This window comes from Quercus suber, unplaced genomic scaffold (genome assembly GCF_002906115.3).
Source record: "Quercus suber isolate HL8 unplaced genomic scaffold, Cork oak 2.0 scaffold_755, whole genome shotgun sequence".
Taxonomy (NCBI): Eukaryota; Viridiplantae; Streptophyta; class Magnoliopsida; order Fagales; family Fagaceae; genus Quercus; species Quercus suber.
Window position 1 is genome coordinate 1 of NW_027070191.1, and position 136,005 is coordinate 136,005.

The window sequence follows — 136,005 nt, forward strand, 5'->3', positions numbered from 1 at the left end:
AAGGATGCTTTCAAAATTAGCTTCTAAATATTCTAAAACTTGGACTGCAATAGACTTGGCTAGAGAAGGGGGATCAAGTGAGTTTCTCTCTCAAAAAAAAAAAAAAGTGAGTTTCTCTCTTTCTCTCCCTCTATTAAAGTTGTTTGTAGAAGCAGAAGTCTTTAATTAATGGAACCTCTACAATCATGTTCTTAGAACTCATAAAAAATTTTGTTATTGAGAAATTGAGGTTGAAAAAGATTACTTTTATTTTTATTTAAATTCGTAGGATAGTGCATTTGTGAACGATGACTTCAATGGATATGATGGCCTAACTACTTAGATTTGTTTGTGGTTGTCGTGGCTAGTTTAGGCATCATATGACCGTATTTTTAAACATTTGAATGTGTAACGATAATCCCCAAAGTATGTAGAATATCAAAATCAATTGCAAGAATAGTCTCTTGTCACCACCGACAATTATTCAATGAGGATGAGATTCAACCGTAATGTACTTCCCCAAAATTGATGAAAAACCAAATGTGAGTTCTCTGATTTCTCTCATATTATTGTAACACAAAGAAAATCTTTCACTGAAGTATTAGGTTTTAGGCTCGTTGGTCTATAATGTAATATATATGCAAAGATTCTATGTTTAATCTACAATATTATTGATCAGTAAAGCTTATGAGATATCTCATGCTAGTGAGTGGAATAATCTAGCCAAAAATTGAAATACCACTAGTTTAAAAAATAAAAATTATTTTAGTTATACTCGTATATGTACACTCATTAGACAGGTCTAACTAGTTATTTTGTTTTAGTTGGATTCCAAACTGTACATGTGGATAAGAACTTAGTATTGAAGGATTTGAATGACTCGTTGTGAAGGAATTGGATGCCGATGAGCTTAAAAGCTCTTAGGCTCTTGTGTGGATTTCGTTAACTTCAACTAAAGAAAAGTTTCTTCCCAAAAAAAAAAAAAAAAAAAAAAAAAAGTAAAGGAAAGTTTGGTGAGTGGGTGTGGTACTTTCTATACTTTTTTTAAAGTCAGCCATGCTCTGCACCTAATTAAACCAAATAAACATCACTATTGGTATACACATAGAAGGCTATATTTAATTCTTAGTCCTATGTGGCCCATATCTCTTATCCCATCTATCTTTTTCTAATCTTAATGTCTTGTACCATCTTAAAAAAAATAATAAAAAATTAAAAAATCTTAACTCTAAAATAATTATTTCTAAGTTGGTATTGGGCCATGCTTGGGCCTAAAGGAGTGGCCATGTAAGCAATCCATCCTAAAAACTTTAATTCTAAAATTTATTATTAAAAGTATTCATTTCAATTTTCAAGGATTAAAATCGTGTTTTGAAAAAATGATTTTAAGAAAAATTAATTTTTAAAAGAATTTAAAAAGTTGCCATCTTAAATAATATTTATGAAGTTTAGGAAAGGAAAACAAAGTCCATATAATTTTAAGGATTGAAACTATATATTTTACTGAATTGTTATAAGTGCTCTAAGACAAATTTATCAGGTCACTATAACCGACATAGAACTAAATAGTAAATACCAACCTTTAGCCCCTTGTCTTGTTTCCAATGAAAGTTCATGTTAGTTGTATAGTATTATACCTATTCATTTGATCATTATGGTATGACTTAGTACGATATTCATCATTATTCTTGACAAGTTGCATTAAAAATCAGAGGTATTTTAGGCTACCCAAAATTCGTACACCATGATATTCGTACTCCAACAAAACGAGAACTCATAAAAAATAAAATGTGGTACAATGATTGCTAAACATAGAAGCCTCTCACAACCATCACATTTCATTTATACTATCCATCATTTCTATTCTTTCTCGTGTAGTGTACCAACTCTATTTTGGAAATGTGTGTTCTAATTAGTTCAAATGTTCAATTGTAAAGTCTTTAGTGGTTAAATAAAAAATATAAGGTTTAATATTCATTTACACCAAAAATTGATTAGTGTCTTGGTCTAATGATAAAGAGTATGAGAAACAGACATCATATGTTGAAATTCTCTAAAAAACAAAAACTCTATTTTGGAAAGAATTCTTTCATAAAAGAAAGAACAAAATGTAATGTTTTCGGTTTACATATCTGATTAGGTAATTTTCATTCCTCTTATTTAAAAAAAAAAAAAAAAAAGTCTTGAATATTAGGTTCAATGGTTTTTCCTTTTCTTTTTGTGTAGGTGATATTTGAACTCAATTCTATTATTTAAAGACGGATTTTATTACTTTAGCTAATAACTAGAATCCACCATAATTTGTTTATATTGAAACATACAAATAGTTATGAGAAAGGAAATATTACTCTTAAGAGTATCTCCTTTTTTTTTTTTTTTTCTTTTTTTTTTTACCATAAAAACTCCCACAAATATTTAACTTTAAGTAGCCCATTTTAAAACAACCATACCAAATGGACCCATATGGTGGTTGATGAATGACTCAATAAAACACAATTAAGTTAAATAAATATTATAGATTCTAGTTAGCTCAACTGGTAAAGTTTCTAATAGTTCCTGCCTACACAAAAAAACTGATTGATTTTTTTGATTTCATGATAAAAAGTTATCATCAAGAGTGAGTGTCATTGTTCGAAATTCTCTTAAAAAAAAAAAAAAAAACATGGCTGCTCTTTTTCAAAAAAAAAAAAGTTAAATAAATATTTCTTACTTTAATTTGATTTAACTAATGAGAAAGATAAGAAAGTCATACGAAGTTAAATTCTAAGAGAAGACACAATAATACACAAACTCATTCGATCAAATTTGGATTTGAAAGGTACCCTTCTTTTTTGGCCAACCATTGTGAGTGCTCGAATTCTTGTACTCAAGTCAAGGGTCTGTCAAAAGTCTCATCATCCCCTGACTTTTGTTGTTCTCATGAATATCCCGTTGTCTCTAAACCCATGTTGCGTTTTTAAACTTCTTTCAATTTTCCCTGAGAAGGCATTTCTTTCAATTTGCCCTTAAATTTTTAGTTCTGAGTATTCAATCTTCTTAAAGAGTCTTTAAGGAATTGTTAATTTTCTTAAGGCAAAAGTGTGCCAAAAGCATTTCCTCGAAAAAAAAAAAAAAAGTTTGTAGAAATACGTATTCCCGTAAACAAAAATGCAAAAGGGCCTAAAATGTAATCAGCTCTTCCCCAATTATTGAACTTTAGGGATAAGACGTGATGTTGTGCAACAAAAAATAAGGAGGGGGTGAAATAAAGAATATGCTGGAGACAAAGACATGCTTTAATAAAAATAAATAATAATAATAATAATAACAATATAAAACAAATATTCAAGATATATATGCTTTGATGTGAATGGATTTTTGTTGTGACCTTACTCGTGCTTGATGGGATTAATGCTTGTTATAATGGAGAGGAACAAATGTTGATGTGCCCTCTTGTTGAGAAGCAAATTTCTTGTGTGTTTTGCCTTGGTGTGTTTTGACGAGCTTTAGACGCAACCTAAGTTGACGAATGGCCCAACCTAAGTTGACGAATGGTTTGATAGGATATATCATTTATTGTCGTGCTTAAAAAAAAAAAAAAAACGAACTAACTAACTAAACCAAACATATATTCAAGATATATATATATATATTATGTTAGTAGATATTTGTTGTGAACTTTTGATGGTGTGTGTTTTGATGAGTTTTGGACGTAACCTAAGGTGTAGAATGGTTTGATAGAATATGTCATTTATTGACTAGACTCAAAACCGTTACGATTATAATACGTTTTTATTAGTTTAGGACGTAACCATGATGACAGGTGAATAATTGATGAGAATTAGTGCAATAAAGTGAATAAACTATAAATTTTCTGATTTTTATATATTTATTGGTGTAATGCCTATAACAATTAACATCAATTAAAAAAATACAACTTTTAATTTTAATTTTTTATAATTTAATAATTAGAAGAAAAAAGATTTAAATCATAGATGTCTCTATTAAAAATATTTAAAAAGTTTTGGCCAAAAATATATTATACCTTTTGATGTGGCTTTGGAATCATACTATTCTTATCCACAATTTCCTTCAATCTATTCAGCCAAGGATTTTAACCAACCACAACAATAGCGACTGCTAAACCAACAACGATAGAAATTAATTGAATACATGTCAGAGACTCATAGGAGGCTATGTAAGTATTACCCTCATCAACTTTCAGCCAAAAATAAAGAAAAAAGTATTGCTTTCAAGTTCAAAGAAAAGTTGAAATGAATTGGGTGCTCAAATTCTTAATCATAATTAACTTTCCCTATTGGGATTATTCCAGGACTGAATAATGTCAACAGAAAAGAGTGAATAAGGTGTAAAAGTAGGTAGCCCAATATAACAATTGAGAGCATATAATGAAAAAGAGCACCTTAATTTTGGTCAAAACATAGAGTTAGCAAACAATCCTAGCCAATGGTATTGCTTTGAATTATAATGAAACACATGATCAGCCTGAAGAACATCAAGTGGAACCCCCACCAAAGAAGTGCAAGCTTATTCAAGACACAAAATGCCATGATTCTTTCTGTGATCACAAATATAGAATATCTTGCCCACACATATTACATTTATGAAGTAATAAGCATCTTTCTTTATCACACAACCATGCTTTAGTTCAAATCTAATGAGACAAGATAAGATCTATAGTGCTGTTTCTTATTTTATCATTTACAAGCAACTAATCTTTTTTATATATTCTCTTCCACAGTGCTCTTTGCACTGTGCAAGTGACTGAAAAAGTTCACTCATATTAGAACTTTTGAAAGATACATAACGGGTTTAGATGCCATAGTTTGAGTTGGTGAGAGTAGAAAAACAATCCCATGATCAAGTTTAAGCATTGGATTCCACAAAATGTAGACAATCTGGTTTGTCTTTACCACTAAAGATGTTCAAAAGATGAAAAGAATATCACGTAAAGTTGTAAACCCCACCATTCCTCTCTAGAAAAAACTCCCCACGTTAGACATCTAAATGGATGATTAAGAGGGTTACGTCACTCTTGACAACGCAAACAACATGAAATAAATTTGGGTTTTTATTTATTTATTTATATTATTTTTTTAAGAACAGGAAACTGTGCATTTTTTCTTTTACCATCTTGGGAAACTCACTAATTTCAATAGGCATCATGGTATTCATGACTCCCATTTTAAGTGCTTCTATCAATGACCCTATTTGTTCAAGTATCTATCACTTGCAAAAGAGTTAAAAAGGAATGTCTTGTTGGGATGATTTTGGAGAGGATGGAAAAAAAAGAATGGAAAGTAGGAGAGAAAATAGGTGGGAGGGGTGTATGGTTAGAAGGAGAGAAGGGAGAAAAAAGTGGTGGGACTTGGTTATTCTCTCTCTAAGCCCACCAAAACTTAATTTCCCCAAATTTGAGAGAAAATGAAAGAGAAAAGAGGAAAATATGTTTTTGACAAAATTATCCTTCTTAATTTAGAAATAAACTTTTGTCTTATTCGCTTTCTTTTATAAAAAGAACCAAAATTTAAAAAAAAAAGAAAAAAAAAAGAGCCAAAGTTTGAATTTCTCTCCTCCATTATTATAACTTTTAAATTAATTTATACAACTCATTTTAGCTTCATCACGTATTCTAGAAAGTTAACTTAGTGAAGCAAACTACAACAAGATATCAAAAAATAAAATAAAATATAGAAAAGAAGAAGAATATGAAAGATTGAAAAGAATTAAAAACCAACCAAATGGTAACTAAATTCCAAGAGCATACATTACGTAGCCAAATAATGTACATCCAACCAAGTACGAAATAAATAAAAAAGGAACTTTGAATAGAAAAACGTCAATGTGAAAGTGTGAATGCTGGCAGTGATTTATTAGGCTCCATAAACTAACATTGTAGTTTGAATATCAACATCCTATAATTAATGTATTTGTCTGTTCTCTTCCCATTAGGAATTTTGGGGTATTGATTCTCAAAATTGACCTTTGAAGCACACTTGTTATTGTCTTCAACCAATGCATAGTGTGAGGGTAGGGGTTAGAGTCAAACCAAGGTGTCCCTCCCTAGGCCATATTGATATTGTTGCCCCAATTATTGTGAAGAAGATGCAATCGTGCAACTGTCCTCTTTCACCCAGACCTTTCATTTATTTCCTCATTTATGTTACTTCCTAGAAGATTAAAATACTAAAAAAAATGGGAATTCTAAGGGGAGCCACCAGTGTTATGTGGAAGCAGTGGTCATGGTGCAACATCATGGCTGGGCTGGATAATGGGAATGATGGACTGACACCAATAATACTTCTTGTGATTGTACTAAAAACAGATAATTCCAGTGAGATGGTCCCTGTAACATAGTCAAAGTGAGGATCATAAGAGGCTTCAGATGTCATTATCAATTGTTAATTAGCCACTGCAAACTCCAACTATCTAACCTACATTTGGGCCTCAAAACTTTGACTGTTTCAAAATCGTGCTTATACTTTAAAATGTTTAAAAGCTCCCAACCATCGTGTTATAGATGAAAAATGTAAACATAGTAGATGAAATTTATGAAACCGAAGTCACTTTAATGACATGGAGCTTGTGACATGTCATGTATTCCCTTTAAAATATTTAAGAGCTACTATCACACACACTTGATGCGATGATTACTCCACAAGTATAAATATTTGTAGAGTGTGGTTGGCAATGGACAAGGTTTAAGTCTCTAAGAGGGAGTTTCACACACATATACATATAGATTAAACTAGAATAGAATTTCTATTTTGTATAAAAAAAATAAAAAATAAAAAGTTTAAGAGCTCCCAACCATCATGTTATAAATGAAAAATACAAATATGGTAAATGGAATTCATGAAACTAAAGTCACTTCAATGACGTGGAACTTAAGACACGACATAAATTCCATTTGTTATTAGATGATGGTAAGAAGTAAAAACATTTTTGAAAGTATAAGGACGTATAAGGACTAAACTGTTACATTTTAAAGTATAAGAATGATTTTGAAACAAAGATTAAATGTTGAGAACCCAATTCGGAATTTAACCCAAATTTTTAAAAACAAAAAATGAAAATTTTACCTTAAATTTATTTTGGTTTCTCTGAACCACTATAAAATAGTACAGAAGCTTTATCAAAGATTAATTCTTGGCTAGTTTTAAAGGATATCACAGCACTGCGTTCAACCCAAGACCATTACACAGTATACACTTCCAAGGGTCCTTTACAAATTCCTTTTAGAAGGCCAATTTCATCCTTGGCTTCTGAAACTACACAGAGTTCAGCCTGATGCAGAATACCGAAGAAACACTACTGTGACTTCCAACACCATTTTTTATGACACCAATACTTTTAGGATGATATTGCCAGTTTATTTAGGAATGCAATGAGTAGTTCAAATCTGCCAATATGGTTCAGAAAAGCTATAACTAGGTGTTGCGTCATAATTGAATGTAACATGGCCTGCACTGTATAGTGGTAAAATTCAACATTCAATTTGATTACTAATGGGGCCGAAGATGTGGTCTTGCATTTATACAAACCAATAAATCTGTACTAATGGTCGATAATAGAGATGACAACATAATGAATTTTATTAACAGTTCCATTTATGCAAACACAGAAAGCCAATAATATTGGATCCACCTAGTAGTAGTACAACAGAAGACATTCAACAAAGTCTACTTTCTAGTCATCCATGTTCTTCATGTATTCCTTTGAGAGTCTTGTCTCCATTATCAGCTGCTGTTCTTTGAGAAGAGAATACCCTGATTCGAGTAAGGCCTCCACCGTTTGCTGTACAACCACATGCAAAAGCAACTCAATGTAATCCAACTTATCACAAATTTTAGATAAAATCAATTGACATTTGAAGCAAAAAGTAACAATTACGAATTATAACAATGCTAATAATAATAATTATTATTATTACATAAATAGCAGTACAAAGTGGGGAGAGAGAGAAGAAAAAAAAAAAAAAAAAAAAAAATACTTTAAAGGGAAGAAATCAGTAAAACCTTTTCTGACATCATCCTAGTATCAACCAAAACAACTATACCAAGAGGCATTAAGGTAGCCCCTTTTCCTTTCCTACATGCAACTGTTAATATTATGTTTCCAATCTGTGTAACTGCATCGTAGCAGCTTCACATGCATATGGCATGTCTCTCTGGTTTAGAAATCCTCCAGAACCCTCCAAGCATAAGGCTTCACTCCTCTATATAAATTTTTTTTTTCTCAGATCCATTATAGGCTCTAGCATATGTATGCTGTCTTTTAATCTTCAGTTTGACAGAACAGAATGAACTCATAGCTCAATAATCCAAACCAATAATAAACTGATCAACTACAACTTTTCAATAATAAAAGGATTGCAAAATTTTTATTAAAAAAAAAGGCTGATTTCAAAAGCCAGTAATACAGTTGTGATTGATTGCTTACCTTTGGTGGAGTGAATACAGGAAGTTTTTCATTCTTTTTTCTTCTGAGAAGTTTGTCCCCGATTTTTGAACGCCTCCAATTTCATCAATCCACTAAAATGTAAAGAAAATAATAAAAAATGGGCATAACTTGTTAACACCAACTTTCACAAAATAAACAAATAAATAAAAGAAAGCATTTCTGGGAAATTCATATTTAAACCATTAAAAATGGACTACATTATATGATGGCAAAAGTTCTCACATGATAGCAGGAAACATCAAAATTCTTACCTGGTTGAAGTATCAACAGGGATACACAACACCCCACTTATATAGGGTGGACCCCAAAAGTGAGGATGCACCCTATGTGAATGGGGTGTTGTATATCCCGGTGATACAGAATAACACCTCCCTTAAATCCCTCACCACCCCCCCCCCCCAACTGACTTTCCCNAACAGTCATGTGGCTCTGGTTACCAGAACTTTTTGAAGAAGTTTTATATAACTTTATGATATCATCATTTACCACTGATAATATCCTGAAGATGAAAGCTCAGTGGCATTTCAACAAAAAAAAATCATTAAACCAATTGAAACAATCATTCCCAGTATTTTTAATTCATTCACGAGACATCCGTAAGTCTTATTTCTTACACAGTACAATTTCACTTGTAACACAGGTAGGGCAAGAGGTAGCATTTGCAATATCTAAACATATTGGGACCTACAGTAACATGATTGTGACAACTACTATTATGGTTGCATGTACCTAAGAAGACAAGAGATATAAGTTCCATTCTATCATCAAAACCCTTTTCTGACATCATCCTAGTATCAACCAAAACAACTATACCAAGAGGCATTAAGGTAGCCCCCCCCCCCCCCCCCCCCCCCCCAACTGACTTTCCCCCTCCCTTTCCTTTATTTCTAAAGGCGTTCTAGTCAATGGTGAATAGTGAAAAGTAATAGTTGATCATTAAAACCATAAATCATGACCCATAATTATCCAACATGAGTTTCATTTCATTCGGGAGGGCAAGTCAAACTTTAAGATCCAACAGAGCATGTAGAGTAGGTAATCCCAAAAAGAAGTTTATTTAAAAGATAAGACCTAAAATGAGTGTCTTTCTACATGTATCTGTATTGTATATTCTTCTGTGAGCACATCGTCACTGATGAACAAATTAATGCGTCATGGCATGTCACTTCCAGATTTAGCTAACAACTAGCTCAAATTTCCAATCACATCTGTTTAAGTCATAATTAAGCATATCAACCCGATAGACCTAGATTATCATGCTAGCTTCAGAAGCATTAATATACCTACATGAAAATTGAAAAGCACTAATTCTGAACTGACTTTACCAACTTAATATCTACAATATATTTTGATAAATCAAGACCCTTCAATTGAAAATCCCAACCAATATGACTTTATATAAAAGTATTTCCTCCTGATCAGTCTGTCAGAACAATGTCATTCACATGTAGCAGAAAAATGGACAAAATAGTGAAAAATATTTCCAAATAGGCTCATTATATAGTTGAAGAGGTTTGAGTTTGATAAAAGATGTTAATATGACAGAATATGATCCTTATCCAGCCCATTTTCTGGGATCCTATAAAAATTATAATTATAAAAAAAATTAATGTTTTAGAAGCAGTAACAACTTAAAGGTGGTGGCCTAAATATAAGCAAATTAAACTGATCCTGTTGAAAATATACCAAACACTACAGGACTTTCTTCAAGTGAGAGATTGGTGACATCAAGCAAAAGACAAACATTACTACTAGTGACTGAAAGCTATATATTGATAACTGTAGGGCAATCATACGTACTTGCCAGGTGTCTGACCAAAATGAAATTAACATGGAGCGCACCTCTCAAACTCCTTTCTCTTCATAAAGTCTCTCATTTTATTTTATTTTTTTTCACCACATTTTAATTCTCATAAATTATATGTCAACAATAAGACATTTGTATATACAGAGTAAAGTAGTGTCTAACTACATTCCAAATAGAGAATAGTTCCATTTTCACAGAAATTCAACTGAATTCAATAGGTCTAAAGGCTATTGAATTTTAAAATCTTGTGCAAGAAGTCATATAAAACAACAAGCACACACACACACACACACACACACACACAAAAAGAGAGAGAGAAAAAAAAATCAAAATGGGTCAAGAAAGTCCCTCACAATTTCAATCAGGATGTAACATACCTTAGAGATTGACCTATCATATGTTCGAGACCTAAGAGCTCCATAAAAGTCCAAAGCTGCCCAATCACCAAAGCAAATACATAAATTAATATAACTACAATAAAAATAATGAAATCATACATTTTTACTCCTGTTCAGCAAGCAAGGAACCCACAAGACATATGTACAAATTTAAATTTTAACTTTTTATCAATGAGAGAACAATAAAAGGGCCTCAAATATGCGTGCAAACACTAAAGTTCAAGAAGTGTAAAATAGCCTAAACACAACAGCAGCAGCATATAAATATATATAAAGGAGTGATCCAAATACTTGAGTGAAGAAATTGCTTAGGCCCTATGTTCATTTGATTAAGTGCACATTTAATTACATAAGGAAACATAACACCGTTAGATATCCTTAGCTAACTTTATCTCTTCATATAAATATCATAACAAAACAATGTGATAGAACATACACTCATGCGACAAAAACCATCAAAACTACCACAAAGAAACCTTAAAAGTAGATAAAATGGTAAAATGAAAAAGAATAAAATATTCAAATTTGACAAGAACCCACAACTTAATGTTTCATGTGAAGAATCACAGTAATGGTGAAATGATAATATGATATTCACCATAATGTAAAGAAACTATGCAAGCCGATTGCCTATATTGGTAAGATACCATAATAGCATTCAAGCTAATTGTTACAGGATTACCTTCAAAATTCCCATGACTTCTAGCACTATAAAACATCCACAGAAGTAAACTATCCAGAAAGGACATGAAAAACAGACTAATTACCTTGATTAGGAAATTCGTCCACAATTCTTACAACATCATCCTTAGGAATTCCATCTTTCTCGTACATCCGGTGAACAATGTTCACAATATCTTCGCGGTTAGGCTGCCTGTTTCACAAAAAATATGTCAGAGAAGGGTTAGGTAACATAGTTCCATACTTCCATGATAAACAGAGTTCTAAATTTACAACTACATTGACAGTAGTCAATAAAACTTGATTAAAAATAAACTGAACATAGTAATTTATAACATCACTTAAGTATAACAACAGCAAAGAGGGCATTTTGGTCACTTTCTTGGCAATTTGCAGTCACCAAAAGTAGGTAAATGAAGGGATTAAAAATAGAGGCTGGAAAAGATTGAATGTCAAATTGGATTACAGTTACATGATATTCTGAGGCAGCAAGGTTTTCTTACTATTTTTTGAAAAAAAAAGGGGGGGGGGGTTGGAAATGCAAAAACGCCCCCCTAATTTTAAGTCAAAATCAAATTGACCCTCTGATGTTCTAATTTGAAATTTAAAATCCTTAGAATTAAGGAAATTTTTAAATTAGTCCTCGTCTCACTTCCATAAGCACAATAGACAAAAAATGTTATGACACGTGGGCTTTAGTTGGCTCAACTAATAAGTCTCATGTCTTTGCATAAGGAACCTGAGTTTGAAGCCTGCTTACTCCAAAAACTAATTGGCGTCTTGGCCTAATGATAAAAAGCAATCATCATGGAGTGGACGCCATGAGTTCAAATTCTATAGTAATTATAAATAAATAAATAAAAACAAAAAAGAAAATGTTCACATTTCACCCTCAGCCCCATTCCAAGATTCATATCCACCATTATCTTATCACCAAATATCACTGCTCTAATTCACCACAATTCTGAAAGCCACACCAACACAGTTCACCTTCAACTCTTCAAGCACACTTCAATACCTCAAATTTGAATACAAGATACATCATACCAAAGCTCAAAACCATCTAAGCCTCACAACACAACACTACCAGCATATCAACAATGACAGCAAACTTAAACTGAATCAAACACCCACCCACACACACACACAGACGCACATTGATCCATGCATAGCACCATAAAAAGCTGTAAAAATCCAAAACAGCCGCCAATCCACCTCACAACACCACCATCAAAGTTCCCAAGCTTCCACCCAATCAAACCCATCGCTGCCATGAACAAGACCCATGAACCAGCTAAAACTGGCAGAAGTTGCCATCTCCCCTTTAAACCAAAACCCATTTGCCCGAAGCATGCAATACCACTACAAGAACTAACATAGGAGAAATTGAGGAATTTGTTGATACGTTCGGTTTTTACCGGATAAAAAGCTCGTTCATGTTTATTTGTTTATAAACAAGCCATGCTCAAGCCTTAGTTTTAAGCTTGTTTAATAAATGATCCTACCCCCCCCCCCCCCCCCCCCCAAAAAAAAAAATTAATTGACAAAATCTGGACATTTCCCAAATTGATTTGCTTCATGTTTTAACATGCTAGTCATCAATAAATGTCCTTCCAATCGTAGGTAGCTAATATAATTTATTTTAAAACAAACTAGTAAATTAAAAAACATAGTACCACTTCAAAAAATAATCACAATACCAGTAGAACTTTTCCATCCTTCCATCACGAATCAAGGGTGCATATATAGTTGAAAAATCATTCCCTGTGAAAATGATGGGAATTCTATTTGTGAAATCTGATTCCCGCCAATCTTGCCCAACACTCACTCTTGTAGGATTATCTGCTAGATTCATTAGAGTTCCAACAACAATTTGATTGTTGACTGTCATTTGAGTGTTTCCTAGATAAGAACAGAAACAGACTTTCACTATAGTGATATAAGTTTTCAAAGCTCCAAGACAAGAACTGATAAAAAATGTAAAGGAAAATTGGAGTTGGAATATTCAAAGACTATTATATGATTTCCCTTTTTTCCCAAATATTTCAATTATGATTTTCTAGTCCAATCAAACAGTAGCCCACCAAATCTACCGAGGCCAGCATCAATATCGTTGATCATCAAGCAGCTCATCTTGCCCTGCAGAGTCAGGAAAATGAAACTAAACTACAACGATAACTTTGAGAAGACCAGAACAAAGCATGAAAAACATCCATCAGTGTATCGACATGAATAAAGAAGTGGATCACGACTGCATCTAGGCATTGAATGCATTAGATTGTATAAGCAAATTAATGGAACACAACAAAAGAGGAAAACTATATATACTGGAACATATTTTTGACAAGGATAGCAAAAACCCAACTTTACATTTCATACCTCAGGCAGAGGACAACTAGACTTAAAGTACATGATGTCAATGATCAAATGATTAAAGAGCACTAATAACGGAACAACGTAAAAGTAAATGATCCACAGTCTCTTCATCCCTTTGGACAAGTAGGACCATCCACTAAAAAACATTTTACACTTCACCAATTCTCAATAGTCAGAATACAACTCAAAGCTGCAGTATACACAAAGAAAGAAACTTTACTAGGGTTTCTCATACATCTCTAATGATTTTTCCTTAATAATATGTTTTGAGCTTAAACATAAGAGTCCTACTTAGTTCCTACGTGTTACACTGTCTCAACAACATACCCTTGTACAGCATGTAAAAGAAAAAAGAGTGTTAATTGATTCAACCCTCTAGCACACCAGCCAAGCAAGTCTAAAGTTGCAGCAAACCATCCCATACAAAAGCCACAGTTGCTCTCTTACAAGAAGAAATAGGATTTAAATCAAGGGAACTATTGCATCTCACCTCACCACACCACACATCCACACCTCCCTCCCCCCCAGCCCCTCCCCTTCCCCCTCCCCCCAACACCCCCCCCCCCCCCCCCCCCCCCCCCAAAAAAAACAAAAAAGGCAGCAGTTTAGCCCCATCTCCAGCCTTAAAAAGTCATTGGAAACTCCCACTTGTTCCTATTCCTTTAGCCCATCATCTAGGAGTCCACCTCCCTTACTTTTTTCTATACTTCAGACTTACCACCCTTCTCCCTAAACTACCCCTGTCCATGGCAATCCACTGATGCCATTTACCTAACAAAGCACGAAAGAAACCATGTAAACTCCTAGCAGCCAAACATCCCTGTAAGTTATGAATTTATTCAATCTATATTAATCCAAACTTATTTTCATTCAATTTAACTATAAGAAATTGTCATTATGATGAATCATAGTCTAGTCTTTTTTCTTTTCTTTTTTGAGAAATCATAGTATAATAATTATAGCTACAAAATGTATTATTTTTTAATGATGTTATTAATGGATAATGATAAGTGTGAATTACCAGATTTTTCTAGTCCTATTTTTTAATATTTCAAACAAATGCATCATTAAGATTGGAATTCAACAAGAACCAGAGAAGGAATGGAAGGCATGCTAGCTTTTTTCAGTCTTGAGATGAGTTTCCCCTAGTTACACCTAACACTCTCATTTCTCCCTTGATACTTTTCTCCATTTTTTCCCACTATTTTTCTTAATATTCTGAATTAACTCTCAGTAGCAAGGCCCAAAAGGGAAAGGATCGCCGCCAATAGAATCCTCCAATCCCCTCCTATTTTTAGCCTGATGTGTGAAACATGGTATTATTTAATTTTTGAATGCCACGTGTCTTAGATTTAAATAAAAATTGGAGGAATTGGAAGGGATCTTATCCCGGCCCATTATGCTCTAAACGAATAAAGGAGGTGAATGCATTTGGACATCACAAAATCACAATAAGAAAACAAGAAATGCAAGTATTGAACAATAGATCACATCAAACAACACTATTCAGCTTCATGGCCCTAGACATACATATATCAACAGTGAAAGTGGCAAAGCTTCTAACTTGGTTCTGGACCACTTGAGAAGCCGTTCTATAGCGTTCACGAATCAGTCTTCCTGGTTCTCCTGTTAATTGAAAATAAATTTCAAACAGAGTTAATTTATGATTAACATTAAATTTTTTTATAACAAAAAAAAAGTTAAAATATTCTCTCTCACAGAATACAACAGCTCAATATTTGTTACCTAGAGGACAAATCGTAGGAATTTGCAAGAGAAATGTATAAACACCACTTATTGTTCAAAACTATCAAAATATAGAACCATTCATTTAAGTAAAAGGAAATACATATGAAATCATTTTCAAACCTTAAAACTAACCCACAGCTAAAAATTGCCTAGTTAATTTTTGAAGGAAACACCAATAATAAAAGCATGATGACTTTACATGTGACAAACACATTTCATTTTTTCTTTTTGTTTTCTTTTTTCCCTCTTCTTTTAGCTTCAAAAGAAGGCCAGCAACAAATAATACATATACATATATGTATCTATATTCATATGAGATAAAGAATGACAATGCATCACCTTATCATGATTGATATGATACCATCCATTGTTATATATGGGAAGACTATTTATGGATCCAATCAAATCAAATAGATCAACAGATTACAAATCCAAGAATTAAAAGTACAGTTTACACATATTATCAAAAAAGTACTTATATATGGATGGGTGGACCAAATGAATGATATCTTAGAATGATAAATAATATAAAATTTATGAGTCAATGGAATTTTTTTATATATTATGGAAGACTATATTTATCCCATCCAAATTAAATAGATCTACAGATAATAAAGCCAAGAACTACAAAATTCAATTTTTATGAATTGGTGGACAAAATGAGTGATATCTTTGAACAATAAATAATATCTAAAGTATAGCTCAATGACATTCTTCCAACATTGAAGGAGGGTGGTGGATGTAGATATTATGGCACTGTTCAAATAATTCCCTAAAACATGTATATTCAAAAAATCTCTGAACGCTTCCTTTATTGCATTAATCACTAAAAGGTTCATCTCAGAAGCTGCCTTTATTGCATTCTTCCACCTAGCAAAGTTTATCCCATTTATCTACACATATATTCTTATAAGCGTTTGTTATAAATCAAACTCAGAAACTACCCTACCCAACCCAACCTTAGCGTAACCCTTGGCCACTTGAGCTGCATCTAAGGTAGTGACATGAAAAAACAAGTGTAAGAAACCCATCATACCAGCTCTTTCAGATTCCAGCTCTCCAGCAGACATAATTATGGGTTCAATTCCCATGGCTTGGAATACAAGTTCAGTCTGAAATGATTTCCCTTGCCCTTTTCCACCCCAAATACCTGTACCATATTTCCAAAAAAAAAAAAAAAAGGATGTACCATAAAACAATGCAAGTGTAAGAGCATAATTTTTCCCCCTCTTTTAACATGCTAAGCAATCTCAAATTAATATCACAAACGTATGGTGTAAAATAGAACTCCTCTTATCATACTAAAACTCCAAACATTAAAAAGTTTCTTGACTATAATGGTATAAAAGGCATGCAAAAATTGTCTTAAAAAAAGGCATGCAAAAGTTAGACAGCATAACAAATGGCCTAAAAGTAATTAATAGAAGTATGAATGAGCTTGCCGGCAAAACATTATTGGTCTTTACATTTTAAGAAGAGAGAAAAATGATAACAAAGAGCACTTGCAATAGGAAGCACCCATAAATGAATTTTATAAAATAATTATTTACCAAACTTTTTTTTCTCCTTGATGGAAACTATCACAAACTAGTGAAAAAATCGATGTACTTACCAAGGATCAAAGGAATCTTGATATTGAGAAGATGAGCAATGTAGTTCTTGACAATGTGTGTTACTGCATCAACAGCAAAACATATACAAAAGAACATAAGTCTCAATGTATCTAAATAAAATGATTTGATAAGCTGCATAAGCAGAAGAGACTATAAAAATAAAACAAGTTTGTAATCCTACCATGAAAACACAATAATTAGACACATACACTTGACAGGTTAGCACCAAATGAAAATGAAAAGGCCCAAAAGTTAACATCTTGGACTTGAGAACTTAATGCTAGAGTTGATAATTTGGGATAAACACAAGGTATCAAAACTACTACCAAAAATCTAGGCATAAGGGCACATCTAGATATTAATATCTTTGTGAGCTCATAATATATAACATCCATGCTTGTCTCTATTGGTTTCATTATTTTAAAAAACTATTAACTAAGAATTTAAACCAAAAAACACCATGTGAAACAGCAGGTCTCTTGACCAAATACAGTCATTGCTCTCCCTCCAAGTAGTCCACATAATACAGAAAGGAGTAGGCCCAAATCTCACCACGGTCATGATAATGGGATTTCCCTTTCCCACTTGCAAACACTTCAATCAGAGTCCAACCATCACCCAATGCATCCCAAATAAAGACAAAGTTAATAATTAAAACTCTCTGGCCATGACACAATGCAGACTCTTCCCTCTTTAATTTTCAAAATATCAATAGTCAGAATCTTGCCCAAAGCAGCTCCCCATCCAAAAAGGCTACTTTACGCTGCATACCAAATATTCCTTTATGGAATTCAACCACTGAAGAGCTTCAAGAGTCTCATAAAATGAAGAAAGCTCAAAACCACATTTCTTACATAGCCTCCAACACATTCTATCTTCATAATTCACTTGCTAGAAGATTAAAGTGCAGTGAATCCAAAAAAAGGTGTCAATTGCATCTAACTCCCAATCTTGTGAAGGTCTCGCAAATCTAATATTACAACGTAGAGCTCCTTCACAAATCTTACAATGGAATTTTAATTAGGACATTAAACATGTTTAAAGTATATTTTTTTTGCTGAATAACATGTTTAAAGTATATGAAAATGAAAGTTATAAGTCCCAAAATGAGTGTCATACATGGGTCAACATTGAGTGTCATACATGGGTCAACATTGAGTGTCATGTCCTCAAGAGTTTAAAATACAAGTTATAGAAAATGACAAAGATTAAGTACAATTGTACCAATTATGTACATTCACCAAACTGTCGGCCATTCCATCATAAAAGTAATTCCAGACTGTATCCATTAACACTACCTCTTAAAATCAAGAACACCAAAACATACATATTTCAACTTTGTAGACATCTGTGAATGAGGAATACAAGAGACTACATCAATTTTGCATAGTACCAAAGCTCTAGTTAGCCCATTTGATCAAAAATATTTCTTTACCTATAGAAGATTTTGTTAACAAAAAACTTAGTTAGCATGGTCTGTCTAGGACATTGCAGATTGCTAATCATGAATGGAGTTGATCCATGCCATTCCATTTTATTATGCTTGAAATGCTAAAGCAGGTTAAGGAACTAAAATCAACTTGGTTGATATACTAATTGTTAATGTGAAGGACAAATAACTTTTGGCAATGTAGGAAATACCATTAGTCAATAACTTTTTACCATAAACAGAGCCCCAAGAAACAGAGTTTGTTAGTAGATACCTTAAACTTAAGGCAATTCATGGTCTTTATAGAGTAGGTTGTAAAAGATATGGCATTTAAATGGAAACGTCCATTTAACCATTTAGATTTATAAAGGAAAAGAAAGACAATCACACCATTGAACTAGGATTAGAAGTGCTGCATCAAAAAAAAATAAAAACATCAAATAAATAGTAAGGAAATTTTAACTAGGATGGGAGCAAACACAAACATTGATTATATCTGAATGAATGGTTAACATGAAATATTTTCCATACATTAATTACCAATGCAGTGGATGGAGTATTTCACAAAGCACTTATAGATAAAATTCATGTATAGTCATAATGTTTCACATAAACCATAAAGTATATATCTTGCCTACAAAAAGAAGAACAATGCCAAACATCAAATAGGAAATTTCACTCTAAACACCCTTCCCAATTTATTATACAGAAAATTTATATATATATATATATATAGAGAGAGAGAGAGAGAGAGTAGATAGACAGTGACATGACTGTTAACAATCATAGAAAATGCATCTAGCGTGGGAACTGACTAGAGTTTAGTTGTTTTTACCAAATTTCCTTACAGCTTTAACATGATTCATCACAGTTTTTTTTAGCTTTGCCCAGTTTCATAGAACTTACCAACTTTATCCTGTCAAAAGAAAAGCAAATGAAAAAACTTAAAAACATAACGTATGTCATAATTGGTAAGATACAGGGAATCAAATCAAAATATATTGAGAAAAGGAAAAGAAACGTAAAAGGAAAATGCAGTAGCCTCAACAAAATAGGTAACAAAATTAACACATCCAATCTCCAAAGCAACAATTGACAATAAATTCAGAAATTTAAAGATGTACAACATAGACTAACAAGAAAAAATGTTTGGTAGATAACTTACTGAGGGGTACTCAACATACATAAGCAGATATACATTTTGTTTTTTTTTACAAATTATGTAGAGTATTTGATGAAATTGACTAACTTATGATAGCATATTATGTAGACTCAACAAATAGAAAAGAAAACTGAACAAAGAGAATCAAAAAGCCCTCATTCCATCTAAAATTATGAGAGAGATGCCAATGAGCTCTAGCTTAAATGGCACTTCCTCCCCCCACAAGAGTAGGTGGAAGGTGAGTAACATGACATGTTGAATCAAACAACACCATGAAGGCATTGCACTAAATTTTGAAAATGAAAAAAAGTTTCTATAGGGATCTCAACCCCTCAAAACTACACTATTGTCTTCCCAATTACTTTCCCAAAATCGTAAAGTAAACAGTGAGATTCTTCAGAGAAATCACCAGCATATGTTAGAAAGCTAACATGCACCAAGAGAATACCATGTGCCCCTACCTTACATGATCTCTAAATTTTTTCTTAAAAGCTAAAATATTGCTTATATCCCTGATGTTTGCATGAATTATCTTTTCCATCCCTAAACTGTAAAAAGATTCGTTTTTTACCAAAACTTTTTAAAGAGCTTTTTTTTTCATTAATAGCTTCAAAAAAAAAAAAAAAAACAGGGGATGAAAAAATCAAATAGGAAATTTTCCAGTAGTTTAGGGATTAAAAAAGATCGTTTTTAAAGTTGAAGGGTAAAAAAGTATAACATTTTCAATTGCTTAAAATACAAAAAATGAATTTCTTAAAGTTTAGAAATGAAAAAGGATATTTTAGCCTCTTTTTTTAAAAAAATTTATTATTACATTGCTATACCCGCGACACCTTTACAACAAATCCTAAATGATAAGTTGATACTGATTCTAATTTGAACTAACACTAAAATTACTTTTTTTACCTTTGTCGTGTACATAGCATTTCTCAAATAATAATCAGAGAGAGCGAGAATAACTCATGCCAGTTGATAAGTAGAACTACACCAATTCAAATTGACTATGAAAAAGGAAATGAAATATAATTTACCAAGAAAATAGGAGCAATGTAGTAATCGCCTTGAAGGTACTCAAACGACCTCGTCACTTTCTGACGATAATCAAACACAATATCCGCTGCCAAAGAAAAAAAGAATCGAAAACAATTAGTGAGTAACCAAACAAGGCGTTAATTAAGAACAAAGGAGGTGGAAATTTGAATACACATACAGTCACGGCCGAGAAATTTTCCGGCGAAGAGGTCGTCGATGACGCCAGCCCTAGCGCCGACGGCGATGTTCATGTTATCAGCCTCTTTGCCGAGTCTGTAGAGATAGTCATTCCCTTCGGAGTCTTTGGCTTCCCACGACGACTGGTCGGAGAGTACTTTCTTTGGAGGAGGAGGAGGATCGGTACGACTGTCGTTTCCGGGAGAAGAGGAGCTTGAGCAGCGGAGGAGAGAGAGTTTTCTGGCGGTGGTGAGAGGAAGAGGAGGAGGGAAAAGCGGAGAGAAATGGAGGGGAATTTGAAAGGAAGAGGAAAGAGCCATTGTTGGGAAAGAATGGATTGTGGTTATCGGTTAGGAATGAATGAGAGGAAAGTAGTTGGAATTGGCGCCACGTATGTAATTATGTATGATCGGGTCTTTTAACCCGACCGACCCGGCCTTTTTGGTTGAAGAATGAAGAGGAACGGGCAAAAACAAATAAACAAAAATAGTTTTTACCTGAATTTAAAATGTAGAAACACATTTAAAGTCTTAAGTTAACGCAATTATGTGGTGTATATGTGTTAAAATGGATACCTGTTATCGATGGTTAGCTTACCATTTTGAGCACTTGATAATTAATGTATAATAAGGCTACAGTTCCTTTTGAAATAAATAAAATAGGGGCTCTCCAATTTTTACAAGGAAAAAATTTAACCTCATTCTCTCTTCTGCATGCGTGTGTGTGTGTGTTTTTTTTATACATCTTTTAAGTATCCTAATAGACCAGTCATGGCTCTCGTGTCTACCCCCACACCACGCCACACCCCTCAAATTATGTTTATATATTGCGGGCTAACGAGCCTAGCAGACGGTTTAGCCTTGCAAGTGTTGAGGGGCAAAAACATAAAAAATAAAAATATTAAAATATTAAATATTGTAGTAGAAAGGAATTGAAAATAAAATAAAAATACAACCTAAAAATATTTAAATACTATAGCTAAACATATGATCTATTTTTAGATAACGGATCTACAAATCTTAGTGTACGTAGAATTGTAGCCACAAATAGTGCGGGTTACATGCTAGCTTGTTTTATTGAAGAGATGTCCAAAATTACCATGTTGATTTTGCCAAATGGTATGTAATCTAACTTAATATTATAAATTTCATTCTTAATTTTTTTTTTTTCACAAGTGTGCATGCTAGGTGTTTGATGAATTGTCTTTTAGGCATTTTCTCACTCATTTGAACTCTGATGAGTACTAAATTTTGGGGGTTTTCGTGTTTCTTCATTAGAAACATGTTTGGTTTATTGGTTGTGTATTTTACACACCTTGTATCATATGTGCATTTCTCATGCATTGTTCATGCATTGCACATAGTCACCTCATGCACACATCTTTGCTACCCTTGCCAAGCCTTGGTCTATAACTTGTTTCCTCATCTCCTTAGCATGTCATGTTTACTTTATGCTTTGTAGTATTGTGTTTTTAAGTTGTTTTGTTTTTTGTTTGAGCTTCATTTTCTCATTTATCTTGTACCCTCATGCATTATTATCCTTGTTCATATCTTCATTTTTTTTTTCCTCATTCTTCTTGACCCTTTTATTTATTTATGTCAAAAAGGATGAGAGTATACTAGAGAGTATACTAAAGAGTCTATTGGACTCATGCACATTCGTAGGGGGAGAAATTTCATAGGGGAGATGCATATTCCAAGGGAGAGAAAACATATTTTACAAGCAAACCTTGTTTTGTTTGTTTTACATTATGTTTGTTTTCTTGTTATCTTTATAGTGCTTTGAGCTTCTATCAGTACCTATGCTTTGTTGTTCTCATCACATCGTGTTTATGTGTTGGACATGCATATATTCTTCATGCCTTGTGCTTTATTGATTGCTTATTCGGATGAACATTTGCATTGCTATATGATCATTGTAGTTATTTCCATATGACTGTCATGTATTTGATCAAGTTGCTCATATGTTTCACATGATATTTACTTTATCGCATTTTATTAGTTACTTTATATTTGCCCTTTATTACTTGCTTTACCTTGAGGGTCTAATGTGTTTTGTACAAGTGCCAATTTACAGGTATATATATATTCCAAGTTCTAGTAAACAATTCATAATTTTGTTATCGGATTTTTAGTTCTTTAACATACATATAGAATGAAATTTTGTAGCACTCTTGTGTCATAAGTACTTGTAATTGGAAAATGGCGTTGGATGCTTATGATAGGATCAATGCTAGTGTTTCTCCAATCATTTATATATTTAAAGAAAAAATTGAGAGAAAATTTATTTAATTTCTAAATTGGATTTAAAGTAAGGTCCAATTTTGCAGTATATGTCAAATTTTTAATTTTTAATTTTTGTGACAAGTTAATTCATTGAAAAAAAAAATTGAAGAGTCCAATATTAAATGGACCATATAAAAAAAAAAAAAAAAAACAATCATACACCTATTGTACCCTTTTTTTTTTGGGTATAAATACCTATGATCTAAACCACCTTAAGGTTGATCTTGGGATAATATGTTACATTTATGCACTATGTAATATGCTAGAAGCACTATGTGGGCAATTGATAAGTTTCGTTTTATTACCCAAAAAAATTATAAATATTTGCAATTGACCAAATTCTAAGTACATATAGGTTATTTAGGATCAAAACATCTCCTTGAAATTGTATGATAAAATATTTTTTAAGAGTGCTCACACAAAGTTGCATTAAATTATCATGGTTTAAGTTAAATTTTGTACTAGAAAGAGATTTAAAATAAAAAATACAGCCAAAAAATATTAAAATACTATAGCTAAACATATGATCTACAATTTATTTTAGATAACGGATCTACAAATCTTAGTCTATGTAGAATTGTAGCCGCACATAGTGCCAATTATATGCTAGTATGTTTTATGAAGAGATATCCAAAATTACCGTGTTGATTTTGCAAAATGGTATGTAATCTAACTTAATATCATCCATTTCATTCTTAGTTTTTTATTTATTTATTTTTTAGCAAATGAAACTTCTTTTCTAAACCAACACAAGTGAAACTTCTAATACAAAATACTACATGTCGTCAATTAAAATTAGATAGTTTTTTTTTTTTTTTTTTTTGATATAAAATAGAATTTATTAAAATTCAATAGTTTTTTTTTTTTTTTTGATATAAAATAGAATTTCTATTTTAGCATAATTTAAGTGTATACGTGTGTGTGAAGCTCCTTCCTAGAGACTTGAACCCCAGCCCTTACCCCCCACACCCCACAAGTACTTTAACTTATAGAGTGACTATCACACCAAGAGTGTGCGGTGGTTAAAATTCGATAGTTACTAATTGTTAAGTTATGATTTTTCATATAACATTTATGCTGACTTTATTTCATGAAAAAAAAAAAGTGTTTTAATTGCATTAATTTAGCTCCTTGTATTTTGTGGGATTTTATTATAATGGGTTTAGTATTTAGAGAAATGCTATGTTTACAACAATTTTACAACAATTTTACAACATTTTTACAACAAATCACAGGTGGTTAATTGTTATTGGTTCAAATTTGAAATTAACACTAAGATTACTTTTTTGCCCCAACAATAACAACTAGTAACAACCTGCTACTTAAGATTTGTTGTAAAAATGTTGTAGACATATCATTTCTTTTAGTATTAAGTTGGTGAAAATCTGATCAAGACAGTTGAATATCACATAAGGAGCACATGTCGGAAGCTAAAGAGTCAATGAGTTTCGCGACTCATCTCACGACTTAGCCAACTCGCGAGATGACCCGTGAAATGCACTGACAGCTAAGATTTTAAGTGTGACTCTTATATCCTTCACACATATTATATATACCCCCATTACCTACAAATTACAATGGGGCTATTTAGAAGAAAACCTTAGAAAGGTTTCTACAATACACCCACCTTGTTAGAGAGAGTTTCTCATCCTCAATAGAGAAATCCTCATAGTCTCTTCTCTTTTCCCGCTCTCATTGTTATACCTTGAGAGGAGATTTGTACCTAAACACAACACACACCTATTCAAAGCGAAGAGAGAGATTTGGAGTTTGGGAAGCATTGGGAATTTGCCAAAATAAGCCGGTGAAACTTGGTAGATGCAATAGGGTGATATTGCGGGATTCGGGAAACTAGTAAAGACAAGACTTTGAAAGTCTGTTGGTAGCTAGAGCTTAGAAGGCTCAAGTACTTTGGGTATATTAGGCTTGGAGAGTCTTTTGGCTTCCTTGTACTCCAACTTATTCACTAGTGGATCATTTCGACTTAGAGGGTCACAAAAAGGTTTTTCGTCAAGTTCTTTGGTAAAGAGAATAAGAAAAAAAAAATGGACTAATAAAAGATAAAGTGCAAATTGAAAATGCTGATATGAGAATAATAAAGTAAACACAACAATTTCATAACAAATTTTATGCAACAAGTTGTTAGTCTGTTATTGGTAGGTAAAATATGTCAATATTGAACTCGAATTAGAATTAGTAATAGTTTATCACATAAAATTTATTGTGAAAATGTTGTAGATGTAGCATTACTCTTATATTTATTAAACTCAAATTCTTATGAGTCTTAAGTAAAAGTGTTCAACATTTTTATTAGGGTGGTCAAAATAAGTTAATTTAGTAAATAATATATATTTTTGAAGTATATATATATATATATATATCAATATTTTTAAGTTAGGTGGTCCTAGAACATATTAATTTAAAATAATTTTTTATATAATTTTTTTTTTCCAAGTGAGGGTGGTCCTAGGACCACCCTCACATACAAGTAGAGCCGCCCGTGCATAATAATAATAGAGATTATGTACAAAGTCAGCTACATTTATGAAGATGTGTGAGCTGTTTTGTGGGTGTCCTAAGTCCTAGGTTAAGAAATTCATAAAAAATAAATAAATAAATAAAAGAAGAAAAAAAAAAGTCCTAGGTTAAGAAAGAAAAAGCTCAAGAAATAAAAGAAGGTCAAGGGTTGGGTGTGTGCTATTTTGTGAGATGTGGGCACCTAACAATTATAACATACTATGTAAAGTCCTAGAGAGTGAGAAAAAGGATAGTGCAGTTTTTTCGAAAAAAACAAAGAGAGGCATATTCGGCAATAGTGCATAAAATATCTGAGATTACTTTAAATTAAATTGTTCTTTGTTGGTACAAAAACCAAAATTTGAGATTAGATTTGTTATTAAGAATATTAATATTCTTAAATTTGTTCATATTTGTTACTTTTGCTGTTACGTACATTTGCCTTTGACTAGGTCCCAACATTTGCCTCCTGAAAACATATATATTGTTTAACTTATAGTAGGTGTATCTTTTGTATTAGACCGTTAAGCCTATTGAAAATCACAAAACTACCCAGACCTCTCATTTATGTTCACTTCGTAGCCATATTCTAAATTTGGTGGAAAGTTCTTAAGAGCACCTCCAACAGCTATTGTAAAGCTAAATTTGGACCACCAAATGTTACTGTACACACTCCAGCAGCTTCTCCAAACGCACAGCTACTCTAAATTTATTTTTCAAGTTGCTACAGTAATTCTCTTAATTTAGAGAACACTATAGCAACTCTACTCCCTTATTTTATCTTAAAAAAATACCCGGCTGAATAAAAAAAAAAAATCTTTCTCTTTTCTCCTGTGTTCTTTGTTCATTTGTGTCTCTCTCTCCAACGGTAAAACACAATCAAAACACACACAATCTAAAATCAAAATAGAAACAACAGATCAAGAACAGGAAAAAATACAAATTTAATTAGAACAACAAATCTAAAATCAAAACAAAAACAACAAATCATGAGCATGAAAGCCTATCTAAGCTCCATTGTAAGAACAAAGTGCATCAGAACAAGAAAAGAAGGAAGAAGAAAAAAAAAAGAAAAAAAAAAAGATCGACGAAGGTATGGTCGGTTGTGTGTGTGTGTGTGAAGTGAGCTCATTTTTTTTTTTTTTTGATTCGAAAGCTTTGAAACTTCTATTCAAACTTGAGAAAAAGAAGCTACATCGTGAGCGCACGCGTGCTCAATAGGACTGGGAGTTTCCTCCAGCCATACAACTGAGTTCCCAATTTTTTTTGCATATTGGGCTAAGATATGGGCGGGTTTATTACCCTGCCTTTTTACATGAGAGACATCAAAAAACCTATAGTTCTGGGCTTGACGTAGGATACTGTCCGTGATAGTTTCCACCAACGAAGCTGATGTTGCCACCCCTTTCAGGGCGTTATGAAGACTTAGGGAGTCTGTTTCAAAAGTGACCTCACGAAAGCCCATCTCTAGCGTCCATTCCACTGCCAATTCCATTGCTTTTGCCTCCACACTAAGTGCTGACAGTGGAGCAGTAATCTTCCTACTCATGGCCGCCATTACCAGACCCTGGTTGTTGCGAATTACCAGGCCCATGCCCGACGCTCGTGGATTGGTAAAGGTGGCACCATCAACATTTGCTTTGTATCTTCCTTCCCTCGGTGCAGACCAGCAGATTTCATCTTTGTCACTTTGTGGCAAAACCTCTTCATGGGCAGCCCGATATTCCTCCACATTCCTCAGAGCTTTTCTTAGTATTTGATGCCCCTGTTTGACCGCCCCTCCATGCCTCATATCGTTCCTATTTTTCCAGATTTCCCAACAAATCATTGCAGTTTTTTCCATCATTCCCGAGTCTGTTGGGGAGTGTTTCATTACATTCCAAATAATATCAATGAAATCCCAGTTTCCCGCTATCGTGAAAGGGAAAAACATTTTGCTGCTACTCCAAACCTCCTTAGCCTTTTCGCAAAACCAAAACATGTGCCCACTAGTCTCGGCTGCCTTGTTGCAACTCGTGCATAGGTCGTCGTTTGTGATGTGGCGCTTCTTTAAGTTTGCCTTTGAGGCCAAAATGTCTTTGCAGGCCCTCCAGGTGAAGGCCCGAACTTTGTTTGGTGTTTTCATGCCCCAAATCGTTTTCCACAAAAGTTTCATCGTTGCTCGATTAGAAGATTCCCCTAGACCACCATTTTCACTGCCCCACGAGATTAGCTTATATGCACTGCTGACTGTAAACTTGCCATTGGTTGTGCCGCTCCAGGTTCTCTTGTCTGGGGGCAGGCTTAGGCTTAATGGGATGCTCAAGATGATTTCAGCATCATGGGGGGAAAAGACCTGCTTAATCAGGTTTGAGTCCCATTCACCAGCCCCCCTGATGAGGTCTTTTACCTTTGCATCACTGCTCAGCAGGCAGGGTGGGGTAGAAATCCTGAAGGTGGATGGGTTTGGGATCCACCTATCCCTCCATATTTTTATATTCTCACCATTACCGACCCTCCATACCATCCCTTTCTCCACAATCTTCTGACTTGCCATAATACTGCGCCAAGCATAAGAAGGGTGTTTACCCATTTCAGCATTTACAAACTCCCCGGTGGGGAAATATTTTGCTTTAAATACTCTTGTAAAAAGCGATGAAGGGCAGTTTTGAAGCCTCCACCCTTGTTTCGCCAAAAGGGCTAAGTTAAAGCTTTTTAGGTCCTTGAACCCCATACCTCCTGTATCCTTAGGTTTGCATAGCTTTTCCCAACTCAGCCAGACCATCTTTCTTTCCTCTTTCTTCTGCCCCCACCAAAATTGGCTGACCAGGCCCATTAAGTCATCACAAATGGCATTGGGGAGCTTAAAACAGCTCATGGTGTATGTTGGGACCGCTTGGGCGACTGCCTTTATGAGAACTTCCTTACCTGCGGCTGAGAGCAACTTCTCCTTCCACCCCGACACCTTTTTAGCCACCTTTTCTTTCAATTGAGCAAAAGAGTTGGTCTTTGATCTCCCGATGAGTGAAGGGAGGCCCAAGTAAGTCTCGTGTTGTCTAATTACCTGAGCACCCAACATAGTTCTGATTGACTCCTGCGTTCTCGCATCAGTGTTCTGGCTGAAGAAAATAGAATTTTTTTGCTTGTTCAATTGCTGACCAGACGATTCCTCATACACCTTAAGGATACGCGTGATTTCAGAGCATTCCGCCACCGTTGCCCTTCCAAAAATTAGGCTGTCGTCCGCAAAGAATAGGTGTGAAATTCTCGGCCCATTTCTGCAAACAGAGATGCCTTTCAACTTCCTATTTTGGACAGCTTGATGAAGAAGGGCAGAGAGGCCCTCCGCACAGATCAAGAATAAATAAGGCGAGATAGGGTCGCCTTGACGGAGGCCCCGAGAAGGGATGATATGGCCTTGGGGCTGCCCGTTTATCCGGATTGAATAGGAGACTGTGGTGATGCACTGCATCATCAAAGTCACCCATCTTTCGCAGAATCCTAACTTGACCATGATCTGTTCCAGGCATTTCCATTCCACCCGGTCGTAAGCCTTGCTCATGTCCAATTTTAGTGCCATCTCCCCAACCTTGCCCTTCCTTTTTTGACTGATGTGGAACATAGTCTCTGATGCCACTAAGATATTATCTGTAATCAGCCTTTCCGCCACGAATGCACTCTGATTCTCGCACACCAGGGTTGGGAGAAAAGGCTTCAACCTGTTTTCAAGGATTTTTGATGCAAGTTTGTATGCTACATTGCATAAACTAATCGGACGAAAGTCCTGCACATGTTTTGGGTCTTTTACTTTTGGAATTAGCACTATATGTGTCTCATTGAAATTCTGAGGAGTGATACCAAAATTTAGAAAATCTAATACAGTTTCAGTTATGACCTTACCAACTGTAGGCCAAAATTGCTGGTAGAATAGGGGGGGCATCCCGTCTGGCCCCGGTGCTGTGGTGGGGAACATCTGTTTCAGAGCTCTGGCCACCTCCTCTGCACGGAAGTCCCTCGTTAGAAAGGAGTTCATGTGGGCTGACACCTTCGGGTGAATGGCATCAATCAATTCCTCACTGACAGTTGGATTGGAAGATGTAAATAAAGATTTATAATAATTAATAAACACGTTCCCAATCTCCTCCACATCTTCTCTCCAAACTCCCTCCATATCCTTAATCCCCAGGAGAGTGTTGTGTTTGTACCTGCTTGATGCCTTAGTGTGGAAAAAGGAGGTGTTCCTGTCGCCTTGTTTGAGCCAAGAGATGTGAGTCCTTTGATGCCACATTGCTTCTTCCATATCCAGCAACTTGTTCAATTCTCTCCTTGTGTCCTCAATTTCTGCCAGTAAGTGATTATTATCTTTCTGGCTTTCAAGGTCTTGAAGTGATCGTTGGAGGTTAGCAATTTTTTTTCCCACATGCCCAAATGTGGAGGAGTTCCAAGAGGCCAAGGCAGAGCGGCACTCCTCGAGACAGCAAGAATAGGGGGAGATTGGTGCTCGTGCCATACCTTTAGCCCACGCTTCTTCCACCACAGGTGAGCATGACTCATCATTGATCCACATCGATTCGAATCTAAAAAGCTTCTTCCTTTGTCTTGGCTTACAACGCGGTGGAGTGTCTTTGAGAACCAGAATGCAGTGATCCGATGCCGAGTTTGCAATATGAAACAACTGGTGGGTGGGGAAGTGTTGTGCCCACCCCGTTGATACTAAAGCCCTGTCAAGCCTCTCCCTGACCCATCCCCTGTCTCCCATCCTGCAACACCAAGTAAACTTTTGGCCAATGTAGCCTAAATCCCTCAGCTGACTCTCGTTCACAGCAATGCAAAAACTGGCCATTTGTCTTGCTGGCCTGGTGCTGCCACCTTCTTTTTCATCTCCCTGCATCAGCTCATTAAAATCCCCAATGCAAACCCAAGGGAGAGAATTACCATTAGCCAACCTGGTGAGGAGGGACCACGACTCTTCCCTTTTACTCGTTTCCGGATTTCCATAGAAACCGGTGAGCCTCCATCTTGGGGAGTCACTCCCCGGCACGATGATGGCATCGATGTGGTTTTCGGAAAAAGTTTGGACCTCCACCCTGATGTCCCTCTTCCAAAGGAGGGCCAACCCACCACTCCTTCCTTTGCTAGGCACCACCAAGCCTCCTGTCCTGTCAATCGTTTCCTTGATACCATCCATCTCAGAGACACACATCTTAGTTTCCATAAGAAAAATTAAAATGGGATCTTGTGAAGTCACTACCTTCTCTAGCGCTCGGACTGTACGGCGGTTCCCAAGCCCCCGACAGTTCCAGCTGAGCGTTATCATTGGTCCCGGCGGGGCTGCCTTGTAGCCTCCACCGATAGTACTTGCTTGATCTGATTTTGGCAGAGCTCCATTGCGCTCACTCCAAGCTTGGATCGTTTTTCCACTGGTACGTTGGCTGGGATTTCTTTTAAAGGCGTCATCCCCTTCCTCTTCACACCAATCCCATCCCCTTCACTGATCGGCGAGGCCAAGCTGGTGGGTTCCCTCTGCACCCTCTTCCACGTTGCCTGGTTTTTCGGCTCATTGTGACCATTTGTGTTTATCACCGTCTCTCCTTTCTTCAAAGTGTTTTCTTTTCCTACCCCACTGTGTTTGGTTTGAAATGGCTGAGAGTTAGTCCCTTTTAATCCCTCTGACCTCGTAGTGGGCCCTTCTCTATCCTCCTTTGACCCAGTCTTGTAGGTTCCTGGACAGTTGGCTTTGGTTTGCATCTCTTCATATTGGGCTTCAGTGCACCCCCTGTTTTCTTTTTGTCGCATGGGCCCCTCCATTTCACCGAGGCCTTTTTTCGAAATTGGGATGGGCCGTAAGTCTTGGGGTGGCCCATTTCTTTCCTGTGTTACTGATCCCTCCGTGATCCCCGTGATTTGGGGACTGGTTGGCAGCTCTTCCTTTCTCGAATTTACCAACATGTCTTCTCCATTTATTGCTCGGTCTAATTCCTGCAGCTGGGCCTCAAAATCCGCTGCCATCCTATTTGGCAGTGCTAGTCCATCAACTGCCATCTCTGATGCGTCACGCATTTCCTGGGGCCGCTCGTCCCAGCAACCTGCTCCCCTGTCCTCCATCGGATGGATTGTGGAGGCTTGCTTTGGCTGGGTTTTGGCCTGCCTGTACTGTTTACTCCACGCACCACCCACCTCTGCTTCCTTTGCTTTCTTAGTCTCCTTCCGTTTCACCTCTGCCACTAAGGGCCTTTGTAGTCGCTCCATGTCTGCTCTAAGCCACGGGCCATATTGCCTGTCCTCTAAACTCAGCGATTCCTTGCTTTGAATCCATAGGGAGCAGTCTCTATCATCATGGTCGAGTTTCCCGCACCAGTAGCAAAATATCGGTAGTCGCTCGTACTTGAAGTCCACCCAAATTGAGGACGTGTTTCCTATACGTATCATTCTACCCCTGCAAATCGGTTCCGAGATATCAATGCACACCCTTACTCGTAGGTATTTACCCATGCTGAAACCTCTCTCCACCCCATCAACCCTTATCACCTCCCCCATGGTGCCACCAATGCGTTCCCCTGTTTCTCTGGTCTGTTTTCTCATCGGCAGACCATGGATTTGCACCCAAAAAGATGCCTGTACAAGAGAGAGGGTGGAGATCGATTCCGACTCACCAAGCCTATGAAGGACAAGTAAATACTTATCATAGGACCACGGGCTAGACCACAGGATCTTGTTCATGTCCTCTTCATTCCTAAATACAAAGAGCACCATATTATCCCCCACATCCCGTACTTCAAAGCTCTCTGTTGTTTTCCAGATGGGCTTCAAAGTGCGCACTATTGCTTCTAGGCTTATTCTTCTTTTTGTGAGGAACTTCCCAACGACCACCATTCCGGGGGCTTCCACCTCTGATTCGATGTTCACCTCTCCACCTTCTTTTCCAGAGAGCTTAAGGTTCTTACAGCTCTGGGTTAGTTCCTCCATTATAAGAGAGAAAGGGTGTGTGGGCACACCGAAATAAAACTTCCTAAGGAGCTACTCAGAGAACGAAACTGCGGATTCTACCTAAAGGAGAAAAATCAGAGCCACTAAGGCTAAATCTTTCACTCTATCAGGAACCCCGGGGGGTCGAGAGGGAGGAGAACAAAATTTTCACCTCGCTGGCATCCTCCAGAGAGAGAGGCCACAGAGAGAAAACGTGGCTAGATTTACTTATGTATATCTGAAAAAATAGTAGGTGTATCTTTTGTATTAGACCGTTAAGCCTATTGAAAATCACAAAACTACCCATACCTCTCATTTATGTTCACTTCGTAGCCATATTCTAAATTTGGTGGAAAGTTCTTAACAAAAGTTATTGTAATTTCTTTGTAGAAGTTTGCATCCCACAATCACGTAGCTAGGTATCCCATCTCTCTCTCTCTCTCTCACTCATTGCCTAAGGGGTACGTTATGTTTCAGTCATGGACCACAGTACTTGCTGAGGAATCAATGCTAGAGGACGAGTGCCTAAGGGGTACTTTTTTTTTTTTTTTTTTTTGTTGAGAATACCTAAGGGGTACTTTAGTTCCTTTAATGTTGTCCCAATAGCCTTAACTAGTTGTCACTAGCGCACTCTCTAATACCCAGTGTAGATCAAGGCCGGCTAAATAACTTTAGATGCTTTAGGCGAAAATTTTAAATGAGATTTTTTTTATATTTAAATATTTATTAAAACTTTTTTAATTAAAATATATAATATATATATTTGATGGATAATTTTATACTTTTATTAGTGGTATTTAATGGAATGAGAATGTTGATTAAATAATTATTTAATTTAACAAATTAATTATAGACTAATGTTGCAAGTCCATTTTCAAATAGGGGTAAATTTGTCTATTTAAATCATTTTCTCTCCTCTCCATCCTAATTTTTAAAACATCCAAACAAGGGGAAGAGCTAATTACTCCCTTCCCTCTTACTAATTTTAAAAACATCCAAACAAAGTGGAGGAGAACCATTCTCTTCTACTCTCCTCCCCACTACTCTCCTCCCCTCTACTCCACTCTACTCTCCTCCCTCTCTAAACTTCCAAACAAGCCATTAATGTTGTCCCAATAGCCTTAACTAGTTGTCACTAGCGCACTCTCTAATACCCAGTGTAAATCAAGGCCGGCGAAATAACTTTGGATGATTTAGGCGAAACTTTTAAGTGGGGTTTTTTCTATATTTAAATATTTATTAAATAATATTTATTAAAATTTTTTTATTTAAAATATATTTTCCTTGATTTTTGAGATGTAAAATTACTAATTGATTATTACAAATTTTTTAAAACTGTGACCACTTTATACTTTAAAGTTTAAACTTGAACAAATAAAAATTAATTTATTACATAGTTCAATAAATTAATATCATTGTAATACAATGGGGACCTCTAAGTTTTCTAGAAACAACCCACTGGGTACGCACATATAAAATTTCTTTAATCATCTTCTTAAAAAAAAATTAATCACACTTGATGCAAATATCTCGAAATGTACAAGCTGGAACACGGCACTATCATGGCTTTACGTCCAATGCGGAAATTGCTGACCAATATGTAATGAAGTCAATACCTCGCACATGCACGTATTATCAAACCAACTTGCAGAAGCTTTATAAATACGTAGATAGATGCTACCATTTGCATAAGAACCCTTCATAGAAGCACTGGTGAACTTACTTTGGCAAGAGAAAATGAAGGTTGAAATGGAAGTATTCTCCAACGTGAATATCAAACCGTCTTCACCAACTCCCACCCATCTTCGCTATTATCAGCTTTCCTTTCTTGACCAAATAATCCCTCCTGTATATACTTCATCTCTCTTCTTCTACACAAAGAATGATGCCTACTCCAAAATCAGCACTGATACTACCAAATCATTCTCTAGTGTCCTCAAGCAATCATTGTCTGACGTCTTAAAGCGTTACTATCCATTAGCTGGCCACATTAAAGACAATCTTAACGTGGACTGCAACGATGAAGGGGTGTTGTTTCGCGAAGCCCAAGTCAAGTGCATGCTTTCAGATATTGTTACAAATCCGAATCCTGCAGAGTTCAAGAGATTTCTTCCATGCGATATTGATGGCACGCACAATTTAACCTTTGCTGTTCAAGTCAACTACTTCACTTGTGGCGGTATTGCCATTGGTGCATGCATTTCCCACAAGATTGCTGATGGCACATCCTTTATCATGTTTATGAAAAATTGGGCAGCCACAGCTCGAGGCCAGACTGATATTTATCCACAATTTCAAGCTTCAACTCTCTTTCCGCCTACAAGTACTTTATCTGGGTTTAAACCAGAAACTGGTATGATAAAAGAGAAGCTCGTATTAAAGAGGTTTGTGTTTAGTTCTGCTACAATAGAGACTCTTAAGGAAAAATACGCAGAAAGCTCAGACTTAGAATGCCCATTACACCCAAGCCGTGTTGAGGCCTTGTCAGCCTTTATATGGAGCCGATATGTAGCTGCTACACAAGAAAACTGTGGGCATAAGAAGCTCAACTTAGTTCTTTTTGCAGTGAACTTACGGACGAGGATGGATCCCCCGTTGTCTGGAAATTTTTTTGGAAATATCTTCCGGGTTGCAACAGTCATTCTGTCAAGTGAAGAGAGGATTGGCCTTGTGGGCAATCTGAGAGCTGCGATAAGAAAGATTGACAATGAGTATGTGAAAAAATTACAAGACCACACTCAACACTTGGGACTTTCTCAAAGAAACAAGTGAAAAAGTCCTGAAACAAGATATAATTTCATTCAATTTCAGTAGTTGGTGCAGGTTCCCTATATATGAAATGGACTTTGGCTGGGGAAATCCCATGTGGATTGGTCAAGTTAGCTTGCCTTTCAAGAACGTTACTATATTTATTGACACCAAAAGTGGGGATGGAATAGAGGCATGGGTTAACTTGAAAGAGGAAGACATGGCTAAATTTGAAAGTGACCCAGAGCTCCTTGCATATGCTTCCGCAAACTCCTTGAACGTTTGATATGTTAAAGTACGTATAAGCTTGCGTATTACTGAATGACTGGTGCTGCAATATTGTTTCAAAGTTTCTCTCTTAGCTTCCATCGTGAAGCAAAATAAAGGAAGTCACAAGCTTCCATATTTTTACACTGAACTCGTGATTTAAAATTACAAGTTTTATGTGTAAAATAGCGTGCTTACATTAATTATTCCCTTTTCTTAAATATATTTCAATTATTCATCGTGTTATGTTGTTTTGTACGTAATATAATTTGGTAAAACTCCAACGGTTTTTTGTTTTATCTTTGGTTTGGTTTGATAATAAGTTTGTCATATGATTTTGGAACTCTATATGTGTATATATATATATATATATAGAAAAGAGAAGAAGAGAGACAGATTCAAGTTATACCTAGGGTCCGTTTGGATACAACTTATTGTTGCTGAAACTGAAAACTGAAAACACTGTAGCAAAATAATTTTTAAATATGTAAATAGTGCCGTGAGATCCATTTTCAATAAAAAAGTTGCTAAAAAGTGTAATTTGTGGGACGCGTTTATTGCGTGCAACTGTAGCGTGGGTCCCATGCCCAAAACGCAAACACTGAAACGCAGTAAACACCAAAACCAAACCAACACCTAGAATAACATTAACTAATTTCACACCATTTAATGTTTATTTATATGACTTAGATTGAATCTTGAATAATGATATATGACCTCTAATTGTGAGTATCAAGGAAAGAGATGAAGTAAATTGGCCGATCTGGACCTTAAACTAAATCTGAAGGCTACAAGAGAAAGATCCCAATAAATGAAGAGAGAGCAATAGGCTGAAGAGAAAACCTCAAATGGAAAGGAGAAGAAGATTAACAAAGTTGTTCAATAGTGATTTCGCCAGGGCATTGTGGGCAGCGGCGGCTAGATTTTGACGAGTGATGATGATTTGGAATTGATTGGTTACATAAGTAACGTGAGATGAGATCTATCTAGATAAGTGGTGAGATTTTGTTTTGATTAGTAGTTTTGTGTCTTGACGATTCATATCGATGACTGAATGATGATGTGTTTATTTAAATTTGTTTGCAATTTATTATTGGTCCACTTGGTCATATTGTATATGTTCTTGTAATATTTTAATTAAAAAATTGCCACATCAATTAAAAAGATTTTATGTCATTGTTTTATTAATCATATAAGAAATAACACTAATGACAATTAATAAAAGGATTAACAACGTTTATTTTTAGAACTTGAAAGACTAATAGCACTCAATTGAAAGTTAAGGAATTAATTGTGTTTACATGGTAAGTTTCAAGAATCAATAGTTTCATTTTGCCTTATAAAAATTCAAAGTATATATAGATTATTTTAAAAGTTTCATGTATATGATCATATTGTTAATACTTCTAAGTTATTTTATTTTTCCATTTTACTTATTAAGTATTCACATTATTTGTTTGAATATCTTATATTTAGAGTCTTAGACTAGCTAGTTTTTAACTTCATATATTAATGACTATTTATTGATTTTTTTAATTGTTTAAAATATACATTTATAGTAAGTTTAAATTATGAAATAGCTTAAGAATAACAATTATTAGACTAACATCTCAGCATGAAAGCTAATACGATCTACCTCACTTATCTTGAAATATTTTTCTTTTGAACATAAGGACTATATGTGCAAGTTAATTGAAGCTATTTGGATCTAGTATTTCATCAAAGAGTTACAAACCCACATAAACCTCTGCACCACCCAAATCCTATGTTGCTAATAATATTCACTCAATCCCACAATCATAGGTTATCTATCCATTATGCTTGCTACATGCGTAAACTCCCTACGAGGCTACGACCCACAAAGACCAAAAATAAAAAAATAAAAATTCCAAACAACTAAAAATGACAATGAAATGATTCTCAAAAAAAAAAAAAAATGACAATGAAATGATACCATAGTATCCCAACAACAATTAAAAGAAGTTCTTCGTCCCGGTAAATTAGGGTCAGATTTCGGAATGCCCATGGAGAATTTCTTCTCTCAAGTCTCAACCACGGTTGGAACACAGCTCTATCATAGCTTTTTTTGTCCATATCGCGCTGACATTCGCAAGTTTATTTTACAAGATAAGTTCATTGCATTTGAAATGAAGGGTCAATAACTTGCACAAGCACAGCTTAATAATTATCAAGCCAACTTATTTTTCATTACAAAATGGTGTGATAATGATTTTCATTAAGTAAACATTGCATATAACTTTTTTTTAGATTCTCCCAAAAAAAAAAAAAAGGTTTTATATTTGTATATGTTTGTTGGCAAATACTTGAACATAAACTTGTCTAAAAATAGATCATAGAATCTATGTGTATGATTAGACAACACTCAAGGTGTTGCTAGTGAAAAATACATGCAAGATGTAGTTCCATTCATTTTATCTAGTTTGTGCAGGTTCCCTATGTAAGAAAATTTGGCTGGGGAAATCACATGTGGATTGGTTGGGTTAGCTTGCCTTTCAAGAATGTAGTTATATTTATAGACACCAATAGTGGGAATGGAATAGAGGCTTGGGTTCACTTGAAAGAGGAAGACATGGCTAAATTTGAAAGTGACAAAGAGCTCCTTGCATATCCTTCCACCACAACCCTAAATTCCTACTATTCAGGCTTACTCCCCGAGAGGTATAATTCCTAAAGGATGGGGCAGGGCTCGATTATTTCGATTTCCTGATCCCTAGCCAATACTTGGTCCTTCTTGGCCAACCAAAAAATAAATTCTCCAAGTGATCCTTCAGCACGTGGCATTGCTCAATGGTATGACCTTTTTCCTGGTGATAGGTACAATATAATCTTTGATTCCTTCTCGCCGAATCTCCACCCATCTTTTTCGACCATAAAAAATAAGGCTCATTCTTAATTCATTTAAGGATTTAATAGACAGGCTCCTTGCGTCGCATTAACCCCTTCAGCACATTGCGCTGAACCCTCCCCAGGGGCTCTCGGCTCCCTCTTAGTCCTCTACTGAAACTTCTCAGGACGGTACTCTTTATGATGCTGTAGAGGTGCCGGGGCTTTGCCTTTGCCTTGCAATTGATCATCTTCTTGTCTTTTATATTCTTCAATCCTTCTCATTAGTTGATGCATGCCTTCAGGAGGTCGCATGGTCAATGAATCCCTTAACTCTGACTTCTCGGGGAGACCTAACCGGAAGGTGCTAGCAGCTACCTACTCATTCCCTTCACCTATCTCATTGTATAGTTCCCAGTACCTATTTGCATAAAATCGAAGGGTTTCTCCACTTCTCATCCTCATGGACAACATGGCATCTATCGGCTGAGGTACTTTACTACATGTTATGAATTGGGCACCGAACACTTGCATCAATTCCCCAAAATTTCGAATAGACCCTTTCCTTAAACTATTGAACCGTCTCATAGTTGTCAGTTCGAGACTAGATAAGAACACCTTACACATCAACCCATCATTATGAGAATAAAGCGACATCATTTGTATATAATGACTTACATGCTTCATCAGGTCGATTTTTCCATCATAAATGGTGAACGGAGGCCATGTAAACCATCTCAGCATTTCCATGCACTCGATCACATCCGAGAATGGTGATTGGGCAACTCTCCTCAGCGCCCCGCTCATTGCATCCATAGCAACATTATGGCGTTCAAACCTTTCACGATGGGGAGATTCGCGATAATGCCCCATAGTTTCATGGGATCTGTCCCTTGACCGATGTGAACCACTACCTCGAGATGACTCTCCTACAATGTAGTTGGGATCGTTGGATGAATCCTCCTATTCTCCTCTACGTTGTTGGCCTCTTAGCTTAATTTCCAAGTCATTAATCAAGAGTGGACTTGATCTGTGCCATTCCACTCTATTATGCTTGAAGTGCTAAACTAGGTAAAGGAACTAAAACCAAATTGGTTTATATACTTTTGGCAATGTAGGAAATACTGTTAATAACTTTTAGCCATAAACAGAGCCCCCAAAAACAGAATTTGTTAGCAGATACCCTAAACTAAAGGCAATTCGTGGCCTTTATAGAGTAGGTTGAAAAAGATATGGCATTTAAATGGAAACATATATTTAACCATTTAGATTTATAAAGGAAAAGAAAGACAATCACACCATTGAACTAGGATTAGAAGTGCTGCATAAAATAAATAAATAAATAAATAAATAAATAAATAAATAAATAAAATAAAATAAAAAACTTCAAATAAAAAGTAAGGAAATTTTGATTAGGATGAGAGCAAACACTAACATTGATTATATCTGAATGAATAGTTAACATAAAATATTTTCCATGTATTAATTACCATGCAGTGGAGGAGAATTTCACAAAGGAGTTATAGATGAAATTCATGTGTAGGCATAACATTTCATATAAACCATAAAGTATATATCTTGACTACAAAAGGAAGAACAATGCAGAACATCAAATAGGAAATTTCACTTTCAACACCCTTCCCCTTTTATTTATTTATTTATTTTTTTAGAAACAAACACACACGCAAGGAAAAGAGAAAGGAGTTTTAACATATCTGATCTCCAAAGCAACAATTGACAATAAATTCAGAAATTAAAAGATGTACAACATAGACTAACAAAAAAAATAAGTTTGGTAGATAACTAACTGACATGAATAAGAAGATACACCTTTTTTTTTATACAAATTATGTTAGTATTTGATGAAATTGACTAACATTTGATAGCATATTATGTAGACTCAACAAATAAAAAAGAAAACTGAACAAAGAGAATAAAAAAACCCTCATTCCATTGAATGTAATGAGGAGGACGCCAATGAGCTCTACCTTAAATAACACTTCCTCTTCCTAGAAGAGTGTGGAAGGTGAGGTTGTGGGTGGTACTGTGTGTAACTTACCAATGGAAAAAATTATAGGAGACATCATGAACACCTGGCTGATTAGTAAATTAGATTTCTACACCATAACATGTTGAAATCTAACAACACCATGAAGGCATTGCACTAAATTTTGAAAATAATAAAAGGTTTCTACTGAGCTCTCAACCCCTCAAAACTACACTATTGTTTTCCCAATTACCTTCCCAAAATTGCAAAGTAAACAGTGGGATTCTTTAGAGAAATCACCAGCGAATGTTAGAAAGCTGACGTGCCCCTTCTGTATAACAGATCAAGACTTCTTACAGCGTCCATTTCATCCTGGAAAAATGAGATAAAAATCTGAATTAACTCTAGAGAGAAGAAACTGCATTACATCAAATTCTGTTGAACTCAAACTATAGTAGGACAAGGGAAAGCCATATTCTGAAGAACTTACAAACAAAATTACAAATTAAGAGGTCTGAAGGAAATTTTGTTAGACATATCAGATTGACATTGAAGGTTCAATAGTCTTTTGAACATTACAGTAATCAGTGATTGCAAGCATTTACATTGGCAAACTTAAAAAAAGTTGGAAAAACATTACTCTACAACAACATTGCATTAGAAGAAAAGATGCCACAGAAAATTTAGAGACAACAAAAGACCAATTTACATCACGTCTAGCAAGATCAAGGAGATTACACATGACCAATAGAACAACTTCATTGAGTTCTCATTTCTCAGCACCTTAATCAACAGTTACAATTATCCTACATGAACAGTTTAGCTCAGTTTACCACTTCTGAAACATTGCTACATGCTACAAAAAATGTATGAGAATGGACAGGAATGAAATGGGATGTCCTTAGTTATGACAGAAATATTCCCTTAGTAATGAAAAGAACAGCAATGAAAAAGGAAAAAGAAAAAGGCATTTACACCAGTCTAAGCCTTTGCCTTCTCTAATGAAAGCTCTACAGAGAGAGCTAAAAATGTACTGACACCCTTTTTCTTCTTCTTCTTCTTCTCTCTCTCTCTCTCTCTCTCATAGTCTGTCGAGTCTTGTTTACTTGTGCGAGTTAAGTGTCTGTGACACTGTGTATGTCAAAGTCAAAAAAAGGCACTTTTAAAAAGACCAAATAGCCCCCACATGTATTGAAAGGCCAAACTCACTTAGAGAACTAAACGGGTAGTTCAGTTCTCAAGAAAAATACAAAACGGTGAGTTTTTTCTTAAAAAAAAAGAAGAAAAAGTCTTCTTCTTTTCTTTTTTTTTTTAGCTTATGAAAAAATAAAGAAGAAAGCCGAACTTTTTTTTGTTCTTCCACAGTGGTTTTTCACTTTCCGGTAATTACCTTCTAGTTTCTTTCTTCCCGAAAACCTAAAACCCAGTTACAGACCCGAGAGAGAGAGAGAGAATTTTCTTCCAAGGTGTTTTTTATTTTTTTAATCATAAATCTGTTTCTTCTCCCAAACCCCAGCCACAGACCAGACTTTGTGTTGACTTGCGAATTTGGGTCTTGATATTGGGTAAGCTTCTGTTTTTTTTTTTTTTTTGGACTGATTAATTGTTTTTTTACGGATTTGGGTCCTGATTTTTGGTTTAGCTTGTGTTTTGACTGATATAATTGTTTGTGGATTTGGGTCTTTGATCAGTTGTAATTTCAAACTTGTTGATGAAAAACTAGACTCAACTTTTTGTGTTCTCATGCCAATTTCCTGTTATCTTCCTTCATCATAAAAGTGATATTGCCGTGTGATTGCTACTGCGTGCACAAAGTTAAATTCACACTACACTGCTAAGGCTGTATTATGTAAACTGGGCATGGCTGCTATTGTTTTTACCATGTTTAGCTTTAAATAAATGCTTGGGTATATAGAGAGCATGTTAAATCTGAAGATGCTATTGTCACCTCCATCAAGTGGGATGTTATAACTCAAGTCGAGTTTTGCAACAAGGTGAAGTTTTCACTGCTAAACAAAGAGCACTCAAAGGGTCCTTTTCTTTTATTCACTTCATTTTAAAAAAAAAAATACAAATGCACTGTTTTAGGTCTCTTTATAATATAGGACAATAAGGATGAAAAAAATGAAAAGGAAATAGATTTTATAGATTTAATACAAATTAGATTTAATGGAAGAGATGTTAGATATTTGATATATTGGTTGATGAGATCTAGATACTCTTTGGATCTTTCAATACTTCCCCCCGAAATTAGAGCGTTAATGTCATGAATCCCAACTTGCCACTAAGATGTGAAATTGATATTTACCAAGAGGCTTAGTGACGATGTTAGAAACATGATCAATAGAAGCAACATGACAAGTTTGGATTAGTCCGTCATAAATCTTTTTACGAATGTTGTAGCAACCTAACTTGATATGTTTTTTGCACTCTTAGAAGATGCAATTACTAGTAATGTGGAGTGCTGCTTTGTTGTCACAATAAAGTCACATAAGGACATTTTGGATGATGCCAAGGTCCCTGAGAAGCCATTGAAGCAAAATGAGTTCGCATGTGGTAGAGGCCAATGGCATAATATTTAGCTTAAGTAGAGGAGCAAGAGATACTAGTTTGCTTCTTGGTCTTCCAATAGAAATTTAATTTTTGGGGATAGATGGAGTAGTTCGGCGTGTACACCAATCAAAACCAGAATAGGGCATAAGATGGTTGAATGACACAAAAGACAAGAGAATACCTTTGTTGGAAGCAGACTTCATTTATGCTAAGACTCAATGAGTAGCATTAAGAGAGAGAGAGAGAGAGAGAGAGAGAGAGAGAGAGAGAGATACAGAGAGAATTTTTTCCAGAGTGTTTTTTACTTTTTTTTTTTAATCATAAATCACTTTCTTCTCACCAAACCAAACACCAGCCACAGACCCAAGGTAGATTGGCCTTGTGTTGAATTGGATCTTGACTTGCAGATTTTGGGTCTTAATTTTAGGTAAGCTACTAAGCTTCTGTTGTTTTGACTGATTAATTGTTTACAGATTTGGGTCTTAATTTTGGTTAAGCTTGTGTTGTTTTGACCAATTAATTGTTTGTCAGCGGATATGGGTCTTGATTTTGGGTAAGCTTGTCCTGTTCTGACTGGTTTTTGTTTACGTATTTGGGCCTTGATCAATTGTAATTTTTTGATTAAAAAATAGAGTCAACCCTTTCTGTTCTTATGCCAATTTCCCGTTATCTTCCATTATCATAAAAGTGATATTGCCATATAATTGCTGCCTAATGCACAAAATTAAATTCACACAACTTTGCTGAAGCTGTATTATGTAAACTGGGCATGGCGACTACTGTTTACCATATTTGGCCTCAAAGAAATGCTCAGGTATACAGGGCATGTTAAATCTGAAGATGTCATTGTCATCTCCATCAAGTGGGATGTTAAAACTCGAATTGAGTTTTGCAAAAAGGTGAAGTTTTCACTGCAAAACAAAGACTTATGTCCAAATTGGAGCACCTCTTCTAAAGTTTTCAAGAACTGAAGATGATTTGCTGTTGGGTTTTGTTTGAAATTTCTTTGTAGTTCTTCTCTGATATTTTATATTGCTGCTATTTGTACTGGTTGTGCAGTGTACGAGAGGATCTGCTATTCTGCTGTCCTGTATTGCCTTGCGGTTTGCTATTGTTCGTGTGGTGCACAGTTGCACTGACTTGTAGAACATGTATTCATTTTTCTTTAGTAATGAATTATCTCTAATTCATCTAAAAAAAAATCACACTACATTCTTGCAGAAACAGAAAAAAGAGGAAGAGAGAGAAATCCTAAAGAAACAACCAGTTCTTGCTCCTTTGCTCCTCTTTGTCTTGCAACCATGGCTTGTTCCTCTGCTCCATCCTTATCGGTCCAAGCTGCTTTGCTCTTGAGTTTAGGCATTGCACTGGTCTTACCTCAATTAGTTGTGTGTGTTGCGACCATGACTCATTCCAAGGGCCCACAAAACTTTGATTCATCTTTATCAACCCCAACATTGTCATATGAATATGAGGTCTTTGTTAGTTTTCATGGAGCCGATACCCGCACAAGCTTTACTGCCTATCTCTTTGCTGCTTTAGACCGTAAAAGGATTGTTGCATATAGAGATGACAGAAACCTCCCAAGAGGGGAAGAGATTAGACCCGAGTTGTTGAAGGCAATTGAGACTTCAAGGATTGCAGTTGTTGTGTTCTCGAAAAACTATGCTACTTCGGATTGGTGCTTGGATGAGCTGGTGAAGATAATGGAATGCAAAAGGGTGTTCAATCAAAGCGTGCTGCCTATTTTCTATAATGTGTCTCAATCTGTGGTGCTAGAACAGAAGGGAGTTTTTGCAGAGGCACTCCTGAATGGCCCCGTAGACAAGGTGAACAATTGGAGAACTGCAATGACCGAGGCCGCAAATTTGGCGGGCTTTCATTTGGAACATCGGTAATATTGTATTACATATGCTTTCTTTTAATAAAATGATAAAATAAAATAAAAAGCTCACAGTTTATATAAAAAAAAAAAAAAAAAAGTATTTTGAAAAATATATATATATGTATAATCTATAATAATTTATATAAAACCGAAGCAAATTAACTTTTAATTAACCTTATGAAAGTTTGCTACATTAGCTCCAACCTTTGATTAACGTTATGAAATTTTTACTCAAAATTTTTTTGGGTTAGCTTTAATGGCCTCACAATTTTCACTTTAAAAAAGGGGGAAAAAATAGAATAGAATATATAGTACAATATGCAAATACAATTATAATAATTGCCTGATTAATGCTAAAATATATAGTTTTATATTATTATATACAAATGCAATCATAATAAATTTCTATTAATAATATAAATTTCATGTGACCAACTAGTTTTGGTATGAAGAGGGGAAAACACAATATGCTTTTAGTGTGCTAGACATCTTTATCGGCAGCATGACCCTAATATGAAAAGCTTGTTATAACTTTTAGCAGTTTAAGTTGACATGTGCAGATTTTTGAATGAATTTGTTAGAATAATGGTCTGGTGTAAAATTTTACAGAGTCTTAACTGTTAATGTGCTATTCTCTTAGAATAATGGTCTGATTGAATTGTGATTGACCTTATGCTTATGCTATATATAAATACTGTGAACTTGAAACTTTTATCATATATTTAGTCAAATATTTTTATTTGATTAAACTTTAAAACTCTTATCTATACTATAGCTGTTTATTTTATTAAGTTGTGTTGTTATATACCACAATGAAATTATCAAAACCATTTTTATTTTTAATCTTATGTTTTACTATTTATAGTAAACACCCTTGTTTTATGAATATGAAAAACTTTGAAATACTTTTAGCAGTTTAAGTTGACGTGCAGATTTTTGAATGAATTTGTTAGGATAATGGTCTGGTGTAAAATTTTACAGAATCTTAACTGTTAATGTGCTATTCTCTTAGAATAATGGTCTGATTGAATTTTGATTGACCTTATGCTTATGCTATATATATATACTGTGAACTTGAAACTTTTATCATATGTTTAGTCAAATATTTTCATTTGATTAAACTTTAAAACTCTTATCTATACTACTAGCTGTTTATTTTATTAAGTTGTGTTATTATATTCCACAATGAAATGATCAAAACCAATTTTTTATTTTTTATTTATTTTTATCTTATGTTTTACTATTTATAGTAAACACCCTTGTCTTGCTAATATGAAAAACTTTGAAATAATTTTAGCAATTTAAGTTGACATGTGCAGATTTTTGAATGAATTTGTTAGAATAATGGTCTGGTGATTTATTTATTTTTATCTTATGTTTTACTATTTATAGTAAACACCCTTGTCTTGCTAATATGAAAAACTTTGAAATAATTTTAGCAATTTAAGTTGACATGTGCAGATTTTTGAATGAATTTGTTAGAATAATGGTCTGGTGTAAAATTTTACAGAGTCTTAACTGTTAATGTGCTATCATTCTCTTGGAATAATGGTCTGATTGAATTTTGATTGACCTTATGCTTATGCTATATATATATATATATATATACTGTGAACTTGAAACTTTTATCATATGTTTAGTCAAATATTTTCATTTGATTAAACTTTAAAACTCTTATCTATACTACTAGCTGTTTATTTTATTAAGTTGTGTTATTATATTCCACAATGAAATGATCAAAACCAATTTTTTATTTTTTATTTATTTTTATCTTATGTTTTACTATTTATAGTAAACACCCTTGTCTTGCTAATATGAAAAACTTTGAAATAATTTTAGCAATTTAAGTTGACATGTGCAGATTTTTGAATGAATTTGTTAGAATAATGGTCTGGTGTAAAATTTTACAGAGTCTTAACTGTTAATGTGCTATCATTCTCTTGGAATAATGGTCTGATTGAATTTTGATTGACCTTATGCTTATGCTATATATATATATATATATATACTGTGAACTTGAAACTTTTATCATATGTTTAGTCAAATATTTTCATTTGATTAAACTTTAAAACTCTTATCTATACTACTAGCTGTTTATTTTATTAAGTTGTGTTATTATATTCCACAATGAAATGCTATATATAGTAAACACCCTTGTCTTACTAATATGAAAAACTTTGAAATAATTTTAGCAATTTAAGTTGACATGTGCAGATTTTAGAATGAATTTGTTAGAATAATGGTCTGGTGTCAAATTTTACAGAATCTTAACTGTTAATGTGCTATTATTCTCTTAGATTCAACCATGGGAGATCAGGTAGGACAAGCAGGGCTTTTTATTAGGAGGATCTTTATGTGTATGGATTAATCTCTAGTAAAATGTGTTTAAAATTATAAATGGCATATATTTAAGTTCTTCGAAAAATAATTGGAATGCTATTATTGTCAACTGAGATTTCTCATACATTCATGTGTTTGTTTGTCAATTATAAAAGCTGATTCTATATTGTAATTAATACAGAAATTAATTTTAACATATTTCATATTCTAGAATAGATAGCCAATAGAAGTATTCAATCACATGATTTTATTTTATTTTTATAACGCAAATCCCCCGAGGTGACTTTGTTGTTGTCATAGGTGTAATTTTTAAAATACTGAGTCTGGTGGTGCCTTTTATTCAGAGATTGAAAGTATTTCGATTGGTGGTGCAGTTACTATTGATTATGAAATGTGTTACCTTGTATTCTGTTACGTGTTGAGCAATGTTAAGTACCTACTTGGCCCTTATTGATCCATTTTCCTTATTTAGTTAATATGTTACTACAATTCAATAATACATAGTTTTGGTCTTTCAATGACTAGATTTTTATTGTTGGACGATGCTTCTGATCATTTTATAGCTGAATCCTCTCTCTTGTTTGTTTGTTTGTTTGTGGAGAACTCGAAAGGGCTTCCAAATCCACGATATAGGGGAGCATAAACTGTTGTGTGAGTTTGAGGAACTGACAGATGTTGATAGAGTGATTTTATTTATAAACTTTGGTTATTAATCATGATGATTTTTTCCTTTGATTTATTAAGATATTTCTATAATTTGATGATCAAATTTTAAAATCATATATAATTTGTGTGCGTATATTCAATAAAAAGGGGAAAAAATATTAAAGTATAATAAATAATTTACTAATTTGATACTTTATGTAAAAAAGAAAATGTATTTTGGCATTTCATTCCATTTTTCGTAGCCCATTTATTTTTATTTTATGATCACTAACTTCTATTCTTTTATATATAAAAAATGATTGTGGGTGCAGTCCGGAGCCAGAATTTATAGAAGAAATTGTCGAAATCATTAGGAAAATTCTATATGAGGAATCACCTACCAGTACCATTCCACCCTGTCGTCAGAACGATGTTCCTGGTCAATGCTCTTCATTAATTATCCCGCCAAAAGGTACTTTGTCGCGTCAAACTGCTATTGCCTTTGCCGAGCGGACCCACCTTTTTTTTTTTTTTTTTAATCCCCGGGCTGCGAACTTTTTGGCTAAGTACACATCAGGTCTCTACGACTTTCAACTCAAAATAATAAAATAAAATACCTTTGAAGTCCATTTTACTATTTCTTCATGCTGTTACCTAAAAAGTCTTCGTAATCCCGTCAAGAGGCAGTGGTCCCGTTTTACGCGAGTTCTTCGTCTCCAATTGGTACAAACAAAGCTGAATCGTCCCTTAGACGCCATTGCAAGTGAATCCCATTCCTCGTCCGGTCGATTCATCCCTCTCCCTCCTTTATTCATCGCCATTGCTCGTTGTCATCCTCTTTTTCCGAATCTTGATTTCTGTTCTATTTACCGAATTTCTTCTCCTTCGCACAATTCAATTCTGTCTTACTCTGTTTTTTCGTCTGTCCTTAATTTGTCTCACTTTCAGTTAACTTTTATTTTTGTTTTTTTGTTTTTTTTTGTTTTTCAGTTAACTTTTTGTTTTGTTTTGTTTTGTTTTTTGTTTTTTGTTTTTTTAAGAAGACCATTGTTATTTTTTTTTTTTTGATAATCAGAAGACCATTGTTATTGTTTCTAAGTCAGGGGGTCCTATTTTCCAAAAAAAAAAAGAAAAAAAAAAAAAAAAAAAAAAAAAAAAGAAAGAAAAGGTCAGGGGGTCCAATGCAATAGCAAGTATCTGTAATCTCTTTTATTAGCTCATGAAGGACAGTTTCTTGTATCGTGTTTTTTTTTAGTCTGACATTTGTTAAAATTAAGAACGTGCACTTTTTTTTTAGTATGATGATTGCATAATTGCATAATTTGTGTTGGTTAGAGAAATTGTCATCTTATTTTGTTACTGCTGTTCAGAAGTAGTTCTTTGGGATCCACCCCTCCCTTTGTGAAAATATGCAACACTTCTTCCCCTTCCACCTATATGCTAGGACAACCAATTTTATAGTTATCAATTATTATCGTATGTATCACGTGACTCATTGCATGATCCATATATATATATGGAAGGAGATATGGAAGCTATTTAGAGTTCTGTTTCTTTCATCGTTTTGTACATGAATTAATTGCTACATTATTATAATCTTTAGTAGAAGTTGAAACAATAGCTCATGCATTTGGTGGAGTGAGTACTCTAATCAATCATTCAAACAAAGCTTTAAAACAAGTTTAGGACTCCTTACAAAATTAGCAAATTGGGGCATCTATCGCAACAAGAAGAAGATCTAGATTTAAAAGTAGCTAGGTCATATACAATACTAAGCCACCTATATTCAAACTATATATATTTTATTTTCTCATTTCAATTTGTGAAATCTTGGATTCAACTTCTTGTGGATGAGATTTGTTTTCATATGTGAGGCGGTAAATTAGCAAGCCTGGAAATAAAATCTCATTCTTAAGAAATTCGGCTGAGCCTATCTAAATAAAATTGGTTCAAACTTTGGTAATTCCTATTGGTTGTTGCTGGCAATTCATCCTATATTTGCAATTGGTATTGTACAAGGGACATGGAATCAAGTCATTTCTGGCACGTCAACTCGTGGAGTACCTTGAAAGTTTATTTGACACAAATATTTGGTTGTTCCAATTCAAATAAGATGATCTCGATGATAACAATGTGGTTTCTCAGTACGAAAGAAAATTCTGGACAAAATTACAATATCTTTCAATTGTTCTCTGTAAAATAAAATTATATCTTGAGAATATTGATAGCATGACATGTGCTTTTTGTCATACGTACACGTGTGCTTTCGAAGATTTTCATTTCATCCTTTACCACTTCCTTCACCTCAAATTATATCTTGAGGGTATTGATAGCCCGACATGAATTTTGAATTTTCATTTTCTTTTGTTTAATTTGAACCTTAGAAACGAATTCTTTTGTTCAATACCGGCAAAATGTAACCATTTCGAGATGAATTATAAATGTATATAGGGTCTGTTTGGATAAAACTTATTTACTGAAACTGAAAATTGAAACCACTGTAGCAAAATAATTTTTAAATGTGTGAATAGTGCTATAAAATTTATTTTTAATGAAAATGTTGATGAAAAATGAAGTTTGTGGGTCCATGAACAGTGCAAAAATGCACTATTCACGGAAGACTTGGTTAAAAGTTGTGGCTATTGTTCATGAACAGTGCATGAATAATAGCCGTAACTACTTAAGTCCCACAGAAACATGGCTTGAAAAAAAAAAAAAAAAAAACACGTAGACGCAAAACTCAAAACATGAATCCAAACCCACACATAGTATAACTTGACTTGCTTTTTGTTGGCAAGATGTTTAGCCCATTCAATACTCAATTTTTCTCAAACCCTACAATTATGATCAATTTGCAAAAACTATTTATTCCATCAAATTTGAAATTGAGCTTTTTATGAGAAAATTATTATGCAACCATAAAATTTCTGCTCAAAATTATGTTATTGTCTTTTACTTGTTTTTTCCTTTTGTTTGGGCAAAATCCCTCTTTAAGAGAGAGAGAGAGAGAGAGAGAGGCTTAAGTTATACCTAGTATAACTTTTGTGAATACAAGGAAGTTGACCCAACGCTTTACTTTCTAGGCCCATTACGAGGCGATAATGGCCATGCATGGCAGGGCAACTAGAAGCTAAGGAGTTCAAGGCTAACCCGATTGGGGTTTTATTATGGGGTTAGGCTTTTGGTAATTTTCTACTAAATGGAAATTTCAGGTTTTGGATTCATGGGTTGAAAGTTTGGATTTATATGAGTAGTGGGTTTTGGGTTTTAGATGGTGGAGGTTGTGGGCTTAGGCTTATTTGGTAGAATTTGGGCAACGGACTTTGGGTTTGAAGTTGGTTGGTAATTATAGGTATAAGATTAGGTTGAAGCCCTACCCTAATAAGAGGAGGGTTTTGTGGGCTTTGTTTTAGCAGCATAACCCAAGACAATGGCCTTTGGATTTGAGGTCTTACTTTTTAGGTTGTTTGCCTGGCTAATGTTTGGTTGCTTGTGGGGCATGCAGGGTTTCCAAATGAGTTTCTTTTTAGGTTGGGCTTGAGCTTGGGATCCAAGCATGGTTGTTAGAAATTAGGATTGGTGAGAAGGTCCCACAAGTTAGATCAATGGAATTTCCAAATCCTCTATTAAGTTTGGAACTAGCAATTTCTTAAAATAAAAATATCATTATTTGTTAGAGTTCCTACAAAGAAGCAAAAGAATGAAAATAAATTTTCTTGTACATCTAATTTCTCAAAAAAGAGAGCCTTTGGCTCAATTTTCACAAAAAAATATGGAACAAAGTTTATTCCAAATTAGTTTAATGAGAAATTCTTTAAATTTCTCATATATCTCTTGTTTTGTGTTGTGTGAATTTTTGGAAATCTAACTGTTGAATTTCATGTTTATTGTGTTTTTTAACATGCATATCAAATTTTGTTCAAATCGGATGTTATTTACTATTTGATCAATAAACTATTTTTTTTTTTTTAAACAAATTTAGATCACAAAAACTTGAAATTTTAATATTTGTTTGATGACATAGTAATTGATCTTTGATCTTCTTGGAATTTTGCAAGCATGAATGATATAATAAGAACATGCAATCCAAAAGCTAGATTTACAAAATTCACGAGCATTATAAAAGATATATGGGGAGTTTGAAGGATTTCTCTTCAAACTAGTTTGGAGAGGACTTTTGTTAAAAGTATGGGTCTTTGACTCATCCTCGAGATTAAATAAAGGGTCTTGTTAAAAATATTGGTCTTTGACTTATCCTTAAGGCATTTTGTAATTTAGGAAAGCTTTAATACTAATATCATAGAAATATAAAAAGTTGTAAAGAAACTAAAAAAGTAAATTTTTTTTTTCATAAAAGGTTTCTAAAAATTTTTTCCTAAACTAATATCCTTCGGGTATCCATTAATTTTTCTTTTAAATAAATTATTTCAGTCAAAATAAAATTAAGTCAAAACTTAGTCAAACGCCAAGTATTTGACATAGATGTCAATTTAATTAAGAGAAAGTCCTTAAAGTGGACAAATTTTTTTTTTGAGTACTTTAATTAAATGTAAATTAATAAAACCTTAACTTAAGAACTAAGAATTGGCTTGACCCCACCTAGGCTATATGGCCAAAAAAAAAAAGTAATATTTAGGTGTAGCCACAAATAAATTAAAACTCGGTGATGGAGGTGGATTTTCAGATTAGTGGTGGTGGTGGTGGATTTTCAAATCAGTTGTGGTGGTGGGATTTTAGATCAAATTGGTGGTGAAGGTGGATTTCAGAGCGGTGGTTGTAGTGGATTTTTGTTTCAATTGAAAGCTCCCTTCTTTTTTTTTTTTTTTTTTTTTTTTTTTTTTTTTTTTGTGCTTTTAGATTTGCTTGCTCGATGCTTGTGGGTTTTGTGTGGATTTTTCTTTGTCGTGGTTGCGGGGTGTTGCTGTGCTGGTGAGATGGTTTGTTGCTGTGGTGGTGGGGTGGGTTGTTGCCGTGGGTCTATAGGTTCATGGTGGTGGGGGTTTACCATGGTGGTTGGGGTGGGTTTTACTGTGGTGGGTATATGGTGGCATTAGTTTGTGGTGGCAGAGGAGGCTGTGGTGTCTGTGGTGGTTTTTTTGTTTTGGGTTTTTGGTGGTGATTTGTGGTTGTTGTGTTTGGTGGTGTGGGTGATTGTGGTGGTTGTTTGGTGATGGTGGTGGTGGCTGAGTTTCAGTGGTTGGCTTGATCTGGATTGTTTTGTTTTGGGTTTGGGTTTAGGGATGATGAAAAAGAGACATAGAGAGAGAGAAAAGAGACATAGGAGAGGAGAGAGAGGGGGTAGTTTTATATTTATTTTATTAGGAATTTTATATTATTTTATTTCAATGTATGTAAAAATAGAAATTGGGATGTTGAAAGAATTGTAAAATGAGATGACAAAATAGATAAAGTAAGTTTTTATGGTCTAAAATAAAACTTTTTTGGCATTCCAGATTAATGTTTTTAGAGAATTCGCATCCAGAATGCTAAATGCCATATCTTGCTTTTATTTAGCATTTGTCCCTCAAAAAACCTCCCACATCCGGAATTGCAAAATCCAACAATTGTAAATTTTTTTACAGTCTTGCTACAGTGCCATTCTACATGTAGAATGGCACTGTAGCAAGATTGTATAACTTTAAAAATATGGGTCTTTAACTTATCCTTGAGATTAAATAAAGGGTCTTGTTAAAAATATGAGTCTTTGACTTATCCTTAACGCATTTTGTAATTTAGGAAAGCTTTAATACTAATATGATAGAAATATAAAAAGTTGTAAAGAAACTAAAAAAGTAAATTGCTTTTTTCCATAAAAAAATTTCTAAATTTTTTTTTTAAAACTAATTGTGGGGCCAGGAAATCGTACAGCCACGGCCCACTCTAAGCCAGGCCCAAATGGCCCAGTCCGAGGAGGGATGACTACCCAAGGCCAATTTGGGGAGCAAACCCTTCTTTGGATCCACGCCGAGAATCCCCTCGTCCTCGGCATACTAAGGATAACTGTAGGGGAGGGGGGGACAGACTCAGAGCCAGTTGTCACCTCAGCACTTAATACGTTCACCTAACCCTTCTGGCCGCATTAATGGGGATGCAACCCCCAGGCAGGGCTACATCGATCAGGGTGAACCACTTGAGCACGGATACGACTTCTGATGGGACAGGCGGCCAGAGGAGAGGCCAATGAATGATCAACAGGAAGAGGAAAAGAGTAATATATAAGAGAGACAAGCAAAATGTATAAGGGGGATGTTTTTTGGATGGAAAGGAGGAAAAAAGCCTCCTCGGCCATGGGCCGAGGAGCATCTCCTAGTTGTAAATTATTCTAAGTGTTTCTTCAATAAAAGGAAAAGATGTTCATGCTTCTAAGACGCCGGTCAGCGCCTAAACCTTCAACCTACTCTCTACAAATTTATTATTCTGGGTTTGTTGGGCCTATAACCAATCTCTTTTGGGCTTAGGCTACAAAAATCGACCCTACAATTGGCGCCGTCTGTGGGAAGGATTAGTGCACCGGTCGGCGCAACAGGCAACGTTTCTAAGTAATCGTTCTATGAAAGGTCGGTGGTGATGCAAAAAAAAAAAAAAATCACAGAAAGATAATAGTTTAAGACAAAAGATTCAACATCAAAGAAGGGGAGCTTGGTATTATTTCATAAAAAGAAAAGTTACAGATTACAATCAGAGGCTCAGGCAGGCGTGCTTCACAACTATTCCTACCAGCTAGTTCTACAATCAGAGGCCCAGGTGGACCCACCCTAAAACTAGCTGGAGGGAAGTATCAACCCGTGCTTTTATTGGCATCAAGAGAATGGGAGAACTTGACACTAAAAGCAGGGAAGGGGGAGGGCCAGCTTCTTTCAAGGCCACCAACAACTCCTTTCTAGGAACGGCGGAGCTTGAACAAAGTGAGGAGCAGATGTAGGCGCACCGGGACACCCTCCCTCATGATGTTCCCTCCATTCTCTCCAGCCCTCACGAGCGTTGGCCATTGGAGACGGCAACACTCGGGCACCGGCCATGACATGAATTCACACATCTCCTCCGTCGGGGGTGCGCTCTGAGGAGAGACATTAGGTACTCTAACGACATTCCGCCGAGCCACCATGCGTGGCACCATCGGGGTTACGCCTAAACTCTGCCGCACCGGAAGCCCAGTGGGGGCTGCGGCCACAATGGCTCTTGGCACGGATGTCCTCACACCCGCCCAAAGCCGCCCCATATCTACTGACTCCAGTCACAAATTTCGGCGAGGTTATTAAAGGGGCTGGGGGAGCTGAAGAGGTGTGTTCTTTCTGTTTGTGTTGGAAGGTTCATGGTGTGTGAAGAAACCTTCCCCCCGAAGAGTCTTATATAGGGGATAAATGTTGGTGAGAATTAATTCACGCAGAATTCGAAAAGAGAGTTGTCAACAGTGCTAGTTATGAGGCCACCAATTTCCAAGGGGACCGTAGATCGTTGGATTCGTGTTAATTCACGAGGACATTAATGAGGGCGCGTCTCGCGCACCGAAACGTCAAGCGCGGAACACGAACGGCCAAGGGACGCTTTGTAAGTGAGGGAAATGGGGGCTCGAGCTGGAGGCGAGACCAGCGCCACGTGTAAGATCAAAATCTGACTCAGGGAAGAATCATCTCCAGTAGAGCGATCCGAAGACAAACCCCTGCTTACAGAGAAATGAAAGCGTTAGACAGAACCAAGGCACTGCATGGTCCTCGGACTCAGGCCTATGGGGAAACTACTCGCTCCTCTATACCTGGGTACTAGACAGAACCAAGGTATTGCATGGTCCTCGGACTCAAACCTATGGGGAAACTAGATACTTACAGAGAAATGAAAGCGTTAGACAGAACCAAGGCACTGCATGGTCCTCGGACTCAGGCCTATGGGGAAACTACTCGCTCCTTTATACCTGGGTATGTGGTGGCAGAGGAGGCTGTGGTGTCTGTGGTGGTTTTTTTGTTTTGGGTTTTTGGTGGTGATTTGTGGTTGTTGTGTTTGGTGGTGTGGGTGATTGTGGTGGTTGTTTGGTGATGGTGGTGGTGGCTGAGTTTCAGTGGTTGGCTTGATCTGGATTGTTCTGTTTTGGGTTTGGGATTAGGGATGATGAAAAAGAGACATAGAGAGAGAGAAAAGAGACATAGGAGAGGAGAGAGAGGGGGTAGTTTTATATTTATTTTATTAGGAATTTTATATTATTTTATTTCAATGTATGTAAAAATAGAAATTGGGATGTTGAAAGAATTGTAAAATGAGATGACAAAATAGATAAAGTAAGTTTTTATGGTCTAAAATAAAACTTTTTTGGCATTCCAGATTAATGCTTTTAGAGAATTCGCATCCAGAATGCTAAATGCCATATCTTGCTTTTATTTAGCATTTGTCCCTCAAAAAACCTCCCACATCCGGAATTGCAAAATCCAACAATTGTAAATTTTTTTACAATCTTGCTACAATGCCATTCTACATGTAGAATGGCACTGTAGCAAGATTGTATAACTTTAAATAATATTTTATTCTCTCATATGTATTACTTTTCTCTCTCTCTTTCATTTTTCCTTATCTGCGTGGGTCTTCACGTGGGTCAACAAAATCCAGTTCCTTCAAGATTCTCAGCGATGAATCCGCTTCCTTCGAGCTTCAACAAGATTGAGCTACCTAGCGGCGAATTGAGCAATCTAGTGTTCATAAATTTTTGTTATGTTTGTGGGTGAAGATTGTGTGGCTTCGCAGTGGTTAGCGATGAAGATTGCGGTGGGTTAGTGTTGGGTTACATAGGTTGTGTGGGTCAGGTGGGTTGTGATTTTTACGGGAGTGGGTTTTGGGTCGGTAGGTGGCGGTGGTGCTGTGTGGTGGTTGTTATAGTGGGGTTTGGGTTTGTTGTGATTTGCTAGGTTGATTTGGGTGGCGTAGCAGTGGTGGGGTGGTGGTTGTGTTGTTGATAATGGTGGTGCAACGGCTTGGGAAGTGGTGTTGTTGATGATGGTGGTGGGAGGTTTTGTTGATGATGGTAGTGGCAAGTCATGGGTCAGGTGGTGGGTTTGGATGGTGTAGGTCAGTTGGTGGCTACGTGGTGGGTCATGTGGAGGTTATGGGTTGTGTTGTGGTGTGGGTTGATTTCAATAGGTGTGATTTTGGTGGGCAATTACGTGGTCAATGGATGCAGCGGCGTGGGTCTGGTAATGCAACAATTTGGGCGATAGGTGCAATAGCGTGGGTCTGGTGGTGTAGCAACATGGGCAGGTGGTTGCGCAGCTTAGGTCTCATGGCTGGTGATTGGAAAGTTTTGGGTGGATCAGTTGGTAGTTGTGTTATTGATGGTTGGGTTGATTTAGGTTTGGGAGGTGGTAGTGTTGTTGATGGTTGGGTTGAGTTTTTGTGTTGATGGTTTATTTGGAGTTTGTTTGAGTTTCTGTGCTGAGGGTTTTGGGTCTTCACGATGGTGATGGAGGTGATGAGAGAGAGAGAGAGAGAAAGAGAGAGGGGAAGAGAGACAAAAATTAGAGAGAGACATAAATAATATTTTATTGTGTAAATATATTATTTTAATATATTGTATAAGAAAATAAAAGTTGAGATGCTGAGTGTATTGTAAAATGATATTGTATAATTGATAAAGTAAATTTTTTAAATGGTAAAATAGAATAGATTAAAAATATGAGATGTGAATGCTCTTTTATATTTGGTGAAACTACACTATTGGTCTCTGAAATTTACTTTGTGTGCGCAATTGGTCCCTCAAGTTTGAAGCGAGCACAATTAGTCCCTTAAGTTTTAAAACTGAGTTGTGTTGGTCCTTTTACTAACTACTGTTAACGGTGTTACTTACGTGGCTAACGGAACAATGACTTGACACTTTTTTTTTTTTATTTTTTTTTTTTTTTGTTTTTTTGATAAACTGTGTTGGGGTTTTGGGTCTTCACAGTGGTGATGAGAGAGAGAGAGAGAGAGAGAGAGGGGAAGTGAGACAAAAATTAGAGAAAGACAAATAATATTTTATTGTGTAAATATATTATTTTAATGTATTGTATACGAAAATAAAAGTTGGGATGCTGAATATATTGTAAAATAGTATTGCATAATTGATAAAGCAACCTTTTGGAATGGTAAAATAGAATAGACACATTCATAATAGACATAATCATTTAAAGAACAAGTTTATCTAATTCAAGGGTTTCAACCTTACCCAAAAACTCTCTAATGCGTCTGTGAAGCAACATCATTTACCAAGCAGAAGTAGAATTATTGCCTATGGTTAGAGTGCCTCATATTATAGTGTGATCGTCCATTGCAAACAAAAATTTCTACATAATTTGTAAAATTATGCAAAATTCCTTTGTATTAAGCCCATGTCCTTGCTTAGTATCATAATTTCATAATTGTCTCAAGATATGACTAGTAAAATGCCCATGACGAGCAAACATTAGGGTACATTAGGGTTATGAGTAAAGCCAGACAATATTTTTCATAATTAGTGAGTTGGTAAGTTGTTAATGATTTTTATATGAATCATTTACTAACTTGACTATTGTATACTGTTAATAACTTATTAACTTGGTATTTGTGAAATATATTTTGAAAAATATTGTGACTTGAAACTTATTGTAAGGTCACACTACAAACATTAAGGGAGATCAAAAATCTACTTTCATACATATATTGTAGCACATAGCCACATACATACAATAGTAACCAAAATTGAATGGTTACTAACTGACGAGCGGTTAGCAAGTGCATATATATTTCTTCTAGAATTATTGATATATCACACACTTGCATTGGATTGCTAAAGAATGACCCCATAAACATGAGAGTATCTCATGAAATAGTCTCATGGGACATTTTTCTCACAATATGTGAAACCCACACATGTGAGAAATGTCTTATAAAACTGTCTCATAAGATAATTTTTCTACAATTGAGTGATGATTTATATTGAAAGTAGAAAGCAAGAAGACATTTCAAGAGTTACTAGCCTAAGCACAATTTTAAATTCAAAGTAAAAAAAGGAAAGCTTAAAGCAATTGCATCGGTGCTTCTAAAATTTTCTGTTTATTTTACAAAAAGAATCTATTTTTTCTATTTTACACCACCACTTTTATAAATCACTCACATCAGTTTATCTATTCTTCACCCTCTTTTATTTAAATAATTATTTTATATTCTTTTTTTTTATTATTTCTAACAACCCACATCAAAACACACTTTACTCTCTCTCTCTCTCTCTTTCATGGTCACTTTTCTTTCTTTTTCTTCTTTCTTCCCTCTTTCTTTACCGGTCAATTTTTTCTTCTTCCTCCCCTCTTTCTTTACCCGAAAACCCCATAAACAAACCTCGAAACTCCATAAACAAACCTCAAAACTTCACTTCGCACAAGCCCATGTCAATCCTAGTCAATTTTCAGCATTTTTAGACAAACTAGGGATGTACTATGGGATATACAATCAAGATCTCATATTACAATGGTCTAATCAAATCAGGAAGAGAAGACATGAAAAAGTCTATAAGGCAAAACTCCATTCTAGCAAAATATGAAAAAAAGAAAAAAGAAAAAAGACTTAATCTGACCGTTCACGACCCTCAAAATATGATCAGTTCACGACTTCAGTTGTTTTTTGAGCTGTGTACGATTATGTAAAAGAGTTGTATGTAAATTTTCTCTCTTTTCCTACAAGGCTACCACTAACTCAGATCTCTATATTCTCCCACTTTCCCTCTTTTCATTTTTTTCCCCAGATTAATGACCCCAATTTACACTATATATATAGTAATTGATTTTTCGAAACTTTTTATGAGAAAATAAAAAAATAATTGACTTTTTTTTTTTTTTTTTTTACAGATTTTTATATTGTCCATAAAAGTTGTATAATTTTTTTGTCTAAAATGGTTTATTAACAAATACCCTAAAAGCAAGCAATATAAGTAATAAAATAAGAGAACAATATGGAAATAAAGTGATAAACTAATGAATAACACTTTCAAATGGAAAAACCACTATGAGATAATGTAAATGGAGTCAATATTATGTTGAAGGCTGTTTCGGTTTGATCAGTAAGATGCAATATTTTGATACCAGTTGATATCGAGGTGTACTATTTCACGTTTACCGCTAATTTTATATATATATATATATAGATAAGTTTATTTATTTGTATATTCATTAGTAAAAATTTATATCATTTATTAAAAACGTTTAAAATTATATATATATATATATTTTTTTTTTTTTTTGGAGAAGAAGTTTATATATATATATATATATATATTTTTTTTGGAGAAGAAGTTTATATCTCATTTAATATGCTAATTTCTAACTAAAATGTCAATTTACTGATAATAGTAGACAATTTATGTTCATGTACTTAAATGATACTCTAATAATAATAAATTAAAAAAGAAGAAGAAGAAGCAAACCTGAGGCTTGTTCTGTGTATTTATAATGCCATAGTGGTATTCTAAATAATAACAATAACAATAACAATAAAGAAGAAGAAGAAGAATAGTTTTGTTAAGCGGTGCTTTTGTTTTCTCGTTTTTAGCCTCCATCTCTACTGCCACACTCACCATCATCAATATGATGCTTCTGCCATAGTGGTATTCAATAACATGGCAGTGGCAATAGCTAGAAACTATAATTACTATTTGTACTTATAGTGAAGGGAACAAAAATGAAAAAGTTGTATTCATAAATATCAGCTTGACAACATTAACTTCGGCTTGAGAGATTAGTTGAGTACATAAATTATTTGTAGGTAAAATGAGAGCAATTGTGTTACAACCTAGGAATTATAACAAAGAAGACTTTGCAAGTTGTGCAGACTGGGAAGAGGAGAGCTGAGACTGAAAAGAAAGTAATTCAGAATTCGAGGTGCTTTGCAAAAACGTGAAAGGGACAAAGTAGATGCAGTAGGTTTCAATGAAATAATACCCGAAATATATAGACAGTCTTTGTACAAAACAAAGCTATCACACTAACAATACTGCGAAGAAGAAACCTAAATGAGCGGCAGATTTCAATTGTGAATAGCTTATTCGAAATTTTGTTGAAAGTGGATTAAAGTATATTGTCATACTAATAGTGTACTAAAATATTGGTGAGTAAAAAAGTAACGCAAGTTTAGTTAGGTTTAACACCATAAACATGTGGAGGAAGACCTTCTATCCACACCATTAAATCATTAATATGTCTCGCATGTTTAGTTAGATTATAAGTTACAGAATTTTCCAATCGATGATATGTGAGAAAATAACATCTTTAAGGGTATCTGTAAAGGAGTTTGCAAAAATGAACAAATGTGTAGAAGGCTAAAGATTCATCCTCACTTCTAAGGCTTTGATGAATTCGATAGATTTGTTGAGGCAATTGGCATCAATGTTTAATCGAAAATGCTAGAGTTACAAAAAATTTTAAATTTTTTTTTTTTCATACAAATAGTTGATATTGTGAGTGATTATTAGTAAGTAAAAAAAAAAATGATATAAGTAATGAGCTCAAATGAGAATCAATAAAAATTTGTCGCATCAACTTTGTGTAAAAATATTGTTAAAATTTTTGTGTTTATAGTTGTGGGGTCCCGAGGACCGAAGATGGGAAGTGTAGTTGTAGCTTTCAGTTGTTCATCTTGAAGAAGTGCCCATGGCCCGAGGAGTGACATGGTTCGAAGATGGAATGGGAAGTAACAGAGCATCCTTAGGAGATGTAAAGGATGGAGAAGGGTGTCTCATGGGTTGAATGGGGTTTTTGTAGGAAGCTTTTTCTAAGGGTCTCACATGATCCTCCGCATTAAATGGTGGGCAATAGGTTTATCAGCTGCATTAATGAGGAAGAGACTTGAACAGTGGATCCACAACTTAGCGGCTCCTTCCACCACCTTCACAAGGAGTCTAAAGGGACAAATGTCTTGAGGAGATTTGGGAAATGGACAGATGGAGGGTTGGGATTCAAGAGGCTATGGAGTATATAAAGGAAAAAGGTTCTCAAATTTGTGGGGAGGGGGGGGGGGGAAGCAAAACTTAATAATAAGAGGAGAAAGAGTGAACAGTATATGTAACCATCAAGAACAATTGTCCTCAGGCAATGTTGTAAAGAACACTTCATTTATTCAATCTTCAAGCCTTTAGTCTTTATCTCCCTATTTGTGTCCTTGGACGAAGCCCACACTTGTTCTTCCCACTCTCTACACAAATCTCTATTGTTTTGGGCTGGATTTAGGACCTACAATATCACTGTTATAGGTGGGCTTGGGCTGCCTAATTTCTTGTTCTTATAATTGGCATCGTCTATGGGAAAAAGTTTTTGTTGAGGCTTTGCTTCGTTGAGTTATGGTCAACCTGGATCACACCAAGGAAGAGTTTGTGGCTTCACAGAAGGGAAACCCAGTTGTTAATTTGGAGCAAAGAAGGGATAGACATCATAGTCCTAGTGTGGTGGTAGAGTCATACCATACAGAACGTACTAGGCGGAGTCATTCAAGGTCAGGGAGTCAGCTGTTCCATGATCGTTAGATGCGAAAGTTGCAACGTGAGATAGACCACCTGCGTGAGAAGCTGAGGCATAGGGAACATGACAGAAGGAGCCCATCACCCCCATCAAGTGATGAATCAAGCTCATATCGCCAAAGGTCCAAAACTTTGTCCAGGGAATCTTTCTCGGTCTCCTCCCATCAGGATAGGAGGGACAAGAGCAGATCTAGGCGCCAGTGGGGGCCATTACATCAGGGCATAGGGAGCAATGCGATGAGTAAGGCACTTCAGCAGATTTCTAAGTCACCCTTTGGTTAGAGAATTAACAAAGCCAAGCTTCCCATTGGTTTTCACAGCCAACTTTAACTGTTTACAATGGGAGGACTGACCCCGTAGAGCATGTGAGCCACTTCACTCAGAAGATGGCAATTCATTCTAGCAATGAAGCCCTTATGTGTAAGGTTTTTCCTTTCAACCTTAGGCCAATAGCTATGTGGTGGTTTGATGCTTTGGAAGAAGGGGTCAATAAGGTCATTTGAAAAGTTGACAAGGGTGTTCGAGGCTAGATTCATAACATGCAGTAGAGTCCTTAAGCCAGTAGATTCCCTTCTGTCCATGACAATGAGGGAGGGAGAAACTCTGAAGACTTATTCGTATAGGTACTGGGAAATGTACAATGAGATAGATGGGGACTTTGAGGATGTGGCAATAAGAACCTTCAAGGTAGGGCTCCCTACGGAGCATGAGTTGAGGAAGTCATTAACAATGAAGTCTGCTTTGAATATGTGCCAGTTGATGGGTCGCACAGATAAGTATAAACGAGTGGAAGAGGATCAAATACAGGGAAAGGGTAAAGCCAAGATATTCCCAGAAAAAAAAAAAAAAAAAGGATCCTCGAGGAGAAGGATATAATAATAATCGTCCCAGGAGGGACTTCCCCAATCAGATGCCAGCTACGAGGGCTCAAGTGGTTATCTCGCTGTTCAAGGAACCAGTTTATCAGATACTGGATAAGATAAAAAAGAGCCTTACTTCAAGTGGCCCAATAAGATGGGTGGAGATTCATCTAGGAGGAACTAGAGCCTTTATTGCAACTATCATCAAGACAAAGGGCACACAACAGAGGACTGTAGAACTTTGCGAGATCACTTGAATCAATTAGTGAAGACAGGGAAACTTGGTCAGTTCTTGTATCAGCCTACGGGTTAGTATGGGCATTCGGGAGCTAGGTTTCAGAAGGATGGAGCTCCTTGGCCGACCTTGGGCACTATTAATGTGATTTTTGCCAGGCCTAGAAACGATCTTGGGGCCTGTTCAGAGGTGACGTCGGTGGTTGAGGGCCCTAGTTTAGACGATCAGAGTCAGGCTCCCAAGAAATTGAAGATGGCAATTATCCCTACCTTGGGTTTCTTAGAAGAGGATAAAATGGGAACGCTCCAACCACATGATGATGCATTGGTGGTCACTATAAGAATTGGTGGTTATGATGTAAAGTGGGTGTTGGTTGACCAGGGAAGCAGGGCAAAGATCATGTACCTTGACTTGTATAGAGGTTTCTTTTTTATTTTTTATTTTTTTCTTTTTCATAATGATATTACTTTGAATGATTACATTAGTAGAACCTAATAACTAATTATCACATTATACAAGCTGGTGTGAACTTAAAAAGCTCCAAGAGATACACCTCAGCTACAATAATTTTGAAGGGAGACTAACTTCATGCATGGCGAACTTGACATCACTTCACATATTGGATCTTTCTAACAATTACTTCAAAAGAAAATACGGAAAATACGGGTCGCCCTACCTAAACTGACCCAACCTACAACCCAATTAACATGACCCGTTTCTTATATGTTTAAAATGGCCCATTTTGACACAGACATGCTTTCAACTCAAACCCGATTGACCTAACCTGAACTGCACACCTGTTTTGCCACATCTATAAGATTCTCTAATTGACTTTAGGCATGCTTATTTATCATTATGAAAGAGAGCATATATTAATAATTGAAAATCTCCCTTATTCATTATAAGGAATTATCACCTTTAAAACATCTCATTTGAAGTGTCTTATTTAAAAGTGTGAGCTTAGTTAATATGTCCCATTTAAAAGTGTGGTGTTTATTTATTTATTTATTTTTTAACGTACTTTCCCCAATTGCTTCTCCAAATGTTTTAGTTTATATTAATAAAATAGAAATATATTCTCGTGGTAGTTGGTTGGAATGTCACCGTGGATGCCAAGTCATAATCTAGTCTTCTCAAGGATTTTAGAAGAAAGCACATGAATATAGCTTTTTTTTTTTGTTTCTAAACAAACTGATGAACATAGAACCTTAGAAAAAAAAACAATCCAAACATTAATCAGGCTTGGAACTTAGTTGGTTTGGGCTTTAAACAAAAATGAGCTTGGCCCAACCCATGAACATGATTCTACATTCCTAACAAATAGGAGTAAACAAAAGCTCAGCTAAGTGAAAAGGCAACTCATAACTGTCAACAATCTAAGGAAATTTTTATCTGGAAGCACATTTCGGCATATAGGTTAATTTGTCAAAAAACAAAGTTGACACAAGTCATCGTGGTTGGTAGAAATTGGAAAGACACGAAGTCTTCGACTATTGTAGTCTAGCTAGGTCTTCTCCAATAATGCAAGTATTATCCAAGAAATCACAATATAAGGTGCAGGCTAGGGAAAGCACCACTGACCCCAAGTCCTTGGCGTCTTTGTTAAGTTTAGCTGTTTAGGTCTTCCTAAATAATGCAAAATTTGTATATTACTAGTGGTGGGTGCAACTTTTTTGCCTGTTGAACGAAGACCAATCTTATAAAAAAACAAACAAGAGGAAAAAGGAGAATGATTAGAGTCCTTGAAATACTAACATATCATCTAATCAATGACTTACAGGGTGTTTGGTACATGCACTTAAAAATACATGTTTTGTTGTTTGAAAACATGTGTAGAAATACGTGTGAGTGAAAAAATGTGTGTAAATACGTGTAATGTTGTTTAAAAACTGAAAACATATGTTTGAGTTGCCATACAAAACAGGGCCTTACTCATTTGATTTTTTCCTTGAAATAATGAGAGATGAGAAATTGTTCAAAACTGTCCTTAGAATAGCTTTATGAAACACGCTTTGCATTATATAAATCTCTAGCCTCTTCTTGATTTTAGGTAAATTCTCAAATAATGCAATGCTCTTAATACCAAGGGCAGAGGTTAGTCATCACTAAACATTATCTAAGAAGAAAGCACTGGACACACCAACAAAGTCTTTGGCTTCTTGTTGAGGGTCTTCTAATTGCAAAATTATTGGCGAGAGGAAACAAATAACAGAAGTCAATGGTTATCACCACAAAGAACTAACGTGCAAACGGACTCAAAAGGGGTCGGAGTATAACCAAAAATTAAAAAAAAAAAATTTAAATAAACATCCATATGGTATTAATAAACTATCAACCAAAACAAACAGAAAAATCATTGTTTCTTAATATATTAAGAATTGAAGATGTTTCTTAATACATAACACTATTGTTTCTTAATACACTACAATTAAGAGAGTCAATTTCATACCAAAAGCTATTTCAGTTTGACTATAAGAACAATATATTTCGATATTAGCAAATATTGTTGTACTATTTCACAATTACCACTATATATATATATATCAAATTTTTAGTCATATCTCAACCACTCACCAACAATTTTTTAGAACTCTCTCTCTCAACTCCTTTATTTAAATGTTAAAACTTAATCCTTCATAAATCCACACCTACCTAGTCTACGGATTATGGTTAGCTCTACTTTTAATTAAGTTTTATCTCTTTTTATTATTATTATTATTAGGACAAAACTTTGATACAATACTTTAGGTGTTGTTCTTTAGGTTATCCTCTTAAGATTCAGCCATGTGGCTACTTAACTAAAAGATACACTTCTATTCCATGAAAAAAAATCCACATGGTAGAATCTTAAGAAGGGAACTTAAGGAACACCTAAGTATTGTACTTAAGTTTTACCCTTATTATTATTACTACCATTTCTTATTTTTTTTGCTTAGTAACGTGGTATCACATAAAATGGCACAATTTGTGTCACAACTTGTTCACATGACGAGTTTTGAGGTGTAGAAGTGTGTCTCTACATAGAACCACCATTATATCTCTACCACTCACAACTCGTCACGTGAACGAGTTATGACATAAATTGTATCATTTTATGTGTCACTAACTTTACTCTTTTTGCTTTCATTTTTTTCTTATACACATTTTGTTTTTCTTTTAAGCCTTGTCACTACTTTTTTTTCTTTTGAGGAACTTTAGTCTTGTCACTTTGCTTCAATTTATTGCCCTTGACTGAATACTGAATACTCAGTACTCACTCATGGTTTTAAAAACGAACCAGACCGGTCGATCCGACCGGTTCAACCGGGAACCAGCCACTAATCTGGTTCGGTTATGATTAAAAAACAAAAAATAACTAAAAACCGGGAAGAGTAAAAAACGGCTGGTTTAACTGTGAAACCGAAAACCAATTAGATTGAACCGTTTATTGGCCGGTTGTGTTGAGACTGAAAAACTACACTGTTTTTGACCTTTTTCTCAACCTAAAACTACGTTGCTTTGGGAACCTAACCCTAAACTCATATCTTCTCTTTTTCTTTCCCTCATCCTTCGTTTCCTCTGAATTTTTTTTTCTCTCTCTTTCTCGTCTTCTCTGTTCGACTTTGGAATTTGGTGGTCGCCTTTTTCCCTCACACACCTCTGCCTCAGTCTCCTTTTTCTCTCAGCCTTGCGGTATTTTGAGCAGATGAACGAGCTTCAAAGGACAAGAATTGAAGAACACTTAGTCTTTTCTCATCTTCAATTCTTGTAAAAGAAAAAAAATTTGGGGAAGAAGCAACGCCGATTTGTTGTAAAAGAAATGATATTTTGGGAACATGCTAGCTGTGGAGTGAGGTTGAACTTTGCTTGGCAGAGAGAGAGAGAGGCAGAGGAAGATGTGTAAAATGAGGAGAAGAAATGAAGAGTGAAGAATTAGATTTGTATTTTGTGTAGAAGCAAGTACTGATTCATGGGAAAAGGAGAAGAAAGTGGGCGTAGGTGGAGAAAATTTAATGCCAATGGAAGTAGGTGGGATAGTAGAGGAGTTATTTAGGGGATTTTTAAGAAAATAACAACAAAACCCAAACAATATTATTAGTTAGGCAACGTTTCAAACATATTGCATTTCTAACAATTCGACTTTAGAGGAGTCGATTTTACTGTTCACATCTATTTTTTAGATAAAAAAATCGAGCTTTTTGTAGTCATTTTCTATACATAGAAATCGACTTCAGTGGAGTCGTCTTCAATACAAAGAAAACGACTCCAGTGAAGTCGTTTTCTTTGTATTGAAAACGACTCCACTGGAGTCGTTTTCTTTGTCCAAAACCCAGAACTTCGTTCTTCTCCACACGGCACCACCAACTCCACACAAACCCCAACGAGCGTGACCGACGAACGACGAACGAGCGCTTGGGTTTCTTGCCGACGAACCCAGGCGCCGATTATGACCGACGAATCCAGCAACACCGACGAGCAAACGAAGGAACCCAGGCGCCGATTCACCAAACCCCGACGAGCAAATGTCTAACACGCTCGAGTCTTCAATACAAAGAAAACGACTCCAGTGAAGTCGTTTTCTTTGTATTGAAAACGACTCCACTGGAGTCGTTTTCTTTGTCCAAAACCCAGAACTTCGTTCTTCTCCACACGGCACCACCAACTCCACACAAACCCCAACGAGCGTGACCGACGAACGACGAACGAGCGCTTGGGTTTCTTGCCGACGAACCCAGGCGCCGATTATGACCGACGAATCCAGCAACACCGACGAGCAAACGAAGGAACCCAGGCGCCGATTCACCAAACCCCGACGAGCAAATGTCTAACACGCTCGAATCGGATCAGTGGAGGAGAAGAACACGCTCGTCGGCACCTGGGTTCGTCGGCGCCTGCGTTCGTTTGCTCGTCGGTTCGTTTGCTGGGTTCGCTGGGTTCTGTGACGGCGCATGGGATCTTCTGGGTTCGCTGGGTTCGTTTGCTGGTTTTTTGGCGCATGGGATCTCTTTTGGGTTCGTCGGGGAAGGGGTTTATTGGACAAAGAAAACGACTCCAGTGGAGTCGTTTTCAATACAAAGAAAACGACTTCACTGGAGTCGTTTTCTTTGTATTGAAGACGACTCCACTGAAGTCAATTTCTATGTATAGAAAATGACTACAAAAAACTCGATTTTTTTATCCAAAAAATAGATGTGAACAGTGAAATCGACTCCTCTGAAGTCGAATTGTTAGAAATGCAATATGTTTGAAACGTTGCCTAACTAATAATATTGATTGGGTTTTGTAGTTATTTTCTTAAAAATCCCTGAGTTATTTAACTCACTGCTCAGTTTCACATGAGGTTGACTATCTTTGAATTACAAATTCATTTGAATCCAATGGTGTACTCCGTTTTACTTGTAAGAGCATTTTCATCAACAATTGCAAAAAATTTAGCATTTACAATCTCAAAACACTAATTTTTCAATTTTAACACCTCATTTTACAATATACCAAACATCAAAACTTTTATTTTTTTTACAAACTTCATTTAAATATTTTTTCTTTATAATATTTTATTCTTTTTTGTTTTTATTTTTTTCATCCTCACTTTCTTTGGTCTCACTGTCTCCCTCTCTCCCTCTTGGTCTCATTGTCTCTCCCTCTCTCCCTCTCGATGACCCACACCGATGAGATCGATCAAGTCGACGATCCATGCCGGTCAACTCGACGATCCATGCTAGTCAGGTCGATGATCAACGGACACAGATCCACAAACCGAAACCCACGAACCCAAACCCATGAACTCAGACCCACAAACCCAGACCCACAAAATCCCTGGAGCACATCAGACCACGACCCAAAATGCCAAATCCAAAACGTCAAATCCATAACCCACACAACCACTGCCAAATCTAACATCAAATCACAAACTTAAAAAAAAGAAAAAAAAAAGAAAAAAGAAAAAAGAAAAAAGAAACCACTACGATAGAGATCAGCTTGGCTTGATGCTCTGGCCTGGGTTTCGTCGGAGAGGGAGACAGAGACATCAAGCAGAGGGAGAGAGAGAGCAAAGAAATGGGAGCAAGAATGAGAAATGGAAGAAACATAAATGAGAGAGAAAGAAAAGAAAGTCTGGAGAAAGAAGACAAAGAGAGAATATATATATATATATATATATTTTTTTTAAAAAGAAAGTCTGGAGAAAGAAGACAAAGAGAGAATATATATATATATATATATATTTTTTTTTTACAATCTTGCTACAGTGGGCTGCTAGAGATAGCAGTCCACTGTAGACGAATTGCAAAATTTATAGGATTTAGAGGCTTTGATGGAGTATGCTTTTTAACCTTTATAGTATTTAGCATGCTAAAATTTAGCATTTATACCATTTAGCATTCTTAATGAGAATGCTCTAAAGACACCCAAAACAAAAATAAATAAATAAATAAATAAAAGATACAGAATGCTAAATGTAGTACATACTGAGATAGAGAAAAACAAAGAATACGCATAACAAAAAATCAAAAAGAAGAAATCTTCATTTATTTATTTTTTTTATGAAAAGAAATCTTTATGTTTCTAACTTTCTTTGTTTTGGTCCGTATCTCTTTGCCGGCCGAAATCTGGTATTTCACCCTAAATAGCCGATATCTTTTTTATTTTTTTTTCTTTTAATCAAATTTATTTTATTTTGGACCAAGGATTTACATGTGTTTGGGCAATTTTATTATTATTATTATTATTTTTGTTGAGAAGGTTGTTTGGAAAAATAATTTTAAAGGAGATGAGCCCAAATGACGGCCCAAATATAAATATATATTTTTGGACTGAAAATATATCAATTATTTTCTTTTCATAAGGTCAGGGTCCCTGGGCCCCGAGCCCTTTTACACCGTCCACTATCGTTATAATTTTTTTAAAATTTTTTTTAATACAAGATAGAATTCAATTCTAACTTAATGTAAGTGTATATGTGTGTGAGTATCTCTCCTGGAGACTTGAATCCCAGCCCTTGTCCCCTGTATTCCACAAGTACTTTTATTTGTGGAGTGACGCACTAAGGATGTGCGGTGGTTTTATTTTTTGAGAAACCAATCAACCATTTTATTTAAGCCAAAGCAAAGCTGCTGTCAAGTAATACAAGAGAGTTGACATCATTAGGGACGTCCTCCTTCCAGGTACAAAACAAAACTTAGCTAATTTAGCTAACTTGTCAGCCACAGTATTGCCTTTCTGTTGCAATTGTGAAAAGGAGCAGTAACAGAGGTATGAAGTCAAGTTGATGGCATCCTCAATAATATGCCCAAACGAAGCCAGACAAGGTGGACCAGCTTGAATGTAGTTTATGACTGTTGCCGAGCCCTCTTCAAACACTGCTTGTTGAAATCCGAGTCCACGATCGTAATAAAGGTATGGAGTGTTTGACAAAAGTATATATTTAGGACCTATATATTTCAATTCAAGATCATTTTGCTATCATATCTGAGAGTTGGACAAAAACTATTAGTCTTATTGTCATAGGAAATTTGAAAAACAAAAAGTAATGGAGTTAGGGACGTTTTTGGTGGTGGCCAGTGGTGCTATTTTTGGTTCATTTTGGTATGAATGGGCGTTTTGGTTGCTGGGAGCAAGAGAGAATTGCTCTCTTGCAATTCAAAGCTTCCACCATCAACTACATTGATGAATATTATTTTTCTCATTGGGACTCAGGCAACAAAGAGAGTGATTGTTGTGAGTGGAAAAGAGTTAAGTGCAACATCACTTCTAACCGTATAATCCAACTTGCTCTTAATAGCACGATTTCGTATTGGAGTGGAGAAAGTGGAGGAGGTTGGTACTTTAATGCCTATCTGTTTCTTCCTTTTGAAGAGCTCCAGTACCTCGATTTGAGTAATAATTTCATTCTTAGATGGGTCCCAAATGAAGGTACCAAGTTTATATTCTAAAAAAAGTAGGAAGTATTTAATTTGTTGATATTCTAATTTTTCCTATTGCATCCTTTTTTTATTTTTTATTTTTATAAATAGTCAAGAAAAAAATAACTGTATTTTAGGAATCATTTTATATTGTTTTCTGGGAATATATAGGCTGCGTTTGGTTCAATGTAAATTGAATTCCGAGTGTAAAATGAATGCGGGGGAAAGTGAATTCCCGTAAGGAGAATAAAATCCGGGTGTTTGGTTCTGCAATGGAAAATAGTACTAAAAACGATTTTAGGTGTTTGGTAACAATCTGAAAATGATATTTTCCTACAGATTTTTCACATTTTCTCAGCTATTTTCTCAGCTCCCAAACAAATTTTATAACAGAAAAATTCAAAATATACCTCTAACACAACAAAAAATCAAAATAAAAACATCATTTATTCACAAACTCGGTGAGAAAGGGAAGAAAGAGTGAGAGATTTAGGGAAAGAGAGGATCGGAGTGGATGGAGGTAGCGGCAACCAGATCGGGTGGGTTTGGGGGTGGAGTGGAGTGGGTTGGTGGTCGGTGGCAGCTAGATCGGCTAGTGCGTTGGAGAGCTTGGTGGAGCACAGCCTACGGTTAGTTGTCAAGATCGGAGCTCGTCAGTGCATGGTTGGCGATCGGAGAGGTGGATCAGTGATGAGGGAGGGGTGCGTTGAGATCTGGGTGGATCGATGTTTGTGGACCGGTGCTTGTGGGTCTTGGGTGTTTGGCCGGCGCATGATCTGGGCGGTGGGGGTGGCACAATCTGGGCTGGCCGGAGCTTGGCTAGGCAGCCACCTGTGCTCTCTCTCTCTCTCTCTCTCTCTCTCTCTCTCTCTCTCTCTCTCTCTCTCTCTCTCTCTCTCTCTCTCTCTCTCTCTCTCTCTCTCTCTCTCTCTCTCTCTCTCTCTCTCTCTCTCTCTCTCTCTCTCTCTCTCTCTCTCTCTCTGAGCCTTGGAATTCATTTGAAGGTAAAATAGAAACTAAAATTCATTTCCGGCTTTGGAGGGGTATTTTACGATTAACGCGAAAATTGATTTCCGTTTGACCCAATTTTCAGTGCTTACCAAACACATAGAGGGGTGTAAAATGATTTCCTGAAACCATTTTTAGCCAAAACAAACGCACCCATAGTTGCAAATGTGAAAATTGAAGCATCTAAATTATAGGTTTTATTCTCAGCATTGAGCAAGTTGGAGGTGCTACACTTGGATAGTAATAATTTCAATAACAGCATTCTTTCATCTTTGAGTGGAATTGCTTCCCTCAAGGAACTATATTTGGGTACAACAATTTGAATGGATCAATCCCCATCCAAGGTAAGCCTTTTGGGTAAAATCCTCCAACTAATTTGTTTGACCAAAGTAAATTGTTTGATTTTTTTTTCTTTTTTACCATTTAAAAAAAATAAATGTAGACCACAGATTAGTTGCATGTTAAGATTCATTTTGTACTGTTTTGTGGGAATATAAAGTCACAGACATGCAAATTGAATAATCTAAAAATTGCAGGCTTTGAAAGATTCTCTTTGTTGAGCAAGCTGGAGGTGCTTCACTTGGATGGTAATAATTTCAATCATAGCATTCTGCAATCCTTAAGTGGTATTGCGTCACTCAAGGAACTAGATTTGAGTTCCAACAAATTGAATGGATCAATCCACATCAAAGGTAAAACTCTCATTAATTTGCAAAGGAATATTATTGGAAGAGTGGTTCACACTTATTGATATTTATACAACTAAATTTCACCTTTTTTTCCTCAACTATTTTAAATGAAAGTATTTATGCGACTGAAGTTCCTTTTTTCTTCCATGATTTTTCATGTACTCTTTTTTAATATAGAATTTAAAGCATTTAGCAACTTGGAGGATCTCGACTTGAGAGGCAATGAGATCGATGCCTTTGTGACAACAAGAGGTATGATATTTGTAAAAATATATGTTCATGGATTAAAATCAAATACTTCTTTTGTATGGTATGTCAAATGAAATTATCACTCGATGTTTTTGAGATATTTTATTTTCCCTATAGATTCAACATCTTAACTAAGCTGCAATCCTAGACTTGAGTGGGAGATTTCGTTACAGTCTGATCATAATGCTTCATCGTAGCTTAGATCTCTCATATAACAATTTGGGGGATCGTTTATTGCTAAAGGTAAGTTATACCATTGACATCAGGTGGCGTTGTTTGCTTTTTCTTTTCATACTGGCATAATAGTAGAAAGCTCTATAAAACCCTATTCTAAATATTGATAATTGATAATCAAATTTCTTGAAATTAATGAGACTAAACTTATTTTCTTTCTAAGTTCATAATTTATTTTGTCTTGTTAAAATTTTGTATTCAAATGTTAAAAAAAAGACTATGCAAGCAGATTTTAATATTAGTTTTTTAGCATCATTTTTGGCCTAAACCAACAATCACATAGGAGCTTTAAGGTTGTTCTACGTTGTCCAGACTAGCAATTCAAACTCATTCTATATTCCAACTTTGTAACCCACAAATAAATGTTTCTCCAAAGGTGTTGCACAAGACTAGAGTAATGCAAACAAAATCCAACCCTAAAAGCCTCACAACAATATTACAAAGATTCATATTCTAAATTATATTAATCTAAAAAAATACATTTTCATTTTTCTAATGACTGTAAATATTGAAATTCATTTGTCAAATATTATAATACTTAATTAGTATTATAAATTGATCATAAAAAATAATTCCTTATCAATATTTCAAAATAAACTTTAGCATACACACATCAAGGAGACATGCTGATTTTAAAATTGAAGAGTTCAAATAAAAAATGGTTTTGATATGATTTATGTAGAAAGGAATTTACCTAAATCTGAAGTAATTGTGGCAAAAAAAAAAAAAAAAAAGATTTAGATGTTTTAGAAAACAGGGGAAAAAAAAGAAAAAAAAAAAAAGATTTAACAACACAACTCTTAAAAAATAAGGCTAAGATCTTCAAGGAAAGCATCATCTCCAATTGAAATAAATTAATTTCATAATTTGAATTAAATTCTAAAATATGAAAGTATATATAGACTGCCACATTACGTGGTAGTCTATACACTATTATTAGATAAAATCAAATTACTTTCTTCCAAAGAATCTCATTTATTGAAAAAAGTTTCATTCGTAAAGTTGGAGTTATGACTTCACTTAAAGTATTGACTTCATTCTAAATGCAAGCCAATAACTAATCGTCCCATTTTGCAGGCTTGTGTGAACTGAGGAACCTCCGAGAGATAAGCCTCTCCAACAATCATTTTGAACGGATATTGCCTTCATGTATGGCAAACTGGACATCACTTCACTTTTTGGATCTCTCTGACAATCACTTCAGTGGGAATGTCCAATCCCAATTATCTAATTTGAAATCACTTGAGTTCCTTTCCTTGTCAAATAATGAATTCTTGAACCCAATCACCTTCTCCTCCTTTTTTAACCTCTCAAATCTCATGTTCCTCTTCAGTGATAACAATAAAATTGCTTTTGAAACAGACTCTCATACTGGGGTTCCAAACTTCCAATTAAGGCTTTTCAGGTTGTCAGAGTGTTCATTTAATGGACTCAATACAACGCTTCCCACATTCCTTCATTACCAATATGATTTGCGAGAAATTGTTCTCTCCCACAACAATTTGAGTGGGAAGTTCCCCACTTGGTTGTTAGAGAACAATACAAGATTGGAGATTTTTATTTTAAGAAATAACTCTTTCACGGTTTTTCCTGGTGCCAGATTGTCGAATTTTTTTTCTAAATAACAATAAATATTAAAAAATTTAGTTAGTTGTCAAGTTGGGGAAGAAAGTTGAAAACTAGCATATCAAGTGTCTAAAACTCGAGTTCCAAGATAAAAATCAAGTTTTTAAGGCTTGATTTGTAAAAAAAAAATCCAAGTGAAAATCGAGTTTTAAAAACTCGAGTTCGGAAAACGCCGCTATAGGGATTAAAAACGTCACTATAGAGCTTAACAATGGAGTTATTAGCATAAAAACGCCGCTATAGGACTTTAAAACGTCACTATAGGGTTTAAAAATGCCACTATAGGGGCGATAAAACTAAAATTTTTTTGCATAGAACTCGAGTTTCTAAAACTCGAGATTAATGTAAATGGATCTCGATTTTCTAAAACTCGAGATGTCTACTTTGCCTTATAGTTTCAAGCGTTGCCTAACTAACTATATACAAATCATTTCCACAGTTATTCTGCATATTCCCCCCGATCGTCCCCATCCCAACATTACGGAGATAGATATTTCAAGTAATTGCTTACAAGGACAAATTCCTACCAACTTGGGTTTGATTTTTCCAAATTTGGAGTATTTAAACGTGGCTGACAATGCATTTCAAGGTACTATTCCTTCTTCTTTTGGGAATTGGGTTTCCTTATGGCATTTAGACTTGTCTAAAAATAATTTATCAGGAACAATGCCAGTGCATTTCACATTGGGTTGCTACTCCTTACAAGTTCTCAAATTGTCGAATAATAATTTCTATGGCCAAATATTTCCTACCGATTTTAATTTGACTAATCTGTCACATTTATATTTGGACAACAATCACTTCTCAGGAAAGATCCCAAATAGCATCTCACTGATGATTTGTGGTGCCACAATTGATTTTAGAATTAACAATCTGTCAGGCAAGCTTCCAATGTGGATGGGGAACATGTCATCTTTAAGGGCAATTATTATGGCCAACAATCAACTGGAAGGTCCTGTTCTAGTTGAGTTATGCAAACTCGTTAATCTTAAATATTTTGACCTTTCCAAGAACAATTTGTCTGGCCTTGTTCCATCTTGCTTCAATTCATCATCAATCCAGTTTTTTCATCTAGATGAGAATTCGTTGAGTGGCCCAATTCCAAGTGTGTTCCCAAACAACTCTAATCTGATTGCATTAAATCTTCGAGATAACTACCTAAGTGGAAACATTCCCAATTGGATCGGCAGTGTCTCATCATTGAGCATTCCCCTTTTGGGAGAAAATCATTTAGAAGGTAGGATTCCAATTCAACTATGCCTTCTGCAAAACTTAAACTTGTTGGATCTTTCCTCCAATAAAATTTCCGGTCCAATTCCCCACTGTTTAAGTAACCTTACATTTGCATCAGCTGGTGAATATAATTCACGAGGTCTCTTTTACGTGGACTTTACATACCCAAATAGTCCAACATGGGCATATCTGCTTGAAGCACCAGAAATTGATGCTTGGGCTCATGTGGGTTTGATAGAAGAAGTGGAGTTCACAACAAAGAGTAGAACTTACTCCTACATGGGAGACATTCTCAACTACTTGTTTGGAATTGACCTGTCGAGCAACATGTTAGTAGGTGAAATCCCACCCCAACTCGGAAGGATAAGCAGCAACATCCGTGCAATAAACTTGTCACACAACTATCTAAACGGATCAATCCCTATAACATTCTCTAACCTAAAGCAGATGGAGAGTTTAGATCTTTCCTACAATAATTTGAATGGTAAAATCCCCCCTCAATTGACTGAATTGACTTCTTTGGAAGTCTTTAGTGTAGCACATAACAACTTATCAGGTCCATTGCCAGACAGAAAAAATCAATTTGGGACTTTTGATGAAAACAGTTATGAGGGGAACCCTCTCCTATGTGGACCTCCATTGCATAAAGATTGCACCAAAATTGGACCACAATCTATAATGCCAGTGGATCATATGGAGGAAAAAAGTGGGAGTTTCATGGACATCAGTGTCTTCTATATAAGCTTTGTGGTGGCTTACATGATAGTGTTGTTGGGAATTGTTACAGTTCTCTACATAAATCCTTATTGGCGTAAAGCATGGTTTAACCTTATTGAAGAGTGCATTGACACTTGCTACTGTTTTGTTGTGGTTTATTACCATAAGTTGTTCAATTTCAGGCTTGCATAGCCTTAGTTACAAATGATTACATGCATGTGTCTATTCTTGTTGGATTCATGTTCTTCAAAGTTTGTATTTTCTGTGTAATTAATTTTAATGGACTAAGCTTTTGTTTTTGCATTTCTGATTTAATTTAATACTAGTTGCAGACCCACACAATGCGTAATAATAGATAATTATGTTATAATTGTGGTCTAATGTATAATTTGCATTCTAAATTTGCTGAAAAAAATTTGCTCTCTAAAAATTAAACAATTTCTAAAATTATTTGTCATCTTTCTCTCTTTACCAATATATCATTCTATTATTTTGGGTGTGTTTGATGGATATTAATCCTTTATGAAGTAATCCATATTCTTTGAAATTGTGTTATAGTGTGCTATATATTTTTTTTTTCTGTACAATTAAACTTTTTAAGTTTCAAATAAATTATCCAAATTGCTCATTTTCTTAAAGAAGATTATCATGATAATCAAAACTCATAGTAAAATACTTTTTAATATTACTCAAATAATTAATAGGCACATTCAAATGCATAGCCAAGATTTTGTTTTGATATAATTCAAATTCTTACATCCAAAATAACTAACTGGCTTCTCTCATTATGTATTGTGTGTACACTTCCTTCACGATCACCTCTTCGTTCGAGGTTGAGGAAAGGATCAACATGTTGGGATGCCCTAGACTCTGCTAGTTGTTGACCTGGTTCAGCCATCATCAACCGTTGTTTTCACTCCTGCTCAAGCTCTCCCCGCAGACGGCGCCAATTGTAGGGTCAAGATTGGTGACCCAAACCCAAAAGAGATGGGAGGTGAGTCCAACAAGCCCAATAAAATAAAATTTGTTGAGAGTGAGTAAAAGAGCTAGGCTGTTTGTAAAGTCCACAACAATTAATCCATGGTTTACCAAAAGAATAAGGGTGAAAACACTCTGAACTTGAATAAATTTAAGTCCGAGGAGACAAGTTGTACATAAAATAACTAAGGTTGCTCTTGAAGTTACAGTAGATTTTTCTTCTTCTTCTTTTTGTCTTTTTTCCGATCCCCTCTCATCAGAGGCCTCTTCCCTTTATATAGCCTTCTTCTCCATCATCTTCATCGTCCACTTGTTCTTCATCTAAGCATTCACTTGAGTACATGTCACGTCAAGTATCTTATTTAGTTCTCCATGAGTGGTGGTAGCTGAGATTACACTATTCAGGAGTCTTCTCCCCATAAATGCGGCCAGAAAAGTTGCTGCAGTGCATTAAACACGGTGATAGCAGCTTTTCCTCTAAATATTTCTCTATTTCTATCATCTTTATACATGCAAGGGATTCATCCTTATCGTTGGATCCTCCTGGAAGTTTACCTAAACTGCCCAGGCATTTACTTAACCGATATTCTTCAAGTCCGAGGAGGGTGTACTCCTCAGACTATACTCCCTCAACCTTCCCTTCCGTGATTCTTCATTCTTGAGCCTTTCTAAATCCTTTACCCCTCATCGGACGTACTTGTATCTTCAAATGAGACTTGAGGCCAAACATACGTGTTTGAGTTTTCACCCCCACAAAATCCATATGACATATCAAAGTTGACCATATCGATTATATTCATCTCTTTTTTTGGTAAGGGTATGTGAGACTTTGTCTTAGTATTTGTTTGTTTGTTTGTTTGTTTTTGTTTTTTTTTTTTTTTTTAAGATTCAAACTTCAGAGCACACAATTATATACCAATTTGGTAAAAAATTTCTAATAATATTATTCAAATTTTGTCAAAATATGTATTATAACATTTAAATAATAATTTTTATTATTTAAACAACATTATTAAACAGATTCATAAAACTACACCAAGACAGAGAGGGAGAGAGGTCCAGAGTAGGGACACGTGCAAGTGATCCTACACAACGATAGATAGATGACACAAGTCAGCAGTTAAACCTCCAGCCTCGTTCGATCATCGGAGTTTGCATAGGAAGACATTTGTGTGACTCACATCATACATTGTGTGTCTCTCTCTTGCGTGAGACTTGGTTAATGGTTGGTGTGGGAATAAATGTGAGCAGTTGAGGCATTAAATGTTGGAGTTGGAGAATTACAGATAGCTCTAAATGTCACGTCCTTTCTTTTCTTGTTGTCATAAGACTCATAAATGAATAAGTCTGACACGGTCTATCATTTTAGCTGCCAGAGGACTCTGTGGAAATAGATGTGAGCAGTTGAGGCATTAAACGTTGGAGTTGGAGAATTAAAGATAGCTATAAATGTCACAACCTTTCTTATCATGTTGTCATAAGAACATCACAGTAGTAGAGCTAAAAATTTAGTTTTTTAGTTTCACTAAAAGTTACTTTATCTATTTTACTTACATACATGTTACAGCAGTGGATCTATTTTAACTTTCAACACAATAAAATAATATAAACATTACAATAAAATAATATAATCACTATAATAAAATAATATATTCTACTACCAAAAAAATATCCACAGCCACAACCACCTCTACCATCAGCCACACCCACAACCACAACCACACCCACAACCACCACCAACACCACCACCACCACCACCGGCAGCAGTCCACAGCAGGCAAAAAAAAAAAAACCCAAATCTCCAAGTCAGGTACCCTATATCCACGAGCAAGCACTCCAATGAGTCTGATACAGTGCGGTGTCCGTTAATAACAAAAAAATTTTGGGTTCGGTTAATGTGTGCCTTAAGGGCATACATTTTAAACCTTTTATTTTTTAAAAAAAAATTTCGAGAATTGAAAAAATTGTCAATATTTTTTTAATTTCAGAGAAAATTTTTTTAAAAAATAAAAATTAATATGTACTTTTAGAGCACATATTAATAAAATTCAATTTTTTTTACTTTTCTCTGATAAATTTTTGTCTTTTTTTACAATTCATATCATTTTTTCAGTTTTGTAGTACTACTTAGAATTTTTTTGACTTTTTTTGACAAATCTTTTTTGCCTTTTCTGCGCCTGGCGCAAAAAAGGGAAAAAAAGATTTGTGAGAAAAAGTAAAAAAAATTTGGAATTGTACCTACGAAACTGAAAAAGTGATATAAATTGGAAAAAGAGACAAAAATTATGTCAGAAAAATGTGTGCTCAATGGGCACCACACGAATGTTAACACAACCCTTTAAAAAAATAAGTGTAAGTGAAAAAATTATAAAAATATACGTAATATTGATTAAAAACTGAAAAACATTACTTAAACTCCCATATCAAACGGCAATCACTTCGAGAACAACACTTTCCCCACTTTTTACTATCAATAATTTATTTTAATAACTACTAGTTAGCATGACTCTAAATATTACTTTTATGAAAAATATTAGTAAATGCGCAAGGGAGTTTGGTTTAAGAATACAAATTTTCTGTATCATATTTTTGTTTCATTTTATGTTTTATCAATTATAATTTGTCATGTACTTGTTTAACTTTTCTTATAGAATAACTAAAGTTTAAAATAAAAATAAATTAAATACATGGCAAGTTATGATTGGTAGAACATAAAGTAAAACATAAAAAATGGTACGGAGAATTTATATTCGTTTAGGGACTATTTTTAGAAATATTTTATGAAAAAAATAATAAAGTAATTAATTTTCTGATAGGTTTTTAAGATTTGATGTTTCATACATTTTATGGATAATTGAGGATATTTAAGATTTAATTTTTTATTTTATTTTAAACTTAAGTTTGATTTCTATTTTTTATTAAGTAGTTTAATGTTTCATCTTTATACAAAATAGTTTTTCGGTGCAATGCACGGGTTAATGAATAGTTTAATTAGTAACCCACCCATTTAACCCAATATGACCCAAATACTTCTAAAATTACTTGAATACCCTCTTGAGCTCCAAAATTACTAAAATACCCTTAAAAACCTAAAATGACCCAAATACCTCTACACTTCCAAAATTACCAATATACCCTTGGACATCCAAAATTACCCATGAAATCTCTAAAATGACTAAAATACCCCGATATCTCTAAAATTATAAAATATGCTCAAAAACCACTAAAATGACCAAAATCTCTAAAAAGAGAAAAATACCCATAAAACCTCGAAAATAACCACAATACTCCCGATATCTCTAAAATCACCGAATATGCTAAAAAACCACTAAAATGACCAAAATACCTCCAAAATCTCTAAAATTAGCAAAATACCCCCCAAAACCTCTAAAATGTCCAAAATATCCCCAAAACCTAAAAAATTACCAAAATAGCCCCCAAAACTCAAAAATGACCAAAATACCCTCTAAACAAAGAAAATGACCGAAATATCCCTGAAACATAAAAATTACCAAAATAGTAAAATTTCACAATGAGTAATAATAACAAAATAGGGAGTGATTTTCTTAGTTTTCCTATGTGATACACGGATTAATTCAAAATTTTACATAAAATAAATTTTAATTTTTACTAATATTATTGAGATTATCATAATAATTAGTGAGTCACTCAAAACTTTTTTTTTTTTTTATACAAGATATAAATTCTACTCTGAGCTAATTTAAGTGTATATGTCATTCTAAAAAATAATCTAAGTGTATATGTCATTCTAAAAAATTATTTAAGTATATATGTGTGTGAAGCCTCCCTTTTAGAAACTTGAACCCTAATCCTTGCCCCTCCCATTTTTTTTTTTTTTTTTTTTTCAAAATGATATTGCTTTGAATAATTACAATAGTAGAACATAATAACTAATTATCAAATTATACAGGGTGGTGTGAACTTAAGAAGCTCCAAGAGATATAACTCAGGGACAATAATTTTGAAGGGAGACTACCTTCATGTATGGCAAACTTGACATCACTCCACGTATTGGATCTCTCTTATAATCACTTCAATGGGAACATTGCCCGGTCTCCACTATCAAGTTTGTCATCACTTGAGTACCTTTCTCTCTCAGATAACAAGTTCTTGATCCCGTCCACATTTTCCTTCCTTTTCAACCTCTCAAATCTTGAGATCCTATTGGGTGATAACAATATATTAGCCTTGGAACATGACACTCTTACTTGGATTCCAACCTTCCAATTAAAGGTTTTTAGTTTGTGTAATTGTTCATTTAACATTCTCAATAGCACGTCTCTCAGATTTCTTCATTACCAATATGATTTGCGAGTAATTTATCTCCCTCACAATGAGTTTGCTGGGCAATTTCCTAACTAGTTGTTAGAGAACAATACAAGATTGGAGATCTTTGTTGTAAATAATAGCTCTTTCACGGGGCCTTTTATGGTGCCATCATGATATTCGTCCTAACATGTTGAGCATAGATATTTCTGATAATTACTTACATGGTCCAATTCCCACAAACCTCGGTTTAGTTTTTCCAAATTTAGAATCTTTAAAAATGTCAAGAAATGAACTTGAAGGCAATATTCCTTCTTCTATTGGGAATTTGGCTTTCTTACGGGGTCTAGACTTGTCTGAGAATAATTTCTCAGGAACCATACCAATGCATTTCATAATGGGTTGCTACAATTTAGAATTTCTCATATTATCAAACAATAGCTTCAGCGGCCAAATATTTCCTACCAATTCTAATTGGACTAATCTAGAAAATTTACATTTGGACAACAATCACTTCTCAGGAACGCTTCCAACATGGATAGGGAAAGTGACATATTTAGAAGATATTGTTATGGCCAAAAATCATTTTGAAGGTCCTATTCCCATTGAGTTATGCAAACTCGTTTATCTTACATTTCTTGACCTTTCTGACAACAATCTTTCTAGCTCCGTTCCATCTTGCTTCAATTCCTCAAGTATCAATTTTTTTCAATTAAATAAAAATTGCTTGAGTGGTCCAATTCCAAGTGCTTTCCAAAACAACTCCAATCTACTTGTACTGAATCTTCGAGATAACCGTCTAACTGGAAACATTCCCAATTGGATTGGAAGCCTCTCATCTTTGAGAATTCTCATCTTGATAGCGAATTATTTAGGAGGTCAATTAATTCCAATTCAAGTATGCCTTTTGAAGAATTTAAACATTTTGGATCTTTTCTACAATAAATTTTCAAGTCTAATTCCCCATTGCTTGAGTAACATTACTTTTGATGCATCAGCCAACAAAACTTCTTTAAGTGGTTTATCTTCAGGGGGAACTTATTCAAGGAGTTTGTCATTACATTTGAACACAAAGTCAAATATTATCAAATATCTCCCTGATGATATATCTATGTTTGACAGATTTGTGAATGTTGAAGAAGAAGTAGAGTTCACAACAAAAACTAGAACTTACTCCTACAAGGGTGACATCCTCGAGTACATGTCTGGAATTGACCTCTCATGCAACAATCTAGTAGGTAAAATTCCACTGGAACTCGGTAGGATGGGTAGCAACATTCGTGTATTGAACTTGTCACACAACAATCTATCCGGACCAATCCCAGTAACATTCTCAAATCTAAATCAAATAGAAAGTTTGGATCTTTCCTACAATAATTTAAATGGTAAAATTCCACCTCAATTGACAGAAATGACCTCTCTAGCGGTCTTCATTGTGGCACACAACAACTTATCAGGAACAACACCCGACAGAAACAATCAATTTATTACTTTTGATGAAAGTAGTTATGAAGAGAACCCTCTCTTGTGAGAACCCTCTCTTGTATAATCCACTTAATAATAAAAAATTTACAAAAGTAAAAAAAAGAGAATTTTTTTTTTTTTACCCAATACTTGATTTATTGAAAGTAAAGTATCACACAAAACAAAAAAAGAAAAGATAAAAATAAATCACTCTACAGTCTATACTCTAAATACTAATTACTATCTTAAATATTTATAATCTACTTAATAATATAAAATTTACAAAACAAAAAAAAAAGTGAAATATTTTTTTATCCAATACTTGATTTCTTAAAAGTAAAGTACCATACAAAAAGAAAAAGAAAAAGAATAAATATAAATCATTCCACTATCCACACTCTAAATACTAATAACTATCTTAAATATTTATAATCCACTTAATAAAATAAAATTTACAAAAGAAAAAAAAAATCCTAGTACTTTATTTCTTAAAAATAAAGTACCATACAAAAAGAAAAAGAAAAGAAAAATGAAAAATCATTCTACTATCCACAATTTAAATACTAATTACTATCATAAATATTTATAATCCACTTAATAATATAAAATTTACAAAAGAAAAAAAAAAACAAAAGAAAATATAAATTTACCCAGTACTTGATTTCTTAAAAGTAAATTATCGTACAAAAAGAAAAAAAAAATCACCCCACAGTCCATACTCTAAATACTAATTACAATATTAAATATTTATAATTCACTCGATAATATAAAATTTACAAAATAAAAATAAAAAGTGAAAAAAAAAATTACCTAGTACTTGATTTCTTCAAAGTAAAGTACCATAAAAAAAAATGATAAAGATAAATCACATTATAGTCTTGAAAGTAAAGTACCATACAAAAAGAAAAAGAAAAGATAAAGATCAATCACTCCACAGTCCATACTTTAAATACTAGTTGCTATATTAAAAATTTATAATTCGCTTAATAATATTAAATTTACAGAAGAAAAAAAAAAGAAAAAAAAAAAGTTTACCTAGTACTTGATTTCTTGAAAGTAAAGTACCAAAAAAAAAAAGAAAAAAAAAGATAAAGATAAATCATTGCACAGTTCACACTCTAAATACTAATAACTATCTTAAATATTTATAATCCAATTAATAATATAAAATTTACAAAAGAAAAAAAAAATTCCCAGTACTTTATTTCTTGAAAATAAAGTACCATACAAAAAGGAAAAGAAAAAAAAAATCACTTCACCGTCCACGCTCTAAATACTAATTACTATCTTAAATATTTAGAATTCACTTAATAACATAAAATTTACAAAAGAGAAAAAAACGCAAAAGAAAATATAAATTAACCTAGTACTTGATTTCTTAAAAGTAAAGTATCGTACGAAAAGAAAAAAGAAAAAAAAAATATCACCCCATAGTGCATAGTCTAAATACTAATTGCAATAATAAATATTCATAATTCACTAAATAATATAAAATTTACAAAATAAAAATAAAAAGTGAAAAAAAAAATTACCTAGTACTTGATTTCTTCAAAGTAAAATTCCATATAAAAAAAAAAAGATAAAGATAAATCACATTATAGTCTTGAAAGTAAAATATCATACAAAAAGAAAAATAAAAGGAAGAAATAAATCACTCCACAGTCCACACTTTAAATACTAGTTACTATATTAAAATTTTATAATCCGCTTAATAATATTAAATTCACAAATGAAAAAAAAAAAAAAGTTTACCCAATACTTGATTTCTTGAAAGTAAAGTACCATACAAAAAGAAAAAAAAAATGATAAATCACTCCACGGTCCACACTATAGATACAAATTACTATTTTAAATATTTATAATCCACTTAATAATAAAAAGGGATAATTACACTTTACCCACCTGTGGTTTGCCTCTAATTTGATTTGCCTATCCGTGGTTTCAATTTTGACACTTTACCCACCTGTGATTTCCTCCGTCAAGGCTCTGTTACCCACCTCTGTTAAAAAGAAGGTTAAATATGTATTTTTGCATAATTTTTATGTCTCTCTCCTCTCAAAACATAAAACACATAAAAATTCAAGAGAAAACAAGATCAAAATGTGCTATTGGTAAAAAATATTATCCAATTTCTTAGAACTTCAACTTGTATTTGAACTTATCATCTCAACCACAAATAAACTAATTACACATCTGAAAGCATGACAAAGCAGTATGAGAAAAATTAGATAAAAATTAAAACTCCAAATCTAACTCAACAACGTTCAAATAAATCAAATCAAATCTCTTGCTCCTCATGTCCAAAAACTAAAAACCCAGAAAAATAGAAAACCCAGAAAAGTTCAAAAAAATTGAAAGTCCTCATGTCCAAAAACTAGAAACCCAGAAAAGTTTAAACTTTTCTGAGCTGAGTTGAACTTGTTCACCACACAATCGAAATCATCAAAAACATAAACCACACTCATCCAGAGGTACCGATACGAAGTAATAGTCTCCAACGCATAAACCACAACACGCGTGAAGTAAATGTAGCAAATCACAGCAATGTAGTACTGCCTAAACAGAGTCAATTTCATCAAATTCACTGCGGCTTTCCCGTCTGTCCTAGCGGCTTCTCTGAGATTCTAAATCGACCAAACGATAGGGAACAAAACCACACAGCAACACACCACATCGACGAGCAAGAAGATCTGTTTCCACGTAACCCAATCTTGCGCGAGCGGACCGCTCTCATCGATCGCGACCTGAGCTATATTCGCCACAACCTGTAAAGGAATCACAATCATCAAAACCTTCTTCTCCTTATCTTGCAAATACGGCTTCAAAAACGACCATCCAGTTCCGATCAAAACGATTAGCGTGTAATTATTTGGACGTTTTTGGACATGTTGTTCAGTTTCTCAGTTCCGATCAAAACACTCTCATCGATCCCAACACGTTCCACCCAGAAAAATAAATATGTTGGAGAGGGGAAAAGAGCGTGATTCCTTTCAAGAAACTGAAGATATAGAACAACACGTCCCAACCATGAGCGCTACCAGTGCGCTTGATGTATGATTTGTCTTCCGCTTCACAGAGAAGATTCAGAGCTTTGAGAATCAGAGCTGAGCTGGAAGAAATGTATTGTGAATGATACGATTTGAATTTATGGCGGTGTTTTGATATGTTTAAAGTTTTCTGGGTTTTTAGTCTTTGGACATGAGGAGTTTCAATTTTTGTTGTTTGAAATTTTCTGAGTTTTCTATTTTTCTGGGTTTTTAGTTTTTGGACATAAGGAGCAGGAGATTTGATTTGATTTATTTGAACGTTGTTGAGTTAGATTAGGAGTTTTTAATTTTTATCTAATTTTTCTCATACGGCTTTATCATGCTTTCAGATATATAATTAGTTTATTTGTGGTTGGGATGATAAGTTCAAATACAAGTTGAAGTTCTAAGAAATTGTATAATATTTTTTTACCAATAGCACATTTTGATCTTGTTTTCTCTTGAATTTTTATGTGTTTTATGTTTTGGGAGGAGAGAGACATAAAAATTGTGCAAAAATACATATTTAACCTTCTTTTTAACAGAGGTGGGTAACAGAGTCTTAACGGAGGAAATCACAGGTGGGTAATGTGTTAAAATTGAAACCACGGGTAGGCAAATCAAATTAGAGGCAAACCACAGGTGGGTAAATTGTAATTATCTCTAATAAAAAATTTACTAAATAAAAAAAAAAGTGAATTTTTTTTTTTTACCTAACACTTGATTTCTTGAAGATAAAGTACCATACAAAAAGAAAAAGAAAACAAAAGATAAAGATAAATCAGACAATGGTTCACACTCTAGAAACTAATTACTATCTGAAATATGTATAATCCACTTAACAATAAAAAATTTACAACAGTAAAAAAAGTGAAATTTTTTTTTTTACCTAACACTTGATTTCTTGAAGATAAAGTACCATACAAAAAGAAAAAGAAAACAAAAGATAAAGATAAATCAGACAACGGTTCACACTCTAGAAACTAATTACTATCTTAAATATGTATAATCCACTTAATAATAAAAAATTTACAACAGTAAAAAAAGTGAAATTTTTTTTTACCCAATACTTGATTTATTGAAAATAAAGTATCATACAAAAAGAAAAAAAAAATGATAAAGATAAATCACTACACAGTTCACAATCTAAATACTAATTACTATCTTAAATATTTATAATCTACTTAATAATATAAATTTTACAAAATAAAAAAAACAGTGAAAATTTTTTTTACCCAATACTTGATTTCTTAAAAATAAAGTACTATACAAAAAGAAAAAGAAAAAGAAAAAGAAAAAGAATAAAGATAAATCATGCCACTATCTACACTCTAAATACTAATAACTATCTAAAATATTTATAATCCACTTAATAAAATAAAATTTACAAAAGAAAAAAAAAATTCCTAGTACTTTATTTCTTAAAAATAAAGTACCATGCAAAATGAAAAAAAAAATGAAAAATGAAAAATCACTCTACCATCCACACTTTAAATACTAATTATTATCGTAAATATTTATAATCCACTTAATAATATTAAATTTACAAAAGAAAAAAAAACAAAAGAAAATATAAATTTACCCAATACTTGATTTTTTGAAAGTAAAGTATCGTACAAAAAGAAAAAAAAATCACTCCACAGTCCATATTCTAAATACTAATTATTATATTAAATATTTATAATTCACTCAATAATATAAAATTTACAAAAATAAATAAATAAATGTAACGTGAAAACAAAAATTACCTAGTACTTGATTTCTTAAAAGTAAAGTATCGTACAAAAGGAAAAAGAAAAAAATATCACCCCACAGTACATACTCTAAATACTAATTACAATATTAAATTTTTACAATTCACTCGATAATATAAAATTTAAAAAATAAATATAAAAAAGTGAAAAAAAAAATTACCTAATACTTGATTTCTTCATAGTAAAGTACCATAAAAAAATAAAAAAAAAAACAAAAAAACAAAAGGATAAAGATAAATCACTTCATAGTCTTGAAAGCAAAGTACCATACAAAAAGAAAAAGAAAGATAATATAAATCACTCCACAGTACATACTTTAAACACTAATTACTATATTAAAAATTTATAATCTGCTTAATAATATTAAATTTACAAATGAAAAAAAAAAAGTGAAAAAAAAAAAGTTTACCGAGTATTTGATTTCTTGAAAGTAAAGTAATATACCAAAAAAAAAAAAAAAAATAACTCCCGTGCGCGCCCCCCCACCACAAAAAAAAAAAAAAAAAAAACAACGCATAGAAACAGACATTTTACATTAAACATTGAAACACGATAAGTTAATTATGCATTGAAAGTCTACACAAATACAAATACACACCCTGCAGCTTAAGTCCCAAACTTGTACATTGAAAGCTAAATATAAACGCTAATTCTATTTGTAATTTCTCATGCTGACCATTGGGGAGATGGTAATGGGGATGATGATGTAGGAGACAGCCAAGGCTGTGCATTATTTCTTTGAAAACACTAGCGAGTAGAGTACACCATCATATTTTAGAATTACGTCCCCTTGCTATAAAGCCACAAGCATATTTTAGTTTATGCTTTACCACAGCAATCTGATGCAAATCATGCAGTTAACAAAATAAAAGTATTGATACTGGTGGCATAAAGAAGGTAAGCCCTCTATTCAAGTCAGTTTGAATTGAAGAAAAATCAGTAACACATATCACAACATTGTCATATTGACAGGTAAATGCATGATCAGCGTTTCAAATTCAAAGCCTCAAAGTTATAAGGTTGGATGTGGCATGGACAACAAAAGCCAGAAGCTGAACCAGAAAAAGTATGTATGTTCCAGAGGAACTAAATGTGTCTACCGACAACTTACCAGGCGGAACAATATCAAAATAACATCAGAGCCCACTTCATTAAATTTCTATATCGTCCAATACAGGGGGCAAGAATTTACTTACAGAAAAAGTATACATCATAGAAGAAAATCAGTGAATTCCATGAATTAACAACAACCAAAAAAAAAAAAAATGATACAAATGCAGTACCTTGACAAGTGAACCTACTCTATCTTTAAGAGGAACCATATGTATGATTCCTTGGAAAATAAGAGAATGAATCATCTTGGAAAATAAGTCCACCTCAAAATTGTGTTGTTCCTCACTAACCATCTCCTACAAACAATTATAATCATTGTTACATCAGAGTTCAATGGTCAGTCTGCGTTTTCAATCAGTAAAAAAACCAGTCTTCTTATCTCTGAGAATCACAATATTGGGGAAAGTCACATTGGCAAGGATCAGCTCTAACCTGAAAAAGTAAAAGTAATGAATTAAACCAGGAGAAAATGGGAAAAAGAAAGAAAAATCAGAAGCACCAAACTTCCATAACAAATTAGTGAAGCACTTAACTATAAACACATTACGGCCAAGAACAAGTTGAAGATATTTTACGAAAATCATAACTACCATATGTTTTGCAGCACTCCCAAAAAATTCCATTTTTTTTATTTTTTATAAATGACCTTAACTGACCAGCTGGTATAGTTCACAATTCACATTAATTTTTCAGGCATTGTTTTCCCCAATGTGAGTTACGAAATCCACTACATGGGAAAGCAACAAATTCTGAATTATGAAAAAAGCATTGCACATGCAAACCTGATTCAATCATTCATTGTTTTTCATGGAAAAACAAGATATTAGGAGCCCTTCACTTCAGGACATTTAGGTTGGAGTTTTGAAAAATGAAGAGATTTAGAGGCAAAAAAAAAAGAGGTCAAAACTAAAAAAATGAACCACATCTCCAGACTAATGATATAATTAGGCCCAAACAGTTCAAAATCCAATGTATGGTGAACCTAGTTTTTACATCCCGTTAATTTAAAAAAGAGAAGATCAATATAGTGCAGTCTGTGGTTCAATGTGCTGCAAAATTAAAAATCCACTGTAATACCCCAAATCATTTGGAATTTTCAGTTGTGTGGATTTGGACTATTATGTGGATGTGTACCGCGTTGCACATACTGAGCATATACTAGGTTGATCCCGGATATATAAGTGATTGCAGAGAACTCTAATAATGACTAATCTTTTGGAGTAAAGTGCAAATGTGGCTAGGGTTTCCTCAGGTCATGACACAGCAATCTGAGACTCAACTAAGCACAAATTAATTGAATTGTACATCCTGTTAACTTATATAAATGCTCCCCTGTTTTAGCATGTAATATCTCTGGTTTGTTAATACAATGAGGGTCAGGTCCAATGACGAATAATAGTCTTTCTAGACGAACCAGAACAGTTTAGCATGGTACTATTTAGGGGGTTCCTTGTAATTAACTTATAAGATTGACCAAATACAAGTGGTCATAGTTCTGTAAGTCGCTAGATTTCACTGTGTGGTGCAACATGGACCACACCTTCCCTATGAAAGGCAATAACTATTTGTATTTCAAATAGTTTTATGGGTGCTTACCATGCATGTGGTTAGAAGTATGTGGTTAAATGATTAAATTTACCATGTCTCAATAGCTTAAGCTTTTGGGACAATCAGTAATTTAACATAGTATTAGAGCAGAAGGTCTTGAGTTCAAACCTTGTCTCCTCCACATGTTGGGCCTCACCTATTAAAAGGGATTTTAGGCTCAAATGTGAGGAGTGTTAGAAGTATGTGGTTATATGATTAACTTTACCCTATCCCAATAGTTTAAGCTTTTGGGGCAATTGGTAATTTAACACAAGCTATTTTATTACTAAAAGCAGTATTGAGTTGATCATCTTTGCAATGTAATAAAACAAAAGACTTGCTCGTTCATAAAAAGAAAACAAAGAAAAAATAGAAACAATCTTTAACAGTTCTATTGCATTTGAAATGTTTCTCAAATTGTTCTTCATTTTACCAAGGAAAAAAAAAACCACAGAGTAGACACGGAGAATCATATAGAACCATGCTGTCAGGGAAGAACACAGTCACTCTATATCTTCTGCTAGAACACAAAAGTCTTTTTCTTTAATTCATCTGTCATATCATTCTCAGACGGTCCACAAAGATGGCATAGTTGATCAAACAATTAAAATTTACAGACTGGGGAAATAGTGGGCTCTAAGTTCTCTGAATGTGTACCACGAGGGACCAACTTAACTATCCATGCTAGAGTATAGAGAGTATTCCATGCACATATAGAATTTATTGCTGCTATATTAAGGTCACTTTATCTGGTAGTGAAAAATAAAAAAAGAAAATCCCACACACCTTACGAAAAGTGAAAGACACCCTCCTTGAACCCCTTCTGATCACACTGTCCTGCACCAAATCAATCTGTAAAACAAAATTGTTGACCTATGCCTTCAGTGATAAGACTAACAACGCTAAAGCACAGTAAAGAGAGAGGAGAGGGGAATTGTTTTTTACTCTAATGGCTAATCATAAAACGAGCAACTACATATAAATTTAACAGAAACCAGAAACATGTAAGAACTCACCATGTATTTACAATCAAATTAAGAAGCACAACTTGGAAAGCAAGCAAATAATAATTAGCCATTAAACTTTACGATAGAAGCTCTAAAATATATTGCTCCATTAATATAACCAAAACATACATCACGCTAAGTTTTGATTTTTTTTCTCCTGAAAATTTAATTGTTACAAGGGAGGGAGGGGGATTCAAACTTTGCTTCTCCTTTATAAAGGGGACCAAGCTGTGCCATTGAGCTACAAGACTCTTGGCAAAGTTTTGAAATTAATCTTTCCTAAATGTGCCTAGGATTTAGACTCTCTAACCTATAAACTTGGATAAGGGACAGAATGCTGTGATTGGAAGGTTCTAGATAAAATACTTTTTGCATGTTTTTCTAGTCTTCCAACAACTTCTCAGAATGTATGCATATATATGTCCAATTATCATAATAGTTCTCATTATTAATGCAGCACGCAAATACTTTTCAAATTACAATTTACACGTTCATTATGGTAACTGCTATTCATTTTGAACATCAGATCAGTATAGAACAAGTTAATGATCCAACGATAATTTATTTATATATTAAAAAAAAAGAAAAAGATCCAACAATAATGTAATGTACCTTGTGGTGTGGAATGTAATGATGCCAAGCATAACGTGCTTCCCCAGATAATAGGAGCATGGACCGAGGGGGAAGGTAAATAGCCCTCCTTAAGAAATTTGAGCCATTTTCAGGAGTTTGCGTTTTTGTATTGTTATTAAGCCAATCACCATCTGTGTATCTCCTGAACTCCATTATGCAAGGCCCTGCCAATGAAAGGCTGAATATAAATCCCTCAAATGCAGAATGGGTATCTATATGTGGGGACAAGCCAACCCCAGGTGGGTACTCATTAACCTGTAACATTATCACTGATCTTCAGTCTTAAATATGAAACAAGAATGCAAGTACAAATCATCTTAAAACAAACTAGAGCCACTACATAGTACTCAAGTATTAATACATAACAGCTACATTCCTACACTGACAAAATGAAGCCAACACAAGATATACATTGTCAATTTACAGACTATTATTTTAAATAGTTTATGTACAGAAACATTTACCACATACCGTCAGTTGGTCCAAAACTATACTTGCAGCATTGTCAAGGTCTGGAAAGAGTGAGATCTTTTCAAGAATGGGGGAAACAAATGATGGAAGTTCACCTAAGTGCTGTCTTGTATTGACATTCCTTGTCTGTATCACCAAAAGAGAGGGGGAAACATAAGAAAAAGGAAAAAAGAAGGAAAAGGCAGAATGCTAAGTGAGTATTTCACACACCTACCCTAATTTAAAATTTTTTTTTTTTTTTTTTTTTTTTTTAAAAAACTATTTCGATTAGAAGAGAACAAGAAAAGAATACCAAATAAAAATATTATTTTGAATAAAAAAGAATTTGCACAACATTCTGTACAGCCTTTACAATTGCTTCTATCCCATTTACCAAAATTCAGATAAGTACAAGGCCAATATTTATGGTCTCGAAGTAAAAAATACCAGAGATATGAGATTTCCCATAAATGCCCGGAGAAAATACATCCATGCCACAAACACTAAACTCCAAACGTAGACCAATCTGGTATTTCCATACCAACAATGACTTCTATCTATTCTTCAGTCATTTAAACATGATTTCCTTACTTTAAAATCCTTTTAAAACCAACATATGTTCCTTAAGTCCTTAGTGGCTATCACATAACATTTCTTATAATTCATGTATAAAATATATTTGAAAGATATCAAGGAGCCATGTAATTGCACATGTGCAACAACTACCAAGCATTACCACATTTTTTTTGTTGATAAAAGCATTACCACATATTGGCAAAAGAAGGTCGTAAAGGCTTTAATAGTTATCCACAGTATTTGGATTCTAAAATTTAAAAAAAAAAAATTTTTTAATAGATAAATTCTGAAAAATGATATATGCATATAAGTATGTCAGTCACTTCAACAAAGCCCAGAACACTCAGGATAGTTGAGAAACATATATTATAAGTCCTTCACCTTGGGTGGCAGAATCTGGAAAAAGTAAAGATACATAAAAATGAAGTTTGGGACAAGGTATATAAGGATATGGAAGCATTTGAAGAAAGGTCATCAAATATAATCATAAAAATGCAAATTTGTTCTTATTGTTTTGTGTGTTTGTTCGTGTCTGTGTAAGTGGCAGGAGCAGGCTGGTTATTATTAATCATATGACATACTTCATAGCAAAACTCATAGCCATAATGCTGAACCCTTCTTTTGGCAAGACTTTTCCAAGGCCTTTCATCAATGGATGCAAGCAATTCCTGAAAAACCAGAAAATAACATACATAATATAGTAAAGGTGAAAACTTTCAAGCAACATTTAACTCAAAGGATTCAAAACTTAATATCAAAAGGCTAAATAAAGCATGGGCAAAGTTTAGAAGACAATAATTCCTAACCTCCTCTTCTTTAGTGCTGACAAAGTCATGCAATAAGTAAAGCCCTGGAATGTTCAAATCAGAAGCCACCAAAGACACTGGAACTGAGTCATTGATCTGATCCTGAAGACATGCAATCTTATCAATTTATAGAAGACATAAAGCAACTAGATAATAAAGATTACAAGTACCATTGAATTATGAACATATCTACTTCAGTTTCTGAAAGTACTTTAAACCGCTCACAATAAATAAAATTTGCTCTCACTATTTGCCAAATTTGAATCAGGGATTCAAATAACAATCAAGCCATGGCAAACAAATTTGCAGAGTCTGGGTTGAGAAAACATCAGCTATCACATCTAAGACCATAGTTTTAGTATGAATTGACAAATTATGTTACTAATTCATGACAAGCACCAAAGTAAACAATGCAAAGCTTACAGAAAGCATGAGCTCAAGCATTTAGAACTTCACATCTAGTACCGGTGCAGTAGGTTGTAGTACTGAATACCGAATGTGCAAAGTGCGGCCTCCAAGCTCAGGACAAGGGTGTCCATCCAATGCTTCCAGGGCAGCTCTAGCAGAACTCTCATCACAATAAGAAACAATAACACGTGCACCACTCTCATCAGCTGCAAAGACTCCATTCACTTCCCCAAAGGCAGCAAACACTGATGCAATGGTGTCATGAGAAAGCCCTACCGCTGGCCCACAGTTGGCCACAAAAAGGTTGGGACTCAACTTGCCTTGCATATCCATACCCTTCGGCCGCCCAAATCTTGGCAACCCCATTATTGATAGTCTATCTCAACTTCTAGTCTGGGAATCAGCCTCTCCAATAAACCCGCCAAGGACGCCTTCCAATCACCTCTCCCCGCAAAAATAGGAGCTTTGTGATCTGGGTATGACCTTTTTTTCTAATCCAATTACAAAGTCACTTTGTTAAAGACATTTGCATATTTTTTAAAGTTTACAGACAATTAATCTTGTAGCACAATTGGATAACAACTTTGCCTTAAGAAGAATGAATTCCCTCTAACTAATCATCCAAAAAACATAGTAACCGTATAAATTAAAAATCTTACAAAGGTATAATTTTATACAAAGATCAACAATATATGAAATGAACCCAATTCAGCAAACCCATAAATATAATTAATTGATACGGTATTTTAAAAAAATTAATCAGTAAATCCAATTATCAAACAGTTTATGAAGCAAAACTTTCACGCAAGGAACATATATTATTACTGGTATTAAAAAAACACACACACAATTGATGAGAACACAACGTATAAATTTATCGAGGGAGAAAGCTTACTTTGTGATTAGTGAAGCGGGAAATTGTGAGAAAAGAAAATGTTTCGAAGCGAGAAAGGGGTTGTTGGATTTATAGCATGAGGAGTCAGGTTTTTTATTTTGGCAAAAAGTAAATGGGCCGGGCTCATTAGACTCCAATACAAAGTTTTGTTTTTGTTTTTGTTTTTTTTTTTGTTAAATGATTAGGGGCAATTATAATTTTTTTTTTTTTTTTTATTTTTTTTTTTTTTAAATGATTAGGGGCAATTATAAATTTTTTTTTTTTTTTTTGAGAAGAATGATTAGAGGTAATTGGTTTGACTTTCCTACCTGGAAATTATAATGGTAGCACTCCTTCTACCTCTAATATTGCATACACAACATTGGTCTAACTCGAAAGTAGTTAGAGTGTATGCAATGGCCTCTTCTTGAGACCCCCGTTGACGTTTCCAGACTCCCTAATATTGCTGTTAACCACGCGTCTCAGTTTAAGAATTTTAACTCGATTCTCTTTCGAAATTCGTGCTTAATATGCTATCAAACATGCCTTTCTCGTCTCTTAGGATCGACTAACTCATGTGCAAGTAGTATTCACATGGAACATTTCCCCTATTTGACTTTCAAAGTTCTCATTTGAATATTTGCTATTACCACCAAGATCTGCACTAATGCCCACTCCGCTCAGGCTCACGCCTTAGATTTTGCAGTGATTGCTACGTCCTCCTACTCATCGAGGCTTGAAACTTGCCTCGATGGCCAGGTAAAGAGGAACATGAACCCATAACCAAAGTTGTGTTGACCCGACTTCTTTACCACTACACTGCCAAATTAATTAGTGACTCCAAATTCCAATACAAAGTTACAGACAAGCTTTCATACTAAATTAATTAATAAAATAAAACACATTCTTAAATATTGGGTTGTATGATTCAAATATTTTATTTTGATTCTTCATATTTCATTTCTTTTTCATATTAGCTTTTCCATCTATTTCCTTTCGTATATGAATTTATATTATTCGTTTCTGCCAAAAATCATGCATTTTATGGTATTATAGTTTTTTTTTTTTGAGATAGTTACAATATTTTGCTAACCTTGCAACTTGAATTATTTCTCCCCTAAACCTCCGAGCACTTTGAGTATGGAGAGGTGTCAATTAAGGTACAAAACTCTTAACTAGTATTATTGAGATATTATTTTCATGAAATAATTAATATATGAAAGGGCACTTAATAGTCTGATCATTAATAAAATTGGATGGCAAGACCAATATGAAAGGAAACCATACATAAAAGGCCAAAGTATAAATTTTGAAATGTATTTGAATCAAACTAATTGGTGTCTTAACCTGATAATAAAGAACAATTATTATAGAGTAAAAAAAAAAAAAAATGAAAACATGCAAGCTTTAAGGCCAAACATTTATTTAAGTAAAGTTTAACTCAGCTATTTAAAGAAGACTAATGTTATAGACACAATGAAAAACTATAACAATTTCACAACATTTTCAAATTAGCATACTATATAATTAAAAAAATTTAATTGAAGATTGTGGAAGACCCATATACAAGCTGACATGTTAATTTATGAATATTATGAAATTATTGTGACTTTTTATTGTGTTGTTAGCATTATTGCTATAAGAAAACTACAATTCAATTTCTCTTTTCTTGCTTATCAAATTACAACATTCCCCTTCAAAAAAAAGAAAAATGACAACATCTTCTTTTAACAAAAAATTGAGAGGGCTGGCCTGGGCTGCGAGAATCTGTAGCTTATTTAACTGATGCCAAAACCTTGTAGAGTTTTAAGTTTAAAATCAATACAACTATTGTGGGATCCTCGTTATGCCACGCCCGACAACACGCGCGTGCTACTTCTCCCTCCGACAATTACACATAGCCAATGTTCCCACAGCGTCTAGTTATAACACCGAACCCAACAATCTTCTCAACCAGGTGCGCGTGCTATCCAATCGCGGCCACCTCCAAGAAGCGCTCTCAATATTCTACACCCAAACCCAAACCCAAAACCACCAAACCTATGCGACTCTGTTCCATGCATGTGCTCGCCACAGAAGCCTCCATGAAGGCATATCTCTACACTATCACATGCTTTCCCACAACCCCACAAACCCTTTTGATCTCTTCGTTACCAACCATCTCATCAACATGTACTGCAAATTTGGATACGTAGACTACGCCCACCGCCTGTTCGATGAAATGCCTCACAGAAACCTTGTTTCTTGGACTGCTCTCATTTCCGGGTACGCGCAACAAGGAAGAGCGGGCGAGTGTTTTCTCTTGTTTTCGAGTATGTTGGTGGAGTATTATCCGAATGAGTTTGCAGTGGCAAGTGTGCTTAGTTCTTGCTTTGGTGAGCGTGGTCGGCAAGTACATGCGCTTGCGTTGAAACTGGCTTTGGATTCTTGTGTTTACGTTGCGAATGCTCTTATTACCATGTATAGTAAGAGTACTAGCTTTGGGTGTGTGTATAATGATGATAAGGATGAGGCTTGGAGTTTGTTCAAGACCATGCAGATTCGCAACCTTGTTTCGTGGAATTCAATGGTGGCAGGGTTTCAAATTCGTGGGCTTGGGACCCAAGCTATGAATCTTTTCACGCAAATGCACCGTGAGGGAACTGGTTTTGATCGTGCCACTCTTCTCAGTGTCTTTTCTTCCTTGTATGGAAGTGAAAGCAGTGGCAATATACAAGTTGATGATGTGATGAGTAGTAGTCTCAAGTTTTGCCTTCAGTTGCATTGTCTCACTATCAAAACTGGGCTTATCTCAGAAATTGAAATAACAACTGCATTGGTGAAGTCTTACTTTGATATTGGAGGAGATATTGGTAACTGTTATAGGATTTTTATGGAGACAAGTACTTCTCATCGAGATATTGTTTCATGGACTAGCATTATTACGGCACTTGCAGAACGTGACCCTGAAGAAGCTCTGTTCCTTTTCTGTCAGTTGCGTCGAGAGGACTTAATTCCAGATTGGTATACTTTCTCAATTGCCTTGAAAGCTTGTGCAGGCCTTGTGACTGAGCGGCATGCTATGGCAGTTCATTCTCAAGTTATTAAAGCTGGGTTTGAGGGTGACACTGTACTTGCAAATGCTCTGATCCATGCCTATGCTAGGTGTGGCAACATTGCTTTGACTAAGCAAGTTTTTGATGAAATGGAATTTCGTGATTTGGTTTCTTGGAACTCAATGCTAAAAGCGCATGCCTTGCATGGAAAAGCTAGAGAAGCATTGCAACTCTTTTGGCAAATGAATCTCCAACCTGATCCTACTACCTTTGTCGCTCTCCTCTCAGCTTGCAGCCATGCTGAACTTGTGGATGAAGGAATCATAATTTTTGACTCTATGGTTGGAAAATATGGTATTGTTCCTCAGCTTGATCACTATGCCTGCATGGTTGACATTGTTGGGCGATCAGGGCGAGTTCTTGAGGCTGCAGAACTTATAAATAGAATGCCGATGAAGCCTGATTCTGTAGTTTGGAGCACACTCCTTGGATCATGTAGGAAGCATGGTAAGACAAGTTTGGCAAAGTTAGCAGCAGATAAACTGAAAGAGTTGGAGCCAGGTAATTCATTAGGTTATGTACAAATGTCAAACATATATTCCTCCGGTGGTAATTTCAATAAAGCTGGCCTAATTAGGAATGAAATGAAGGGATCTAGTGTGAGAAAGGAACCTGGATTAAGCTGGGTTGAGATTGGAAATCAGGTGCATGAATTTGCCTCTGGAGGCCGATGTCATCCAGAAAGGGGGGTGATATTCAGGCAGCTTGAAGGATTTATTGGGAAGTTAAAGGAGATAGGTTATGTACCCGAGACAAGCTTGGCATTGCATGACATGGAAGAGGAGCAGAAAGAGGAGCAATTGTATTGTCACAGTGAGAAGCTAGCTTTGACATTTGCCGTAATGAATGAAAGAAGTTTGTGTTATGGTGGGAGAGTAATAAGAATTAATAAGAACATTCGAATTTGTGTGGATTGCCATAACTTCATGAAGTTAGCATCAGATATGCTTAAAAAGGAGATTGTTGTAAGAGATGCAAACCGCTTTCATCATTTTAAAGGTGGGGTGTGCTCTTGCAATGACTATTGGTAGCGAACTAGCATCACTGACTCAAATTTATGCTGTTTGCACTTGTCTTTGGCTGCATGGTTCTTCTTTTTGATAAGTAAAAGAAACGGGCGCAACACAAGGACTTCCCAAGAGGTCACCCATCCTAGTACTAATCTTTCCCAAGCATGCTTAACTACGTGGTTCTGGTAGGATGTGGTGCATTAGTACCAGTATCATTGATTCCAGCAGAAATGGATTGAAAAGATTCACATTGAGTTTCTAAATGATAAACTTGGGTTTTTTTAGTGATTGGACCATTGTAAGACTCTTGTGGAGTTCAATCTATGTCTGGAGTAGTTGCACAAATCACAACTATGAGTTCTTGCTGAAGGTTGATTGTGATGTACGGTATTGCTCTCATCTAGATTGTGCTTTAGTGTGGAAGTAGACCATTCTATTTATGTGGTTCAGGGGACCAATTATAAATAAATCACTTTTACTCTTACAGAATGAGTAACAAGCCTCAATTCTAATGGAACATTTGATTTATTATCTTGAAAGAAAGTCCCATATAATTTGACTGTCCATAGAACCAGACTTGAGAGTGCCAGAGTGGGACCTTTTGCAGGGCCTTGAGAATTCAAGATTACCTAATTATACTGCAATGTAGCTCACTGAATGTATGATCCGGCTCTACTGTTGAATTAGCACTAATTATTCAGTATGTTTTCAGATGCAAGGAGAGGAACTGCAATTGGATTTTAGAAGGGTATGTTTGAGTATATTTTACACAATAAACTAAATAAGCTGATGAAAATAAGCTCATATAAATACATACTAAACTTTTTGCAGTTGTAAATGTTATTTTTTATTATTATTATTATTATATAGAAATTCCTTTAAAATTGATTTGTAATGGGATTTCTTCAAGAAAGGTTGTAAACGTTTACTTACTGTGTTATATGCAAGGCTCTCTTTCTCTCTTTAGGTAAACATTTATTATTATTATTATTATTTTGGTCGGGTTGAGAATCCTGTGGAAATTTCATTTGCTGGTCTTTGAAAACAAATGTATTGCGTTGAATGATTTTGGTCTGTTTTTTCATTTGGTCTATATTTTTAGGCTCCTGTAACTGAAGGATCATTCCTTTATCTGGGTCTCAAATAAGAAACTTATGGATTATGGTTCATAATTTTCTGTTTTCATTTAAGAACAAGTTGAACATAGAGATTTATATTTTGTATAGAATTAGACTCCTGATTTTTGTGTGTGAATCACATAAATAATCTTTATTTGTGTCACTAGAAGGTAGAATTGCACAAAATCCCTGATTTGTTCATGTATGTGTGTGTGTGATGGATTCTCTTTGTTGATATCATTAAATATGCTTCTTCATCCCCATATTGGAAGATTGCATCATCAATGAAGAGGAACATGTTTGTTTATAGGGAATTGTTATTGCTACTCAGGATCATGTTCAGTTGATACACTTAGCTAATATTTACACAAAATTACAACAAAAGGGGAAAAAGGAGGCCACATCTCAGTCAGTACAACATGTGTGAACTAAAATTGTTCAAATCTAATGGAAAGTGTGCATTAATTATTTAGATTGTCTCTATTTGCTCTGTCTCTCAGGGAAAGCTTCTTATTTTCCAATGTTTGGTTCCATCCCTGGAAATTTTCACTAATGTGCACACACCCTAGACTTCTAATTTATTGCTTCTTTCTATTCATCTTCATATGCATAGATGCTGGTCTGAGATACGTTTTTTCCTTCTTTTCAATTCTTGAATAATACATGCTTAGGGTAGACTCTGAATAATAAAAACATATTACTAGGATGAACCATAGAAATAGAACACCCACCCTAATGTATGTTACGTGTGAGCCTTTGTGTCATTTGCCTAATTCTTTACTTATAAATATTATGCATGTTTAAGAGGGATACTGCTTCGGGGGAACCCTTATTAGAATATGACTAGGAAATAGAAGTGGAGGGATTCAGATTTTTTCCATTTGTTTGTTTTTGAGTAAGATCCACCTCTTGTTTTTGCGGTTTTTTTTTTTAGCTTAAACTTGTTATCTAAAATACCCAATTTTTATTTTTTGTGATTTTTGTAGCATAAGCTTGTTTCCAAAGAGACCCACTTCATGATTTTGTGCCAGATCTATTTGTTGAAGCGGGGTTATTGGTTTTCATTATAGATGTTTGGTAATGGGTTGTGTAATTCAAGCTTAGATCTTGGCCTAATCTTCCTCTAATGTGAATTTGAGACTTAAATATAAGGTACCTATTTGGAAAAACGGTTACTTTTTCGGGGATGTTGGGTTTGTTTAATGGGACTTATAGAGATGTGTGAATGTGTGAGAGATTCAATTGGATGGTGGGTCTATGTTTGTTTGGCTTTATAAAGTTGAAGCATTGACTCTCGCCTTATAACAAAATTTTATTGGTGAGTTGTGGCACAAAGATATGCACAAAGTTATGTCCTGAGTATTACTCCATTGGACCCAAACCACTTTAGACCCAAATCCAACACCTTGAACCGATCAAACCTGTTGCAAGAAATTCTTTGAACTTGAAATTATGTACCATTTTGACAAAGATTAGGCATTTGCTATTATTTTGTGCCAAAGCTTAATCATTCAGTCTTTAGACCATAATATATATATATATATATATATACTCTCTCTCTCTCTCTCAGAGAGAGAGAGAGAGAGGCCGCACCCTTGGTCCATTTAATTGAAGTTTGGCCAAACTCATGCGAATCGGTAGAGTCGTATTAGTGCATTTCAAAATGGTGGTTCGACTTGTATCTTCACCCTAGATAAAGTGTCTTACGTAGAATTACCACTTATTTTACTATAAAGAAAAAGTAACAAAACCATAAACATTTCTTTATTGATTTGAAAATGAGTATACATTGTCCTAGGAAGTTACATGGCAATGTTTCTAGATAGAATCTAAGACAAAAGTACAAGGCTATATCCTTACCATTTTCTATCCTCTCAATTAAATAGATGTGAGGGAAAACTAAATTTTTTTCTGTCTCCTAACTTTTCCATCATTTTTCTATTTTCTATCCCTTGACTTTTCCATCTTCCTAATCAAACAAAATCTAAGCAAAGGTATTGTTTGGATATTTTTTTTTCTCTCTTAGATTTTGAAGTATATATGAGAGAAATGAGATCAGTTAATTTATAGAGAAACATAAATTGAAATTACCAAGTACTCCTTTCCATTCATAATGCTTGAAAACAACTGAGTCTCCAAGTCCAAGTGGGACTTCAATTCCATGTAGTGAGACCAACATGGTTAGATGAAGTAGGACCAAGAATGAGACATGTGATATGCTAGGGCTGCTTCATTTTGTTATTTAAGGTAAATGTAGTAGAGCTCTCTAATTTCTTTTTTGGCTGAAATTAAACGATGTTAGTAATTTCTTGTTGCTATGATGTGGCACAAAGTGATTTGTAAGCTTTGTGTCAATTGACACCGCACCAAACTTTTATTTATTTATATAATTTGATTTTTTTTTTCAGCAATAATTTGATAGTTACATCGTTTGGGAAAAAGAATTCAAACTCTAATTCTCCTAATTGATTATAGCATATTATGCCATTCAGCTATAAGGCATTTTGATTTTCACTTTCTTTCCAGGCCACTTTATTGTTGTGGTTGTTATTGTTACTTTAGAATTATTAATTTCTATATATTTCAGTGGGTACAATAATGTTTCTAGGGCTCTTAGGGTTCAATTAGGTAATTTTGAATATAGGTTTATTTAGAATGAGGGGTTATGAATTATTTTTTTTGGCATATGATATTCGGGTGATAGCATAAGATTGTGAGATTTTTGGATTTAGTCTGGATTTGCTCAAATACAGACTTAAAGGTACAGTTAATTTTTTGTCAAAAAAAGTACAATTAATTTGACAAAATCTACCATTTTTTGGACATTATTGCCACCTTTCAACAGATTTCATTTGCATCTTTTCTTGGTGTCCCAAGTGTTCAACATGCACTTGCATCTTGTCTTGGTGCCCAAGTGTTCAGAATGCACTTATATCTTATTTAAGAGTTAATTGTTTTAACTTAAAATCTCAAATTATTTTTAAATAAAATAAATTCATACAAATAGACTCTAATAAGTAATGAGACATGATTCCTAGGGGCAGAAAGATGAGTATGATGTTTCAATATTAAAATTTCCATTAAATTCAACTATGATATAAGTAGGATTCAATTGGGTGAATAATGCCAAGAGTGTTTTAGCTCAAGTGGCATCTCCAGGTGTTTTTAATATAGATATCTAGAGTCAAATCCTCTTCTCCCATTGTTGTATTTATTGAACCATCAAAAAATGGGCGAATAAGAGATTTTGGGTGAGACCAATATTGGTTAAGGGTTTTAAAGTTACCATATTTACAAACATACCTTTAATACTCTCTCTCTCTCTCTCTCTCTCTCATAATGTTAAGTGAATCTCATAATATCAACCTCAATAGCTACTCGTACAATAGATTTGAATTGCATCTCATGAAATGAAAGTTCTAAGTTTTACTCTCTCTCAAGGTCACTCTTTTTTAGTTATAAGACATGCATCGAATAAACCACATATTTTTTTCACTCCCATTTCACAAGCAATTAATCATTTGATTCCCACCACGGTACAAAGTGAGATGGAAGCGAAAAATTTCTATGCAGGTTTTTGGTGCCTATGACATTTTCGTTTTTTTTCTTTTTATCTTTTTTTTTTTTTTTGAGCGCTAGAGTCACCTAACAAAACATCCAAAATTTTCACATCCACTTGTTAGGAAATTTGACAGATTAAGTCCGATTATGCCAATTTAATCACTCTGAATTTAATCATTGAAAAAAAATATAAGCATATATGGCATAAGGCGTCACCAATTGCAATTCAAACAACTATGGATAAGAGACAATGATATCATGACAAACTGAAAAACCTAATTATGAAAACTATCTAAGGGAAAACCCACAATGGATTATGGAGGAAACCTTCCCCAAAAAGTAACTACAACTGGGAGAGGTTTTTACAATATAGCATCAAACCTTTACCTATACTCTATAAAACCAGTAGATTAACTTATTATAGAAACCTTCTATAACTTCAAATCCTCTAAAGTCTTTAATTATCTGAATGCTTCACGGATGACATGCCTATATTCATAACCGAAATCTCTAATCAAGTCCAAGAACATCTTAAAGATTTGTTCCATAACATTAAAACTAGGATGATGGCTCTAAGACTTCAACTTCTGATCTCACCAACGAGATTACAACTCAAAGAATATGTCTTTAGAACTCACGGATATACTAGATATTAGTATATGCTAAAAGAGAAGGAAATCAAGAATGCCCGTATCGATAGCGTTGGGAAAACTCAAAGAAAATGCTGAACAGAAGGTGACTTTGCCATATTTGTTGAGATACCTAGCCATTACAATGAGTGCAACAAAGCATGCAGTTAAGCACTCCTTCCCTGTCACAAATCTGTCACCAGGAGGACAGATAGTCCTAGAATGGTAGCAATGATGATTTTTGGTGGTGTGGAGTCCCTTGAAAACTATTGTGCCTACTTTTGCCATCAAAAGATGAAACATATTCAGCGTGTTGGTGGCAAAAGAAAACCTCCCAAATCTTCTTGGATGGCTAAAGAGAAAAACAAGATTGAATCTGTTGAATGATACATATGGAGGAGAACAGTTTTCAATATAGCAACTGATGCCATTAGGAAGAAGATATATATTGAATGTGGTTGTGTAATATCATATATTAAGACTAGTCTATGTGGGAAGGTGGTTGTGTGTCAAGGAATGGTACTATTTAAAACAAATAGGGGATTTAAGTGTGGAATTAGGATTGCTTAAAAAGTTAGTTTTTTTTATTATTCAACTTATTTTTGCTAATATTTATAGTTTTTATTACACTTTTTAGTATTATTCATGGATCCCACTGTACTATTTCAGTTATCTTTTACTTTTATATATAGTACTTTCAGTAAAAAAATTTCAATTTCAGTTAAATAAGTTGTTCCCAAACAGATACTAAGAGGAAAAAAAATTCCTCGTTAGACATAATGTGAAGTCCTCAATATATATATAATCACGCATGAATATATATTAACTTTCTATATATAGAAATATACATATATTAATTTATGCTTTGCAGCATAAATTAATATATATTAAGTTTCTATAGAAATATTGAGAAAATCTTTACAAAATAAAATTCCAAAGTTATTAGAAACAATAGTAGCAACAAGAAAAAAGAAAATTTTCATGGAGGTTCACTTATTGATAACATATCATCATGGCGCTCACAAAACAATGGTCCATCAAACTAGCTTCCTGCCCGAACAAAGTTACCAATTGCAGGTCAATGTGCAAGAGAACTCACCTCATCCTCTTGCCAATATCTCTGTTCAAGTTCATACCATATCGACCGCGAGACTCCTTCAACCGAAGGTGCACTTTTACAGGTATCACAGGACTTTGTCTGACAAGTAAGAAACTGTTTAAGCCGTGAACCCTTTTCAATGATTGACTGAACAGGTTCATGGTATAGTGTGAAGGAGGTTTTAGAGCCTATTTCAAATTGTATAAAGAGGCAGTGAGAGATATTCAACACCTCCAAATTTTCAAAGTTGTCCAATATATGGATCAAAGCTTCGTTGTGCACTGTTTTGCATCGGAGACTTACCACCTTAAGCTTTCGAAAATTTTTAGTAAGGGCACAAGCTAAGTTTAGGTCAAACTGGCAATCAATTTTAAGTTCAAATAAGTTTTTGCAGTATGTACCAATCACCTCCATGTGTCCCATACGACTACAAAACCAAGGAATAGTCAAAGATTCAAGTCCTTCCCACATTTTGAAAGCCTCTACAGTTCCACCAATTGTTATTTGATGCCAAGTAGCAGGTAGAACGAGTCGTTTTAGGTTACGGGTCCTGCATATAATAGTGTCTCAATTTTTAGTATATATAATGTCCGTTTGGTAACAGTTTATTTAAATAAAATTAAATTTTTTTATTGAAAATATTGAATATAAAGCTAAAAACTAACTGAAATATTATAGTAGAACTTGTAAATAGTATCAAAAAGTACAATGTAACCTATGAATAATATCAAAAATAAGCTAAATAGTATCAAAAATAAACAAAATAGTAAAAAAAAAACTGTCTTTTTCAGCCAATACCAAATGCAACCATAATAGGTTGTTTATTTTGATTTGAATATACTAGTAAATTAGGGAATAAAAACTTGGTACCTTTTGGCTATAAAGACCAAATGCTCATCTCTTATGCATTCAAAGAAGTTGAAAATCAAGAAAGTCACATTTCCGCGACTGAGATTTAAGGACCTCTTCAAAACTGACATTAGTATATTAGCTGGAAGGCGGTTAGACCAAGGATATGGTTTTGGGGGATTACAAACGAAGCTAGGCTTCAACATACGTAAGTCAAGTTTCTTCCACAAGACAGGCTCACAACAAGCTGAGCGCCATGAGCTGCACACTTGAGAGACGCTAGTAATCAAATCCATAACATTAAGAGTCATGAATATCTTAACAAGTATATCATTGTCCATGTTATTCCAGCTGTGATCACTTGAACTTTCATTCCTCATTTGTTCAAAATGGATTTTCCCTTCAACATAGGTAAATAAAAACATGGTAAGCAACAAATCTATCTCAAGGATATACGTTTTTTAGGTCCAATTTCTACTTGTGTAAACTAAAAGTGCATTCAAGATTGGAATTTTAAGGTCATTTTTCCCACTTTCTATCCTCTTTTGCATAGGTTTAAATTTCTCATTACATTATAGATATAAAGAAATTTAAACCACACAAATCATTGTAAAACTTAAAGAGATAAAAGATCACTATCCTACAGTCATTACTTACAAAAGTTTCAAATCCACTTAAGCAAACTAGCCAGGCAACAAATTTGCATACATTTGCAATATTTACAAACCAAAAGGATATCATGAAATGATTAGGTTACTTATAAAAGATTTTCTAAACAAAAAAGAAAGAAAAAAAAAGAAAAAAGGCTACTTATGCTAGAAGGAGAAACCATTCTTAGAAAATTTAAAATTCTCTTGCAATGAAAATTTTGAGATCTCAATAAAATATTAAGGTCATTGCAAAAACAATATGAGAACAAGAATATTAGAATATAAATGCCACGTATAAGCAATTGCATAATTTTTTAGAAATTACCCTAAAATCTTTGAGAAAGTTATATATAGACACGTCAGAAGAGTTGGATTTCGTTAACAATAAATAGCATCCGTACAAGTCTAGAGATTAATTAAATACTCAAAATTCTCTAGACAACTCGTTACCAGAAAACTAACTACCATATAAATTACGAATTGTCATATGAATGTCAAACGGTTAAGATTCGTTTTACACTATACACTTAATCATTTTATGTACTATATCTACCTAATCATAACCATTCATCAAATTATCTTATATATTTAATGAAGCAATATCCTATGAACATGTAAAAAAACAAATGTGTATCATAGAATTATCCTAAATTATTAAAAGATTTGCCTAAAATTTTCAACGTTAACGCATTCCTTTAGTTGTTCAAAAAATATCTTTAAAACAATATTTCAAGGATGTAATAAAAAAATAACTTTTCAACAATATTTCAAGGATACAATAAATAATAATAATAATAATAATAATAATAATAAAAGTATTCATATTTCAAAATCAATGAAATCTACAAATATGGATGAGATCTCCTATAAAAATCATAAAGATTGATGGGAGTCACTCATATTTAAGAAGTAAATTAAGATGTTTCAGTAGTCTATTTTATTGTTTCAGTTTGGACATTAAGGGGGAAAAAGTTTAAACTTTCACACATAACAACTAATGATATTCTTTAGAATCAAAGGAAATGTCTCAAACAACTTGAATTTACTGACTTTTTCATAGTTTGATTCGAAAAGAACTCGTCTTAGATTTTCAATCCTCACACATTTGAATTTCTTGACTGACTAATTTATGTTTTTACGATATAATATGATTCTTCTAGCTAGCTTAACATGTAACGCAAATTCTAAAATTTTTGATAATTTAATTTTATTTAGCTTTCCTGTTAATTCTTAGTGAAAAAACTTCACCTTAAATTATCACACAAGAAAAAATAATATCAGGGAATTTTTTTAGAAAAAAAGGGGAGAGAGAGAACTTTAGATTATAATCAAGTCTCTTAAACGCAGTATTCAACAAAAAGAAGACCTTTTAGCCACATCATTAACCCAATTAAAGACTTCAAAATTAACAGAAATAAGTAGAATATAAATGTATTGCTCACGAAGATGGAAAATCAAACTCCTCATATATTACCTAGCTAAGGCACTACAAATGGGTTTTGTCAGATTCTGATAATTTTGCAAACTTAATTTCCTTTCTAGACACCATGCATTTAGATACTTCAAGCTTGAACTCTCCTAGTCATGAAAAGAAAAGCACCTAAACTACTTCAGATTAAGATAAGAAAATAATTTGATGGATTATTTTCTTGTCATTAAACTTTGAACTATTTTATAGTGACATTGACCTCAATACTTTTCTTAACATGCAAGAAGAGGAAATTTGTATAGTTTGAGAAAATCCTAACACACATTAGAAAATGAAGGAAACAAAAGAAGAAAAAAAAATGGTATCTTTGTGAAGCAATTGGCTTACCTTTAATTGAAGGTGCCGTTTGGATCTCTTCTTTCTCTCTTAATTTTTGAAGACAGAGAGAAATCAGACAGGTTAGATTTATACAGATGCAAGCCTTGAAATTACCAAATTTTCCTTTGCATTTGTAACGTAAGGTAACAACGCATGCTTTTACTTAGATTTCACCTTAATGCAGTGACATTAGTGTAGTGACATGAAGTGAGACCAATGAGAATGAGACGTGTAAGACATTGGGGGTTAGTTTTGTCATTTAAAGGAAGTGTTGTAGGGTAATTTACTGCATGGACCATGCCTTATAAGATAACACAAACGTGGCACAAAGAGATTAATCAATGTTGATGTGTCAATTTCACCCGTCTAAACTAGGTTATTACTTTCTTACCATAATTGTAATGGACCAACCTCAAATTTTAAAGTTTCTTCACTCACAAAAATAACAAATTCAAATTTATTTTCCTTTATAAAGCATCGGAAATTGAGATATGTAAAATGAATATGAATTTAACATCGTAACAATAAGTGAGATATGTAATGTGAATATGAATTTAATATCATAACAATAAGTTTAGTAAGTTTCATAGTACAAAAAATTTCACAACATGTCACATTATGATTGATGTTAACAAAAGTGTTGTCAATAGTTTAAACTGTTTTCATTCTGATTACAATTTATCATGTTAGCAATTATTTAATAAGAAAAGTAATAATTTTTGTGTAGACTTGAATGGTCAAAATAACAATAAAATCAACAGGTTTGGAGAGGGAAAAGAGTTCTAAAACAAAAGCACACCACAACTCCACTCAAAAGTCATGATAACTTTTAAGGGAGGGTATGGTAAGTTATACTACACACAACACGCTCTCAAAAAATCAACAGGTTAAGCTCAATAAAGATGTCGTGTAAGAGTTTATATTTAATTATACCTTTCAATCAAACATTGCCACTTCAATTTTTTTTCCTAAATTAAGAATGGAGACTAATACACCCGATTACAATTCGTTAACAGCCAATAATTTGTAGATTAAAAAAAAGTCAAAAAAAAATCTAGTCGCAATTAAGACGTTATCAATTATTACAAGAAGAGAAATACTAGCGACAAATCTTCATGACAACTTGAAAAAGCTATCAGAGACAACAAATCAAATAATAACGGATTGAAGAGGCTTTGATCCATAATTGAGATCGAACACAACCCAAGTTGGGCCTCTTTGATCCATTATTATTATTTGCATTCTGAAATTGAAAACTTTGCTTTGCGCCAAATAGTTCCAAATATTTATGAAATTTCTATTCAAATTTGTCCAATTTTAGTTTTCCCAACCCTCTCTATATCAGCTTTCTCAAATTGACGGCGATCCAATTAATCAAAATAAATCCTGACCGTTCAATTTATAGGGTACTCTAGTCCATAAACCCCATGAGCCTGAGCAAGAATAATTACTAGTTTCATCATATTATGTTTTTTCAGAACACTATGACTACTATCCTAAGTCATGGTGCTGAAAATGATCAGCAATTCCGTGGTTTAGTATCATTTATTTGATTTAAGTTGTTTACATGGGTTTCTCTAAGACGATTGAAATAAATTTTAAATGCCGCATGTTGCACATAGATCTAAAAATTAGAGAAAATTGAAGGATTAAAATATGAATAGAGCATGAACCTTATTGAGACAATAAGAATCTGTGTTGGATACCGCTTATTTTGCTAAAACTAAAAAGTTATTGTTGAAAGTGCTGTGGATAAAGGTAAAACTTAGTTGAAATAGTACAGCGGAGTCCATGAATAGTACCAAAAAAGTGCAGTGAGGTTCATGAATAGTAGCAAAAATAAGCTGAAAAGTAAAATAATTTTAATTTTTCATTGATATCCAAACACACACTAAGTATCTTAACATCTAACCGTATCTTTAAGGAAAATATCAATACTATATATAAAAATGGAAGATTTAAAATTTGATTGCGCTCTTCTCCCATCGTGTCACAAAAGATTATATCATTAGCTCTTCTTTTCTTTTCTTTTTTCTTTTTCATTCTTACTTGATTATTTAGTATTTTCACAATTTTGGTTTCCCTCTTTTAATATCTCCAATTAATTCTCCTTCCCCATTTAATTGTCTCTTCCCTCTCTCTCCATCAAACCCATTAAATTGCCCCATGCTATTAATTGTTTTTCCTTATTTGCATGCTCCTTCATTATTAATGGTGATTTATTAATACTTGAGGTTTTTTTTTTTTGGTGGCTACTCGAAAATGCCAAGACACCCCCTTGAACCTTTGGGTGGTGGCTAATACACTCCCTGAACTTTTATTTTAGCCAATTTAATCCTTAAACTTTATACAAGTGTCAAATAGAAGCATCAGTTAGACTACTGTTTAAAGAGAAGTTAATCACCCATGTGACACACGTGTAAATAAAAAATACCCAATTGCACTATTAGGAGAGAGAAACCAAGGGGAGAGAGAGGATCTCTCAACCAAGCTGCAGCAATATTTCTAGAGTTCGAACTCCTGCCAATCTAGGCTTTAAAGTTTGACCCTACCGGTCATGGTCCTATTGTTCGGTAGCCACTACTGATTGAACTCATTGTTGATCTAAGTTTTTGTGTGTGTTTTTTCTCTTCCCTCTTTTCTTTCATTTTCTTGATATACAAACATAGCTTTGATTTCATATTTTTTTTATTTTCTCAACCAACAAACAAGCCTTTGGTCTTAGCAAACAATCAAGTGTTTGATTAAGCTTGATGATGAATTGGACAAAAAAAGGAAAAAAAGAAGAAGAAAAAAAAGATCACCATCTAATGTCTTTCTTAGTGACGTTGTTTGTCTATATATTGACCAACAAGCAGGCCTTATTATGATTTCGTTAGATTGATTTTATTTGAGTTGGATAATGAAACTTGTTCTTTTCAATACTTCAGTTTTTGTGTGTGTGTGTTTTTTTTTTCAACGCTTCAGTTGTTTCATAATAGATGACAGTTTAATAGATGCCTCTATTTGGCACTTGTGTAAAGTTCAATGAGTAAATTAGATAAAATATAAGTTCAATGATGTAATGGCCACTACCCCTGTAAGGACTAGAATCTGAGCCACCACAGCCCAGCAATAACAATGGACGTTGGCCCAACAAGCCCAAAACAAAATATTTGTTAGAGAATGGGTGTTATAGGAAAATGCCTCAGCACATAAAATATGGACCACAGATAATAGGATTCATGCCAATAAGAATGCAAACACAAATTGAGAGAAATAGTGCTCCTCTGTCAAGTTCGAGGATGAAGAGTTCTTATATTAATTCAAGCTTATATTAATACAATGTCTTTCTTCTTTTCTTTTTTCTCCTTAGATTTCATGCCATTTTTTACGGTGACCGCTGTCTTATATAGTCCTTCAAACCTCCATCCCAGCCTTCCACTTGTTGATCTTGTAGGTAATCTCTTGGATGCTTGTCCCAGTAAAACCTCTTGGAAGCTTTGTGAATAATTGTAAGCTAAGATAACACTATTTAGGTGTCATTTCTTAATAAATGCAGCCGGTTGGTTTGGTGCAGAGTATTTAATGTGGTAGTGACAACCTTCTCCCCAGATATTTCTTCCTTTATTGTAGGCTTAACTCCGTTACTTTCCTTGATGTTTATCCTCGAAAGAATGATTGCCTTTCGTATAGCATTCTTGAGATGGCTGGGTTCTGACCTTCCACAAGGCTTTCCCGAGGAGGCTCGACTCCTCGAGAACTATTGCCAATCCGTTATTATCTTCTCCTGTCCTTGGCTCATTGTCCCCAAATCTTAACAAACCTTTTAACCATCCTTGGGCTTATATGCATCCTCGAGCAAGGCCCATGGCCCAACACACTTACTCGGCCTATTTATCCTCACAACCCCAAAATTCAAGAGATGTCTTGGTATATTCCCTCCCTCTTTTAACACCATCAACTATCATCCTCTCTTCCCTTCATTCAACTCTTCTATCAAAAATAGGTCATTTTGGATATACATCACTGTAAGTTTATTTAAAAAATGAGAAATGATATGTCTACAACATTTTTATAACAAATTCTAAGTGGTATATTGTTACTAGTTGTTATTGTTGGGGCAAAAAAGTAATTTTAGTGTTAGTTTCAAATTTGAACCAATAACAACTAACCACCTGTGATTTGTTGTAAAAACGTTATAAAATTATTGTAGATATAGCATCTCTCTTAAAAAATATTCTCCCCTCTCCCTGTATGTGCGTGTGTGTTAAAAAATATTTAGTATTCTAAAAAATAAAAAAATAAAAAAAAAACTCTTTTTTTCTCTCCAAAAAAAAATCATCCAATTCTTCTCTTATTCATTACCTCATTATTTCAACTCTTTCTTAATTATTCTTACACCTAGAAATTCAAAGGATATAGATTTTCACTCTTCTTTTTTTCTCTCTATTAATAAATAAATAAATAAAGTATGTTCTTCCCATATTGTGCCATGTAGGGTCTTACCATTAGCTATCTCTCTCCCATTTTTTTTTTTTTTTTTCATTCTTCTTTAATTATTCATGTTAATGGGTTCCCTTAGGACAATGATTAATAATTTATTTTAGGAAAGTTTTGACATAATTTTTATGGGAAATGGAAAGCCATCTAAACATTAATTTTTTTTTTCTTTTCCTATAAAAACTTTCTTAAAATGGATTGTTAACTATTGTCCTAAGGGCATCTGTTAATATTTCCCTTTATTTAATTCTTTTGGAATTTTTTATTTCCCTCTTTTAATTTCTCCAATTAATTCCCCTTCCCCATTTGTCTCTTCCTCTCTCCCCAACAAACCCATTCAATTTCCCTATGTCATTAATTGCTCATTCATTTTTTTTTTCCTTTTACTAACCTTTTAGTTTTCCTAATTAATGTTTTTTCTTTCCTCTTTTAATGCCTTCAAATGCACTCTTCTTCCCTCCATAAAAATCAATCAACTCTTCTCATGTTCCTCTTTATTTCCACTCTTTTTCTTTCATTTCCCTACAAATTTGGTTGTAGTTAATGGTTACAACTTTACTCAATATTTTTTTATTAGATGTGAATTTTCTACAAATCCATTGTTGAATTATATATATATATATATATATTTTTTTTTTATATCCTCTGTATTTACAATTTTTAAAGATCAATAGTTATGTTATCAATTAAATGTTTAAATTTCAAGTTTTTTAGTCTAAAATTATGCATAAAAAATAAGTTCATAGATTGAATAAAAAATAGCATCTGATTGACACGAAATTTTACATCGCGTCAAGGACATAAAAAACATAGAATCCGGTGATTGGATTTTCAAAATATGTGTTTCTCAACAAAAAAAAAAAAAAAATCAAAATATGTAGTCATATTAATTTTTTAGCAAGTGTTGTAATCAATGGTTACAACCAAGTTTGTAGTCAACTTGTCCATAGAGTAATAGGTTCCAACACAATTCCAATAGATAAAGATTCTTTTTCCCATGTTCTATTTTTAGATGAACAAAATTTGACTACAAACTTGGTTGTAACCTAAGCCTTAGGTTCATCCATGGGCCAGGTCGGGCCAACCCAACCTATTTTAACTTGGCCCATGGGTGCAATGGGATGAGCATCGCAAGCTGTTGACCAATTTACGGGTTGGGCCGAAAGAAAAAACTCTAGTCCATGTCCTTGGCCATGGGCGATGCCCATTTTGTATTTAGCAGACTAGGATACTAAGTTAGGCCTAGTGGGCTACCCATTAGCTTGTGTTAGTATCTTATTTTATTATTTTTATAAGGAAATAATCAATTTTTTTATAAGGGAAGAATTATCTTTTTTTTTTTAAGGAAAGAATCAAAAAATTTAAAACTTATTTAATTTTTACAGTCAAATCTATTTAATTATTTGTTTTGTTGATGGAAACCTGTTTATTTTATTTATTTATTTTTTTTTTATTAAGGCTTGAAATGGTTTTTTTAATCTTTTAACAAAAAAATGTGCAATGGTTAACTCAAACTTCAAAGTACTTAAAAAATATATATTTAGTAAACTAAGTTTAATACAATCACTTTAAGTATCTTAGTGGTTAGGGGAGTTCTCTTAAAAAAATTCATTTATAATGCCTCAAGATCAATCCCTCATAGGGCCCATACTCTCCCTGTATATTTTTATAATGAATTATAAGTTATTAGGCTAGGCAACAGGTTGGGGCGCCAATAGGCTAGGCTAATGGGTTAGCCCAACTGGCACCCACGGACATAAAAACTAGCTCATGGTCTAACCAAATGGGCTAGTGGGCTACCCATAGGCCTCAACAACAACGAGTTGGGCCGCCCATTAGCCCAATGGATCGTCGAACTACTGGGTTAGGCAGTGGGTAATGGGCTATTTGGCTTAAGGCTACAAATTTATTTGATACATTTTCATTAGATATAAATTTTGACAAATCTACCATTGGATTACATTTTTTCTTATATCTTTAACGCTTGAAAATTTTCAAAAAGATCAAATATCAACAACTATGTCATCAATCAAATGTTTAAATTTCAAGTTTTGTAGTTTAAAATAAGGCGAAAATGCACTTTTGGTCTCTACATTTTGAGTCGATTCACATTTTGGTCCCTAAATTGATTTTGCTACTAATGTAGTCCCTAAAAAAAGAAAATCGATTCTATTTTGGTCTTTGCCATCAACCCACTAACGGAAACCTCCTACATGGCAGACAAAGTGCATAAATGGCCTGCTAGATGCTGACATGGCTAATAAAATAATAATAAAAATACCACGTCAGCATCTATGTCAGCATTTTAATAAATAAAATAAGCCACGTCAAAAAATTAATCAATTTTTTTTTTTTTTTATGGAAGAAAATTAATCAATTAAAAACACATTCCAGCACTAAAATAAATAAAAAATCATATATATTTTTTGAAAAAGAGAGCTTTACATTAAAATTAAAACAGATATAAAAACTGGAATTTGTTTTTCATAAATCGATCAATAAAATTATAATTATAATGCAGAGATAAATAAAAAATTTTAAAAATATGAAAACAAACGGATCAAGAGGCTCACTTAGAGGCTGTTTGGATGAATTTTTTTCATCACTCAATTTTTGCCACTCAATTTCCATCACTCATCACTCATAACTCATCACTCATCACTTAATTTTTTACACTCGTTTGGCACCATTACTCACTTTTCATCACTCAATATTTTTCACACTATTTGTGGGTCCCATAACTGTTACTGGTGCAGCTTTTTTTTTTTTTTTTTTTTTTTTTTTTTTTTTTTTCAGTACCTAGAAACCTGAACTTACTGGGGAAAAAAAAAAAAAAAACCTAGGAGAAGACTGAACCCACTGAAGAAGAAAGGAAAAAAAAAAAAGGAAACCTAGAGGTGTGGAGAAGACCGAACCCAGGAGGAAAGGAAAAAAAAAAAGGTGAAAAGGTGGTCAAAAGGTGCGGCTAAAGTTATGACAGTGGGTCCCCTTGTGTGTTTAATTACAAAAATGTCATTGAGTTATGAGAGTTGGAAACTGAAAATAACCAAAAGTTGTTTTCAGTTTCCACAACTCATAACTCAAAAAGTAAAGAATTGAGTGTTGGAAACAGAGTTATGAAAATAAAGAAATTGTGTAGGAAAACAAGTATTTTGCTATGAGTCCCACCATTTTTGAAAATTGAGTTATGAAAACAGAGAATTGAGTTATGAAAACTAGTGAACCAAACAGCCTCTTAGTGTTCATGGTATTGTTGAAGAAACTCTAGTGAGAGAGAGAGAGAGAGAGAGAGAAAGAGAGAGAGAGAGAGGACCTTGAGGATGCAGATCTCAATGTTGAGGAAACGAGACGCACGAATGATGTCGTTGGTGTTGCCATCCTTGAATCTTCGAAGCTCGGATCTTCAACCATCGCTATTAATCATCCTCGAAGGTCGAATCTTCAACCATCGTTGTTGCAATTAGCAAGTTACTCTCTCTCCCTCTCTCTTGTTTGATCGGCGATGCTGGTAATTGGTTTGATTGCGTTTTTTTGGGTTTTCGTTGGGGTAGGTTGTGGTTGTGGAGATCAATGTTGCTGTGAAAATCGGTGTGGCCATGGGTCTTGGATTGTGGGTTTTGGATTCGTGTTCATAGGTTTCATTGGAGGTGGCTGGGTTTCCGTGGGGGTGGGTGGTCTGTAATGGAGGTGGAGATCGGTGTGGCTATGGGAAAATGGGTTTCTGCCATGAAGAATAGGGAAGAACAAGAAAAGGTATGTTTATTGGGTTTTTTGTGTTTGTTTCCCAAGAAAATTTATAGGTTTATGGGTTTGTTGGAGATTGGTTTGTTTACAAGGTTTATGGGTTTGATTTGCTGGAGAATTCGGTGTTTGATTGTGTTAGAATTTGGGGAAGAACATGAAGAATTCAAAGGTCTTGATTTGTAGTAGATCTGATGGTGTTGGGTTTGATGATCTCTGAGTTGTTGAATTTGGGTTTTTTCTTCTTGTTGTCATTTATGTCCTAGTGATCTGGGTTTGAGTTTTGGGTTGCTGGGTTTGTGTTCTTATGATGGGTTTGAGTTCTTGGTTACTTGGTTTGATTTGGGAAGAACAAAAAGAACAAATTGAAGAGCATGAAGATTTTTTTTTATTTTTTTTAATTAGATTAGATTTAAGTTTTTTTTTAAATTTAAATTATTTTTTGTTTAAATTTGCTGACATGGTTTTTAAAAATAATTAAAATGCTGACGTGGCATTTAAAAAATGCTAAATAATTTTTTTAATAATATTTTAATAGCCACGTCAATGCCATATTAGCAAATAGGTGACTTCGTCTGCCACGTAGGAGGTTTCTATTAATGGGTTGACGGTAGGGACCAAAATAGAATTGATTTTCATTTTTTAGGGACTACATTAGTAGCAAAATTAATTTAGGGACCAAAATGATAATCGCCCAAAATGTAGGGACTAAAAGTGCAGTTTTGCCTTAAAATAATGCATAAAATATAAGTTTATAGACTGCATAGTAAACAACATTTGATTGGTATGAAATTTGACATATGTATTAAGAACATAAAGAATATACAATTCAACTGTTAGAGTTTTAAAATATATAGCTTTGTTAATTTTTTTAATGGGATTTATAGCCTTAAACTACAATCAAGTTTGTAACCAAAATTTGACATTTTTTAAATTAGCATATATCATCTCTCTACTCCTATCTTACCTTATTTTTTGATTTGTTTTCATGCTTCTTAATTCCATTTTCACGTACACCATCAGACCAATCACTCATTTAATGGGCTTAAGGGTGGCAAAATTGGACATAACCTGTGAACCTGACACGACACAACACGAAATTAGCAGGTTATGAGTTGAGGCTTAATAGGTTCGTGTCATATTCGGGTTGATATGACCAACCCGTTTAATAAATGGGTTTGGTTAGTGTTCAGCATATAGAACTTGTTTGTCTCATCTGACCCATTTAATTAAATGATATTTTACGAGTATACCCTTCAAACTCTAGGTATATAAACTTATTAGTTGTTGTGGTTTATTTTCTTTGACATATTGTGATTGATTATTTGTGATATTGAGATATACTTTAGTTTTAAATGATTATTTGTGATGCAATTACTCGTTAGTTTTGAATTTTATATTAAAAATATTTATTTGTTTGTTTTTTTTATAATTTTTTTTTCATTTTAATAAAATCTGATAAATAGGTCGATACGACTAGCTTGTTTAATAAAAAGGTCGTGTTAGGGTTGAGAAATCTTAACTCGTTTAATAAACATATCGGGTTAGTGTTGACCTATAGAGTTGGATACTTATGAGTTGACATGACACGAACCCGACACGTGAACATGAATTGCCACCCCTAAATGGGCCTTTATCACCATTTATTCCCCTCATATAACACTTTTGTCTCTATCAAAGTCAACCCACCTAAGTATTTTGCCCTAATCTATTTTCTATACAATCGAATAAGAAATGTTTCATTCACGGCAAAAATTAACAAGGAAGCTCTTTCTTTCTTCTAATCACCAACTCTAGTAATAAAGCCCACATGGGCCACATCTATAAAGGCTAATCAAGAGCTCATTATTCAAAAAAGGGGTGTAATCAATTTCGGTTAGTCGGTATTGAAGTCAGTTTTTGCACTGAATCGATAATGTTGGTTTCAACACATTTGACACCGAAACCGACATGAAAGGAATGAAAGTCGAACCGACTGATTGCATTCGGTTTCGATTTCATTCGGTCAGATTTCGGTGTTTGGGAGGGGACAAACAAAGGTAAGAAGAAAAAGAGAAGAAGATGGGTGGTTTTGGAATGAGAAAAACAAAATCAAGAGAAAAAGAGAAGAAAACATACCAATAGCAAAATCAAACCATAATAGCAGTATCTCTTGAAGAGAAAGAGGGAGAGAATTAAGGGAGGGGGTCAGCGCTAAAAAGAAGAGAAAGGAATAAGATGCTAGGGTGAGAGAGAAAAAAATGGTGAGAGACAAAACGGTGAGAGGGGCGGCTGGAAAGATATCTAGGTTATCAGAAATTATAAATATAAGATGCTAGGGTTTTAATGGTTTTAAAAAATTAAAAACTCAAAAATGTTTAAATGAAAGCTCGAACAAGAGAACACTTGGCTGTTACACACATATCATACCACCAAGCTATAGACTCTAACGTGACTTAGTGTTACATAAATAAATAAATAAACAAAAGGGTTTAACAAGAAAGTCGTTTCAATCCAATCCATTCTTGGGGTCAAATAAAGACAAAGGATATGTCAGTGACCAAGCACAACAAAGCACTTTCCAAGGGCATGGAATGTATAATTTATTGATTAGAATCTCAACAGTAATGTCTCTGTTAGATTCTCCGGTCGAAATACGGGAAAACTCCATTCAATTCTATATATATATATATATATGTTTGGTTTGGTCGGTTTCAGGGTGAAAAAATCCAACATCAACACCAAATCGAAAAANCTCTCCTCTCTCTTGTTTGATCGGCGATGCTGGTAATTGGTTTGATTGCGTTTTTTTGGGTTTTCGTTGGGGTAGGTTGTGGTTGTGGAGATCAATGTTGCTGTGAAAATCGGTGTGGCCATGGGTCTTGGATTGTGGGTTTTGGATTCGTGTTCATAGGTTTCATTGGAGGTGGCTGGGTTTCCGTGGGGGTGGGTGGTCTGTAATGGAGGTGGAGATCGGTGTGGCTATGGGAAAATGGGTTTCTGCCATGAAGAATAGGGAAGAACAAGAAAAGGTATGTTTATTGGGTTTTTTGTGTTTGTTTCCCAAGAAAATTTATAGGTTTATGGGTTTGTTGGAGATTGGTTTGTTTACAAGGTTTATGGGTTTGATTTGCTGGAGAATTCGGTGTTTGATTGTGTTAGAATTTGGGGAAGAACATGAAGAATTCAAAGGTCTTGATTTGTAGTAGATCTGATGGTGTTGGGTTTGATGATCTCTGAGTTGTTGAATTTGGGTTTTTTCTTCTTGTTGTCATTTATGTCCTAGTGATCTGGGTTTGAGTTTTGGGTTGCTGGGTTTGTGTTCTTATGATGGGTTTGAGTTCTTGGTTACTTGGTTTGATTTGGGAAGAACAAAAAGAACAAATTGAAGAGCATGAAGATTTTTTTTTATTTTTTTTAATTAGATTAGATTTAAGTTTTTTTTTAAATTTAAATTATTTTTTGTTTAAATTTGCTGACATGGTTTTTAAAAATAATTAAAATGCTGACGTGGCATTTAAAAAATGCTAAATAATTTTTTTAATAATATTTTAATAGCCACGTCAATGCCATATTAGCAAATAGGTGACTTCGTCTGCCACGTAGGAGGTTTCTATTAATGGGTTGACGGTAGGGACCAAAATAGAATTGATTTTCATTTTTTAGGGACTACATTAGTAGCAAAATTAATTTAGGGACCAAAATGATAATCGCCCAAAATGTAGGGACTAAAAGTGCAGTTTTGCCTTAAAATAATGCATAAAATATAAGTTTATAGACTGCATAGTAAACAACATTTGATTGGTATGAAATTTGACATATGTATTAAGAACATAAAGAATATACAATTCAACTGTTAGAGTTTTAAAATATATAGCTTTGTTAATTTTTTTAATGGGATTTATAGCCTTAAACTACAATCAAGTTTGTAACCAAAATTTGACATTTTTTAAATTAGCATATATCATCTCTCTACTCCTATCTTACCTTATTTTTTGATTTGTTTTCATGCTTCTTAATTCCATTTTCACGTACACCATCAGACCAATCACTCATTTAATGGGCTTAAGGGTGGCAAAATTGGACATAACCTGTGAACCTGACACGACACAACACGAAATTAGCAGGTTATGAGTTGAGGCTTAATAGGTTCGTGTCATATTCGGGTTGATATGACCAACCCGTTTAATAAATGGGTTTGGTTAGTGTTCAGCATATAGAACTTGTTTGTCTCATCTGACCCATTTAATTAAATGATATTTTACGAGTATACCCTTCAAACTCTAGGTATATAAACTTATTAGTTGTTGTGGTTTATTTTCTTTGACATATTGTGATTGATTATTTGTGATATTGAGATATACTTTAGTTTTAAATGATTATTTGTGATGCAATTACTCGTTAGTTTTGAATTTTATATTAAAAATATTTATTTGTTTGTTTTTTTTATAATTTTTTTTTCATTTTAATAAAATCTGATAAATAGGTCGATACGACTAGCTTGTTTAATAAAAAGGTCGTGTTAGGGTTGAGAAATCTTAACTCGTTTAATAAACATATCGGGTTAGTGTTGACCTATAGAGTTGGATACTTATGAGTTGACATGACACGAACCCGACACGTGAACATGAATTGCCACCCCTAAATGGGCCTTTATCACCATTTATTCCCCTCATATAACACTTTTGTCTCTATCAAAGTCAACCCACCTAAGTATTTTGCCCTAATCTATTTTCTATACAATCGAATAAGAAATGTTTCATTCACGGCAAAAATTAACAAGGAAGCTCTTTCTTTCTTCTAATCACCAACTCTAGTAATAAAGCCCACATGGGCCACATCTATAAAGGCTAATCAAGAGCTCATTATTCAAAAAAGGGGTGTAATCAATTTCGGTTAGTCGGTATTGAAGTCAGTTTTTGCACTGAATCGATAATGTTGGTTTCAACACATTTGACACCGAAACCGACATGAAAGGAATGAAAGTCGAACCGACTGATTGCATTCGGTTTCGATTTCATTCGGTCAGATTTCGGTGTTTGGGAGGGGACAAACAAAGGTAAGAAGAAAAAGAGAAGAAGATGGGTGGTTTTGGAATGAGAAAAACAAAATCAAGAGAAAAAGAGAAGAAAACATACCAATAGCAAAATCAAACCATAATAGCAGTATCTCTTGAAGAGAAAGAGGGAGAGAATTAAGGGAGGGGTCAGCGCTAAAAAGAAGAGAAAGGAATAAGATGCTAGGGTGAGAGAGAAAAAAATGGTGAGAGACAAAACGGTGAGAGGGGCGGCTGGAAAGATATCTAGGTTATCAGAAATTATAAATATAAGATGCTAGGGTTTTAATGGTTTTAAAAAATTAAAAACTCAAAAATGTTTAAATGAAAGCTCGAACAAGAGAACACTTGGCTGTTACACACATATCATACCACCAAGCTATAGACTCTAACGTGACTTAGTGTTACATAAATAAATAAATAAACAAAAGGGTTTAACAAGAAAGTCGTTTCAATCCAATCCATTCTTGGGGTCAAATAAAGACAAAGGATATGTCAGTGACCAAGCACAACAAAGCACTTTCCAAGGGCATGGAATGTATAATTTATTGATTAGAATCTCAACAGTAATGTCTCTGTTAGATTCTCCGGTCGAAATACGGGAAAACTCCATTCAATTCTATATATATATATATATATGTTTGGTTTGGTCGGTTTCAGGGTGAAAAAATCCAACATCAACACCAAATCGAAAAACTTATAAATCTAAAACCGAAACCGAATTGGAATAATAGAAAACCACTTGAAACTCAAAAATTTTGGTTGGTCTAGTTGGTTGGTCGATTTTTCGCACACCCCTAATCCAAAAGGTTTTTGATCTCAACTCAAGTGAATGGGACATTATAGGAAAGGATTGACCCTAATTTTGGCTATAAAAAGAGGCTTATTCAACTTAGTAAGGAAAATAGAAATACCCAGATGGGACTTCATCTGGTTTGATGACCCTTTGCAAATTTATCATCCCATCTTCCAGAAGCCTAAAAATTCAATAAGCTTGTAGAAAAAATAAAAATAAAAATCCAATAAAAGACAAGACATGCACCACTTGGTTTTATCCTCTCCCTCTAAATCTCACTTACTTGTGTGCTCTTCTTAGAAATACTTTTTTTTTTTTTTCCTTTTTTTAGAAACAAACACACACACAAGGGAGAGGAAAACTGATTTTAACACAAAGGCACACTACAAACTCTAATAAAAAACCACGGTAAATTCATATTATTGGGACATGGAAGGAAGGTTGTCTTTGAGAAATATCCCAAACATCACAGATTTAAATAAAATTGTTTGATAGTTCTTAAGTTTGCTAAAATTGTGGTCTAACCTCGACCACCAAGAGGAAATATGCAATATTCAATTGGAAAGAAATTATTCACTAACCCATTTTAATAATTATAAATTTATAATATGTTTTCTGGGCTTTGGGCTTGAAATTTGTGCGCAGGTAGCGACAAAATTGGATCAAAAGCCCATTTTGTAGGAGTACTAGACTCAACTTTTCCTCATTCAAAGGCTTAAAATCAGTTATCTATAATTTCTGTGACACATTTCTCAAGTACGACAAAGGGACCACACTTCAGTAAATATAGAATTTGATTCTAACACAAAGACTAATTTAGTTTACATCTTCAAGTGGTTCTTAGGGTCTGTTTAGATACTACTTATTTTATTAAAAATTAAAAATACTGTAGCAAAATAATTTTTAAATATGTAAACAGTGCAGTAAGACCCATTTTTAATAAAAATTTTGTTGAAAAAGAGGTTTGTGGGTCTCGTGAACAGTGCATGAGACCCACTAAACAGTGATTATGCACGTGAAAACTGACTTCTCAAAAAAAGAAAAAGATAAAGACCAAAATGACAAACACTGGGGACCAGAAATGCAATCCAAACAAGTACTTAAGACTTTCAATGGTTATCACTTGAATGATTACTTGGAAATTACATACCCCATTATGACATGAATCTCATGATTACTGTAATTTACAATGGTAAAAACAAAACTGAGAAGATAACTGCAAATTAAAAAGCAATCACAAACTTAGTATTTACAAAGCTTATTTCCAAAACAAAGACTAAAATTAACTAAGATGAAGTTTCTAAATATTCTTTTAGACTTTTAATGACCACCACTTAAATGGGACATGATCATCTTCATTTTGAATGAAATGACTTCATTTTGCCGTCAATATTTTATTTCTTAAATCTATAGAGTGCCAATGTTATTTAAAATTTTAAGTGACATTGATTTTTTTTTTTCTTTTTATAACAGAAAAACTATATTAAAAACCAAAACACTAAAACAGGAAAGAGGCTGCAATCATGTCTTCTGCAAAATTACACAACAGAAGGGTTATTCCCTAAATCAAAAGATCTAAAAACACTAAATACACATTTAGATTTATAACATCTAATATAAACCATAGAATTGATCCATTTTAAAATTTAAACCAATCAGCCTTTCACAACTTCAACACAATTTTCTTTCACTTCTTTAGCCAATGACTCATCAACTTTCACATCTTCATGAGCAACTTGTTGCTTCTCTTTCTCTTCTTTCTCCACCTTTAACCGCATATCTTCCTCAGCCTTTTTTCGTGCCTCCTCCTTAGCAGTCTCAAGAGCTTCAATCAAATTCTTCAAACATGTATCAGCATCTTCAGTTAGAGACTTGGGCATCAAATTCTCTGCAACATCAGCAGGAGTCATATTGGTTTCCTCCAACAAATGGCCAATAGTCTCAAACAGTTGGTGTGAATCAACATCCAAAAAATTCTTGGCAAGCACCTTGAATGCTTGAAAGCAACAATAGGACAATTCTATGTGCTTGTCCATACGTCCCCTCCTGATGAGAGCTGGATCAAGCTTTTCCACATGATTAGTAGTAAAAATGATGAGCCTCTCTCCCCCAGTAGCTGACCAAATTCCATCTATAAAATTCAACAACCCAGAGAGAGTGACCTTAGTACTATTGCTTTCTTCTTCTTCATCTTTGGCCATTTTACTAACAGGATCCTTCGTTTCTTCCTCCTCCACTTTCTTCTTCTTCTTCTTTCTCTGACCAGTAAGATCAAGTGAGCAATCAATATCTTCAATCACAATGATAGACTTACTTGTTGTCTCGATCAAAAGCTTCCTCAGCTCCGTGTTGTCCTTAACCGTTGTCAGTTCAAGATCGTAGATATCATACTTCAAGAAATCTGCCATGGCAGCAATCATACTAGACTTGCCAGTTCCAGGAGGACCATAAAGAAGATAGCCACGTTTCCAGGCCTTACCAATCTTCTTATAGTATTCTTTTCCCTGGCTGAACTTAGTAAGGTCATTCTTTATTTCTTCCTTTTTCTTTGACTCCATGGCCAAAGTATCAAAAGTTGATGGGTGCTCAAAAGCAACATGGCTCCATTTGCGTGCTTGGTATCCATGCCAATTCTGGCTTGGATTGTTAGTGTACAGCTTCCTTTGTCGATTTCTCACCGTTATTTCCTTCCCTTCTTGAAGTACATGATGAATGTATGTTCTAGTAACAAATTCTCGTTTAGACTTGTGGAAAGTGAGCTTGTAATACCTCTTCCCATCCGCTGCCTCCGGGTACCAAGAAAATGACTGTGTTCTTGGGGCGTGTTTCATTGAAGCCCACAGAAGCTTGACACCTTCAAATTCATCAGTAACCTCTTCGTTCTCAGCCATGCTCAGTATCACAGATTGACTACTGTCTTTGACAACTTCTGCTTTAAGATTTTTAGCTTTCATGGAGGACTTGTCACTGAGGTATGTTTGAATGGCAGCATAGGCTTCACTGCGCTTGAAATACTCGCCAGAGAATTCATGGAACGTGATGTGGATATTGGGGGACAAGAAGCCCACAAATTTCTGACCATATTTTAGGATAAAGTCACGAAGTTGTTGAGGGAAATATTGGTTAAACATAGCCCAAGCAAACATGATGCTCCCAATCACTGAGCCTAGTTGAGCCCACTTCTCCCCCATCATCATCGTCATCATTTTCCTTCTGCAAACTTTTGTAAATTGTTACAGAATTTTGCTCAAGAAAGAATAGTGCTGAGCTACGCTATATATAGAAACATTGTAGAGCTTAGGGTGTGTTTGGTTGGGGTAAAAACAAAAAGAATAGAGAATAGATTGGAAAATGCTGTTTTCTACTATTTGGTTAAGGAAAGAAAATAAGAGAGACAGAAAATAGGAGAGAAAGTTTTCTCTCCCAGGCTCACTTTTTTTACCCTCCCAAATTGGGAGGAAAATGGGAAAGGAAAAGTAGTGTGAAATACATTTTACACAAATACCCTCTCACCTACCACTCACTTTATTCATAACCTAATGACTTTTACCTCTTCTCATGTTGAATGGTCAACAAAAATAAGTGTAAATTTCTTCATGTTGTAAGTTTTTGACCACGTTGAAAGTTTGCCCAGTGCAAAAACGTGGTCAACAAAATCTAAATTTTATATTATCTAATTCATTTTATTCATGACCTGATGACTTTTGTCTCTTTTCACATTGAATGGTCAACAAAAATGAGTGTAAATTTCTTCACGTTGTAAGTTTTTGACCACATTGAAAGTTTGCCCAGTGCAAAAACATAAAAATAATTTTTACATTATAATAATAAAAATAATAATATAAATTTGTATGTATGATGTGGTAAATTTTATATTATTTAATGAGTACAAATAAATTTATCTCACATTGAATGGTCAACAAAAATGAGTGTAAATTTCTTCACGTTGTAAGTTTTTGACTACGTTGAAAGTTTGCCCAGTGCAAAAACGTAAAAATAATTTTTACATTATAATAATAAAAATAATAATATAAATTTGTATGTATGATGTGGTAAATTTTATATTATTTAATGAGTACAATAAATTTATTTCTTACTTATTATGTAACAAGGGTATAATAGTCAATTTATATAAATTACATTGTCCATCCTATTTTTCTCTCCAACCAAACAAAAGAATTTTTCACTCTCTCACTTTTACACCCCTCCTACCAAACACACAAGAGGAAAAACCAAATATTTTCTATCTTCCTACTTTTCCATCCTCTCACTTTCTCACTCCTCCAACCAAACGGACCCTTAATGTTATTTCTTGCAAACTATTCATTTTACAGTTATTGGAGTGATAAGAGGTTGTGATAGGTTTAAAGTAATTTTTACGTGGATTCAATCATTCAACACTAGTTTACAAAAAAATAAATAAAATATCAAAGTTGTTACAAATTTTACTACAAATTGTCTACAATTGATATGATAATGAATGTGTGGTGGATTGCAATAACCTATTAAATGAATGTTTAAAATTATTTTTGTACGATTAATGACATGTTAGTTCATATATAAGCTTTATATAGTAAGATTTAAAGTATCTTTAGCATCAGTGGAGTTCTTCTATGATCACAACAAAATCATATGATCTTTTCACAATAGTCGAAATGTCAACCTATTATTGATTAAAATAAGATAAAATTAAATTAAAAAGGAAGTTATATTGAGACTCACCCACAACACAAAACAAAAAATGTTGTAAAAATGCTTTGAAATTTTGTTACATCCCTGCACTTTTTCTAATGAAACTTGTGAAATTTTTTGGAATAATGCTACATTTACTAATATTTTACTACATAAATGTTACAAGATGACGTGTCAACTTTTAAATATAAAACCAAAAAGTAATTTAAATTTTAAATTATATTATTGATGTCACATACATCACATTTATCATGCATGATGTCATGATATAAATTTTTAACAATAAATCTAGATACACAATAAATTTATTAGTATTATTATCTATTTATATATATGAGTTGAGTCCAAGTTACGCCAGGTGTAACTCTAAACAATATTACATCACTTAATATTTTTTAATTGGATGCGAATTTTGACAAATTAACCGTTGAATTACATTATCTTTGTATATTATCCATGTTTGCAAAGTTTCAAAGTAATCAAAGATCAAGAGTCATATGATCAATTAATTGTTTAAATTCAAGTTTTTGTAGTTTACAATATTGCATAAAATATGAGTTTATAGATCGAATAGTAAATAACATCTGATTGGTATAAAAATTGGCATGCATATTAAAAACATATAGAATATGTAATCCAACGGAGAGATTTTCAAAATATGAATTCAATAACAAGTTATTGGGTGGTGTAACATTATGTTAGGAACAGAGTAATGGAATAGTTGAATTAGGAAAGAATAGAAAGAAGATGAATATAGAAATAGAGGGAGAATCAGAGAGAAGAATTGAGAATAGAATTGAGGAATTGGAATTGGAATTTCAGTTATGATCATCACCCTCTTCTTCCTAGCCTTTTAACACTCTCTTCTAACCTTGCTTTCTAACTGCCTAACTGCCAAGCCAGCTAAAACTGCTGCTATGCAGCAATGGCCTATTCCTCATGATGTGAAGGCTTTAAGGGGTTTTTTGGGCTTGACTGGATACTATAGGAAGTTTGTGAAGGGTTATGGCTTAATGGTAGCCCCTTTAACTGCTTTGTTAAGGAAAGATTCCTTCATTTGGACTCCTGAAGCTCATGTGCATTCCAACTGCTCAAAGATGCTATGTGCAGTCCACCTGTGCTAGCCTTACCTGACTTCACCAAACCATTTGTTGTAGAATGTGATGCCTCGGGGTTGGGGTTGGTGCTGTCTTAATGCAGAACCAAAGGCCCATTGCTTTCCACAGTCAGGCCTTGAAGGGAAAAGCCCTTGCTCTTTCCACTTATGAAAAGGAATTGTTGGCTCTAGTGGTGGCTGTGAAGAAGTGGAGACCTTACCTCCTTGGAAGACCTTTTGTAATCAAGACAGACCATCAAAGTCTGAAGTATTTGCTGAACAAAAGATTGGAACCCCTGCTCAGCAAAAATGGATTACCAAATTACTTGGTTATGCTTTTATAGTTGAATATAAGCATGGTAAGGAAAATTTAGTTGCTGATGCACTTTCAAGAAGAGAAGCTACTGGCATGGTTGATGTTGATGGTAGTAAAGTGGGTACCCTATGCATTATCTCCTTCCCTACTCCTACTTGGCTGGACAATCTCAAAGCAAGCTATGATACTGATCCTACCATTCAGTCAACAATTCAGGCACTTAAGTCAGGACAGAATGTTCCAATGGGGTTCACACTCTGCAATGATTTGTTATTTTATAAGGGAAGGCTGTACTTGGGAAGTTTAAACCAATCTTTAAAAGCTCTTGTCTTGCACAGGTGCATGACAGCCCTTTAGGAGGTCATTCTGGATATCTTAAGTCTTTCCATAAACTCAAGAAGGATTTTTACTGGTCTGGTATGGGAAAGGACTTGAAGAATTTGATCAAGGAATGTGATGTATGTCAGAGGTTGAAGAAGTGAGACTTGCTTCCCTGCTGGTCTGCTACAGCCTTTAGTCATTCCAAATAGGCCTTGGCTTGACATTAGCATGGATTTTGTGGAAGGCTTGCCTAAATCTCAGCAGAAGTCAGTGGTGTTTGTTGTGGTGGACAGATTCACTAAATATGTTCACTTTATTCCATTAGCTCATCCTTACACTGCTGCTAAGGTGGCTCAGTTGTTCATGCAATTTGTTTTTAAGTTACATGGATTGCCTTCTACCATTGTCAGTGACAGGGATCCAGTGTTCACCTCTAAGTTCTGGTCTGAGTTGATGAAATTGCAAGGTATTAGTTTGGCCATGTCATCTTCTTACCATCCTCAAACTGATGGCCAAACTGAAGTAGTGAACAAGAGCTTGGAGCACTACTTGCGAGCCTTTGCTGCTGACAGACCTCAAGCTTGGGTGGACTGGCTTCCTTTGGCTGAGTTTTGGTTCAACACTAATTTCCATTCATCTCTTAAGCTATCTACATTTGAAGCTCTTTATGGATATCCACCTCCTAAGCTTGTGGATTATGTTCCAGGAACTACAAGAGTGGCAGCTGTGGATTCAATTTTGCAGGATAGGCAGCAACTGTTTTCATTACTCAAGCACAATTTGAAGGCTGCCCAACAGAGAATGAAGTGGTTTGCTGATAAGAAGAGGGTGGATAGGTCCTTTGCTGTGGGTGATTGGGTGTATCTTCGATTGCAACCTTACAAGCAGTCCCTCAATTCAGTCCAAGAAGTTTGGAAAGTTAGCACCTCGTTTTTATGGACCATACCGGGTTGTGCAAAAGGTGGGAGAGGTTTCCTATAAGTTTGATTTACCTGTTGGTTCTCAAATCCATCCTGTGTTCCATGTCTCCAATCTTAAAGCCAAAGTGGGTGTTCAAGTGGTCCCTAGGCCTGCTTTACCTGCTGTGACTGCAGATCAGGTTCCTAACCCTGAACCTGTGGCTGTTTTGGCTACCAGGTCACATCAATTGAGGAGTAGACTTATAACTCATGTGCTGGTCCAGTGGCAAGATGAAAGTCAAGATGATGCCACTTGGGAGAGTCTCTTTGTGCTGCAGCAAAAGTTTCCTCACCTTGTGGGCAAGGTGTTGTGAAGGAGAGGACATTGTTAGGATAGGTGATTATGTAGTGTGAGTATGTGATTGAGAGATGTGGAGGGGTGATGGTTAGCTATTGTTGGTTAGCTATTGCTACATAAGTAAACGTGTATGGCTAGTTGCATGTGAAGTGCTGGTGAGGTGATGGTTGTACCCAAATAAGAGTTAGTTGAATAACGGTTAGTTGTTAGAAAATTGGCAACTGGTTGACAGCTGGCTTGGCAGTTAGGCAGTTAGAAAGCAAGGTTAGAAGAGAGTGTTAAAAGGCTAGGAAGAAGAGGGTGATGATCATAACTGAAATTCCAATTCCAATTCCTCAATTCTATTCTCAATTCTTCTCTCTGATTCTCCCTCTATTTCTATATTCATCTTCTTTCTATTCTTTCCTAATTCAACTATTCCATTACTCTGTTCCTAACATAATGTTACACCACCCAATAACTTGTTATTGAATTCATATTTTGAAAATCTCTCCGTTGGATTACATATTCTATATGTTTTTAATATGCATGCCAATTTTTATACCAATCAGATGTTATTTACTATTCGATCTATAAACTCATATTTTATGCAATATTGTAAACTACAAAAACTTGAATTTAAACAATTAATTGATCATATGACTCTTGATCTTTGATTACTTTGAAACTTTGCAAACATGGATAATATACAAAGATAATGTAATTCAACGGTTAATTTGTCAAAATTCGCATCCAATTAAAAAATATTAAGTGATGTAATATTGTTTAGAGTTACACCTGGCGTAACTTGGACTCAACTCATATATATAAATAGATAATAATACTAATAAATTTATTGTGTATCTAGATTTATTGTTAAAAATTTATATCATGACATCATGCATGATAAATGTGATGTATGTGACATCAATAATATAATTTAAAATTTAAATTACTTTTTGGTTTTATATTTAAAAGTTGACACGTCATCTTGTAACATTTATGTAGTAAAATATTAGTAAATGTAGCATTATTCCAAAAAATTTCACAAGTTTCATTAGAAAAAGTGCAGGGATGTAACAAAATTTCAAAGCATTTTTACAACATTTTTTGTTTTGTGTTGTGGGTGAGTCTCAATATAACTTCCTTTTTAATTTAATTTTATCTTATTTTAATCAATAATAGGTTGACATTTCGACTATTGTGAAAAGATCATATGATTTTGTTGTGATCATAGAAGAACTCCACTGATGCTAAAGATACTTTAAATCTTACTATATAAAGCTTATATATGAACTAACATGTCATTAATCGTACAAAAATAATTTTAAACATTCATTTAATAGGTTATTGCAATCCACCACACATTCATTATCATATCAATTGTAGACAATTTGTAGTAAAATTTGTAACAACTTTGATATTTTATTTATTTTTTTGTAAACTAGTGTTGAATGATTGAATCCACGTAAAAATTACTTTAAACCTATCACAACCTCTTATCACTCCAATAACTGTAAAATGAATAGTTTGCAAGAAATAACATTAAGGGTCCGTTTGGTTGGAGGAGTGGGAAAGTGAGAGGATGGAAAAGTAGGAAGATAGAAAATATTTGGTTTTTCCTCTTGTGTGTTTGGTAGGAGGGGTGTAAAAGTGAGAGAGTGAAAAATTCTTTTGTTTGGTTGGAGAGAAAAATAGGATGGACAATGTAATTTATATAAATTGACTATTATACCCTTGTTACATAATAAGTAAGAAATAAATTTATTGTACTCATTAAATAATATAAAATTTACCACATCATACATACAAATTTATATTATTATTTTTATTATTATAATGTAAAAATTATTTTTACGTTTTTGCACTGGGCAAACTTTCAACGTAGTCAAAAACTTACAACGTGAAGAAATTTACACTCATTTTTGTTGACCATTCAATGTGAGATAAATTTATTTGTACTCATTAAATAATATAAAATTTACCACATCATACATACAAATTTATATTATTATTTTTATTATTATAATGTAAAAATTATTTTTATGTTTTTGCACTGGGCAAACTTTCAATGTGGTCAAAAACTTACAACGTGAAGAAATTTACACTCATTTTTGTTGACCATTCAATGTGAAAAGAGACAAAAGTCATCAGGTCATGAATAAAATGAATTAGATAATATAAAATTTAGATTTTGTTGACCACGTTTTTGCACTGGGCAAACTTTCAACGTGGTCAAAAACTTACAACATGAAGAAATTTACACTTATTTTTGTTGACCATTCAACATGAGAAGAGGTAAAAGTCATTAGGTTATGAATAAAGTGAGTGGTAGGTGAGAGGGTATTTGTGTAAAATGTATTTCACACTACTTTTCCTTTCCCATTTTCCTCCCAATTTGGGAGGGTAAAAAAAGTGAGCCTGGGAGAGAAAACTTTCTCTCCTATTTTCTGTCTCTCTTATTTTCTTTCCTTAACCAAATAGTAGAAAACAGCATTTTCCACTCTATTTTCTATTCTTTTTGTTTTTACCCCAACCAAACACACCCTAAGCTCTACAATGTTTCTATATATAGCGTAGCTCAGCACTATTCTTTCTTGAGCAAAATTCTGTAACAATTTACAAAAGTTTGCAGAAGGAAAATGATGACGATGATGATGGGGGAGAAGTGGGCTCAACTAGGCTCAGTGATTGGGAGCATCATGTTTGCTTGGGCTATGTTTAACCAATATTTCCCTCAACAACTTCGTGACTTTATCCTAAAATATGGTCAGAAATTTGTGGGCTTCTTGTCCCCCAATATCCACATCACGTTCCATGAATTCTCTGGCGAGTATTTCAAGCGCAGTGAAGCCTATGCTGCCATTCAAACATACCTCAGTGACAAGTCCTCCATGAAAGCTAAAAATCTTAAAGCAGAAGTTGTCAAAGACAGTAGTCAATCTGTGATACTGAGCATGGCTGAGAACGAAGAGGTTACTGATGAATTTGAAGGTGTCAAGCTTCTGTGGGCTTCAATGAAACACGCCCCAAGAACACAGTCATTTTCTTGGTACCCGGAGGCAGCGGATGGGAAGAGGTATTACAAGCTCACTTTCCACAAGTCTAAACGAGAATTTGTTACTAGAACATACATTCATCATGTACTTCAAGAAGGGAAGGAAATAACGGTGAGAAATCGACAAAGGAAGCTGTACACTAACAATCCAAGCCAGAATTGGCATGGATACCAAGCACGCAAATGGAGCCATGTTGCTTTTGAGCACCCATCAACTTTTGATACTTTGGCCATGGAGTCAAAGAAAAAGGAAGAAATAAAGAATGACCTTACTAAGTTCAGCCAGGGAAAAGAATACTATAAGAAGATTGGTAAGGCCTGGAAACGTGGCTATCTTCTTTATGGTCCTCCTGGAACTGGCAAGTCTAGTATGATTGCTGCCATGGCAGATTTCTTGAAGTATGATATCTACGATCTTGAACTGACAACGGTTAAGGACAACACGGAGCTGAGGAAGCTTTTGATCGAGACAACAAGTAAGTCTATCATTGTGATTGAAGATATTGATTGCTCACTTGATCTTACTGGTCAGAGAAAGAAGAAGAAGAAGAAAGTGGAGGAGGAAGAAACGAAGGATCCTGTTAGTAAAATGGCCAAAGATGAAGAAGAAGAAAGCAATAGTACTAAGGTCACTCTCTCTGGGTTGTTGAATTTTATAGATGGAATTTGGTCAGCTACTGGGGGAGAGAGGCTCATCATTTTTACTACTAATCATGTGGAAAAGCTTGATCCAGCTCTCATCAGGAGGGGACGTATGGACAAGCACATAGAATTGTCCTATTGTTGCTTTCAAGCATTCAAGGTGCTTGCCAAGAATTTTTTGGATGTTGATTCACACCAACTGTTTGAGACTATTGGCCATTTGTTGGAGGAAACCAATATGACTCCTGCTGATGTTGCAGAGAATTTGATGCCCAAGTCTCTAACTGAAGATGCTGATACATGTTTGAAGAATTTGATTGAAGCTCTTGAGACTGCTAAGGAGGAGGCACGAAAAAAGGCTGAGGAAGATATGCGGTTAAAGGTGGAGAAAGAAGAGAAAGAGAAGCAACAAGTTGCTCATGAAGATGTGAAAGTTGATGAGTCATTGGCTAAAGAAGTGAAAGAAAATTGTGTTGAAGTTGTGAAAGGCTGATTGGTTTAAATTTTAAAATGGATCAATTCTATGGTTTATATTAGATGTTATAAATCTAAATGTGTATTTAGTGTTTTTAGATCTTTTGATTTAGGGAATAACCCTTCTGTTGTGTAATTTTGCAGAAGACATGATTGCAGCCTCTTTCCTGTTTTAGTGTTTTGGTTTTTAATATAGTTTTTCTGTTATAAAAAGAAAAAAAAAAA

The 136,005-nt window shown here is 34.3% G+C and overlaps 9 protein-coding genes and 1 pseudogene across 22 annotated transcripts; 6 read left to right on the top strand and 4 right to left on the bottom strand.

Annotated features, from left to right (window-relative positions):
* Positions 1 to 7,550: 7,550 nt before the first annotated feature.
* On the bottom strand, positions 7,551 to 21,310 carry LOC112003366 (ribulose bisphosphate carboxylase/oxygenase activase, chloroplastic). Its single transcript, XM_024035549.2, is given in 13 exon segments — positions 7,551 to 7,776; positions 8,422 to 8,486; positions 8,489 to 8,513; positions 10,627 to 10,682; positions 11,415 to 11,521; positions 13,029 to 13,230; positions 13,413 to 13,467; positions 15,269 to 15,330; positions 16,490 to 16,603; positions 17,066 to 17,128; positions 19,402 to 19,411; positions 20,689 to 20,774; positions 20,868 to 21,310. Coding segments are annotated over 13 exon segments (1,272 nt in total). The 5' UTR covers positions 21,187 to 21,310; the 3' UTR covers positions 7,551 to 7,668.
* Positions 21,311 to 34,350: 13,040 nt separating this feature from the next.
* On the top strand, positions 34,351 to 35,730 carry LOC111983985 (stemmadenine O-acetyltransferase-like). Its single transcript, XM_065766903.1, has 2 exons — positions 34,351 to 35,283; positions 35,345 to 35,730. The coding sequence occupies exons 1-2, from the start codon at positions 34,351 to 34,353 to the stop codon at positions 35,645 to 35,647; spliced, it is 1,236 nt and encodes a 411-aa protein (XP_065622975.1). The 3' UTR covers positions 35,648 to 35,730.
* A 6,033-nt stretch (positions 35,731 to 41,763) lies between these two features.
* Positions 41,764 to 50,133, top strand: LOC112025191 (disease resistance protein RPV1). Of its 6 annotated transcripts, none has more exons than XM_065766899.1 (4): positions 41,764 to 42,024; positions 44,072 to 44,134; positions 44,234 to 44,906; positions 48,215 to 49,500. In XM_065766899.1, the coding sequence occupies exons 3-4, from the start codon at positions 44,314 to 44,316 to the stop codon at positions 48,492 to 48,494; spliced, it is 873 nt and encodes a 290-aa protein (XP_065622971.1). In that variant the 5' UTR covers positions 41,764 to 42,024; positions 44,072 to 44,134; positions 44,234 to 44,313; the 3' UTR covers positions 48,495 to 49,500. The 6 variants fall into 6 exon arrangements, with proteins under 6 accessions (XP_065622971.1, XP_065622969.1, XP_065622972.1 ...); XM_065766897.1 differs by having other exon boundaries at positions 44,072 to 44,125; XM_065766900.1 differs by lacking the exons at positions 44,072 to 44,134; positions 48,215 to 49,500 and adding an exon at positions 49,902 to 50,133.
* A 12,831-nt stretch (positions 50,134 to 62,964) lies between these two features.
* Positions 62,965 to 77,355, top strand: LOC112039251 (receptor-like protein 15). The gene is made up of 8 exons (XM_065766904.1): positions 62,965 to 63,193; positions 63,662 to 63,895; positions 71,149 to 71,364; positions 72,899 to 73,054; positions 73,229 to 73,303; positions 74,594 to 74,792; positions 74,868 to 75,127; positions 75,600 to 77,355. The coding sequence occupies exons 1-8, from the start codon at positions 62,965 to 62,967 to the stop codon at positions 77,300 to 77,302; spliced, it is 3,072 nt and encodes a 1,023-aa protein (XP_065622976.1). The 3' UTR covers positions 77,303 to 77,355.
* A 742-nt stretch (positions 77,356 to 78,097) lies between these two features.
* LOC112039252 (cuscuta receptor 1) lies at positions 78,098 to 83,906 on the top strand. Its single transcript, XM_065766905.1, is given in 4 exon segments — positions 78,098 to 78,104; positions 82,020 to 82,206; positions 82,282 to 82,546; positions 82,548 to 83,906. Coding segments are annotated over 4 exon segments (1,818 nt in total).
* Positions 83,907 to 85,958: 2,052 nt separating this feature from the next.
* LOC136064759 (protein CANDIDATE G-PROTEIN COUPLED RECEPTOR 7-like) lies at positions 85,959 to 87,136 on the bottom strand (annotated as a pseudogene).
* A 2,606-nt stretch (positions 87,137 to 89,742) lies between these two features.
* On the bottom strand, positions 89,743 to 96,194 carry LOC112039268 (alkylated DNA repair protein ALKBH8 homolog). 9 transcript variants are annotated; one of them, XM_065766910.1, is made up of 8 exons: positions 96,095 to 96,194; positions 95,257 to 95,690; positions 94,792 to 94,893; positions 94,567 to 94,653; positions 93,431 to 93,556; positions 92,939 to 93,214; positions 92,106 to 92,171; positions 89,743 to 90,028 (listed from the first exon to the last, which is right to left on the bottom strand). In XM_065766910.1, the coding sequence occupies exons 2-8, from the start codon at positions 95,563 to 95,565 to the stop codon at positions 89,843 to 89,845; spliced, it is 1,152 nt and encodes a 383-aa protein (XP_065622982.1). In that variant the 5' UTR covers positions 95,566 to 95,690; positions 96,095 to 96,194; the 3' UTR covers positions 89,743 to 89,842. The 9 variants fall into 9 exon arrangements, with proteins under 9 accessions (XP_065622982.1, XP_065622983.1, XP_065622981.1 ...); XM_065766911.1 differs by having other exon boundaries at positions 92,106 to 92,156; positions 95,248 to 95,690; XM_065766909.1 differs by having other exon boundaries at positions 95,248 to 95,690.
* A 1,629-nt stretch (positions 96,195 to 97,823) lies between these two features.
* On the top strand, positions 97,824 to 101,194 carry LOC112039269 (pentatricopeptide repeat-containing protein At1g71420). Its single transcript, XM_024072125.2, has one exon. It carries the CDS (start codon positions 97,920 to 97,922, stop codon positions 100,197 to 100,199), a length of 2,280 nt encoding a protein of 759 aa, XP_023927893.1. The 5' UTR covers positions 97,824 to 97,919; the 3' UTR covers positions 100,200 to 101,194.
* Positions 101,195 to 125,444: 24,250 nt separating this feature from the next.
* On the bottom strand, positions 125,445 to 127,251 carry LOC112039243 (AAA-ATPase ASD, mitochondrial-like). The gene has a single exon (XM_065766921.1). The coding sequence runs from the start codon at positions 127,149 to 127,151 to the stop codon at positions 125,601 to 125,603; it is 1,551 nt and encodes a 516-aa protein (XP_065622993.1). The 5' UTR covers positions 127,152 to 127,251; the 3' UTR covers positions 125,445 to 125,600.
* Positions 127,252 to 134,074: 6,823 nt separating this feature from the next.
* On the top strand, positions 134,075 to 135,955 carry LOC136064761 (AAA-ATPase ASD, mitochondrial-like). Its single transcript, XM_065766920.1, has one exon. It carries the CDS (start codon positions 134,249 to 134,251, stop codon positions 135,797 to 135,799), a length of 1,551 nt encoding a protein of 516 aa, XP_065622992.1. The 5' UTR covers positions 134,075 to 134,248; the 3' UTR covers positions 135,800 to 135,955.
* The last annotated feature ends 50 nt before the right edge of the window (positions 135,956 to 136,005 follow it).

Coding starts and splice junctions, on each gene's coding strand:
- LOC111983985 (XM_065766903.1), top strand. CDS start 34,351: ATGAAGGTTGAAATGGAAGTATTCTCCAACGTGAATATCAAACCGTCT. Junction 35,284..35,344: donor GTGAAGAGAGGATTGGCCTT/GTGGGCAATCTG, acceptor AAAAATTACAAG/ACCACACTCAACACTTGGGA.
- LOC112039268 (XM_065766909.1), bottom strand. CDS start 95,565: ATGGGGTTGCCAAGATTTGGGCGGCCGAAGGGTATGGATATGCAAGGC. Junction 94,654..94,791: donor TCAGCACTAAAGAAGAGGAG/GTTAGGAATTAT, acceptor CTGGTTTTTCAG/GAATTGCTTGCATCCATTGA. Junction 92,172..92,938: donor ATTACATTCCACACCACAAG/GTACATTACATT, acceptor TTTGTTTTACAG/ATTGATTTGGTGCAGGACAG.
- LOC112039243 (XM_065766921.1), bottom strand. CDS start 127,151: ATGATGACGATGATGATGGGGGAGAAGTGGGCTCAACTAGGCTCAGTG.
- LOC112039269 (XM_024072125.2), top strand. CDS start 97,920: ATGCCACGCCCGACAACACGCGCGTGCTACTTCTCCCTCCGACAATTA.
- LOC112039251 (XM_065766904.1), top strand. CDS start 62,965: ATGAGGGAGGGAGAAACTCTGAAGACTTATTCGTATAGGTACTGGGAA. Junction 63,194..63,661: donor GGATCAAATACAGGGAAAGG/GTAAAGCCAAGA, acceptor GGGCCTGTTCAG/AGGTGACGTCGGTGGTTGAG. Junction 63,896..71,148: donor GTACCTTGACTTGTATAGAG/GTTTCTTTTTTA, acceptor ATTGGGACTCAG/GCAACAAAGAGAGTGATTGT.
- LOC112025191 (XM_065766899.1), top strand. CDS start 44,314: ATGGCTTGTTCCTCTGCTCCATCCTTATCGGTCCAAGCTGCTTTGCTC. Junction 44,907..48,214: donor GGCTTTCATTTGGAACATCG/GTAATATTGTAT, acceptor TTGTGGGTGCAG/TCCGGAGCCAGAATTTATAG.
- LOC136064761 (XM_065766920.1), top strand. CDS start 134,249: ATGATGACGATGATGATGGGGGAGAAGTGGGCTCAACTAGGCTCAGTG.